Source organism: Patella vulgata, chromosome 6 (assembly GCF_932274485.2).
Source record: "Patella vulgata chromosome 6, xgPatVulg1.2, whole genome shotgun sequence".
Classification (NCBI taxonomy): Eukaryota; Metazoa; Mollusca; class Gastropoda; family Patellidae; genus Patella; species Patella vulgata.
In genome coordinates, this window is record NC_065884.2 from 62,801,703 (window position 1) to 62,937,217 (window position 135,515).

The 135,515-nt window shown below is 37.9% G+C and overlaps 3 protein-coding genes and 2 non-coding genes across 8 annotated transcripts; 2 read left to right on the forward strand and 3 right to left on the reverse strand.

Moving 5' to 3' along the window:
* Positions 1-63,205: 63,205 nt before the first annotated feature.
* Positions 63,206-80,056, reverse strand: LOC126825629 (ammonium transporter 3). Of its 4 annotated transcripts, none has more exons than XM_050555350.2 (13): positions 79,980-80,056; positions 78,064-78,168; positions 73,724-73,813; positions 73,238-73,464; positions 72,375-72,457; positions 70,825-70,968; positions 70,082-70,282; positions 68,996-69,058; positions 67,959-68,097; positions 67,074-67,165; positions 65,013-65,139; positions 64,730-64,798; positions 63,206-63,575 (listed from the first exon to the last, which is right to left on the reverse strand). In XM_050555350.2, the coding sequence occupies exons 7-13, from the start codon at positions 70,226-70,228 to the stop codon at positions 63,232-63,234; spliced, it is 981 nt and encodes a 326-aa protein (XP_050411307.1). In that variant the 5' UTR covers positions 70,229-70,282; positions 70,825-70,968; positions 72,375-72,457; positions 73,238-73,464; positions 73,724-73,813; positions 78,064-78,168; positions 79,980-80,056; the 3' UTR covers positions 63,206-63,231. The 4 variants fall into 4 exon arrangements, with proteins under 4 accessions (XP_050411307.1, XP_050411308.1, XP_050411305.1 ...); XM_050555351.2 differs by having other exon boundaries at positions 70,825-70,958; positions 73,234-73,464; XM_050555348.2 differs by having other exon boundaries at positions 73,234-73,464.
* A 1,792-nt stretch (positions 80,057-81,848) lies between these two features.
* Positions 81,849-92,099, forward strand: LOC126825657 (vitelline envelope sperm lysin receptor). The gene is made up of 10 exons (XM_050555397.1): positions 81,849-81,959; positions 82,620-82,658; positions 83,567-83,618; positions 83,999-84,183; positions 85,060-85,220; positions 86,597-86,742; positions 88,031-88,103; positions 89,325-89,481; positions 91,038-91,077; positions 91,955-92,099. The coding sequence occupies exons 1-10, from the start codon at positions 81,951-81,953 to the stop codon at positions 92,062-92,064; spliced, it is 972 nt and encodes a 323-aa protein (XP_050411354.1). The 5' UTR covers positions 81,849-81,950; the 3' UTR covers positions 92,065-92,099.
* Positions 92,100-96,417: 4,318 nt separating this feature from the next.
* Positions 96,418-106,230, reverse strand: LOC126825687 (protein lin-7 homolog C). The gene is made up of 6 exons (XM_050555458.1): positions 106,135-106,230; positions 104,763-104,804; positions 104,067-104,215; positions 102,655-102,864; positions 100,301-100,355; positions 96,418-99,493 (listed from the first exon to the last, which is right to left on the reverse strand). Exons 1-6 carry the CDS (start codon positions 106,169-106,171, stop codon positions 99,393-99,395), a joined length of 594 nt encoding a protein of 197 aa, XP_050411415.1. The 5' UTR covers positions 106,172-106,230; the 3' UTR covers positions 96,418-99,392.
* A 1,056-nt stretch (positions 106,231-107,286) lies between these two features.
* On the reverse strand, positions 107,287-107,358 carry Trnaa-ugc (transfer RNA alanine (anticodon UGC)). The gene has a single exon. It is a non-coding gene; the product is annotated as a tRNA-Ala (tRNA).
* A 221-nt stretch (positions 107,359-107,579) lies between these two features.
* Trnaa-cgc (transfer RNA alanine (anticodon CGC)) lies at positions 107,580-107,651 on the forward strand. The gene has a single exon. It is a non-coding gene; the product is annotated as a tRNA-Ala (tRNA).
* Positions 107,652-135,515: the final 27,864 nt, after the last annotated feature.

Sequence of the window (135,515 nt, forward strand, 5' to 3'; positions counted from 1 at the left end):
CGTTGCGCTTTGCCAGACCCTCAGTTATACACCTGCACACTTCCCGGCTGGTGTGTGAGAGAGAGAGAGAAATGGGGTTTAACGCCCACTCGACACAAACTAGGTCATTTCGGGACTAACATAGGGTTTTTAAAATTTTATTTCAATAATTCGCTTGCGCATAGGGGTCTTTAGCAGTGGGAGGAAACCGGAGGACCCGGAGAAAACCCACGAGGTTGGACAGGCGACCCTACTCCTTGTCACGTACAACCGGGGATTCGAAATCACGCCAGTCGACTCAATGATACAGCGCGCGCACGCTAACCATTCAACCATCCACCCCCCCCACCCCCGGCTAGTGTAGACAAGTAGGACATTGAACCTTATTTCATTTCATTTCAGACCCAATAACACTTCAATGTAAATAACATGTATCGCTTTACCTGGCTTCTCGTACATTTAATTAAAATAATACACAGGGACCTGGTTTTATCATCTTGGTTGTTAATTACCGTGCCTGATTGTTCAGTTACCATGCCCTATAATCTTGGTTGTCCAGTTACCATGACGCATTATAGGAGGTTAAGAAGGGAAATGAAACCCCCTCCCCGTTGGCTGCAATGTCATTGTTAACATTCCGATAATCGTTATCTTTATACGGGTATGAGTATGTGTGTGTGTGTGGCGCGCGCGCGCGTGTGTGTGTGTGTGTGTGGGGGGGGGGGGGGCTGAACGCATCCGCGGTCGATTATAAAGTCCGTCACTGGATTATGATCCGAATTTGCTGCTCGACTTCCATTCATAATTTAATCATGAAATGGATGATCCAGACTATGTTTTTAATCGTACAGACTTTAGTGATGATGATCGAGGCTATGTCGAAATTTCTATCGCTTAATTCTCGGTTCATAGTGGATCAATTTGACTGAAATTTTCACCAAATTGCCTTTACATTATGTAGTTTTTAACTATTATAGTACGAACTGCCAGCTCTGTATCTAATCTCCCATAATGTATCTTCAATTTATCTTATCTCCCATAATGTATCTTTAAATTATCTTTAAATTAGTTATTTACGTGCAATTGCTGCACCAAAATAATCCATAATATCCCCCAAAGTCAAATATCTGAGTAAAGTTACCTTCAGTGCTCAACAATGTCAAATAATGGAACACAGAGTTGAGTTAATTCATTTCAAATGAGTGGAGAAACGTCCATTTATGAAATTAGACACTGAGATGGTTAAACATACATTATGCAAAAGCTAAATCTACCCATTACAAGTCTTTCTTTAGGCCTGAAATGTTATATAAACTATTAATTAGACATTTATTAACAAAACAAGACCATAATCAACTCTTGGTGGCATCGGATACTTGAGATCTTAACTAGATTAGAACCGTTCACCATATAAAAATCATTGTCCGAGAAAGTTCATCCAGATTTTCCGGCGTGGTTCCCCCTTGTCAGTGATGCAGGACGGATGGCCTGACAAGGACAGCTGTCTAGTAGTTCGGATGGCACGAAAAACCGAGGTCCCGTGTACACTTTGGCGTGCACGTAAAAGATCCCTTGACAGTTGGAATTCGATATAAGAGTAGGCCGTAGTGCCGCTGTCCGGGCAAAATTTCACCCATAGCACACTGTATGGCGTATGCCCGTCTTCATTAGCCCAGTTCGGAGCAGAACAGTAGGACGTTAAACCATATTTCATTTCATTTCCATTTTAAAATTTAATTTAAAAATGGGAAGGCGGGGCTAAGTCTCGAATATACCAGTGGCCTGGTTACCACTATGCACCCATCTTGTCAAAACTACACATGGTGACAACTTGGCTCAGAATGGAGTAATTTGAATGAAATTTTCAATATTTTCATTTTACATTATCTATTTTTGAGCTATTATAGCAAGAATGGTCAGCTCTTTATCTAAATCTTACATAATGTATCTTTAAACAATCGCAGAATTGTAAACACGTTTGCGAAAGAAGTATATAGTCACTAAATAAAAGAAAAATGTATTCTAACTTTCTACGGGTCCCCTAAACCTAGCTTAAGGTCCCCGGTCATAAATATACCATGGGTAATCCGCCATTGACCACATTACCAGTCCATATCGGGAGATGCTAGTAGTAGGCCGGTTGGGGAGGTTCGGGAATTTCCGGAGTCGACAATGGCCGCTTTATATAAATGAGTATTTTGGGGAATACCATATATCAAATCTTATCCCAAACCGTTAGTAAATAAAATCAACTAGATATAAGAATCCCTAGCCCTAACCTGGTGATGTGGAACAAACACGATTTTCTTTAGAAAATCCAATTCGTAGTAGGAAACACACTAATGTGGCTCCCCCCCCCCCCCCGAGAGCCTAAAATTTATTCTTTTTTTTTCTTCAGAAACAAATATACCAGAATACCAGAAGCACAATCCAAGGAAGACCATTAGCGCCACCAACACCAAAAAACAGTGAAATCGCCTTTGTATATAAATCTAATGTATTGTATGTATTTTTAATAAAACTAGGAAATATCACGAACTAATTTTTCATCATCCTAGGTCAGTGCTTATGTGGAGACTTAAGGCGTTTTTACGAGAAACCGATTAGGGCTACTCGATTTGCATTTCCTTTCCAAACACATTTACGGCAAAAATTAGCCTAATCGGTTTCACCTAATTTACCACGACGATTTGCCAAATCGATTATGCAAATCTTCCAATTTCGATTTCCAAGATGGCGTCCCCAACAAGGGACACGACGTTAGATCATTTTCTTTTGAATTTTGGGCGGTGCCGCCAAGAACATAATAAAGAAAAGTGAATTTTTTTAACATTTTTCCTCAATTCTTCAGTCTTCAGCCATCTTGCGAGGCAACTCATCGCGTTTACGAGAACCGATTCGAATACCAACTCGAGACCTATGTCTTTGTACAAAACGAGATAGGTAATCGAAACCGATTTGTTTTCTCGTAAAAACGCCTTTAACCTCTCCCCCAAATTCTTAATCCTAACCCTTTTAAGAGGGGTAAAAGGTAAATCGGATCCAAGTTCAGTCTTCTAAAAGGGTTAGGGTTGGATTTAGTATTCCCCAAAATACTAACTTATATAAAGGGCCATTGTGGTCTCCGGAAATTCCCTAACCTCCCCACCCGGCTTGCAATTAGCATCTCCCGTCAATATCATTATCCAGCCAGATGATGTAGTCTGTTTATATTAAAGGGAGATAACACGGCATGAGATTACGCGTTTTCGTATCCGTGTTTGGTAAATAAAAAGACTGACCAGAATCAGCATTAAACATACATTATATATGACCTAAATCTGTCTATTGATGGTATTTATTTTGCTTCAAATGTTATTGAGACATTCATTCACATGACAAACTCTCTAGAACACTGGATTGGCGTGATTTACAAGGATTGAAACATCCGTCAGATTTAACTATAAAATAGATAATAGTCAAGTACCGTTGCTCCGATCAGGCCGATAGTTGTCTCTGCAAATTATATTTAAGAAAACACAATTTAAATTCTCTGTATTTTAATCTTAGAATAAAGTAATTTGACTGAAACATTTTATATATTCATTATTCATGATCTATTTTTGAACTATTATAGCAATAACGACCAGTTCATTATCTAAATCTTACATAGTGCACCTTTCAGTCTCACTGCGTCAGGGAGCGGCGATGGCTCAGTGAGTAAAACGTTGGCTCGTTAGCCTGGAGGTCCCGTGTTCGATCCCTGCGTTGGCCGAGAAAGTTCATCTGGATTGTCCGGCGTGGTTCCCCCTTGTCAGTGGTGCATGGCCGAGAGCATGGCAATGGACAACCTTTATACAATCGGATGGACTAAAAATCGAGGTCCCGTGTACGCATTGGCGTGCACGTTAAATACCCCTTGGTAGTGTTGGAATTTGATATAATAGTAGGCCGTAGCGCCGCTGTCCGGGCAAAATTTACCTCACGGCACACTGTAAGGCGTATGGCCGTCTTCATTTCATTTCATTTCTCATTGCGTAAATTTATCGGAAACTACAATATTGTGAAAGATACATCTCTAATAGGAGAGAGAGAGAGAGAGAGAGAGAGAGGTTTAACGCCCACTCGACACAAACTAGGTCATTTCGGGACTAACATATGGTTTAATTTTATTTCAATAATTCGCTTGCGCGTTGGGGTCTTCTAGCAGTTGGAGGAAACCAGAGGACCTGGAGAAAACCCACAAGTTGGACAGGCGACCCTACTCCTTGTCACGTACAACCGAGTATTCGAAACCACGCCCGTAGACTCAATGACAGGCCTTATGATACGGCGCGCACGTGCTTTTTTTATTATTTTAAATGTTTATTCATGATATATAATACATTGATTTATATACATATTCTGGGTTATGAATGGTACAATATATAAGTTAAAAGCAGTATGTAAGTTTTCTGTACATAATGGATCTGTCATGTTTGCTGCCTTAAGTTGTTGATGAGTTCTCTCTGATAAATTCATATGATCAATTTGATGCATTCCCGAGATTTCTTGAAACAAATTGTCTTCTTTTTGCGTGTGGAATATATTGTATCTTGGTACGCATTCACCTTTTGGTACGTTTGGTATATAGATATGCTCTCGATAACATATCTGATATAAACATATTGATTCCTGATATATGTATTAGCTTTAAGTGGTACTTCTGCAATCTCATAATCATTCTTTGTAGTCGCCTTGGGGCTTGATGTATTGGCTTTTTCTATTTGGGCGTAATTTTTCTCCGCTGACGATAGTGCTCTGGATGCGAAGCCGATTGGTTGGCCTTGCTGTAATAAGCAAGCTCCCAATCCACTATCTGATGAGTCGCATTCTATGTGACTTCTTCATTGACATTATAATAACGTAAAACATGTGTAGGATTTTCTGGTAAGCCCCCTCCTGCTGTGATTCCCAGTGCCAAGGAACGTCCTAAATAGTGAGTCGACGCAGTGGCTCAGAAACTTCGGACAGTTTAGGTAAGTATCTTGATAAATACTGTGCACATCTCAATAGTCGTTGTACTGACTTGACTGTTTCTGGCTTTGGCATATTGATTATAGCATCTATTTTGGCAGGGTCGGGTTTTACTCCTGATGACGTTATGAGGTGTCCCATATATGGTACTTCAGTTAATTCAGTGGCTCAGAAACTTCGGACAGTTTAGGTAAGTATCTCGTTAAATACTGTGCACATCCCAATAGTCGTTGTACTGAATTGACTGTTTCTGGCTTTGGCATATTGATTATAGCATCTATTTTGACAGGGTCGGGTTTTACTCCTGATGACGTCATGGGGTGTCCCATAAATGGCACTTCAGTTAATTTAAATTTAAGTTTTTTCTTATTTAACTTCAAATTTACTTTTCGTGCTCTGTCTAGAAATGCTTTAAAATTGCGATCGTGATCAATACTGGCTTCTTCTGCAGTATCTCATCATCCAAAAATAATAATATCATCTGCTATGACATTGATTCCTGATAGACCTTCTAAGATTTCTTTCTGTCTTCGTTGATATTCCCCAGGTGCTGAAGAAATACTTTGAGGGCAACTTAAATAACGATATCTCCGGAATGGAGTCCAAAATGTTATTAAATAGGAACTTTCTTCATCTAGTTTTATCTGGACGAATCCATCTTTGGCGTCGCACACAGTAAATATTTTAGCTTTACTCAATTGAGGCAAAACCTCATCTACTGTTGGGATCTGGTAATGTGGTCGTCTTATAGCTTGATTAAGATCCTTTGGGTCTATACAAATTCTACGTTTGTCCCTACGACTGACTGCTACCAAACTACTGATCCATAATTGTATGCTCCTTAACTTTTGCGATGATCCCCTGTTTCTCCAAATCGTTGATTTTGGCTCTCAGCTTTTCTTTAAGGGGAACGGCAACTCTTCTTGGTGAGTGTTGTACTGGATGTACAGTTTTATCCATCTCGATATGATACTTGCCGGGAAAACAGCCTAATCCTTTAAAATATATTGAGTATTCTGACAAGACTTTCTCCTTAGTCAGATTTTCCTGAGGTTCTGTCAGTACTGCATGCACTGTATTTGAACTATGTAGAGTTATCCAGTTGTTTCTGAGACAGATATTGCCATCTATGATTGGCCAAGGTGCTGACTCTAGAATATCAAATGTTACTTTACATGAGGCTTCACCTTTTCTAACGACTTCTAAGGTATATGATCCCAATGGTGTAACTAGGCTTCCATCATAAAGTTTGATTTTTCCTCTAGCAGGCTCTAAGGTCACGTCACCTCTCTGTTCTATATACATCAGCTGGTGTAATGACACAGCGGTACAGGCTGCTCCAGTATCAAGCTGTGTTTCTATTACAGGTGAATATTCATTGTGATAAATCATCGGCATCATAAACTTGGATTTTCTCACAGAACCATCTACTGATGATATTCTACGGGCTGCACATATCATATCATCTGAGTCTTCGGAATTATAATCTGTATCAGTTGTTTCTTCCTGGTGGCAACTGTTAGCAAAATGATTCATCTCTCCGCATTTCATACACTTCTTTCCATAAGCAGGACAGTTTCTTTTTTTTGTGTACGAAACTACAAAACTTACAAATCTTTTTCTTTTCACGTTTGTCTTTCGGATTACTGTCTTTCTGTTTGTGTGAGTTTCTTTTAGTATATGTAGATCTTTTATTCTTCTTGTAAGTTCCATGTACTTCATTGTCTGGCAATGTGGAAGTTGATTTCAAGTGTTCTTTATGGGATTTTGAAAGTTCACTTGCTCTTAAAACTTCTTGACATCGATTTAGATTAGGCACTGGTCTCTCGCGAAGCAATCGATCTCTACTCTTGACATCAAATGTACCAATGACGAGTCTATCCCGTATTGTATTAAAGAATCTCGGAGGGGTTCTAACTCACAATTTTCAGACAATTCTCGTAAACGAATAAAAAGTTATCTGCTGTTTCATTTTCAGCTTGCTCAGCACTGAAAAATCTAACTCTCTCAAATAGAATATGCGTATCTGGGACAAATTCGGTCTCTAACTTCTGAAAAATTATATCTGGATTACGCTTATCAGCATCTGTCACACCGTCTATTGTATTCAAAATCTCCAGACAATCCGTGCCCATAATACTGCATAATGTGGCTGCTACTTGAGCTTTCCCAGGATCATTGGGAGTTTCATCTTCGAAAACTAATTTCGTATTTAATTCTGTTGCTAACAAATAAACAATTTCCACTGTGTTTTAAATGTTATGATATTCTCTCTTCTGTTACCCTTTAAAACCATTGGTGATGGCGCTAGAACTTGGTATGAAGCCATAGTGAACTTCTAAAGTAAACAGTGTCCCTTTAAATATCACCAAAATAACGTTAAAAGTAGTAGCGGATGCTGTAGAAAAGTTGGCAGTTTGCCTAGTCTCTGTGTCAACTGGGCAGTCCCAATCACTACACGAGGCTTTCTCACAGCTGCCGCAACTGTCCTACAGATTAATATTTGACTGGGTGCTTTCACAGTCTTCCTAATATTAATATAAAAGTGAGCTCCACTTCTTACACCATGTTCTAGTCTGCGAACTATTTGTAGACTTAAATAAAAGCAACAATAACCATTTAACAGTTTAATGTATGGCAGACATCTTTGCACTCGCCAGAGCTAACTCATTACAATTAATCATAGTTTGGTATTTGACCTTTGACTTATGAATTGTTAAACACTCAACAGGGTCAATGCCCCACTATCCTATTAAGATCCAGGACGAAACACGCCCCCACGGAAAGACATTAATAATCTGTCAGACCGTAATTACCCCGCGAAAGTTCAAGGAAACAACGGCCTTAACCATTACGACGCAGAGTACTGTTATATTATCCATTAGGGAATATATTAATCATTTCTTTAGTTTCCTGGTATCACATTTAATACATTCGAGTAGAAAATGTAGGGTGTGTAATAGTTCTTATTGATGAATGGTCCACTATTTACTAATTAGGAGATAAGCACTTCCTGTTTCGTATTTAGAGGGACTTATTGTCCATTTAAACAGGCTTGAATCATTAGAACACCAGAACTCGTCGTGCGGCCATGCTGTTTACTACAGAGACTAGAATAGCAAGACACTAATGTGACTTGCTGAACAGCAAGCAAGCTCCTACCATCACTGATCATAAATAATAATAACATTTTCGTCATTTTATTAAATAGCTGTTCTTTACGAATAACTAGCCGCGGTAGCTCAATGGCAAAGCGCTGACTCGATAATCAGACGGTTCGATCCCGATTTTTGATGACCAATGATCTCTTTATCAGTTGCAATGCATGAGACCATGTCACATATCGCGATGGTATCGTTATCAATTGTAATCGGTCAATAACTTTTGATTGTAAACATCTTTTCTTTAACAGTTTGAATGCGTACCTTGGTGGTTTCCGGTGTGGTTTTCCATTGTAAGTGGCGCAGGACCAAGAGCCTACCAAGTTACAACATATATAGTCTTTCGGATGGGACTACAAGCCCAGGTCCCGTGACCACATTGGTAAGGACATAAAATAACCCTTTGCAGTCGGAATTCGATATAAGAGTAGGCTGTCAGGGAAAAATTCCTCTCATACTACAATGTAAGACATAAGTCCGTCTTCATTAGCCCAGTCGGAGCAGAACAGTAGGACGTTATAAATCATTTCAATAAAAAATAAAATGATTATAAAATCATATTTCAGTGAATGCCATTCATCTTGTCTGGTTTTTTTTTGGTTTTTTTTTCAAAAACATTTTTATTTTCTAGCCTATGCTGTAAACAATGTACTTTTTCTTAAACTATTAATATGACATTTCGCAAATGTGTTCAGGACTCAAAAAAGAACAGTTTCAGTTTGGAATCCTGCATGGACTTTCACTAATTATATTATGAAAAGCAATCTGACAATAAACTCGAAAGAATGAAAAACATCCACACATTAAACAATATAAGCAATTAACAGATTTTATAATATTTTTTTTATTTCTTTCGGAAAAATCGATTGACGGATTCCAATTTTTGATATGTCGTCAAAATTCCAAGATGGTGGCGCTTACGTGTTGAGAGAAAATGAGAGAGACTGACAGCTGGTATATCAATAATTTGAATGCGCGTTGGGGTCTTTAGCTGTGTGAGGAAACAGGAGGATCCGGAGAAAACCCACGAGGTTGCAGGCGCGGATCAGCTACATAATTTCTTTTGTAAAACAACCTTTTTCAATGAGAAAAGTGTCATAATTGTGTTTTATCTTTTATCGTCAAATGGTGCGACAGGATGGACAAAGATATATCACAATTAATGCTTTGCATCAATAAAATTGAATCACAATGTCATCGTATTAATTTAATAAAAATTGACGTCAAACAGGATGTTGGACTTATCCGTTAAAAAGATCAATGTGTATGTATATACGCCAAAATGACGATAGAGACCATGTATTTCTCAAAAAATTTCAAGCAGAGCGGGGGCGTGGGGGATACAATTTCTCAGGAACCTGGCAAACCCCCTCCTGCAAAAATTCCTGGATCTGCCCCTGGTTTGGCTAGGCGAATCTACTCTTTGTCACCTACTAAATTAAAGGCAACTCAACCCGGCTCAGGGGCGGATCCAGAAATGTTTGCAGGAGGGGGTTTGGCAGTTGACAATGCATTATGCCATCATCGTCTCTAAATTACGTAGGCATACACACATTGAGCTCTTTAGGGAAGGAAATCTAATAGCCCGACGTCAATTTTTTTATTATGAATTAATAGGATCACATTGTGATTCAATTTCATTGATGCAAAATCATTAATTGTGATATCACAGTCAAGTCTATATCATTATTTCTCACTTTGAATACCAACCCCATCCCACAATCTGACGATAAAGGATAAAGCACATGACCATGAAACTCTCATAAAAGTGTCGTTTTACAAATTATTTATGTAGCTGTGCAGGGTGTGGCTTGCCATCCCCCGCCAAACCCAGACCTGCCCCTGCTGTTCACAGTCAACAAGTGTTTGTAAGGCAACACACATCATTCTCCACTATTTACTAACAGTCAGCCACTCTCCACACAAGTCTCGCTATCCAGCATTCGACACTGCCGTCGGCTCACGCACTACACTGGTGACCTAGAGGCCATTGGTCACGTGATTAACTACATGATGAAAATGGCATCTGTCAGAAAAGTTCCTGGCGTTATAAACACTTGATGAGTTTTAGTCAATTTTAGGAGAAAATGTCATCAATTATTACCCCTCCGAAAGAAAACAGTCTAATTTTGCATGTTTCGTGTGTAAATGTATTAGGCCTTATGATCGCATTATAAAGGTAAACAGATCCACGTGTATAATATATTCTAAAATTAGCACGTCCACATGCGCAGTTTGTATTTCCAACCATTTAACCCTGTAATCTTACGCGAAAGAGTCCCCTGTAATATTTGTAAATACTTGTTACTTTGCAATTGTAACGCCATTTCTATTTAAATATGGCAATAGTACTAAATATATTATCATTTATTTGTTTTAAATCGTATTGTTTATCATTGTCCATAAACACCAAGAATCTTGGTAGCGTAGTCAAATGGGCCGTTAGCAGAGGTAGTTTGGACTGCAAGGGAAGACAACTCTGTTTGGGAGATTGACAGTCAGCAAGATGTTACAAATATCAATAGTAGCAGTCAGTCAACTCAACATGGTCCACTATTTACTATCAGTCAGCAAGGTGTTACAAATATCAACAGTAGCTGCCAGGCAACTCACCATTGTCCACTATTTACTAACAGTCAACAATTTGAGTAATTTATCAACATGAGATGCCAGGAAACTCAACTTGGTCCACTATTTACTAACAGCCAGCAAGATATTAAACATACCGGCAGTAGATGTGAATAAAGTTAACGTTCGGTAATACTCGGACGTAAAGCAGGCAGCGGGTTACCCCTGAAAGAAGTATATTATGTAGGACTGGGTAATCACTCACCACTTTGTTTGCAACACCTTAGATACCAACGTACTATTAAAGCGAAAGATCGTTACATGCATTTAAAAATGTGTCTGTTATTAACATCAGAATGGAGACATAAATATTGTTTTACAGACATCCCAATATACTCATACAGACGAACCCTATCAACAGGTAGATGTTTTTGTTACTTTTGATGGTATGCAAGTACTACAAATTGGTAGTCTTATCAAGATATTGACCCTGTAGCACTCTGAATTTTCAGCATTTCGAATTAGCATTTCCTTTGACCAGAAGATATTATGACACCCTTCTACCCCTTCGGAGCAGACACAAATTCGGTCATTTCGGGACTATCATAAGGTACACTTTCTTTTTCAAAAATTCGCTTGCGCGTAGGGGTCTTTAGTGTAAGGGTATCACAGAAAACCCAGGAGGTTGGACAGGTGACTACTCATTGCAACATACAAGTGTGGGATCTAAATCAGATCTTATGATATATAGATAAAATGTAAAAATGAGACTAACACTACAAAAAGAAATGCAAAACGTCGCCATGTTACGAACAGTATTCTTGAGAATCGTGGTAATGTCCGTGAAATTCACAAGATTATCAATAGAATTCTAAATAAAGACGGGCCAGAACAGACTCTCCCAGTAAATCAGGACTCTGAAGTTTTGACAAATGATTTTGTTAATTTTTTCACAACCAAAGTTGATACTATACGATCAGGTCTTGGAACAATTCCACTCGCTGGATATAAATAAGATCATCAACGCATTGTCGTCAGCATCGTGCACTCTAGATCCCATTCCCACTTGGCTACTAAAACAGTGTCTTGACGTGATAGTCACGGATATTGTAAATTCCTCTTTGGTTTCCGGTTGTATGCCGAAGGTTCTGAAAGAGGCGTTAGTGTTTCCGCTACTAAAAATGTCCAACCTTGATAAAGAATTACTAATACAGATCGTTTCTAATCTTTCATTTCTTTCAAAAATTATCGAGAAAGCTGTTTCATCCGAATTTAAAAGACATTTGCATAATAATAACCTCAACGAAGTATTCCAATCTGCATATAGAAAACAACACATCCCTGAAACCACCTTATTACGTGTTCAAAATGACTTACTAAACGAAATGGATAAGAAACAAACATTAGTACTAGTCCTGCTTATCTAAGCGCTACGTTTGACACGATAGACCACCAAATTCTTTTTAAAAGATTGCTGAACAACTTTGGTGTTAGTGGACTAGCCCTTACATGGTTCCAGTCATACCTTGAAAACAGTACACAGACAGTTGTTATCAAAGGTCACAAGGTTCTGTTCTCGGTCCTTTATTATTTACCACATACACAACATCTTTAGGAAATGTCATTCGTAAACACGATCTTAACTACCATTTGTACGCCGACGACACTCAAATTTATATAGCTTTTGAGCCTTCTTCTGAACCATCTGAGATATGCAAACTTGAGGCCTGTTTATCAGATATTCGTAAATGGATGGACTCAAATTTATTAAAACTCAACGATGACAAAACAGAAATAATGAAAGTCGGCAGCAGGCAGCAACTACTAAAATCTAAAACAGAAAACTATCAAATTACACCAACAGATTCTGTAAAAAATCTTGGTGTTTATTTTGACTCTCATCTGGACATGAATAGACAAATTTCGGCCATGTATAAAAGTATTAATTTTCAGATTTATAATATTGGAAAAATTAGATCTTTCATTGATAGTCACACGGCTAAAATGCTGGTAAACACTATGGTTACATCACGACTCGACTACTGTAATTCACTTTTGCACAATCTACCTGAAAATTAAATCAAACGACTTCAGAAACTTCAAAATAAAGTAGCCCGGATCATAACCAAGACGACACCAAATGAACATCTGACACCAATTCTGAAAGATCTCCATTAGTTTCCAGTCCGTCAACGTATCAATTTTAAAATACTGTCTATTACGTATTCTGCTCTAAATGACGATTCTTCACCTCGATACCTTAGAGACCTTCTCAACACTAATAAACCTTGCAGAACCCTTCGATCACAATCAGACAACCTCTTAATTAAGCCTTTATCAAAAACCAACTTCGGTGATAGATCTTTCGCCGTCGGTGCTCCGAAGTTATGGAATTCAATATCAAACGAAACCAAAAGCGCAAATTCTATTAAATGTTTTAAAAAGTATCTTAAAACCGAACTTTTTAATCAAATATAGAACAGGGCCGTCTCTAGCGGGGGTGCAGGGGGTACATTGTACCCCCAGAAAAATAAGGCGTCCCGAGAAATTGCGCCCCCACCCCATCCAAAAAAAACAATTTATTTTTGACAATCTTTCAATTATAAAATAATACACTTGATTATGATCACACAGTAATGCTCTTAAGGCACTGATCAGTCGATCGGTTTTAAGGGCGCCCACACGCCAATGGGTTCGTTTGACCTGATCCAAACTTTCTTATATCACATACGTGGAGGCTATGGCGCCCCACCCCTCTGCTGCATCCCCACTTTTAAAATCCTACATACGGCCCTGAGATACAACTGATTGAATACGGTTCTAGCTGTGTTTGTACCAGACTTTAACCACGTGTACTAAATAATGTTCTCTGTTTTTTTTTGTTATGTGTTTTTTTATGGATTAATGTGTTGCGATTGTTGTAATATTATATAAGTTGTACTTATGTAAAGCACCCGAGAGCAGCTCGCTGGGTTGAATTGTTGGTGCTATATTAAATAATTATTATATATTTATATTTTTATTATTATATATTATTAGACAACTCGAGATGTCCCGCGTCCCCCTGGCCGCTTAATGTATTTTTTAACGTTATTTAAACGTCCTCCGATTGATTATGATGACATTATATGGGGTAATTTTAGTTGTAGGAATACGGAAAATATCCAAATAGAAGCAGGAAGAATGATAACCGGTGTCCGTCGAAATTTCTGAAGATGTTTATGGCGAGCTAGGTTATGAGCCACTGTTCCCAGACACAAACGTTTTATATATACTATTCAAAAAAAGTAGGGGATATTTGATTTTGGGGGCATAATACTAAAATATGCAAATGACTACGAAAAAAGTCACTATAGAACCTAACAGAAGAAACATTTCCAGTTACATGTGACGCCCAAACGCACCAATAGCTACCGCATGGAATGCAGGTGATGCTTGGGATCATCATGGGGGTCCAACCCAAGATTTGCACGACTCTGACTTTGAATGTTACAGTCATTGTGGCATTGAATTCCAGGGTGGAAACATCAGTTTAATTGTTTTAGTGACCAGAAAACAAATTTTGATATGCGTCGGCTTACCCAAAATGAAAGGTTACGTGCCCTTGGCATGCTACAGATCGGCACAACACAGGCGGTTGTGGCGCGGACGATGAATGTTTCTCAGTCTGTCATAAGCAGGCTATGGTCCAGATACCGTGATACACAATCTGTACAGGACAGACCACGCTCAGGTCGACCAAGGGCGACAACTCAAGCCCAGGATCGATTTATCCGTACCTTGGCCTTGAGAAATCGTGTCATCACAGCAAATCAGATCAGCGCTCGTCTTCAAACAGACACTGGTGTGAGAGTGAGTGGCCAGACGATTCGAAATCGACTGCATAGGGGTCACCTTCGCGCCCGACGTCCTCGCGTGATCCCTTGTTTGAGAGATCATCACATTCAGGCAAGACGTCGTTGGTGTAGGGATCGTCAACACTGGGATAATCCACGCTGGAGCAATGTGATGTTTTCAGATGAGTCAAGGTTCACTGTTGATTTTTTGGACAGACGTAGGAGGGTGTGGCGTCGTCGAAACGAGCGCTTCCAAGACGTTAACGTCATCAGACATGATCGATTTAGGGGGTGGTTCTGTTATGGTGTGGGGAGGCATCACTGTTGCTGGAAGAACGGCTTTACATGTTGTTGCAGGGCGTGTTACAGGCCAGTACTACCGGGACAACATCTTGGCAGTCCATGTTGTGCCGTTCGCACGGCGTCATGGCCGCCGTTTCATTTTCCAGGATGACAATGCAAGATATCACAGGGCCAGGATCGTTACAGGTTACCTCCAACAACAGAACATCACCACATTACCTTGGCCAGCACTGAGTCCCGACCTCTCCCCCATCGAGCATGTCTGGGACATGCTTGGACAGAGGTTACGTCAACGTCAACAACGTCCTGCCAATGTCCAAGAACTTGCTGCTGCGTTGCAACAGGAATGGGACAATCTGGACCAAAATGACCTTAGACGTCTCATTAGGAGTATGCCACGTCGGATCAATGCTTGTTTGCCAAACAGAGGAGGATTTACCCGTTACTGACTTGGTTGTGATGCTGTGGTAACTTTGCTGTTTGACCCCGGGTATCATTTTACCCTTATAATGGTCAGTCTGTGCCTTACTTAGTCTAACGATCATTTGGAATAAATCGATGAATGTGAACTTCATTTCATTTTGTCATTTGTTTCTTCGTCAGTTTCATTAGGTGACTTTAATAACACTTAAAAATCAAATATCCCCTACTTTTTTTGAATAGTATATACAATTGTTAATAGCTAGAGCCCCCCTTTAGCTGTGCGATATTCTCGTTAAAATACAACAAACTATTACAAACTTAGAAATCACAGTGTAAAGCGTCTTCCTACACAAAAAAAACAACCTTTTTTTCTTCGAATACAATAAAACTATGGATTAGTCTTCCTACACATGTGCAGTTGTCGTGGTCTCTAAATATTTTGAAGTGGAATATGTCACGTCAATATAGTTATAGATAAACAATTCAGTTATTTTCAGTAAGAAAACTGTCGTTTGTTTGTCTGTTCAGGGTTGGCGGCTACTTTAGGGCTGTCCCGAGGCAGAAATTCGGTGTATAGCGGTAGTTCCGACCGAGTACAATGTAACCCTAGTGGCGATGGACTACCACTTCCGGTTTCGGAGTTCTGCTACTTCCTATTAATGACTATACCCTTGCTACGCCGGTTCAACCCTAGTATCGTATATTGTCAACTAAGAAATAATTCCCTGCATTGGTTGAGAAAGTTCTTCGGGATTTTCCGACGTGGTGTCCCCTTGTCACTGGTGCAGGACGGAGGGTCTGACAAGGACAGCTGTGTAGTCATTCGGATGAGACGAAAACCCGAGATCCCGTGTATACATTGGCTTGCACGTAAAACATCCCCTGGCAGTTGAAATTTGATATAAGAGCAGGCCCTAGTGCCGCTGCCCGGGCAAAATTCCCCTCATAGCACACTGGACTTGGCGTATGCCCGTCTTCATTAGACCAGTCGGGACAGAACAGTAGGACGTTAAACCACATTTCATATCTTTTCATCTCCTTTATCGAGAAACGTGTTTCATAAGAGTAAGTACGACCCGTTTCTTTACTTTGGGGCGAACAAAATGCAATGCATTGAGTTTAAGTGATATGTTATTCTGGTTATTAAATTTTAATCTCGTTTTATTTCAATTTGATCAAACAATAGATCCTATTTCGTTTCGTTTTTTATAGTTAAAAATTTCGTTTTACTTGTTTTTACTACACTAGGTAGTGGAGGCCATCGAAAGTATAAAAAAAACGAAACGAAAAATAGATCTGTATTTTTCTAATTGTCGCACACAAAATAGATAAAATCTCAACACCGGCATCTAAATTTTAAATAGATACACCTCTCGCGTGACAAACCATAAATTCAAAAACTTAACTGAAGCCTCTAGTCGTGAACATTTGTCAACATTCGGAATCCACTGTAGACAGTAGTAATATATATGAAATGAAATGAAATGAAATGGGGTTTAACGTCCTACTGTTTTGCTGCGACTGAGCTAATGAAGACGGGCAAAATTATATAGTCAACACAGGCCATCGCCACCTATGTCTTTTGTTGTTTTTTTTCTTTCTTAATTTTAGCTTTAAAATGTTTACTAAACAATAAAAAGTACACTTTAGCGTGGAATAATAATAATAATAATAATAATAAAATATTGGCATTAACTTTTTCTCCTAATCGAGTTGTTATGAATGCCTTTTCTTAACAAATTAAAAAAAAAGACATTATATACTCATTTCGTTTCCCTTTTTTGGGGGGGCGATGAAGTTGTTGTTTTGTTCAACGGCCAGGATGTTTGACGTCAGTTTTATTATACCCAACAAGAGTACGCGTGTATATTTATCCATCATTTATTGGTTAATACATATTTCCCTAATATTCCTCGGGAGGATTAAAATAAATATAATTACATTAAAGGTACATTATGGGAGATTAGATAAAGAGCTGGCAGTTCTCATTATAATAGTTAAAAACTAGATACAGTAAAGGGAATCTGCTGAAACTTTCAGTCAAATTGATCCACTATGAACCGAGATTTTAGCGATTGAATTTTCGGCCTAGCTTCGATCATCATTACTAAAGTCGGTAGGATAAAAAAAACCATAGTCTCCATTATCTATTTCATGATTTAATTATGAATGGAAGTCGAACAGCAATAAATATCACAGCTTAGCAATGCCATCGAGAGTTGATTATGGTCTGGATAAATTAATTAATGTGTAATTAATAATTTAGATAACATTTCAATAGGAAGATTTAGCTCTTGCATAATGTATGTTTAATTGAAAAACATACCATCGAGATATCTTGTTTGTTACGGAATACAATATATCTTCCGAGATGTTTTATTATAATACGTGGTCCCCCCTTGTCAGTGGTGCAAGAGGGGGAGCCTAACAAGGATAGCTTAGCTGTCATGTCGTTCGAATGGGATGAAAAACCGAGGTCCCATGTACACAATGTAGTGCATGTAAAAGATCACTTGGCAGTTGGAATTCAATATTAGAGTAAGCCGTATTATATCTTTTCGGGACTAACATATATGACACAATTTTACGTCAATAGCTTGCACATAGGGTTTTAGCAGTGGGAGGAAACCGGAGGACCAGGAGGAAAAGTCGAAGTAGGACAGGTGACCCTACTCCTTTTCACGTACAGGCGGGGAAAGGACACCGCGAAACTTGACTCATTCAATGGCAGACCTTATGATCCAACGCACATACGTTAAACCACTCGGCCATTCCCGGGGGTTGGATGGCCGAATGGTTAGCACGCGCGCGCTGTATCATACGGTCTGTCATTGAGTCAACTGGCGGGGTTTCGATTCCCCGGTTGTACGTGACAAGGAGTAGGGTTGCCTGTCCAACAACGTGGGTTTTATCCGGGTCCTTCGGTTTCCTCCCACTGCTAAAGACCCCTACGCGCAAGCAAATTATTGAAATAAAATTAAACCATATGTTAGTCCCGAAATGACCTAGCTTGTGTCGAGTGGACGTTAAACCCCATTTCTGTCTCTCTCTCTCTCTGACACTTGGTGTATAGTTTCTTTACATCAATACCTTGACTAAGGTGTATACAGGGGGTATTTCGGGACACCACGACCATATCCTTAACGTTTGTGGGGATCTGGGCCCTGTTTCACAAAAACTTAAATCTTCTTAAAATCGTCTTAAACTAAAATTTCATCCTAACTTAAGATAGATGCGTTTCACAAAACGATTTTAAGCATTTTAGATAAAATCCACTAAAATAATATTGTAACTTAAAATTGTATCTTAACTTAAAATAGTGGCGTTTCACAAAACTATTTTAGGGACAGTTTTAACTAAAATCAATTTTAACTTAGGATAGCCGTCACCCTCTCCTAACTTAAAATCACGACATTAACAAACATTGATTAGAGCTACGTTGTGAGATCTATTGCGACATACATATTTATTTGGAATAATGATAATATTGCCAATGGCCCGGGTTATATAATTTAAACATACTATCATTCACAAAAATAATTTTCATTCAATATCTTTTCATTGCATGGGAAATATAGCTGCGGCCCACCCGTTTATTTTATTGTAAGGCAATATAAGCAATTAGATGTCGCCCCAAATTAAAACCCCAAGAAAACCCCCCCACAAATTAAAACCCCAGTAAACAAAACTCTTTGTTTCTATTTTATATATTACTCTGATTCAAGTATAAATTATACTATTGTCAAATAATTAATAGACCCCTAAAAACAAATCTAAACCCACTTCATATCTAATGTCTAAAAAAATATCTTTGTAGGCATACAATTGTTTAAAATGAGAGAGAGAGAGAGAGAGAGAGAGAGAGAGAAAGAGAGAGAGATGGGTTTAACGTCCACTAGACACAAACTAGGTCATTTCGGAACTAACACATGGTTAAATTTTATTTGAATAATTCGCTTGGGCGTAAGAGGAAACCGGAGGACCCGGAGAAAACCCGTGAGGTCGGACGGGCGACCCTACTCCCTGTCACGTACAACAAGGGAATCGAAACCCCGTCAGTCCTATAATACTAGATACGCCATATGCAAAGTATTTATGGTTTTGGGGTTATGATGATTTATATAGGAGCCAAGGGTATTTTATATTGGGGAAAAAATCATTTTAATTTAGTAAAATAGATAGGCATTATCCAATAAGGGGTGTGGCAATTTGGCATTTTCAAATTATTATTGAAAAGGGTCCATGGGACTGACATTTCAAATCTAGGCATCGGAACATTGGTTATTTCATTTATTAGTTTAAAAGTTATTAAAAATACTTTTAAAATCTACAATATTTTAGTCTAGATTAATCAGAGATATCACATGTTTGTGACAATTTCTGTTATCCAAAATACCATAAAACTACGAAATTCAAGCTATTTAGTTTATCGATACGCATTATTTCCATTGAAGCCTGCGAGTAAATCAAATGCCAAGGTCGCGAAAGTGACATGCAAGTTCAAGGTCAACCAACTGATACAATTCAAAAACGAATAGCACGCAATAAACTTGTTTATTTCATCTCTCTACGACTGTCTGACCATGTGCAGACATTGTTACAACGTATGAAACCCTCCTCATTGGTATTGTAACGGGTAGTTCAACCTGGCAACAGTTTTCAGTTCCGAAGCGTGTATGCTTACACCTTAAGTGCCCGCACCGGAATTGTGCACTGCGCGAGCGCAAGCAATTCTAACTAAAATCTATTAAAATTGCATTTTAAGTTACAATCGATCTTCGTGAAACGCATAAAATTTAAAATTTCAGTTTGATTTTAGTTAAAATCTATTTTAGTGATTTTAGTTTAAGTTTTTGTGAAACAGGGCCTTGGTTCATAAATGTCATAAATGTCTAGCGAGAATTTTATACATTGTCAGCTACTTAACGTCGGGTATAATGCTGCAAATAGAACGAAAGAGAGGCAGTGGCAACATTCACCATTTGATAAGAAACTAAAACTATTACATTATCGATAACAAGGCGTCTTGTGGACCCCCTCCCCTTTCCTTTAAATATTTTGCTGGTTACAAGTGTCTAATCTGTTCTGCGCCCAGTGCGGGCTTTGCATTTGGAATCATTCTTACTGATGATAATAATCTAGATTTGTAAACTCTGTCAAAAGATGATTCTACATGGAAATGACAGTTACGCTATTTGCAGATTTTGATTGGTTTCAAAAAATACCTTATAATTCATATCTTCACTGTTAAAACCTCAATTTTTTTTTTAACTTTGATTGATTCTTCTTCAGTCATTATATAAAGCGCTAGTTTGGTCGTATTTGAATAAAATGGTGCATACAAAAACTTATTTATGTCTAGGGTGTTAGATCACCCCTGCTGCCGACAACGTTTTTCGTGCGACGTGTCCGCACAAGCAGGGGCGTACATAACGATTTTGTTTGGGGGGTGTTTAGCCAAAATGCGACCGACTGATGCCCATACCCCTAGTACGAGTAACGCAGTCAGGAGCCGAGCACCACAGGTGCGAGTTTTGTAGGGGCCATGTGCAGTAGCGGATCTAGATAGGGGTGGGGGGTGGGGTCCAAATCTAGGGCGCCACCCCAGCCACAATTCCACCCCACAATGAATGTCAACAAAATACTGGCTATAACATTAAGCGTCCCGGTAGAACATAGGTGGTATTGTATAATTATATAGTTGTTTGCCGATCGTTGTCTCGCTGGGAAGCAGTTTTATTTAAGTTGACATAAAGTTTATGTCATATATGATTGTGCCTATAACACTGAGCAACCTGAGAAAATTTTGAAAAATTGAGCCAATATCTTGGCATTTGAGGTCATTGCTTGGAGAAATTCTTGTGGACGAGAGGACCAGAAATGTGAGCCAATTAGACAAAATCTCGAGATCTGCCCCTGTCAATTCCGCCTGTTTTGCAATAGTTGACAGAACTTTTGTATAGTCTGACGCCCCACGACCCACACAACAGTGCCAGTGGTACTACTAACATAACTAGGCAATTCAGTACAACCGTGAATATGATAGTGCTGAGACAGTATAAGAGAGCAGAGGAGTGGAAGAATGATGTTATAATGGAATCGAGCGCCGCAGGGGCGAAAAAATTTCAGATGTGTAACCGAGCCTTTAATTTTTGGGACTGGGCCTGACAATTTTATTCAATGTCATGGCAAATGGGTCCAAATTCTCGTTAACGAGAGGATAAGAAATGGGACAGAATCTTGAGGCCTATCTGTCAATGTCGCCTGTTTTGTGAGAGTAGAACTAACAATTCTACAGTCTTTTGACCCAAGACTCACTCACTAGTGGTACTACTAACTGGGCGATTCACTGTAACTGTGAATATGATAGTGATGAGATAGTATAAGACAGAGAAGGAGTTCAAGAATGACGGCATAATGGAATTAAGCGCCGATATGTAACTGAGCTTTTAATTTTTGAGGACTGGGCCTGAGGGCACTTTACCTCAATGGGGCGCTTACTTGGTCTCTGAAATGCCCTGAACTTTGTGGAGAGATTTTGCAGAATTATGATGGTCAGAAAACACCCCATTAATTCATTTAGTCTGAGACGGACTGCGTTGAGCACTTTTTTTGAGACCGACTATTTTTTTGCCATGGGGTGAAAAACATTTTTTTCAAACATGATAAGTTGACAAGTTTATTTTATACTAAAGTTTTGCGTGAGTAGAGTGACGTGAGCAGTGAGCACTTATTTTGATACCGACTGCTCATATCTTACGACCGACTGCACTGATTTTGCGACCGACTAGTATTTGGGATCTATTCTGGCATTATTTGTTTACCTCATTAATTCATTAAGACGGCGATGCATTATTTTGAGACCGACTACAGTGACTGCACTTATTTTGAGACCGACTATTTTTCTCCCTGGCGGAAATTTTGTTCTTAGACCTACATACTCACAACAGAATAAGAGTGAAACACATCATTTTTTCAAACATGATAAGTTGACAAGGTTATTTTATACTAAAGTTTTGCGTGAGTAGCGTGACGTGTGCAGTGAGTACTTATTTTGACACCGACTGCTCTTATTTTGCGACCGACTGCACTGACTTTACGACCGACTATTTTTCTCTCTGGCGGAAATTTTGTTCTTAGACCTACATACTCACAACAGAATAAGAGTGAAACACATCATTTTTTCAAACATGATAAGTTGACAAGGTTATTTTATACTAAAGTTTTGCGTGAGTAGCGTGACGTGTGCAGTGAGCACTTATTTTGACACCGACTGCTCTTATTTTGCGACCGACTGCACTGACTTTGCGACCGACTATTTTTTTTCCTGGGGGGGGGGGGGGTACCACCCCCCCACCCACATTTACGCCCCTGCGCACAAGGGGTAATCATCAATGAGCATTGAGCAGCAGCTCGGATTCAAATCCAGTGAAAATCCGACACATAAGATGACATCTAGAGCTGATTATGGTTTGGATCATTAATTAATGTTTAATTAATAATTAAGATAACATTTTAGGCCTAAAAAAAAGTCCTCAAATAAAGCAGATTAAGCTCTTAAATAATGTATGTTTAAGAATGATTATTAGATAAACGGTAAATGATATACTATCAGGAAATATAAGTGAGGAAGATTTCAAAACAAATTTTTTTAATAGGGTTACAATCTAAAAGCAATTCCCAGCGGTACGAATTAGTGTGCCCGAATTTCGGTGTATAAAACGAGAATTAAATCGATATTGTGAAAAAAACTAAATACTTTAAGAAAAATGATATTAATGTTGTTAGAAAGCTTTTTTTACCATCATTATTTGCATCTTGTGAAAATAATGGATCTATATTATTGATATATAATTATTTTGATTTAAAATATTGAAATTAGCTGTCAGACTCGAAACTGTTTCGATCTTTCGCCATGTTTCGAGAAAATATACGTATTATGTAATACGTGAAGAGAGGGCGGTTTCCTTCGCCCTTTGTCAGTCATAATAAAAACAAACTAAAACAGAATGTCCAGCTGACTGATGTTGGGCGTCATTAGTGCGGATAGAAAAAACTCCGTGAGGAAAAAGAATCCGCTTGCTCTGTGTGGAAAAGCGAATAGCTCGCTATAAAAAAAAGACCCCCCAAAAAACAAACCCCAAAAAACCAACAACACATAGCTGGACCCGTGGATTATTTACATATTACAAACTGTTCGTCCAATAAGTCCCATACAGTTAAAAGTTAGTTAAAAGTTGACACCTTCACCGTTTAAAAGTTATAGACATTCCATTAGGGGATGAAATCGTCCAAGAATTATGTAGGGCATTGCCAGTATTGTGGCCAAACGACGTTCAATGCTTAAAATGTATCCGCTAACTATTTCTTCTTATTTGGCACAATAAAATAAAGGAAGCTTACCTCTTGTAATTTTTGATTTCGTCTTGACACTTGTATTTGGCACCAATTTCTGTTTTGGTTCCATTTCTTTGACGGTTAGTTGTAAATTTGGCGCCATATTTCTTACGTTTCGAAGTAGTTTCGTCTTGTTGTGCTCTCGGCTTGTTATCGGCGACCACGACAGTTCACAAATTGTAGAATGGAAAATGAAACGAATGTGCTCAGTTGTTTGGGGTATTTATAATACGTTTCTTAATTTTATAATCAATACTAGCACACCGTTTTCTCTTGTTAACGAGAGAACATTATAGTTTTGTAGGCGTCCCCAATAGACACCTTTTTTTCTAGTTAGTTATAAATGAAACGACATTACTCGTAATGTTTCTTTTATCCTTGCGAGAAGTTCTTTCTTAATGACACAATCCCACGTGTCACGTAGTGTCCATTAATACAGCTACGCTTAATGGCACAGTTTCACGTTTCACGCAGGGTCCAGTGATACAACTGGGCTCAATTGCACAGTGTCGCGTTTCACATTGTGTTCAGTGATACAGTTGGGCTGAACGACGTTGCCACGTTTCACGTTTAAGCTACGATTAATTGCAGAGTCCCCCGGGGTTTCGATTCCCTTGTTGTACGTGACAGGGAGTAGGGTCGCCCGTCCGACCTCACGGGTTTTCTCCGGGTCCTCCGGTTTCCTCTTACGCCCAAGAGAATTATTCAAATAAAATTTAACCATGTGTTAGTTCCGAAATGACCTAGTTTGTGTCTAGTGGACGTTAAACCCATCTCTCTCTCTTTCTCTCTTTCTCTCTCTCTCTCTCTCTCTCATTTTAAACAATTGTATGCCTACAAAGATATTTTTTTAGACATTAGATATGAAGTGGGTTTAGATTTGTTTTTAGGGGTCTATTAATTATTTGACAATAGTATAATTTATACTTGAATCAGAGTAATATATAAAATAGAAACAAAGAGTTTTGTTTACTGGGGTTTTAATTTGTGGGGGGGGGGGGGTTTCTTTGGGTTTTAATTTGGGGCGACATCTAATTGCTTATATTGCCTTACAATAAAATAAACGGGTGGGCCGCAGCTATATTTCCCATGCAATGAAAAGATATTGAATGAAAATTATTTTTGTGAATGATAGTATGTTTAAATTATATAACCCGGGCCATTGGCAATATTATCATTATTCCAAATAAATATGTATGTCGCAATAGATCTCACAACGTAGCTCTAATCAATGTTTGTTAATGTCGTGATTTTAAGTTAGGAGAGGGTGACGGCTATCCTAAGTTAAAATTGATTTTAGTTAAAACTGTCCCTAAAATAGTTTTGTGAAACGCCACTATTTTAAGTTAAGATACAATTTTAAGTTACAATATTATTTTAGTGGATTTTATCTAAAATGCTTAAAATCGTTTTGTGAAACGCATCTATCTTAAGTTAGGATGAAATTTTAGTTTAAGACGATTTTAAGAAGATTTAAGTTTTTGTGAAACAGGGCCCAGATCCCCACAAACGTTAAGGATATGGTCGTGGTGTCCCGAAATACCCCCTGTATACACCTTAGTCAAGGTATTGATGTAAAGAAACTATACACCAAGTGTCAGGGAGAGAGAGACAGAAATGGGGTTTAACGTCCACTCGACACAAGCTAGGTCATTTCGGGACTAACATATTGTTTAATTTTATTTCAATAATTTGCTTGCGCGTAGGGGTCTTTAGCAGTGGGAGGAAACCGAAGGACCCGGATAAAACCCACGTTGTTGGACAGGCAACCCTACTCCTTGTCACGTACAACCGGGGAATCGAAACCCCGCCAGTTGACTCAATGACAGACCGTATGATACAGCGCGCGCGTGCTAACCATTCGGCCATCCAACCCCCGGGAATGGCCGAGTGGTTTAACGTATGTGCGTTGGATCATAAGGTCTGCCATTGAATGAGTCAAGTGGCGCGGTGTCCTTTCCCCGCCTGTACGTGAAAAGGAGTAGGGTCACCTGTCCTACTTCGACTTTTCCTCCTGGTCCTCCGGTTTCCTCCCACTGCTAAAACCCTATGTGCAAGCTATTGACGTAAAATTGTGTCATATATGTTAGTCCCGAAAAGATATAATACGGCTTACTCTAATATTGAATTCCAACTGCCAAGTGATCTTTTACATGCACTACATTGTGTACATGGGACCTCGGTTTTTCATCCCATTCGAACAACATGACAGCTAAGCTATCCTTGTTAAGCTCCACCTCTTGCACCACTGACAAGGGGGGACCACGTATTATAATAAAACATCTCGGAAGATATATTGTATTCCGTAACAAACAAGATATCTCGATGGTATGTTTTTCAATTAAACATACATTATGCAAGAGCTAAATCTTCCTATTGAAATGTTATCTAAATTATTAATTACACATTAATTAATTTATCCAGACCATAATCAACTCTCGATGGCATTGCTAAGCTGTGATATTTATTGGATTAGGTTCCGATTTGCTGTTCGACTTCCATTCATAATTAAATCATGAAATAGATAATGGAGACTATGTTTTTTTTATCCTACCGACTTTAGTAATGATAATCGAAGCTAGGCCGAAAATTCAATCGCTAAAATCTCGGTTCATAGTGGATCAATTTGACTGAAATTTTCAGCAGATTCCCTTTACTGTATCTAGTTTTTAACTATTATAATGAGAACTGCCAGCTCTTTATCTAATCTCCCATAATGTACCTTTAATGTAATTATATTTATTTTAATCCTCCCGAGGAATGTTAGGGAAATATGTATTAACCAATAAATGATGGATAAATATACACGCGTACTCTTGTTGGGTATAATAAAACTGACGTCAAACATCTTGGCCGTTGAACAAAACAACAACTTCATCGCCTCCCCCAAAAAAGGGAAACGAAATGAGTATATAATGTCTTTTTTTTTAATTTGTTAAGAAAAGGCATTCATAACAACTCGATTAGGAGAAAAAGTTAATGCCAATATTTTATTATTATTATTATTATTATTCCACGCTAAAGTGTACTTTTTATTGTTTAGTAAACATTTTAAAGCTAAAATTAAGAAAGAAAAAAAACCCAAAAGACATAGGTGGCGATGGCCTGTGTTGACTATATAATTTTGCCCGTCTTCATTAGCTCAGTCGCAGCAAAACAGTAGGACGTTAAACCCCATTTCATTTCATTTCATTCATATATATTACTACTGTTTACAGTGGATTCCGAATGTTGACAAATGTTCACGACTAGAGGCTTCAATTAAGTTTTTGAATTTATGGTTTGTCACGCGAGAGGTGTATCTATTTAAAATTTAGATGCCGGTGTTGAGATTTTATCTATTTTGTGTGCGACAATTAGAAAAATACAGATCTATTTTTCGTTTCGTTTTTTTTATACTTTCGATGTCCTCCACTACCTAGTGTAGTAAAAACAAGTAAAACGAAATTTTTAACTATAAAAAACGAAACGAAATAGGATCTATTGTTTGATCAAATTGAAATAAAACGAGATTAAAATTTAATAACCAGAATAACATATCACTTAAACTCAATGCATTGCATTTTGTTCGCCCCAAAGTAAAGAAACGGGTCGTACTTACTCTTATGAAACACGTTTCTCGATAAAGGAGATGAAAAGATATGAAATGTGGTTTAACGTCCTACTGTTCTGTCCCGACTGGTCTAATGAAGACGGGCATACGCCAAGTCCAGTGTGCTATGAGGGGAATTTTGCCCGGGCAGCGGCACTAGGGCCTACTCTTATATCAAATTTCAACTGCCAGGGGCGGCCATTTTGCTGTCAATTTTGGGCCGATTTCCACGAAATTCGAACTCAACCTTCCTTAGGGTGTAAAAGTGATATAATAATACGGTTTTTTAAATCGGATAAAAATTATGACCTCTATAGGGTCCACAAACTAACAACGTGGTTTTTCGTACAATCAGGGACCATAATTCAGAAAGTTACAGTCCGATATGCGCGAATATCGAAAGAAACCGAGATCTTTGGGTTATAAACTTACATTTCAATTTTCAACAAAATCGGATAAAAATTGTGACCTCTATAGGGTCCACAACCTTGATATACCATATTTTTACGCTATTTGAGAACGAACGGCGGCCATTTTGCTGTCAATTTTGGGCCGATTTCCACGAAATTCGAACTCAACCTTCCTTAGGGTGTAAAGGTGATATAATAATACGGTTTTTTAAATCGGATAAAAATTATGACCTCTATAGGGTCCACAAACTAAAAACGCGATTTTTCGTACAATCAGGGGCCATAATTCAGGAAGTTACGGTCCGATATGCGCGAATATCGAAAGGAACTGAGATCTTTGGGTTATAAACTTACATTTCAAGTTTCCAAAAAATCGGATAAAAATTGTGACCTCTATAGGGTCCACAACCTTGATATACCATATTCTTACGCTGTTTGAGAACGAGCGGCGGCCATTTTGTCTGCCAATTTTGGGCCGATTTCCACGAAATTCGAACTCAACCTTCCTTAGGGTGTAACGGTGATATAATAATACGGTTTTTTAAATCGGATAAAAATTATGAACACTATAGGGTCCACAAGCTAAAAACGCGATTTTTCGTACAATCAGGGGCCATAATTCTGGAAGTTACGTTCCGATATGCGCGATTATCGAAAGGAACTGATATCTTTGGGTTATAAACCTACATTTCAAGTTTCAAAAAAATCGGATAAAAATTGTGACCTCTATAGGGTCCACAAGCTAAAAACGTGATTTTTCGTACAATCAGGGGCCATAATCCACGAAGTTTCGATCCGATACATGCCAATATCGAAAGCAGCCGAGATATTTTGGGGATAAACCTATATTTCAAGTTTCGTCAAAATTGGATAAGAATTGTGACCTGTAGAGAGTCCACAAACAATTGTGGACGGACGGACGGACGGACGGACAGGGGCGACGGCATAATACGTCCACATGAAAATGTGGGCGTATAAAAATGGTCGCAAACGGCACATGGATGTAGTCCTTGTGTATATGAATATATCATCGTACTTCAGACAGTTACGCAGTTGATATCGATTAATCACCTGTATTTTCGACAAAAAAATTTCAATGTACTCTTAATTTGATCTTGAAATAGCTCTAAAGCCTACGCTTAATTTATAATTATATTGACGTAACGGAAAATAAGATTCAAGAGATTATTACAAAAAAGATATTATTAAGGATTATTGTAAGGAGACATGGCAAGGTTTGGGGGAGTTTGGAATTTCTATTTATTTTGCTGGAACATTGATGGTTTATCCAATCATCTTGTAAGTGTAATCCACCAGATTTATTTATCTGGTGTTTTTTTTAATACAACCTTCTGATTAAAACACAGGTCCTATTTCGTTTCGTTTTTATAATTCAAAATTTCGTTTTACTTGCCTTCACAACACTAGGATCTGGAAGAGTTGTTATATAATAGGCGTTCTAGTGTATGTGAAGAATTAGCCAATGAAACGGTCTTTTACGACGAGTTCGTGGCATGCTCTGCACGTAACTGTGGGTAAACACCTAGAAACGTCAACGCTGATTGATTAATCAATTTCTGACGAAATAGGGTCAAACGCCGCTCGTATGACCCCTGACGCAACATCTCAGTACAACTGGTCAGATCTTCATGTAGTGTAGGTCATCGAAAGTATGAAAAAAACGAAACGAAATATAAATTTGTGTTTTATCCAGATTGTTAACACAAGAATTCCACTATATATTGGACATGCAAAGTAAAATCAAAAGTCCAATATATTGTGGAACTCGTGGTGAAAAAGACCACAGACCCAAAACATTCTATCAAAATTATTCAAGTCGAAAGTCTTATGGAATGTGGTACCAATATTTTTTGGTAAAAAAGAAGACTACAGACTCAACACCCTCTATCAACTTTATGAAAATCTTTGTGGAATGTATTTATCCAATATCTTGTGGAACACTTGTAGTTAAAAAATCCACACTAATGCTCCCAAACCTTGCCATAAATGAAGATATAAAGAAGATTTGACAGGTGTCGCAGAGCCACTGTCCTTATTCAGTCCGATTAGTGCAGAACAGTCGCACGTTAAATCATTTTACATTCCCAAGGGGGTTGGATGGCCGAATGGTTAGCACATGCTCTCTCTCTCTCTCTCTCTCTCTCTCTCTCCAACTTTTGAAATATATCTGGGACAGCAGCTTTAAACTAGATATAAAAGTGGTGGGGGCTGAGAATATGTAGGATCATTACAAAAGATAAACAAAAAACAATTGTTATACAAAATGCTCACATATTTTTTTTTTCTGCCTTGTTGAAGACTTTCATTGGCAGAATGCGTCACAGACACCTGCTTTGACTAATTTATCAGTTTCTAGAAATCAGAAGAAAGCATTACATTTTTGTGGATAAATGTAAAGGATCTTATGATGGTGTGAGATTGAAAATGTAATACGTTATTTCAAAATAGCAACACTTGACATTAAATGAGCGCCAACTGACATAGTGTAAAATAAAAATCACAGATAGAATGGTATATTTTCGTATAATTTGACCCAAACACGTGACTTAGAATAGTATCAATTGACATAGCGTAAAAAAAAGAATCACACAAAATAATGATATAACCAAGCACCACGTGACTTAAAACAGTATCAATAAACGCGTAAAATAAAATCACACAAAAGAATAATATAAACGGATACGACGTGATTAAAATATCACCACGATGGGCTCTACTACATGAAGAACTGACCAGTTGTAGTGGGAGGTCGCGTCAGAGATCACACGAGCGGCTTTTAACCCTATGACGTCAAACATTTGATTAATCTATCAACTTTTTAGGTTTCTAGTGGGTTACCCACATTTCCGCGCAACTCACGCTAAAAAGCTGCTCGCCGTAACCGACCGTTTCATTGGCTAATCCCTCACATCATCCAGAACGCGGGTTATATAACATTTCCTCCAGATCCTAGTGTAGTAAAGTTAATTAATGTCTAATTAATAATTTAGATAACATTTCAGGCCTAAAGAAGACCTGCAATCGGCAGATTTAACTCTTGCATATGTATGTTTAAATTAACTTTCAATGGAAATTTAAGAGATATGCGGCCAAAGCCAGTGTCCATATTTGATTAATTCTTATGTCATAGGACGTAATTAACGAATCAGCTAATTAATAGATTTCAGAGAATATTAAAGATCCCATGCAGTGAGCGGGTCAGTTTTTCTGCGATATCAACCAAGGTGAAAGCGACGTAAAACCCCCATGAACGAACAAACGAGCGGGTCGATCACATCTGGCCCGGGCCCTTATTCACGAAAACTTAAACTAAGTTACAACCTAAATTTTAAGAAATACTGCAACTTCATTGGATATATGCAAACTGATGTTCTTGGTCAGCCAATCGAATTGCAGTATTTCTTAAAATTTCGATTGTATCTTAGTTTAAGTTTTCGCGAATAAGGGCCCTGAATTCGTGGTTTTGTTCCCGGGTGTGAGCGTATGTGGCTTCAAATACTGACATACAATGCTATTCCTATTCCTCTTCAAGTCAGATTCCGATACTTTCATGCCTAACGCTGCAACAACAACTACGGCCTCTTCAATATGAAAGTTTATTCATAACAAAACACAACACAAGGTATAGATGGATATAACTTCTCTATTATTTAATAACGACGTTTCGTAACACATACAGGTCACGTTTTCAAGTTAATGACAAATATTCATCTAAACGCCCTCAGAACATTTATTTCCAAAGAGTTTACTTCCTCGTTCTATATTGTTCCCGACAAATTTACAAACATGTTGCCGACCAAATGACGCTATGCAGCTGGGACACTTCCCTATAACGACAAGGGCCGGTAATTCAGTGATTAGTTCCATATCGGAAAAGTGTGACTAAACGAAATGCTCTTAAAGGACAATATTTGTATCAGTCATTATCACATATGTGATAGAACTGGTTGAGCACGTTCCAAATATAATTTTAACACAGAGATCATTGCTACAATAGATGTGTTATGAAGATTTCAACAAACGGAAGTGACGAAAGCAAAAGGAAAACACGAGTTATCCTATATAACTGACAAATCATGACAGATACATGGCGGAATTTCTGATCACAAGTAATTACTTCGAAGATCAAAAGTTGTTATGTGAGGCGGTTTCCTCCCACTGCTAAAGACCTACGCGCAAGCAAATTACTGAAACTGAACCATATGTTAGTCCCGAAATGACCTAGTATGTGTCGAGTAGACGTTACCCTCCCCCCCCCACTCTCTCTCTCTCTCTTAGTATATTGGGGATCTTTAAGCCAGTCTTATGGAAATTCTGTCAGGTTTTACTCTCAATTTACTAGCACCCTAAAGTTAATTCAAAGTTAATTATTTATAATTATCTGTATCTACTTTTACCATTTTTTTTTTAGAATTATTACCTTTTCAAATAAAGAATGGTTCCTCGCATAATCCATTTCTGTCTGTCACTAAGATATCTTAGTAAATAGATGGCTTGCTATTACTTTACTTTGAACCCAGATTAACTGGTATATTTTATTCTCGGTGAATGTAAATGATCAATTTTAAAATAATTAGATTATTCGATTACACATGTCTCTCATTCTTTTAATATTAAAAACCCTGCTTGAGCAAAGTACACCTTCTGACAAACAAACAACGGAGAATCATTATTTCCTATTGTGAATTTTTACATTCATCATGGTAGGAAAAAAAGGCATAACCGTTATGTGGGCGGTATTGAAACTTTTTTTTCAAACGAAAAGGACACATGTTAACTAGGTCATGCATGTTCAAATTCTAAGATGACGCCAAGAAATGACTTTCCTTAAAGTTTCATGCCACTCACCTACTTGTCTGAACCCAGGGGATCCTGGTAATTCTAACAATCACAATAAATCACAATTTTGTTTTAAATTACTGAAATAGCTGAAATCTGTTGTTAATCTTAACCTAGTCTCGTACCGCCATTACTACTCCGTAAAATAAAAATTCGTGTAGTTTATTTTTCACGAAACGAAATTTGAAGTTCGATACAAAAAATATCGATGCTGTATTAAAGATGCGTTATTTAAGATTTAGATAAAGAGCTACCGTTCTTGCTATAATAGTTCAAAAATAGTTAATGAAAAAATAATACTGTATACTGAAAATTCCATTTAAATCACTTTATTCTGAACGAAGATATGACTGTTGGAAGATATAGCGTAGATTGTTTATCATCGTAGAAATCGAATTTGACATTCGAAGGAAAGTCTCGATTATCAATTTTAAATCTCGCGGGAGTTTTAATTCATTTAAATTTCAATCAGTCGATGTTCTAGCGAGTTGATTATAGGCTTGTTGTGTGAATAAATGTCTAAATAATAGTTTATATAACATTGGCAGATTTATCTCTTACATAATGCATCTGGAAATACATGACATATAATTAAAATCAATAACCTGCCATTCATCGAAATTTTTAAATTTCATAGAAAGATCACAGATTATTTGACCGAACTGTACGTGAGTTCGTTGGTGTGTGGGGAGCCACGGTGGCGGCTAAGTGGGTAAGACGCTGGCTCGCTATCCTGGGGGTCGGGTGTTCGATCCTGCAATGGTTGATAAAGTTCATCGGGGCGTTAAACCCCATTTCATTTCGTTGGTGTGACTTAACGCTCGCTTCCCCCAAGGGTGATATCACAAACTAAATGAGCTTAGATTTCTTAAGAGTACATCTTTACGGTTTTGGGGGGTTGGATGGCTGAATGGTTAGCGTGCGCGCGCTGTATCATAAAGTCTGTCATTGAGTCGACTGGCGTGGTTTCGAATCCCTGGTTGTACGTGGCAAGGGGAAGGGTCGCCTGTCCAACCTCGTGCGTTTTCTCCGGGGCCTACGGTTTCCTCCCACTGCTAAAGACCCCTAAGCGCAAGCGAATTATGTAAATAAAATTAAAACCATAGGTTAGTCCCGAAATGACCTAGTTTGTGTCGAGCGGACGTTAAACCCCATTTTTTCTCTCTCTCTCTCTCTCTCTTTAGACAGTACAGTATCTTTAATATGTGTTATAATTTCAGATTGTTGAGATGAAATTTAAAAACGTTCTTTGCTTCATATTGTTGATTTCAGGTGGTTTTATTCTTGTACCGGATCTACTTGATGAAATATTGTTGAATTAACAGGAAGTTCGGTTTGTATTATTGCTGGATCTTGAGCTCAATTATCTTTATTGAAATTTTTTATACGCCTACAATTGATGTCAACCGTCCGTCAGTTGGTCACATTTCTTGTTAGAAAAAAAATAGAGGTTACGATAACCTATATTGAAATCGATGTAAATTGTTTTAGTTGTGGAAAAAAATTCTAGGCATTTCATCATTTTCAACCATGGATATCTTTCGGAATTGTCGTCTATTCCATTGATCCCCCGACCCCCACCCCCAAAAAACCCTATAGATTAGATAACAATTTTCGATACCTTTCAGAGTTATTTCCCCTTGTTCCCACAATGAGAATGTGTTGACGGTGCTAAATGATGAGGCCAGCTCAATTTTTCCTCATGTCACGAGGTGTAAACAGGGCTAGAGCTAATCCCAACCCTAACCTTAATGCTTACCCTAACCCTACCCTACAATCTCGCCAACAATCACGTGCGCTAACCTTATTTACATCTGAGAGCTGGTCTTAACTTTTATATTTAGTCATGTATTGATTGGGTTCAATGATCAGCACCAACCCGGCATTTTCAGACAATATTTATCCGAGCTTCCAAACGCACATGTTGATTCAGAAAAATAGGATAGGTAGGGGTCTTTTATCCTTGCGTCACTTACCAAGCTTGGGATTGAAACCACGTCACCTGACCCAATGACATGACAGACCTTGTGATATAATGCGTTAGGCCACTCGAAGGACAGTTTTCACGATTCATTGAAAACAGAGGGTCAGGACTATTTTTAAAAAGGTGAAAAAAATGAGATGGTTTGTAAATGATGTATTTATAGGTCCTTGATTTTGGATCAGTTGAGATTTGATAAAAAAAAACCTCAACAGTTTTTAAGAATTTCAAAGGTTTACCGGCACCAACACGTTCTAAACCATTCTCTGTTGTAGGGTTACTGCTAAATGATAAGGCCAGCTCAATTTGTCGTCATAGGTCAGGAAATGTAACCAAGGCTAGCGCTAATCCAAACCCTAACCCTGGATCAGGCCCCAATGCTTACCCTAACCTACAATCTCGCCAACAATCACGTACCATAACCTTATTTACATCTCAGTGACGTTGTCAAAAATTGAGTTGACCTTAACAAATAGATTTAGCCCTGTTGTAGAGAGTAGCTGAGTGGCTTCATTTTGCAAATCGACCACAAAACGATACGATGATTTGCCTTCTGTTAAGTATGCAAGCACTGAACAGCCCATGGACAGATTCTTCGATCACTGCTTTATCCCCTTATCATTGTTTTCGGTTGTGGATTTGCGAACTCGTTGACGAATAGGATATTGATCAGGCGATGCTTTAATTGTGTAAATAGAGAATCTCTTAGGAATCTTTTTTTTTATTTTAAAAAGACGAATAAAAGATTTTATTCATCACCCAACTCTTTCTTACTCGCACAAATATGTAAATATAATTCTTTTGGTATAAATCAAATTTATGCAAAGCGATATCTCTACTGAAGATAACGCTCAGTAGAATATTTAACTTACCACACAAGCGATATTAACTGTAGAATGTGTTATTGGGTGATAAAACGTAATATTGGCCAGATTTATGATCATCACAAACATAATATATATATCTGATTTTTCATTAATGAGATTGTCAGTTTTATATTTCTTAATGTTAGATAAATAAATGTTAATTTCACATTTCTTAATGTCAGATAAATAACAACAGATTTGAGTTTAAGATTTTCTGATGATCTTTTGCAGGTTCTTTATAGGAGCAGATGATACTTGCATGGATGTAATATGATCAAGGATTTATGCTATATGAAAAATAACGTTAGGTGAATATGAGGACAGTCTGACCTAAAAGTTCTCTTAAAGGGTATGTGTTTATTTGAAACGCAATTAATATGTTTTCCATATTTTGAGAATAACGTAGGACGTGGGTCTGTGACTAATCTCGAGTCAGGGTCGTACCCTAAACTACATCAGTCAATCTTGTTGACAATGTCCATATTTGGTAATTATTAACGTCATTGGGCGTAATTAACAAATCGTATAATTAATAAATTGCTCATCCCAGAAATCGGGGAATATACAAGAGCAAAGCTAGGCTTAGAAATCAGATGCCATTGAGATTCGTGAGGAGTTTCTCACTACAAGAGTTCCACAAGATATTGGACTGAAGTGCCACTAAATAAATCTCGTTTAGTTTAGAGTCTGTTTATGTAATTTTGACAGGTGTGTGGCAAGATTTCCAAAAGATATTTGAATTTACAAAAAAATCTTCTCAGACCCCCTTATTTCTCCTATTGTACCATATCCCACAAGCATATTATTTGGTCTGTGGTGGCTTTTTTCTACCACAACACAAGAGTTCCACAAGATATTCTTCTCGGACCCCTTTAATTCTGTGTGGTACTATATTCCACAAGATTTTCGAATTAGAATAATTTTAATAGAGTGTTTTTGGGTTGTGGGTGATGATTTATACCACACGAGTTCTACAACTTATTGGACAAGGAGATCATTCTGTGTCAAGTGGAACCGTTCTTGTCAGAGGATCCCCTCAGAATATTATGAAAGCACTATATGTTATATGTTATAGTAAATACAAATTTTAATAGAGTGTTTTGGGGTTGTGGGTGATTTTTACCATACGGGTTCCACTACCTATTGGGTGTAGAGATCATTCTGTGTCAAGTGGAACCGTTCTTGTCAGGGGAACCCCTCAGAATATTATGAAAGCACTATATGTTATATGTTATAGTATATACAAACCTATGTAAAACTGCAAAGTTATATGACTAAATTAATAGTGACTGAGATATGGCCTTTGAAACTACTATCTATGACTATTCGATTCCGGTAGCCGCGATCTTTGCTTAGCAACCTTCATTAGATACTGCAGGCGTTATAAATTTTCGACCTAATCTTTTAATAATTTCCGAAAGATGTTCATTCATCCCTGTATTAATATTTCAACAAGTATTGTAATTTGTGTTATTCAATTGATTTTGTATTTCCATTTAATTTTCACACATATATTTTCTGGGATCTACGATTCCAACCAGCTTTCATAAGAATGTCTTTCGTTCGACAATTATTGCGCCAAGCCTTTCAGGTCGATGCACTGCGTACAGTATGAGCTTTAAACATGTTAATATCAATACCAGATTTAAACAGTACAAGACGCAACCACCGACTTTACATACTGCTCGATGAGGCTTCCCGTAACTGATAAATAAAATTTTAATACTGTCTCGAAACTTTTGAGTTCTCTTTAAGTATTGATTAATGACTTCAACACAACACAAAGCTTAAAACATAGATATGACGTCACCCTTTGATGTTTTTAACCAGTAACCGTAACGTCCTGGGCCCTGTTTCTCGAAATTTTAACTAAAGATAAAATCCAATTTTAGTAGATACTTCAATTTTGATTGGCTAAGCACTAAAATCAATCTAATATTATCCAATCAAATTAATAAAATTTGGATTTTATCTTAGTTAAAATTTCGTGAAACAGGCCCCTGGATTAAGGCCCCGGATTGAACAAAAAACGTGTTTTGAGCCTGTGGAACCTATGCAGGTCACAATTTTTATCCGATTATAAAAAAACTTTCAAATATATCATAATGACAGTTGAGTTTGAATTTCGTGAATTGGAGTACCAATGTAATCAGTATCCAAATGCTTATCACATAATATATTCTCATTATTAATATTTGTTTTCGACTGTGTTGTAAACATGTCGTCTCCATGTAGAATATTTTGGACTGTCTGTGTATGCTTGCATTGTATGACTGGAGTGTTTTGTCACATGCATTCATGAGCATGTGCATGTTGTTTTAAGAATATATCCATTATTTTATGGCTTGTTGTTTTAGAAAACTATCCATTATGTGTATCTCTATGGTGCTATGTTTTAAGTTTGATAATAGCCTCAGACTGTCCATTATGTAAATACAAAGAAAAACTTCGGGGCTAACGCCCCTCAGTTGTTCTTTACATAATGGACAGTCTTCGGCCATTATCCATCACTTACTTGCTCAACACAAGTCCTTGACAATCTTGTTTTACAAGACTGCGATGGTACAATACACATCATAAAGAATTATTATTCACACTATCGTCATCTTCTCCTGTAGTCATCAGATACAGAGACTGAGTTGGCTTACTTTAAAGTTAGGTCTTTTAAACATAAATCTGTAGATAATATCTAGGCACAGTAGGACGAAGGTTAAATACACGTTTCATGTAACGAATAGCAAATGAGATCCAACTGTAACACCACTGAAAATTATTCCTAAGGCGGACAAAGCCGAACGAGTTGAGTTTATCCCACAATAACTCAGTCCATCATCATATAACTCAGTTAGAAAATCCATAAATTCACTTAAAAAACGCTGAATTGAATTAATCTGGGGTTTGTTTTATTACAGTATGAAAACCATTCATAAATATATCGTACTGCTTAATGGTAGCTTATCGTCAAGGCGATGAAATATTATCGGTTGTCTTTGTAAAAAAAAATTTGTTTTTGATAGTATCGCCTGATATATGACAGACCATCAGTCACAGTTTGTTGTTCAAAGGATGTTTCTGATCTAAGTGTGGTAGACTCAAAATTCTCGAAAGTAATGTCATTGGCTTGTCCACAAGGAGTTAAAGCATTGCTAGAAACCAGGCATGTGTTGGCCAAAACAGTGCAATAATAATACATTCACTCACATCTATTATTAATTTCTCCACATATCGAACAAGAAGGCTGAAAGGTGGAAAAAGAATAAAAATAACAAGCCAGCAGTGAGGCTGATGTCCCCCCGAAATCCCAAAAATAAATAGATGACACAAATTAATTAATCGTACATTTACTTTTTTCAAAAGTATGAAGCAATTAAACTGATTATCCATATATACTAAGTTTCATCACTCTCTATCAGATAGAATCAAAATTATCTTATTAATGACACATATTAATTAATCGCACATTTATTTTTTTCAAACATATCAAGCAATCAAACTGATTATTAACTATACACTAAGTTTCATCACTCTCTATCAGATAGAATCAAAGTTATCTTGTACCAAAGCATCGACCAATCAAATTGCTTAGCTCTAGCTCAAAATGTTAATCATTGAACTCAGAGTTGTCAAGACATTTACCTAATGAACATCTACAGCAAGTTTAAACATTCTACCTCAATTAAAAGCAGAGTTGTTATGTTCCACAGTCTTGACTATCGCGTATCGCTCCTTAGCGTAAGCAGAAAATTCTCATCATCGAACTTAGTCAAAGGTAATGATATAATGAATCTATACTCGGAGTTTCATCACTCTCACTTAATTATGCCCCAAAGCATCAACAAATCAGATTGTTTATCTCTGCTTACCTCAACTAGAAAATTCTCATCTTCGAACTCCATCAAGGCATTCACCACGCATGCCAAGTGTGTCCCTAGCTCAATTAGAATGTCAGTTACTGTGTTCCAAAGTCTCGATCAATCAGATTATTTATCGCTCTGCTTACCCTGAGCAGAAAATGCTCATTATCGAACTTAATCAAGGTATTGATGTGATAAAACTATACACCAAATTTCATCACCCTCACTTAATTAGAACTAAAGTTATCATGTCTCAAAGCATCAACCAATCAAATTGCTTATCTCTGCTTACCCTAAGCAGCAAATGCTCATCTTCCAGCTCCATCAAGGCATGGACCTAATAAACACCTACACCAAGTTTGAAAGTGCTAGCTCAATTAGGAGAGATATTGTATTCCAAAGTCTAGGCCAATCAAATTGCTAATTGCTCTGCTTACCCTGAGCAGAAAATGCTCATTATCGAACTTAATCAAGGTATTGATGTGATAAAACTATACACCAAATTTCATCACCCTCACTTAATTAGAACTAAAGTTATCATGTCCCAAAGCATCAACCAATCAAATTGCTTATCTCTGCTTACCCTAAGCAGCAAATGCTCATCTTCCAGCTCCATCAAGGCATGGACCCAATAAACACCTACGCCAAGTTTGAAAGTGCTAGCTCAATTAGGAGAGATATTTTATTCCAAAGTCTCGGCCAATCAAATTGCTAATTGCTCTGCTTACCCTGAGCAGAAAATGCTAATTATCGAACTTAGTCAAGGTATTGATGTAATGAAACTATGCACCAAGTTTCATTCATCACTCTTATTTAATTGGAACTAAAGTTATCGTGTCCCAAAGCATCAACCAATCAAATTGCTTATCTCTGCTTACCCTCAGCAGAAAATGCTCATCTTCGAACTCCATCAAGGCACTGACCCATTAAACACCTACACCAAGTTTGAAAATTCTAGCTCAATTAGAAGGAGAGTTATTTTGTCCCAAAAGTTTGACGGACAGACAGACGGCAAACACATTAATAGTCCCCTGCTTTCTTCGATTCCGGGGGGGGGGGGGACAAAAATCAGACCATGCAATTGAAAAAAGCATTTACAAACTCTGATGAAGGATCAGGTCTCTATGAAACGAACTTGGGAACTGGGCATTCAGCCTAGAAGCAAACATGTCAATTTCTGGTAAGGGTCACACTTTGGTTATTGATTTGAAAACATCTTTGGACAACACCCATTCTACATTACCATTAAAAGAACGTCAGGATTAACATTATTGGAACTTGGAATGTATTCAGCAGACATCCATACACAACCAAATCTGCTTAGCTAGAATATTGCAAGAATAAGATTTTATTCCTCCCACATTATTAATATATGCAACATAGGAATTCATGCAAAAATACTATATTGCATAGAATACTTAATAAAATAATTAATATGATTTTTCTGCTCATCAATTGACCATCTACCACCAATACCAATATAATTATACACAGCACCCCAACCAAGCATAGATGCATCAATAGATATGATCGGCAAAGGGTTTCCATGATTAATAATTCTACATTGGGAATGGAGAATATTATTCCACTATTAAAGTTCATCTTTCATTAAAGAATTAATCAACATTTTACTATCACAATTTTCTTTGTTTAAATTTCCTTATAATAAAGAGAACCATATTCTACTGCAGAAAATGTAGATATTAGAACACCTATTATTTGGGAGACACCCCTTATGGTCTTTCTAATCAATGATGAACACAGAGAAATAACTTTCTGAACTTTTTCAAGAGGCAAAGAATACTTGCATTTGCGTACTATCAATAATAAAACCTAAAAATTGCAAAGCCTGTGTTTCCACTAATCCTAAACTCTGCATTATATATCTGGTATCTGACACATTATCTTCAAGATTTTTGCATATTGTCTCCTATGAATAGGGAATCATGTATATAACCAATATTTACATATACATGTCCTGGTTGCCTTAAAGTGGCATAAACAGCGGGAGGGGGGGGGGCATGCAATACCATTTGGTAGGCAGACAGGTGTATTGAAAACTCCTTATCCCACTAAAAACGGAAATATTTACGATGTTCAGGAGCAAAATTAATTGATTAATAGGCATGATGTAGATCTATTGATGCTTAAAAAAATAATTCAGTTTAATAAAACCTGACGGCTGTTTCAGAAGTATCCAATTTAAGATGTATGGTACAATATATTTTTATTTAAAGCCTTTAAATTCAATATCATCCTTTTTTGGGGAACCGTAAAAATTGGTGACAAAAACTGATCATTTGAATATGACATTTCTTCAGTGACTTTCATATGCAAAAAATTTGTAATTTCATTATTTAGAAATGAAATGAAATGGGGTTTAACGTACTACTGTTCTGCTCCTAACCTGGGCTAATGAAGACGGGCATACGCCATACAGTGTGCTATGAGAGGAAATTTTGCCCGGGCAGCGGCGCTACGGCCTACTCTTATATCGAATTCCAACTGCCACTGGATCTTTTACCTGCACGCGCATCTGTACACGGCACCTCGGTTTTTCGTCCAATCCGAACGATTAGACAGCTGTCCTTGTCAGGCCCTCCATCATGCATCACTGACAAGGGGGAACCACGCCGGAAAATCTGGATGAACTTTCTCGGCCAATGCAGGGATCGAACACCCGACCTCCAGGCTAGCGAGCTTAGCGAGCCAGCGTCTTACCCACTTAGCCACGTGATCCTCCTCATTATTTAGAACTTTAGTCTCATGAGTATTAAACATACATCTTGCTTGAAGAACATTATTTATAGGCTCCAGCACATCACAAAACTCAATATGACACAATGTAAGGCAATATCCAAATCTGATCATCACCTAGGTGTCTCCAATTACATTCAAAGTTCTTTTCTAATCTGCCTGTCTCAAATGGTATTTTATGTTTTTAAACTAACCTGATTACATGTTAATACTTCTTATATCTCATGTACCCCTTTCTTTGTTTTTGTTTTTTGGAGGGGGGGCGGGGGTATGAACTATAACCACTACCAGTCTGTGAATATTAACCACGGTATTGAAATTGCCTCTTCCACGGCCTCTCCAATTGAAATCCCTAAACAAGGGTCGTCTGAGAGCAGACCTAAAGTTGGAGAGATAACCTCTGTAACTGTCAGCATACCTGTTATAACCTCTCATAACTTTTTTGTGCCGATTTTATTCCCTGGGTCATTTCGAGACTAACATATGGTTTAATTTTATTTCAATAATTCGCGTAGGGGTCTTTAGCAGTGGGAGGAAACCGTAGGACCCGGAGAAACCCCACGAGGTTGGACAGGCGACCCGACTCCTTGTCACGTACAACCGGGGATTCGAAACCACGCCAGTTGACTCAATGACAGGCCGTATGAAACAGCGCGCGCGTGCTAACCATTCGGCCATCCAACCCCCCTTTAAGTATACGTGTACATACAAGAGATAGAGAGAGAAATGAAATTTAACGTCAACTCAACACAAACTAGGTCATTTCGAAACTAACATATGGTTCAATTTTATTTCAATAATTCGATTGCGCGTGGGGATCTTTAGCAGTGGAAGGAAACTGGAGGAACCCGGAGAAAACCCACGAAGTTGGACAGGCGACTCCTTGTCACGTGCAACCGACAATCGAAACCATGCCAGTTGACTCAATGACAAACCTTATGATACAATGCGCTCAGATTAACCATTCCGCGCCCCCTCCCACCCATGAGTACATACAAACGGGATCAGAACAAATTATACAATTTACGAATCTTCTCCCAGAATAATCTAAACTATTTACAATTACCACTATTTACATAGTCATATATATATATATATATATATATATATATATATATATATATATATATATATATATGAAGTAGATAAAGTACAAGTACGGTAGATAAATGCATAAATAAATAAAATATTCGCCACTTTATATACATGCTACCTTAGTAAAGTCGTCCATGTACGGTACAGGTATGGCGTCTACGATTATGGTAAATAGATCATTTTCTGCAGCTGATGTATTTTAATTTTGGAGGTTTGACTTTAGTTTATATATTGGTTTTAAACTCCAATACAGATAGTGTGGATTTTAAATCCGGACGTAAACTATCGAACTGTCAAATGGTTTTAGGGGAAAGAGAGTTCTTTGTTACAGTTGAACGACAAAGTGGTACTTTTAGATCATTACAGTTTCTAAGATGATAATTATTGCTATGATATCCTAATTTATCAGCCAATAACACATTCTACAGTAGATATCGCTTGCGTGATAAATTTCATAATCTACTGCGTCGCTTTACATGAATTTGATTGATTAGTGGAAAAGGAACCACTTTTTTATTTTCAAAGAACAGCTCATTTTTTTTTTATTAAAGATGAACTATTTTTTTAATTGACCTTGATGGAAACACTGAGTCGATATATAAAGGACTTTGCAGTGGTTGAATTGCTGTCAAAAAATGATGTATCACTACGCCGTAATGTAATCAGGTTCAGCAAAAGTGAAATCTATAGCACAGAATTTTATTTATTTATTTGTGCTTGTAAGAAAGGATTGGGTGATAAATAAAATTTCCTTGTATTTTTACTTTATGTACTTGTGTTAATATTTTTTTTTATATCAAAATAGACTCGTGGAAGATTCTCTATATCTCTTATAAGAAAAGATTCAATATGATAATTCCTTTTTATGTCATCTTGGATATACACACCTAGATGTTAATGAAACGAATCATATTGTAGATTCGTGCTTTGAAATTTAATATGTGAAGATCATTAATTCAGGTTTTTTCAGGATTAAAGGTTATTAGCCATTTGTTAGCCTGGACACATAACTGATTTAAATCATAATTCAATAATGCAGCTTCAATATTCAATAAATCTGTTGACGAAGAACATAACATTGTGTCATCATCAAATAATCTCGTTAAACCTTCAAGTTGATCAGATATATCGTTTATATAAATCAAAATAAGCAGAGGACCAAGAATAGAACCTTGCGGGACGCCAGAATTTGTAGACAAAGTATCAGATAAACAATTTTCTAACATAAGAATTTGATTCATGTTATTCAAGAAATTAGTACGAGTCTGTGGTCTTGGATTCCATAACTGTTTAATTTATGCAATAATCCTTATGAGAAACTTTATCGAATGCCTTGGAAATGTCGCAGAATACTAAGCCCGTGTTCTTTTTTTATCTAATAAATTGCAAATATATTAATATATTTCTGTAAGTTGATGTACTGTAGATATGCCTGAAAAAACCCCTCAAAAAACCAACACAATTAATAACTCTTCAATTTATGCTGTAACCCTTTATGATAAACCTTATCGAACGCTTTGGAAATGTCGCAGAATACTAAGCCTGTGTTCACTTTTATCTAATAAATTGCAAATATATTGATATATTTTTGTAAGTTGGTCTACCGTAGAAATGCCTGGTAAAAACCCCGATTGATATCTGTTTTTGAGAAATAACTAAAAGTGTTTTGAAAAACTAATCGTTCGAAAACTTTAGATATACTATTTAAAAGGAAAATGGGTCTATAGTTTTTTGGACCCGACATATCACCCTTTTTTTATTAAGTGGAATAACATTGGCTTGTTTCCATTTACTCGGAAATATGTTCTGTTTCATAATAAATTTGTAAATAAATAGGTTTACAGAAAGTATATTTTACAGATTTTATTACTTTATTATTAACTGGCCGGGGTCCGCTGGCTCTGAATTTGTTTATTGAGTTTTAATACATTTTTGACACCCCTTAAAGTAATACGCTGGGGAGGGGGGGGGGCATATAGCGTGATGGGTAATTCGGGCCATATCCGGTATTGTCGAAATATTAAATGTAAAATGTTGGTTCAAAAGATCGGCTTTAGATTTGGATTCGTTAACTTAATTAAAAACCATAAGTTTTATTTAAAGGGGGGTGGGTGATGTCTTTTTGTGAAGTGGGAATGGAATTTTTCATCGCTTTCCGGTAATCCGTTTGGGAAGAATTTGACAGATTTTATATTCTATTATTGATTCATTGGCATATTGTATCATGTTATTAACCATAAAATTTATTCCGCGCTATTTTAAAAAGAGAAATATGCCATTCACTTTGGGTTTTAAAGGCTTTCTTTCGTAATATATCACGTTGTCGAATTTGTCGTCGCATTTGTTTTCTTTTTGGTTGTATCATTAGGATGAACAGTAATTGTTTTAGTAGGAATATATAGAGATATCAGTTGTTCAATTTTCTTATCAAATATATCAATAATATTATCAATTTGGTATGAGTCGTTAATAATTTCACGCCAAATGAAACTGTTTATTTCGTTATTTAGGGCGGCAAAATTTGCGCGGAAAAATTTCCCTTTTAAAAGATCTTTTAGAAGGTATACTTTGATTTAAATAGATTAATGTTGCTCTGTGATCAGATACAAAACTAAGAACGTCTAAAGTATCGGCTAGAGCGTAAGTCATAAACGATGGGATAATAATAGGATCTATTCATGTAGATTTTGTGTTTGATAATCTGGTGGGCTTAGTTATTATGTTTTTTAAATCATATAAATTAATCAATAATTGTAACTTGTTATCTGATGTTAAAAGGTCAGACAATTATTCAAATCAATTACAATTATATCTTGAGTGTACCTTTTCTAATACGACCATAAAACTATGTTATAACACTCATTTAAGGTCTCACGTCGACATAATTAGGTTGTGAATTTGAATGTGATGCATTAGTTGAAGCTTCACTGATAGATATGTCCTGATCGCGCACAGATGAAAGCTAGTCTTCATTATTATTTTACATTTCAATTATTGGCCCAGTTGTTAGCCGTGTTTGTCTGTCACCAGTTTCCTCCTTCACTTGGCTATGAGATTTCGACCTTTCAGCAAAAAGACCAGATACCAAAGTATTTTCAATTAGGTCATTTAGATCCATATGATGACAGATTTTGATGATCTTGTTATTTGAAAGTTTAGCCCAGATAATACCTTCTGTTCACCAAGCACTGATAACGCCGTGTGCATTTGAAGTTTTATACAATAAATCAGGGTTTAAGGTAGTTAATTCCTCCCTGATAATCTTGGATCCTTTAAGCAATTTACGATTTCGTATTACTGCTCCAGGGTTTTTATGTGCTATATCAATATGATCTAGTGGAATTTCAATGCCTATAGATTTAAATACTTCAAAATCTACATTTATCGATACATTCAAATCTTCTGCAGGGTCAGCAAAGCCATAGATTCTAGTACTTAGACGGCAGTGTCCACTGTTCGAGGTCGTTTACTCTTTCTGTTGCAACAGCAGCGATTCCTTTAACGTCCTCAAGTTCAGACTGGAGACGTCGCTCATTTTCACTTCGTCCTTCAAGCAGGTTTTTCCAAGATATGTTTTCATGTTTCAGATTCTTTATTTAGAGTTGTAATTTCACGAGTTAATCTTCCACACTTATATTATCCATTGGAAGACGATTCAATTTCATTTCAGGCATTATAGATTCTAAATGACTGTCATGTTGCTGTACTTGGAATAAATTTGATTGAACGGGAAGAATAGACAAACTCCCTCAAAAGCTTAAGTATCAGAAGCCAATCCAGCAATGGCCAAAGAGGGATTTAGCGGGCTATTGCTTCAGGAGTAGGGGGGTTGGATGGCCGAATGGTTAGCACGCGCATGCTGTATCATAAGTCCTGTCATTGAGTCAACTGGCGTGGTTTTGAATCCCCAGTTGTACGTGACAAGGAGTAGGTTCGCCTGTCCAACCTCGTGGGTTTTCTCCCACTGCTAAAGACCCCTACGCTCAAGCAAATTATTGAAATAAAATTAAACCATATGTTAGTCCCGAAATGACCTAGTTTGTGTCGAGTGGACGTTAAACCCCATTTCTCTCTCTTTCTCTCGCTTCAGGAATATGATATCAACAAGGTCTGACTGAGATTTATTTGCCCAAGTTATCAATTAATTCAGTTAAAATACAGCTTATATTGTTAAGTTCTGTTTAAATTCAAGTTTATTTTCTTCAGCCCGTGTCTTGTCTGAAAACACGTTCCAAACCAATCTATTTACTCGAGGATTAGTCAAAAATTCAAGTTTAGATACTGATTTTATTAACGCCGTAAATTTGTTCCCTGGGATGCCTTCTGAGGAAACAGAATTAACCATTTTTGCTCATTCTCGATTTATAGGATTGCCCAACTTCTCTTTGACTTTATATTTTTCTGCAAGATCTTTAAATAGCAGATTCTGGCTCTGATTGCATATCATCATTTTCAATATTATCTTATGTGGTTAACTTTTGTGGGGTTTTTTTAGCAAGAGGTTCATCCACATGTTCTGTAGATATTTTATTTTAGGATGATAATTTTGGTGTCTAATCGTATGTTTCGGGGCGAAGGAATACACCGGAAATCATTTATTATGTTGTGGGGTGATTAGATGATAGTAATATCAAACATGCCAGACAATATGGCCCTTTAACTATTTATCGGCGGTTTGGTGCGATTATTTCACCGAACCAACTTATATCTAGAGATTGGAAGATTGGAATCCCTCGGAACTTGATACGTAACTGTATTGCTTGGTGAAGGACACTAAATTTAAAACATGCAAATATACAGTATTTTGCGCTTGGGCTGTCACAGGTTGCAGCCAGAAACACGACTAAAGTATTAAACTGGATATTACCTAGTTTTGTGGAAGTTATGTTCCCGTTTTGCGGGTAGAATTTTGTTTTTTTTAAATGATCAACAATCGGCTTGTGTCTCCATTTTCAGGCCCGACCCATGTGGTCATATTGTCTGGCATGTTTGATTTTACTTTCATCTAATCACCCCACAACATAATAAATGATTTCAGTGTTTTCCTTGGCCTCAGAAACATACGGTTAGACACCAAAATTATCATCCTAGAATAAAATATCTACAGAACATGTGGATGAACCTCTTGCTAAAAGAAACCCACAAAAGTTAACCACATAAGATAATATTGAAAATGATGATATGCAATCAGAGCCAGAATCTACTTTATTTAAAGATCTTGCAGAAAAATATAAAGTCAAAGAAAAGTTGGACAATCCTATAAATCGAGAAAGAGCAAACATGTTCAATTCTGTTTCCTCAGAAGGCATCCCAGGGAACAAATTTACCGCGTTAATAAAATCAGTATCTAAACTTGAATTTTTGACTGATCCTCGAGTAAATCAATTGGTTTGGAACGTGTTGTCAGACACGACACAGGGTGAAGAAAATAAACTAGGCTACTAAAATCAATCATGAAAATATCTTTGTATACAATTTCCAGGTTCAGTCATAGTTCTGCCGGACTAGTATGCCCGTCTACATTAGCCCAGTTGCAGCAGAACAGTAGGACGTAAACACCAATTTCATTGATCCCATTACAAAAAAAAAGTTTTCAAAATCATTTTTCAATAAATGTCATTCATTCTGTCTTGTTTCCTTCAAACCATTTTTATTTTTCTTAGCGTCTGCTCGAAAATAATCCATTTTCCTTAACTACAGACATGACATGACATTTCGCAAATGAGTTTAAGATACAAAAAAGAACATTTTCACTTTGGGGGCCTGCATCGGCTTTGATTAATTATATTATGAATAACAAATCGGACAATAAAAATCGGGAAAATGAAAAAAAAACTAATGCATTTTTCATCATTTTTTATTTGCACGGGGTTGTTGATTCCATAAATCTTATTGGTTTTTAATGTCATTATGTAAGGATAAAAGAAATGCATTATTGATTAATGTAGGGTCACCGATTGTGACTGGTCATACTTTTTGCCGAAATGTATTTTCGCTTGATTGCACCAAGGCACATGAGTTTAACAACTTCGCAAGCTTTTCAGATGAAACCTAAATCGAAGGCCTTTAAAATCCCTGGATTCCAGGTCTCAAAAACAGTTGCACATCTAAGCACTCAACGAGCCAAATGATGCCAAATCTGAACGAGCAGGTGAATCCCAGGCAGATGTAGCTAGACTGCTGAATGTTTCCCAGGGTACCATTTCTCACCTTTGGGATAGGTACCGACAGCGAACGTCAACATGGGACCGCCCAAGTTCAGGACAAACAAGAGTGACGTCACCTGCCCTGGATCGTCACATCCGGTTACGTCATTTGCGGAAACGGTTTACAACAGAGACCTCTACTGCAGCAGCAATTCCTAGACGGCGTAGGATCTCAAATCAGATAGTCCGTAAACGCCTACGTAAAACCAGATTACAAGCGAGATGTCCCTTTAGAGCTGCTGTTTTTAAATACGCCGACACTGTCAAATCCCACTTCAGTCGGTTCAGACACACAGGGTATGGCTACAGCAACGTTGGAGAACAGGTTAGTTCAGCGACGAGTCGCGGTCCCTGTTGCAACGAGGCGATGGTAGAGTGGGGTATACCGACGACGAAATTTCACTATGCTTTTCTTTTTTTTGAAGAGTATATTTGAACTAAATCATATTCGAGCTAATTAATCCATCAAAAACTTACTTCAAATCCCACCCAAAACATTGCAATCGCGAGGAAATACCCCAAGATATAAAAAAATTATTTTAGAAGTCATGTTTGTCACATAACTTCATTGAGGGAGGGTCCCCTTTTCACAATGTAAATACCCCAAGATATAAAAAAAAATCTATTTTAGAAGCCATGTTTGTCACATAACTTCATTGAGGGAGGGTCCCCTTTTCACAATGTAAATACCCCAAGATATAAAAAAAAATCTATTTTAGAAGCCATGTTTGTCACATAACTTCATTGAGGGAGGGTCCCCTTTTAACAACGTATTTCTCGTTACTTATCGTCCATTTTCTATACCTTTTGAAGCCTAAGGAAATTCATGGATTATCTTCTGCCAATTTCTATTTCCGTCGTTTTTTGCAGAGTCTATTGTTCGTTTAAACCCCTCAGGGTTCCCAAAACCGCCTAACCGTTCGATCAAGAAATACAATTCCGCTACAAGGTCCACCCTACTAAACACACTATACATATTTGGAAAGCTTATGACACCAAGAACGCAAAATCCGAGAGTTCCAAGCAAAATGTTTGCAATATCTTGACTTAGGGCCATTTGTACTATCAATTCTTAAGTTGACATAAGATTAAATATTGGCGAAAACACCCAAGGCTTTCATAGTGTATTGGTTACATTTTGATTTAAACAAAAATGCTCAAAACACAATTGTCATGGGTGAACAAAAAAATTCTGGAAATACATTACCTGTAAAAAAAAAGAGTTATCTTCCCGCGTGTAAAATAGTTATTTTGTTAATGTGATCTCAGAGGCCTGCAAGGGTTCGTGGGTGGATGTTTGTTCGGAAATTATCGTCTGCGTGGAACATGCTAGAGTCGATTTGTAGCATATCTGAGCCAGGGCATGTGTTTGACTTTGGTTGAGTAATATGCTTTTGAAATAATCGAGATCAGTAGCACTGTAAATCGCATTGAACCACATGATTTATTTATGTTAAAAAGTCAGATTACAAACATAGATATAAGTTCTAGTCGTTCGGATGGGACCTCGGTTTTTCGTCCCATCCGAACGACTAGACAGCTGACAAGGACAGCTGTCTAGTCGTTCGGATGGGACGCAAAACCGAGGTCCCGTGTACACATTGGCGTGCACGTAAAAGATGCCTTGTAAGGTAAAATTTGATATAAGAGTAGGCCGTAGCGCTGCTGCCCGGGCAAAATTTCCCTCATAGCACACTGTATGGCGTATGCCCGTCTTCATTAGCCCAGAACAGTAGGACGTTAAACCCCATTTAATTTCATTTTATAAACATAAGGCTCTATCTGGGCTGGCATGAAGCGAAAGGGTGGAAAACAGAATAAACAGTTGTGCAATTATTTATTAAAGTATAACAATCGTCGAAAATCAAAATTATTCAGTTACTTTGCACATCAAATGGCATCAATACACCACACAAAAAAAAGTTATATAACACAACCGGTACTATACTTTCTAAAGAATTGATATCTAGAAGTTGGGGGCCATGGTATTTTCATACTTTGAGTACCTTGTAATGCATTTTGAATTATTTGACCTGCATTGTAGAGAAACCGTTTTGATTCTGCATCTGTTTCAGTGCTAGTCTCTATATAATGTGGTCAAGGTACTTGATGATCATCACTACTTGTCTCTGGTGCTGAATGTAGTACTAAATGACCTCTTCTCCTTGTGTTTATTTCCTGGTGATCGTAGCAAGACTACAACATAAAATAGTAATGGCTTTGCAGGTTCCTTTTTCTCAATAATAATAGCTGCTAGGAATTTCTTGGTGAGCTCTGATCCAACGCGCTTCTTTCGACACCCTAATTTATACCCCCTAATTTCTGCAGGTCTTCGATTACCTTGACGTTAATTTCCATCCCATATATGAAATAAACCTCTTTATTTCCCACAACTAAGATATAGGAGACATTACCCATTTTGGTCTACCAACCATAGGTCAATAAACAGCCAGAATTTGATGGATATTTTGACAATGATTATGATTTAACCAAAATATCACTGGTTGTTTTGTATAACTATATATTCTCGTTCATTAAGTACGTGAGACTTGACTCTTTAGACAGAGTGAAGAAACAATTTTGCAAAGAACCAAAAATTGTCCCAAGGACCAAAGTGTTACATGAATCACTTTCAGTTGTTGAAGAAGAGAACGGTAATTGTTCAAACAAAGCTTACGTCCTACTGTTCTGCTCCTAACTGGGCTAATGAAGACGGGCATACGACATACAGTGTGATGATATGAAGGAAATTTTGCCCGGACAGCGGCAGTACGACCGATTCTTATATCGAATTACAACTGTCAAGGGATCTTTTAAGTGCACGCCAATGTGTACACTGGACCTCGGTTGTTCGTCCCATCCGAACGACTAGACAGCTGTCCTTGTCAGGCCTGATTTATTTTTTATTTTTGCTTCTGGAGCGGCTGAATTGAATGTATGTATTCTGGTTTTTGATCTTAATTTCTTTAGAGAGCTATGCCCCAGATCGGCTACACTCTCCCTACGGGTCATGGACATAACGGCTGTAAACCATAAGTGCCAAACATTTTAGTCATAAGGGCCAAATAATTTGGCCATAACGACCAAAAAAATTAGTCATAACGATCAAGTAAAAAGAAGAACATGGCCTAAGGCCGTAACTGGAAAGATTGCGAAATCATATTCTAAATATACAGGAAGAAACAATATACAGGAAGAAACTTGGGCTCTCCTAATTCTTGTCTGCGAAGCAGACGTTAAAGGGCTAATCCCGATATTTATTGGAGAATAAAACTGCTTAATTTTATGTTAAAATCCCTTAGAATCCCCTAGCTAAGGGCCGAGCAACTAACTCAATATTTGTGATAAGTTTTCAAACAACTTAAACCCGTCAGTCTTCATATGAAATGGAGACCGGTGTCCCAAGCTGTATTATGCAGTGTCTGGATAAAACCAGACGTTTATTTTATAAAAATAATGTGTAGGTGTTCACGTCCAAACGGCTCAATATTTTGAGCTAGAATTTTGAGAGAAGGTAAATACACCATTCCTCTATATTTGGGCGCTTAAATTTCATAGGTACTCTCTTGAAATCGGGTTGGTCCCTTTAAAGCATCAAGGTAATGTTTCGCCTGCAGAAAAATGATGAACATGCTGTTAATTGTGATTTTTGTAAGAATGGGGCGCACAGATCTTGCGACACAGATATTACTAATAAAGAATACTTACAAATCTTAGATTTACCTGCAATATTTGTCGTATATCAGTTGGTAATTTTTCGCTAAGTATTTTCAAATATTTTTAAAGTTAAAATATAAATGAAAATATGACTCCTTATTAATATTTTACAGAAATACAAAAGCATGACTTTTCATTGTTATTAATATTTTTCAGAAATACAGATGTGGTCCTTGGAGATACGTCAAACATTGTATCCCCAACAGCTACTATATCTTTCAATGAAGATGTTTTCGAAAGAGGAGGATATGGTATGTGAACCAGAGTAGGGTGCCCCACCATCCATGAATATCTCGACAATTACACCACAATATTTATATACACTCTTCAAAAAAAAAGTAGGGGATAATCAGAAACAATACAAAATTGCGTAAAATGCACTGCTGTTTTTACCAGACGAAACCGGTGTATGTTAATAACAGGTCAATTGCCTACACATGAACATAAACAGTTCATATGGGCGGCTTATCTAACGGCCCCATTTCACTCGCAAAGAGATACACCGTCAAAAGTGAAAATGGACGTTTTTGATTTTTGTTTTAATAATGAGTAATTGCTCCACCAATTCTCAGACATTCAATAATTCGTCGTGGCATGCTCCTAATCAACCGTCCAATCATGATTTGGGGCAATCTGACCCACTCCTCTTGCAGTGCCACGGCCAATTCTTGCAGTTTTGTCCGTTGACGTCGAAGAACATGCTCTATAGGGGAAAGGCCAGGACTCATTGCTGGCCAAAGCATATGGACAATATGGAAACTAGTGCATGCCAGGATCACTTCGAGACTGGATTACTGTAATATTCTGTATCATAACATTAGCATTGCACAAACAAAGAAACTCCAGGGTTTACATAATGCAGCAGCCAGGTTGGTAACTCGAACGAAAAAGACTGATCATATCACACCAGTGCTTTTCCATCTCCATTGGCTCCCCATAGTTGAGTGTGTTGAATCTAAGTGCTACTAACTATTTTCAAGGTAGTGAACAATATGGCTCCGGCCTATCTGAGCGAACTCTTGTCCGTAAAACAACCACCGAAATCTACCAGATTCAACCAGGCTCCATCTTTGGACTATCCCACCGGAGAACACAAGAGAACGAACAATAAATTTTATGGAAATAGGATTTTTCGGCACTATGCACCTTCATTATGGAATAATCTCCCTGCTGAGATTCGCGCTGAGAATGACATTGATACTTTTAAACGTTCAATTAAAACCATGCTCTTCAAGCGTCATTTCACTTGCTGATCAATTCTCTGAATCATGTGACGAAATATCTTACTAGTCAAAATCACCTTTATTAGACGTTATATGAACACCATATCATCGTTGAATTTTTAAATCATAATATATTTTTATAACCCATGTCTCTGTAAAGCGCGTCGAGACTTTGCCATGCATTTTTAGTGATATTTATGTTATGTTTGTAGAATGCGCTATATTAAGAATGTATTATTATTATTATTATTGCTGGAGGTAGTCATTTACGACACGAGCGCGGTAGGCACGGGCATTATCACCTTGAAAGATGAAACGTTGAGCAAAGGGCAGAACTAACGGTGTAGTACACACCAGTGAACCTTCCTTGAAAAATATGCAAGTCCGTTCTGCCAGTCATGGTGATTTCTCCCCACGTCATAACCGACCCACGCCCAAATCTGTCATGCTGTCTGACGAAACGTTAGCATGACGCTCATTTACACACCTCCAAACGCGAGCAAGCCTATCGGTGAAATCCAGAGTAAATCTGGACTCATCTGAGAACATTACACGCGCCCATCGACGATTACCCCAATTTCTACGCTTTCTACACCATTGACGTCTGTTTGCCATGTGCTGGCGAGTTAATGGAGGCACAACACGCGGTCGTCGCGCATGCAAATGGGCTGCATGCAGCCGATTTCTTATCGTTTGGGGTGTAACTCGAATTCCTGTAACTTGGTACAAGTTTACAGAAAGCTGATTGGCCGTTTGTCCTCGATTTTGCAGGACCTGGGCTTGTGTAGTGGCTCTAGGACGACCTGAACGAGGTCTATCATCAACATTGTGTGTTGGTACCGGTTCCATAGTCTGCTGATCACAGACTGTAACACATTAAGCATGTTGGCTACTGCTCGCTGTGTAGAACCCGTTTGACGCATGTCAATAGCACGTATAGACCGGAGGCTCAGCGCGTGGGGGAGGGGGGCATCAAATGGGCACAAAACCAGACCCAACTTTTCTAGAGTAAAATTTTGCGTAGAATACGATGCCGAGTGGATTATCATCCGCCGTTGGGGCGTTTTCGAGATATTTGGGGTCAAAGGTCAAATGAGTTCATTTGCACTGAATGGGAATGCGCAGTCATTCTTTATTATGAAAAGAAGCTGAAAATGATCGAAAGTAAATTACACTTTCAATAGAAATGTAAAGTTGCCAAATTCAAAAGGTGAAATTTACCGTTTTGCACTAGGAGGATTTAAAGCAATCAAATGTCATCGTAAAATATAAAAAACTAAAGCGAAACCTGTTCTAATTAATAATAGGAACATTTAAAATTTATCTTTAGGGGGTCTTGGCACCGAACTTTTACTTTGGAACGTCGAAAATGATCTTTCATAACAGAACCAACACACTTTGAAACCTGTTTCAAAAATACGTAAAAACTGTCAAATCGAAATCTCTCCGATTTATTTTCACAACGATTGTTATACATACATTTTTATTGAAAGTGTGATTACTTTCGATCATTTTCAGCTTATTTTCATGATACAAGAATGACTGCGCATTCACTTGTAGTTCAAATGAACCCATTTGACCTTTGACCCTGAATATCGCGAAAACGCTCGGCATCGTATTCTACGCAAAATTACTCTAGAAAAGTTGGGTCTGGTTTTGTGCCCATTTGGTGGACCCCTCCCCACCCCGCACTGAGCCTCCGGATTGTGGACGTTCATCATGTTGAAGACGTATCATTGCAAATTAAACGTAACACACTAACGCAAAGATACGCTAAACAGTAAATCTTATGCAAGAACCGATAGGAAAACAAACATGGATAGGATAAACCAGCACGGGGCAGTTTCCATCAACCCTTCCTGGAAGTGTCAAATTTGACAATGAACCCCTCCCACGTGTATGGCGCTATTGCGTGTGCAGCTCAGTGGTTCCGTTGGGGCAATACGTTCTTCATCTGTGAACATACTTTTAAAGCATGTCAAGTGTCCATGGCTATTTATCATATCACAACCTACATATGTATTTGCATTTCAATATCCCCTACTTTTCTTGAACAGTATATATACACTAAGTCTTAAATCAGTTTCGCACGTTTATAGTCAGTAAATAAACGGTCATGTTGTACTTAATAAACTATGAAAATTTAACCATCTATAAATAATATACTGAAAAATGGTTACGAGTGTCGACCATAACATCCGGGCACTTTTGGGTAAAAAATAAGTTACGTGCCCTTATTTTGAAATAAGTCTCGCTTAACCAGTCTCCCGACCATTCTACATCTGATTAACAAGCCGGGATAATCAAGAAATTGAATTTAGAAACACGCACGTTGGGCAACTCGACAATGAAACTACTGCTAACCGTGCTGGTTTATCTTATCCATGTTTGCTTTCCTATCGGTTCTTGCATAAGATTTACTGTTTGGCGTATCTTTGCTTTAGTGTGTAACCCGAGTGTTTCAGAGATATTACTTGTACTAAACCAAAAGATGATGCTCCTAACGGTACAGTTAATGATAAAGGAATTTATAAAATAAAACCAACGTAATTTCTACAGCTGCTGTAATAACCAAATAGCTAAATATTACTGCTATTCAGAATCGTCAACAATAGAATTTTTACGGCTGTAATAGCTGATAGATGTGCAGAGAACTGGACGTGCGATGGCTATTTATAGACTCAGACTATAGCACTGAGTATTATTTCCACTGCGTGATTAGCCAGAAATCACTTCACACGCCACTGAAGAGTGCACATTCGCCGTGTCGAATTAAACTTTCTGTAGGGAAAATTTTCGCTGCACGGGGCACCCCATGTTCCTGAAGCAATGACTGTGAGATTCACAACATCTGGCCGTTGCTTGTTTACTTCACAATTCCCGAAATTATACCTATGTTATCTACAGACACGTGAGCAGTAGCGTCCAATCAGAGGTTGTGACATCGCGACCTCCACGGAGACCTTGACATTGAATGAACCTTGAACTTTGGAACACGATTATCACAGGTAGACATTTTAGCTTGAAAGCGCGAGACTTGGTATTCGCGACGATCGAGGAATCTAATAGGCTCACAAGTTGGGCTTGTACCCAATCGAAATTAGTGCCGAAATATGCAGGGTATTACGCGAAGGCCTTGATAAGATGTACGTAGTTAAAGCGAGATCAAGCTTTCTATTGAAGATGGGGGCACCCTAACCAGAGTCCACTGTATTAGGGTTATTATATACTCTCCCCAAAAAGTAGGGGATATTGAAATGCAAATACCTATGCAGTTTGTGATATGATAAACAGTCATGGACACTTGACATGCTTTGAGAGTATGTTCACAGATGAAGAACTTAACGCCCCAACAGAACCACTGAGCTGCACATGCGACACGCAATAGCCCCATACACGTGCGAGGAGTCCATTGTCAAATTTGACACTTCAAGGATTTATGAAAACTGCCGCGTGCTGGTTTATCTATCCATGTTTGCTTTCCTATCGGTTCTTTAGTGTGTTTTTGCTTTAGTGTGTTACGTTTAATTTGATCGGGAGACAACACTGCAAGAATTGGCCGTGGCACTGCAAGAGGAATGGGTCAGATTGCCCCAAATCGTGATTGGACGGTTGATTAGGAGCATGCCACGACGAATTATTGAATGTCTGAGAATTGGTGGAGCAATTACTCATTATTAAGACAAAAATCAAAAACGTCCATTTTCACTTTTGACGGTGTATCTTTTTGCGAGTGAAATGGGTCTGTCAGATAAGCCGCCCATATGAACTGTTTATGTTCATGTGTAGGCAATTGGCCTGTTATTAACATACACTGGTTACCTCTAATAAAAACAGCAGCGCATTTCCGCAGTTTTGTATTGTATCTGAATTTCTCCTAAGAGATATATTGCATTAATATTATGCATTATGTATGTTAAATATGTATTAGTTATTTTGAAATAAACATCTTTATGATAGATGTGTATTAAATAGATGTCTATGTAAACTATGTATTTTATATTATGTATAAATGTCTATGTTGATAAATATCATTTGATACATAATATACAAAATAGCTTGTTTTTTTGATTAGCCGTTATGACTAAATTTTGTGGCCGTTATTTCTAATTTTTTTGGGCCTTTATAAACAATCTGTTTGGCCGTTATGACCAAATTGGGGTCGGTTTGACCCAAACTGTTTTTGGTCGTTATGGCTTAGGCCGTTATGACCACATCCCCTCGCTACTCCCTGTGTGACTTATAGCTGGAGATTTTAATTTTCTTTCTCTATACGAAACGCCTGTAGCATGTTGGGTGAAGTCCTGCATCTTCTGGCGCATCGACAAATTCTTTCTTGATTATATCACTTGAAGTCGCCTGTTCAGCGATCCAATTCCCTCGCCCATCAAGTTCTAGAAATTCTTGGGCACATTCACGGAATTTATTCCAACGAGCTTTAGTAAATGGTTGTTCTCGAACTGACAGTTCTCACTATAATAGTTAACTAGATAATGGAAAGGGAATTTACTGAAAATTTCAGTCAAATTGATCCACTCTGAACCGATAATTTAATGATTGAATTTTCGGCCTAGCCTCGATCATCATTACTAATGTCGGTACAAAAAACCCAAAACATAGTCTCGATTATCTATTTCGTGATTTAATCATGAATGAAAGTTGATCAGCAAATCGGATCCTAATCCAATAAATATCACAGGCTATCGATGACATCGAGAGTTGAGTATGGTCTGGATAAGTTAATTAATGTCTAATTAATAATTTAGATAACATTTCAGGCCTAAAGAAAGATCTGCAATAAGCAGATTTTGCTCTTGCATAATGTATGTTTAATCCTTTGTAATGAACAGCGTAAATTTGACGAGGTATCAGTCGATTCATGTTCTTTTATGGGCGGAGTCATTACATGTGTGTTGTTACAACTTTCTAGGCGAGGTCAGCAGGTCACCATACGAGCTTCTGATTGGTCCTTGGTGACCACCATCACCAGTTATTTCCCTACGCTTTCTAACAGCGCGAGTTAAATAAATCCCGTACGAATACATCTATTGCACTCTTTACTGCGCTGCCGGTGCTTGGAACACCCGTAAATTTTCTTTAAAACATGCTCATCTATTTTATTATGGTCGCAGATTGTAGTAGGTAGGACCATGTAGCGGAATTGCACGCTAGAAATTTTGGCTGCAGACCTAAGTACTTTTCTAGTATGATTGGGCGTCTCTACTTTCCATATAAACCAAATTTGCCATACTTTTATTTGAAATAACGGTATACAGACAACTCACCCTAAAGACAAGTCATCCCAATATAAGAAGTTATCCCAAGTTAGAAGACAACTCATCCCAAGTTAGAAGACAACTCATCCCAAACTTTAAAACGCTGATCGAGATATAACTTTGAAAAACAAACTCACCCCAACAAATACATGTGCTAGTTATATTTGTTTTAATACAATTTCTTTCTTTGAAGACCACTCAGACCAATCTGATTTTGTTATAAAAATGTGTTATTTTAATAAAATTGATATTGTTGTTTTAATCAGTTTTTTATTGTTGTTTTAATCAAATTGTTGTGGTATTTATTTGCGATCTTCGAAACTTGAGCCGATTGGTATTATTTCTCGACCCGTGTATTAAACCAAACAAAAATTATTTTGGGATGAGTGTTTATTGAAAGTTGGGATGAGTTGTCTTTTATCTTGGGGTGAGTTGTCTTTTATCTTGGAATGAGTTGTCTTCTAACTTGGGATGAGTTGTCAGGTATCCGAAATAACTACCCTATCAATACTTTCGTGAGAATGTATCTTTAACAAACAAGGAAAGTTTTTATCTTCATTTTATAATATTTTTATTATTTTTTTTCGGAAAAATGCAAGCTGTTTATATATTATTTATAAGACTTTAAAACTTTGCGCACTTGCAGGCCTGACAAAGTATCGGGTGCTAATGAACTAATATTTTTATCCCAGATTGTTGCGAAGAGAGAGAGAGACATCCACTCGACCCAAACCAGGATAATTCGGGACTATCATGTGACTAAATTTTATTTCAGTAATTCGCTTGCGCGTAGGGGTCTTCTGCTGCGGGATGAAACCGGGGGGCCAGAAGAAAACAACAAGCATCAGATTATGTGCGTGTCAATATCAGTGTTATGAATATTTGATTTATAGATACTTGAATACGTACGTAAAAATGGTTATGCACATGTACCAATTCCATCTAATCCATTCAAGATTATTCCAGATATATTCACTCAAGTAGCCAGTGCTGCCCTACCCAAGAAATGTAGTTGGTTGAATTAACTGCTCCCAATATTCCTGAAGCAATGGCCCGAGATATCCCCCTCTGGCCATTGCTGGATTTACTTTTGATACTTGAGCTTTTGAGGGAATGTGTCTATTCTTCCCGTTCAATCAAAGCTCTCCTAAGTATAACAATATGACAGCCCCTGTTTAATCTGGGGTCTTCCCTAAAACGGTGAAAGTATTGTTCGTCACCAAACAGTATTGTTTACATTATAGCTGTTTTGATAGCCTCGTTTTTCACGCCATTAGTTTTTCTGCAATATTCTGCTATGCACTGGTTAATTGGGTATTATACATTTCGTGGGTCATGATGTAACGTTATGTAAACATATTTGGAGCTCTGTTTAAACCCGAATGATATTGACCAGTCATAATTTGGAACATAAATTTGCTTTCATTTTGAATGGGATTGAGTGGGATTAGGTCTAATGAAACGGAACACTGCGAGGAGTATGGCTGTTCCCACGCGGGTATTGCAACAACGAAACATACTTCTACAGCAGCCAAGTCGTCTGAACAATCCAGGATGTCACAGTGGCTCAGTGAGTAAGACGTTGGCTCTGTTGGCAAAGAACGTCATCGTGATTTTCCGACGAGGTTCCCCCCTTGTCAGTGGTGTGGAATGGGGGGCCTGGGAAGGTACAATATTTAGTCGTCCGTGACGCCATGACATAACTCAGAGACATTCGTACTGATTGCACTGAGATGAAAGCAGGGGTCATCATTTTATTTGTCTTGGAATATGCAAAACAATATACGTTTAATTTAATTTTTTTTTTAAACGACAACTTGCCATTATTTTGATTAATTCATTTTTAATTGCTATTCTGAAAGAAAACAGAAAATAAATTAGGCACAAGAGACATAATTTTAAAGTCTTTAAACACCTAAAGAAATGGCTGGTAAAATAATAATTGTGAAAAATAAATATACATAAAAATACATTGAAAAGTCGAATCACGATTCTAACGACTTCCTTATTATTAAGAAAGTTAACAAACCGGTTTTTAAGTAGCAATTTTAGAAAAAACCGCGTTAATGAAGACGGACTTGCGCCATGCTATATGCTAAGAGGACAGTGGTGTCTGGACAGCGGTGTTTCCGTTCAGGGTTAACGAAGATGGGTCTACGTCATGCTATATGCTATGAGGAAAGTTGTGCTTGGACAGCGGTGTTTCCGACCAAGGTTAAAGAACACGTGCCTACGCCAGGCAGTATGGTGTTGGAGGAATTTTTCCTGGACAGCGGTGTTTCCGTTCAGGCTTAAAGGAGGAGGCCATAAGACAAGTAGTATGGTGTAGTATGTCCTACTGCTGACGGCAAAATATACAGCCCAGGGGAATGTTGCACGCCAAAATATACAGCCCGGTGGATTGCATGACTTCGAAAAGGAATTGGGGTATAATGTTCTGTTGTTGCAGCCAAAATATACAGCCAGGGGAAATGTATAATGTCCTGTTGTTGCAGCCAAAATATACAGCCCGGGAAAATGTATAATGTCCTGTTGTTGCAGCCAAAATATACAGCCCAGGGAAATGTATAATGTCCTGTTGTTGCAGCCAAAATATACAGCCCAGGGAAATGTATAATGTCCTGTTGTTGCAGCCAAAATATACAACCAGAGATCAATATAACCCGACGACGCCCTTTGCACAAAGTCATCCCTCTTAATCCAAAACAAGAAATATTATCTCCTAATTGCCATCGCCCGTCAAATTTAATTAAACCGAGCATGCGCCGTGTGGTTTTGCTGAGGGACATTTTATCCGGACAGGGTTAGTCAAAGGTAAAGATATAAACAGGGCTAGCACTAATCTCTACCCTAACCCACAATCTATCCAACAATCAGGTGCCCTAACCTTATTTACATCTCAGCGACCTTTACAAAAATTAAGCTGGACTTAAACAGGTTTAGCCTCCGGACGGGCGTGCAACAACCTACTACTATTATTTCGAATTCTAACTACTGTCCGACCTTTAACCTACTTACAACTAACTGTACCGAATCCCGATCCCATCCCGAAAAAGAAAACAGTCTGCGAAATTCCAAGGAACTTTGCTAACCAACAACAGGATCGACCCGTGAGCTCTGAAAATTCCCGGGGGCTCCAAAAAGTCCCGGGATCGATCCCGGTGTTGGGGGAGAAGCACACCGGGGTTTGTTTAGCATGGTTTCTCTCGGTCATTGGTGCAGGACCGTGCGGAGGGGTGCGGAGCGGAGCTGGGAGGGGCGCGGGGCGGGGGTGGAGGGGTGGCTGACAAGAAACAACGTATAGTCGATTCAACACATTTCATTTAGAAATAGGAAATGTGCATAGTCAAATTGAAAACCATCTCTTTTATCAACTGGCGAAGATCTTCAAAGTGCTAAAGCCGTTTTAATCATAACAGAAATGAAATGGGGTTTAACGTCCTACTGTTCTGCTCCTATACTGGACTAATGAAGACGGGCATACGCCATACAGTGTGCTATGAGGGAAATTTTTGCACGGGCAGCGGCACTATCGCCTACTCTTATATCGAATTCCAACTGCCAAGGGATCTTTTACGTGCATTCCAATGTATACACGGGACCTCGGTTTTTCGTCTCATCTGAAGGACTAGACAGCTCTCCTTGTCCTGCATCACTGACAAGGATGGAACCATAATCATAACAGATAAACTATGGGTATGGATATCACTATTTAATATTTTATCCCAGTTACTAAGCATGACGTAAATCGGGACACGATCCCCATACTACTGGTTGTTGTCCATGATATCGCCTTCCGGTATCCGAATCTCGCCACCAATAAGGGCGCAGTTCATGGTAAGGAGGTGGTCCACTAACAAGTGTGTTCTTTTCGTAAAACGGGTTGGTCTGCCAATCAGACGGAAACGATTTTCTGAAAGATCGCGTTGATTGTTGCCATGACGGTTGACGGTACGATCGTCGGAAGGAAGTTGGTTCTGATTTCTCGAACGGTACATTCCATTGTATAGATGGACGTCGTCTGCCACTAGTTCTAACACTTTCTCGTCTTTTAAAAGAACCCAAACTATTCAAATCTGAAAGAACAAAGGTATTACAAATACGTTCGGAAACGAGTACACGCGTCTATATCGGGGTTTCCAAAGGGAAATCAGTATCGACAATACCGCGGAAGTGCAATTTAATTCAAGTATACATTCTATGCGATAATGATACAAAGCTTTACTAGAATTAGTCTCGGTCACCCAGAAGCTCCTAGTGTTCAACGAACGAATGGGGTAGTTCTGTTGTCAACATTTGACAAAAAGTTCCATTGCCCATGCGTAACCGGGAGATGGATTTGTATGCGGTTGATTACCCAGTAAATTTCGCCAAGTCAAGTAAGAGTTCCGCCAATTCCCGAATTGAATCCCATAATTCATGCATTATTATAAAGAAACATGAATGGTGACGACGAATTAGGATTAATTTTAAAAAACCCATAGATATGGTACACGAAGAGAAAAATTTTAAAATAACAAAAAAATTGTATATTCAACTGGCAACGCAAATGGATTTTCTGAAATGGCACTTCCCGAATTGAATCCCATAATTCATGCATTATTATAAAGAAACATGAATGGTGACGACGAATTAGGATTAATTAAAAAAAAAAAACATAGATATGGTCCACGAAGAGAAAAATTTTAAAATAACAAAAAAATTGTATATTCAACTGGCAACGCAAATGGATTTTCTGAAATGGCAATTCTTAAATTAATTTCATGGGCGTTTTTTAGCGCTAGTTTCCTCCCTTAGATTTTGTTTATGATAATGTAAAGCCCGGATAAACTAGTCAATGACCTATTATTCTCGACCCTGGATGATAGAGACTAAATTAGAATGAGAGAGAGAGAGAGAGAGAGAGAGAGAGAGATGGGGTTTAACGTCCACTCGACACAGACTATGTCATTTCGGGACTAACATATGGTGGTTTAATTTTATTTCAATAATTCGCCTGCGCGTAGGAGTCTTAGCAGTGAAGAGGAAACCGGAGGACCCGGAGAAAATACACGTGGTTGGACAGGCAAACTTTCTCCTTGTCACGTACAACCGGGGATTGGAAACCACGCCAGTTGACTCAAAGACACGCCTTGTGATACAGCGCGCACGTGCTAACCATTCGACCATCCAACCCCCGACTATATTAGACTGTAATGGGAACATGTAAATAATGTATGTGGGAACTCACCATTATCTGTATCAGTGAGTGGAGATGTAAATATATTATAGGCTATTTCCTTGTGATACGTGTCTAAACCTACAAAAATAAAACCCAAATATTATGTATCTGATCATGTGACGGGTAGAGATTTGCTCTTTTGTCGAATTCCAGCTGTCGAGGGTTCGTTTACGGGCATGCTAAACGTTACATGGGTAACTGCTCTATCCGAGCTCGAAAAAGCCCAAAGGTTCTCATTTGCCCTCACCGGGGGTTCGAATTTAGTACTAAGACGAAGGATAAGTATACTAACCTTTAGTTTCTCTGTCAAACGATACCCGGAATACTCCTAAAGCCTGCATGAAGCCGAACAATAAGGCGAATGGTACCCCAGCCCATACTACTATACTGCACCCACCAGCCACATTCCATGCAATTGTCTGAAAATATATATTTACATTTCTTTATCACCCAATAAGACATACTACAGTAGATATCGCTTGTGTGATATAGCATTCATATTCTGCTGAGCATAGGAGATATCGCTTTACATGAATTTGAAACCCATACCAAAGAATTATATTTATTTATTTGTGCGTGATGAATAAAATCTTCGGCTCGCCATTTTTGATATAAAAAAAATCAACACTCGTCGATCAACAAAAAAAAAAAAAGAAAAAAAAAAAAAAACAAACCCGCAAAAAATAATTATCGACTTGTGCTGATATTTTTTGATATAAAAAACGAGTCGTAGGTGAATCTCTATTTAATACATAGATTTGGGTCAACACGTTATACTTCGACCATAGACCTGCATTCCAAAGGTTACAGTGCAATGCGTCGGGCTGAATTTTGTCCGATCTGCCAAGGGTCGTTCGGATGGGATGAAAACCCAAAGACCCGTGTACATATTGGCGCGCACGTAAAAGATCCATTGGCAATTGGAATTCGATATAAAAGTAAGCCATAGCGCCGCTGTCCGGGCAAAATTTCCCTCATAGCACACTGTAGGCGTATGTCCGTCTTCAGTAGGCCAGTCGGACAGAGGACTTCGGGGGTTTCTTTGTATTGAAATGAAAAGGGGTTTAACTCCCTACTGTTCTGCTCCGACTGGGATAATGAAGGCGGGCATACGCCATACAGTGTGCTATGAGGAAAATTGTGCCTACAGGCTACTCTTATATCAAATTCCAACTGTAAAGAGATCTTTTACGTGCACGTCAATGTGTACACGGGACCTCGGTTTTTCGTCCATCCGAACGACTTGACAGCTGTCCTTGTCCGGCCCTCCGTCCTGTACCACTGACAAGAGGAAACCAGGCTGGAAAATTCCGATAAACGTTCTCGCCCAACACCGAGAACGAACCCTCGACCTCCAGACTAGCGAACCAACGTCTTACTCTTTGTATTCGAACGACTAGTCACACTGTCCTTGTCAGCCGGACAAGCACGAACCGGGCTTGATAAATCCTAAAGTTTATCTCGGCCCGCGCCGGGATGTGAACCCGGGATATTCTATTCTAGACAACAGTGGCCCGGAATATTTCATATAAGCATGGCCAGTAAGTGAATTATGCCAGATTGAACAGTTCAATGGCAAAAGAAGACTTCCGTGATTTGGGTATAATTCAGTCAATTTGATACCAAATAAAATCTACTGAAATGTAGTTTAACCTCCTTATTGTCTGTACTAAATCTGACTGATGAAGTCGCGATGGGATCTTTAATGTGTTGCTAATGGTAATGCACTGGTCCTCGGTTACTCACCCGATCTGAAAGACAAGACACGGTTCCGTGCTAGACCCTTAACCCCACTGCACCGGTCCTGCACTACTGACAAAGGGAAGCGACGCTGGATACTCCCGAGGAATGTTCTCGGTCAAAACCGGGTTCAAAGTCTTGACCTCCTGTATTGTGTGTCAGCGCTATGCTCGCCCAGCGATATCCCTTGTATACTAGCTTGTTGGCTATTACCGGGTGTCGATTAAATAACAACAAATAATATATTACTCCAATAGTGTCAGACGTTATTAATAAATTGTTTTAAACTCACCTCTAGGATATGATCTCCTGTAGTAACAAATTGTCTTAAACTCATCTATAGGGTATGATGTACTGTAGTAAACAAATTGTCTTAAACTCACCTCTAAGGTATGATAAACTGTAGTAACAAATTGTATCCTGCAGTAACAAACTGTTTTGATCTCAACTCTAGGGTATGATGTCCTGTAGTAACAAATTGTCTTAAAACTCACATGCAGTAAATAATTGTTTAAAACTCGCCTCTAGGATATGATATCCTGTAGTAAAAAAACTGTCTTAAACTCACCTGTAGAATATGATATCCTGTAGTAATAAATTGTTTTAAACTCACCTCTAGGGTATAAGATCCTGGGTTATATATAAAACCGGAAGTGCCAAATACCGGTGCACAGATGAGACCCCATAAACCACAACCAAGGTGAACTGTAATTACAATTAATTTTCACAATAATGACGGATTATCACACACATATTATTTAAATTGGAACAGTTTTCTAGCGGGTTAACGGCCCACTTTTCTGCACCAACCGGGATAATATAGACGGGTATACACCACCGGCCTAAAGCGGGCATACTCTTCGTCGCATTCCTTACAGGTGCGTGAATGTCAACGCCAATGTGTACATGGGAGTTCGGTTTTGTCGCCCCCATCCGATCGACTATGAGCTGTTCCTTGTCAGGTTCATCTTGCTACAGTACTAACAAGGGAAACACACTGAAACATGCAATGACCCTTTTCTCGACCAAAAAACTGGATGGAACCCGCTGGACCTTGTGGTTTGTGAGTTTAAGCCCAACTCAATGAGCCACTGCCGTTCTCTCGAAACCGAATGAATGGAATGGAATGGGGTTTAACGTTCTACTGTTCTGCTCCGAACTGGGCTAATGAAGATGGGCATACGCCATACAGTGTGCTATGAGGGAAATTTTGCACCGCCAGAGGCACTACGGCCTACTCTTATATCGAATTCCAACTATAAAGGGATTTTTTACGTGCACGCCAATGTGTACACGGGGCCTCGGTTTTTCGTCCAATCCGAACTACTAGACAGCTGTCCTTGTCAGGCCCTCCGTCGTGCATCACTGACAAGGGGGAACCACGCCGGAAATTCTAGATGAACTTTTTCGGTCAATGCAGGGATCGAACACCCGACCTCCCGACTAGCTCTCGAAACCACGAAGCAGCTTGAATCGATGATATAGCTGCGTAACTTACCAGCAGCGACATCTAGTGGATCATCTGCCTGACAGGATCTGATCAACAGACTCCACGTTATATAAACAAATCCACTGACGAGACCATTAACACAAGCAGTCCAACTATAATAGTCATTACAACCACCTGCTGATGATGCCTGGAAAACAAAACGCGCATGCTTAACAGTTTATCTACTTCCAGGTCATATGTGTGGTCACATGCCACGACTGATTTCCCTGTTGACTTTATTAATGTTTTAAAATTCTCTTCTCTTTCACCGGTTATAACCTCTAAACTTCGAATTAGCATATAAGTAATGACCCGTCGCACAGTTTTACTTAAGTAACCTCTTAACTCCGCCCCCCCACCCGACACCCCCGTTTCACAATCATGAATAGTCATCAAAACCAGATCGGAAATTTAAATACCAATACAATACTTATCTTTGATTTTAACCCACAAATCATCATGCTAAATTGAGGGAAGGCGAAGAAGGGCTGTGAGTAAGAAATTGCATGCTCACTTAGACAAACGAGAAGATTTATAAATGAAATGAAATGGGGTTTAACGTTCTTTTGTTCTGTTCCGACTGGGCTAATGAAGACGGAGGAGAAAGAATAAGCGGTGGGCGTTCGGCTCGTAAACATATGCATGGGAACTAGAGAATCGGATAAGGAGCCGAATCAAACAGCTATTATCAACTCACGCTAGCAGTTTATTACTGGGTCGTGGAACACGCGAATTCCACAAGAGTCAACCGGAAATAAACCATTCCCGACGTCAAAAAGTATGGCGTATATATTAACACGACGGCAATCTATCACTTATATCGTTGTTGCCACGTGGTAATATATAACCGATGATCTAAATACCCAATAAATTGCCTAATTTGAAGTTCATATTTTTTTCTGGTCGAAGTTCTCCAATCCCCGTAGCTACATCGAAGTCAAATTACCACCGTCCGACTTCATTCAAAGTAGGTTATCCAGTTTATCTGGGGGTAAGTTCATTGGTTCAAGTATATGAGATGGCCGGTTTATAGGACGTGTACTCACCACACCAGCTATAGCTGAGTTAATTCCTGTTAGTAACTGCCACCAGTCATGTCTACCTTTCATCTTAAACATAACAAACATAACAGAGTACGAATTATTTAGTTTAACAGCTAACAAATGTAACAGGGTACGAATTATTTAAATATAGCTGGTTACGAATTATTCTAACATTGACAGCTAAAAAAAAATAACGGTGTACTAAATTTTGAAACATAACAAATACAGCTTGGTACGAAGTATTTAAACATAACAAATACAGCTTGGTACGAATTATTTAAACATAACAAATACAGCAGGGTACGAATTGTTTAAACATAACAAATATAGAATGGTACGAATTATTTCAAGATAGCAAGGTACGAATTATTTCAAAATAGCAAGGTACGAATTATTTAAACATAGCAGGTAGGGCAACGAATTATTTAATCATAACTGGCCAGGGTAAAGTAACATACGCCGATCAGCAGCTTAGGTGTTTGTGCTGTACACGATTCATCTCGGCACAAAATAGTGGATATTGGTCAAGAAACAACTAAAATCTATAGAATGGGTAGAATATGGTGATAGGCCTCCGCAACAATCTTAAGTCCGGCAAAGAAAACTGAAACAAACAAATCAACTTAACAACAGTACTAACACTTCTGAAAATTTGATGAAAACCTGTTAAGAACTGAATACTGTAGAGTGAATACAATTTTTGTAATATATGTTTCTATCAACAATAGTGTCCGTCAGGGGCAATAACTCTGGGATTACTTTTGCGAAAACATTCAAAATCGACCAAGACCAACTTGGCGTACCTCAATACTAGTAATTCTTGGAAGTTTGACGAGAAGTCGGTCAATCTATAATCCCATCAATCAGGGTAAGTAACTCTGGAACCACTTTTGTGATAACGGTCAAATTCTATTATTGTTATCAGTGGGCAGAGATGGCTGTGTTAATCAACGGGCTGAGCCAACAAAATTCAGCAATATTTACATTTTTTCTGTTTTTCTGTTTACAAGGATAGGATAGGATAGGATGAGTAAGTAAATAAAACTGGAAAAAAAGTAGACAATTCTATTAATAATACTGCTAACTTACAGCACAGCAGGCAATACCACAATAATCAACGAGCGCTGCCACCAGACAGGCGGTGAGTGAAGAGAAACTACAGGATATTAAAGTATTTATAATGATGGACAGTCCTTTATCAACTGTTTTAGATCCTTGATACTGAAACACGGCCATAAGTCGTAGTGATAGAAACCCAATCAAAATTAAAATACCACCCAAAAATAAAAACTGAAAAATACAAATTACAAAACAATGTCAGGTATGTAAAGGGGGGGGGGGGCCAAATTAGGTCATTTCCGGACTAACATATGGTTCAATTTTATTTCAAAGGGGTCTACTGCTGTGGGAGAAAACCCACGAGGCTGGACAGGCCACCCTACTCCTTGTCACGTAGAAGCGGGGAAAAGAAACCACATCACTTAACTGAATGACAGAACTTGTGATGTAACACACAGGCGTTAAACCATTTTAAGGGCGGAGGCTTTATTAAAAGACTATATAATGACCCCATAATATATAATAAAAATAAAAAAAAGAAACCGTAACTTTGTTTTCATATTTCAAAATGAAACATAGCTTACATGTAGACTAAAATTAAAATAGATTTTTCTTACATTTTCTGATAACAAAATTCTTGATAATGTCATTCAACTTGAGATAAAAAGGATTAAAATATTCAGAACTGGAAAAAAAACCTATTTGGTTGATTCCAGAAGGCGTAGATGGTCACCTCGGGTCAATATTCAAAAACGTCTTGTAATCAATCTTACCGGTTTCGAGTGACCATGAAATGTTTTCGGTGATCTGGAAAATTGGTCTCCTTTAAACCGACTAGTTCTAGGTTGTAATATCGCACACCCCAGTATACCGATTATGCCAGCATAAACATGTATTACACCACTACCTGCAAAATCCTTACAGAATAATACATTATTAGCATTATGTAAAGTACAGAGAGAGAGAGAGAGAGAGGAGAGAGGAGAGAGAGAGAGAGAGAGAGAGAAATGGGGTTTAACGTCCACTCGACACAACAAGGTCATTTCGGGACTAACATATGGTTTAATTTTATTTCAATAATTCGCTTGCGCATAGGGGTCTTTAGCAGTGGGAGGAAACCGGAGGACCCGGAGAAAACCCACGAGGTTGGACAGGCGACCCTACTCCTTGTCACGTACAACCGGGAATTCGAAACCACGCCAGTAGACTCAATGACAGACTTTATGATACAGCGCGCGCACGCTAACCATTCAGCCATCCAACCCCCCATGTAAAGTACAGAATAGCAAGTAATAACAATGCTTTCGGCATAGAATAATAAATTCCCAAAATTATGTATAATACGTAATAACAAATTATAAACACATTCTATGAATTAAAAAATAACAAATATTACATATATTATGTATACTACATAATAACTACATATAAACAGTATATATACTACATGATTACATTATGAATAAAAAAATAAATGAATTAAAGAATAACAAATTATAATATAGTGTGAATAAAATAATCAATTAACAATTAATGTATAACAATTAAAAAATAACAAAATATAACATTGTGTGAACTAAAGAATACAAAAATTATAACATTAAGTGAATAAAATAATAAATTATGATTTAAAGAATAACAAATTATAACATTATGTGAACTAAAGAATAAAAAATTATAACATTAAGTGAATAAAATAATAAATTATGATTTAAAGAATAGCAAGTTATAACATTATGTGAATTAAAGAATAAATCATAAAAAAATATGTGATCAAAATAATTGTAAACATTATGTGAACAGAATAATAAATTATTAATTAATGAATAGAGAGAGAGGGAGTGAGAGAGAGAAATGGGGTTTAACGCCCACTCGACACAAACTAGGTCATTTCGGGGCTAACATATGGTTTAATTTTATTTCAATAATTGGCTTGCGCATAGGGGTCTTTAGCAGTGGGGGGAAACCGGAGGACCCGGAGAAAACCCACGAGGTTAGACAGGCGACCCTACTCCTTGTCACGTACAACCGGGGATTCGAAACCACGCCAGTCGACTCAATGACAGACTTTATGATACAGCGCGCGCACGCTAACCATTCAGCCACCCAACCCCCCGAATTAATGAATAACAAATGATAAACATTATGTGAATTTAAAAATAACAAATAATAACCAATATGTGAATAAATCATAAATATTTGAGATACCATGCTAACAGAATAGTATGGTTCTTTTCATTTCAATAGTTTTATGTGCCTTCAAAGTGGATAATCTGATTAAATTTAGCGAACGTGAGAAATTAAATTAAACAAAATAATTTACCTTATAAACAACTCCTTTCAGGTGATTTAACAACCAACCTTCAGGGTGCCAGCACCAGTGTATTACTACAGGTTGGCAAAATGCTGAAAACATTCAAATAGTTCTTCATTTGTACATGTAAAATTATTATGCTACTAGTAGGATACCCGGTTTCTCCCGGGGCCCAATTTAGTCCTGGGCCCCATGTCGCCAAGGGCCCAAATTCGCCCCCGGTGCCCAAATTCGCCAGGGGTCATTCACGGCGTCATGCTGGTGAATTTGATACCACATATATACAGCATAAAGAAATCATGACTTATTTTAATTTTATCTGTCTGGTGTCCTTTTACGTGTACACCAAGTGCACATATAGTTCTTCGGGTTTTCGTCCCATCCGAACGACTAGAAATTGATCCCTGTCACCCCAATTTGATCGTGAGTATTAAATAGTCTTGAAATACTGGCCATGATAGAGATTTTTTGACTCATCTCCAGGCCATGATAGAGATCAACAATTCAACGAAATTATTGGGATAGACTGGTCTTTACCACCTCTAGTTGACCGAGGGTATTAAATAGTCTTAAAATACTGGCCACGATAAAATTTCTTTTAAAAAACAACAATGATTTATTTCATTTGAAAATGATTTGGTGAACACGCTAGGCCTATGTTGACTCCTCTCTAGGCCACGATAGAGATCCACAATTCAATGAAATAGTTGGGATACTTCATGATGTTTGTAGATGGATTTATCCTAAAACATGGATTATTAATTCTTTTGCATTTACTTCATTTTAAATTATTTGCTTACATCGTTTTTAATTTTAACATTGACCGCTCTAGATTTAGGATTCTAGAAGATGTATTAACTGCACTTACCTACCGAGAAAAATGTAAAAATAAAGAATGACTTGAAAGTCGCTCGCTCCACTAAAGATGTCGCTATGATATTGGTCGTTGTCGTGCAAACTGCAAGGCCAAATAACCAAGTAGAGTAATTTCCCTTGTCTACATCTAACCCAACCCAGTAACTATGGTAACCAAGAAAATCCATACCAGTGGAATAGGCAAAGGCGTGTCCCAAAGCCCAATATACGATACATACTTCAACTGAAAGAGACGTACACATAATATATTTGGAGGCAGACCACAAACTGTTCTCGAATTTAATGTTCAGGGCTTCAATAATGTACTGCTTGTCTTTATCGGACCACCAACCAAAATAAAATAAAATAAAGTAAAAACATAAAAAGATAATAAAATAAAATAAAATAATAATAAAAAAAAAAAAATAAAAAAAATAAAATAAAAAAATAAATAAAATAAAATAATTAAATTAAGTTAAATTAAGATTATCAGTTTGGCTTACAGAAAATAGTGTAGGTTCTTGCTAAAATAGTATATATGTTTCTACTTCTACTGATACCACATTCAAATAAAGCTAACCCAGCTTGCATCACTGTAATAGATAAGAGAATAAACTAGATAACAATATATATAGCTCATCACTAACAGATAGCACATAATATAGCTAATTCCGGTTACATCACTAACAGACGCCACAGAATATAGCTAATCTAGATTCAATCATTAACAGATAGCATAGAATATAGCTAATGTAGATTACATCACTGACATATAGCACAGAGCATAGAATATAGCTAATGTAGATTACATCACTGACATATAGCACAGAATATAGTTAATCTAGATTACATCACGAACATATACCGGGTGATCCAGCTGCTAAAGATCCCTACGCGCAAGCGAATTGTTGAAATAAAATTGAACCATATGTTAGTTCCCAAATTGATTCAGTTTTTTTCGAGTAGACGTGGAAATTCAAAAGAGGGTTAATCATCTCCTATCCCAATTATCCAAAACAAGTCTTAAAAAAATCTATTAAAGACTGCAGTCTCTATTACATGCCTAGTGCTTTTAGAAAAGGGGGCTGGGGGATCCGGAACGGACCGCAATGCTTTACACCGAATCGGAAGAAAGCCCGTTGAAAATTGTAATGGAACGTTGAATAAAACGTGGAACCTTTAAATAATGGATTGAATTGCGCTGACACACTGCGATAAGAAGATTATACATATCAATTACAATATAGAGTTTAATATCTTTATCAATTAATGATTGCGAAATAGGTCACAAGACTCCTGATTAAAGCGATAATTTCATATTTTCTAAGAAAGTCAAAACATAATTATTTCTATGTCTTTTGCTCAATAGGTTACCAACTCACTATTATACGACCATGGGCATTATTTCCCACCCTTAAAAATCATTGTCACAGGAAATAATAACACAATTACCTCCCTTGTTTTCCTATTGCCTCCATGCATTAGCTACCTTCAAACGTTGGAATTTGAAGTTGAAAATGATATTTTTGCCAATTTCTCAGCTGGCAATAGTGACTTATAGGATTAATAGGATTATTCTTTAACAAGGTAGGACGGTTTATGGTTACCATCTATTTTAAAGGCTTTATTTTAATAAATTTTAAAAATATAACTTAAAAATATTAAATTGCAGCTTTAAAGAGGAGTTATCTTTTATATTTTGTAGTCTCTATCATTCAGACAAATTTTCTACGAATATTAGTCTGATTGGGATGTCAACATTTAACAATATCCAGTCCTTTACATTATTAAGGGAGGTAACTAGTCCTAAAACAAGAAAATCTTTTTGCATTGCCAGTTCAATATCCAACACTATTAATTTCTTTTATTAAAAAATTTCATTCTTCATGGACCATATGTATGTTTCTTAATTAATCATAATTCGTTGTAAAGTTTCATGTTTGATGCTTGTTTATATAATAATACATGAATTATGAAATTTATTTCCTGAAGGGGCCCAACTCTTACTTGACTTGGCGAAATTTAGTGGATAATCAACCACATAAAAAAACCCAAAAACAAACACCGGGTTACGCAGGGGCAATAGAACTTTTTATCAATTGTTGATAACAGGGGGGGGGGGGGGGATGGGGTTTAACGTCCACTTGACACAAACTAGGTCATATCGGGGCTAACATGGTTCAATTTTGTTTCAATAATTCGCTTAAGGGTAGGGGTCTTTAGCAGTGGGAGGAAGCCGGGGGACACCACGAAGAAAACCCACGCGGTTGGACAGGCGACCATACTCCATGTCACGTACAACCGAGGAATCGAATTCAAAACCACATCAGTTGACTCAATGACATACGACAGACCTCTCCCTGAATTAAATGTAACATAATCAATTTGGGTACATTTTAGCGTTGATTAGTCCGTGAAAATATGATAATTCAAATGACGCACAGAGACTTTAAATTAACATGTTATCGGAGTGTTTATCACAGTGAAATAGACAGTAGTAATTAGGGAGTACACAGTGTATACACTATCCATAGGATATTTACAACAAAATAGATGATTGCGAACGGCTCGATAATGAATAGGGAAGCTACGCAGTAATTATATTCCACAGAACTTTGACCTGTGTATTCCATGTCCAATTACCATTGAAATAACATTGAAACAACGAATGGGTTGCTAGAAGTTCGAGGTTTCGAATCTTACAGTTACTCAACTTTTAGGATTTTGTTTTTATAACACTATCCATAGGATATTTTCAACAAAACAGGTGATCGCGAACGGCTGGAGAGAAGCTACGCTGTACTTATATTCTATAGAACTTTGACCAGTGTATTCCAAGTCCAGTTATCATTAATTGCTAGAAGTTCGAGGTTTCGAGCTTTGATTTTTACAGTTACTCAACTTCCAGGTTTTTGTTTTATGTGATTACATTTATGACTCTGTCATTCACAAAACAACAATGACGTACGTTATAAAGAATATCAAATACATGTATACCAGGCTGATGAGATGTCGACGGTGCCTGGTGTCACTCTTGGGGGAGGAGGTGATACTACTGAACAAAAAAGAGAAAAACCGTATTGCTGATGATGTCGTGCCCGCTTTTATATTTGCTGGAATTTGTGCGGGTTCCATTGGTGCCGTTGTCGGTAGATATTATAATTATGGTATATGTTTTTTTGTCCCTTATGTTGACCCTAGTTCTGTTGCTAGAATCATTGCAAGTGTAGATGAAAAGGTCGAAAAGTTTATGGACTCACTGATTTGGGTATTAATGTTCAAGCATACCCAATGGTTATTATGGAGATATTTTGTCAAGGATCGTCACGAGAGAGATGAATTAATAGAAATGAAGAAGAGGCTGCGTGTACTAAACAGTACTCTTGACGAAGACTTTGGGTGTAGAGATAATCTCAAGTCTTTACTTAATACAGGTTTTCAGGACGGTAGACTAGCTCTAAAAAGCGGGTCTAGAATTGAGCTCGTTTCACTCATTCAACCAGCCATGGATACCAGGAATGAGCCAATAAGTGGGGATTTAAAGGTCAATCCAAACGTGTTAAAGGGTCCGCCAGCTGTTTCACCCATATTAAAAGAGCCACCAGCGGTTAAACACATTTTAAAGAGGCCACCAGCGGTTAAACGCATATTAAAGGGGCCACCAGGGGTTAAACACACATCAGTTACTGAGGCCATATCAAAAGACGCGTCAGATATCGAAGGGGCATTAAAGGGTAATTCCGTTGTTCGGAACGTATTAAAGAGACCATCAACTGTTCGAGACGTATTAAGGGGAACATCAGCTGTGGCAGATGTATTAAAGAATGCATCAGCTATTGATGGAGCTTCAGTGTTAAACAAGACATCATCCGCCATTGAAGTATTAACCGAGGCACCGCCGGCGATTAAAGGATTAATAAACGAGGCACCGTCAGCCATTGAAGGGTTATTAAAGGGTACATCAGCAATGGAAGGAGTATTAAAGGGCGCATCAGCAATGGAAAGGGTATTAAAGGGTGCATCAGCAATGGAAGGAGTATTAAAGGGCCCATCAGCAATGGAAGGAGTGTTAAAGGACGCATCAGCAATGGAAGGGATATTAAAGGGAGCAACAACTTCTTCTACCGAATTAGATATAGCAAAGGATCAATCCGCCATGCTTGATAAATTGTTGTCTCCCGTCAACTTGCCAAACGATGTTTACGAAATTGTTAACAAAATCCCAGATGTTAAGAAAAACGAACTACGTGAACTTTCCAAAGAACTAAAAATGTTAATGGATGTATTCAAGAAAAGTGAACAGACATTGGGTATGGCTTTGGCTGTTTTGTGAAGTTTCTATAAGTTGTGTCTGGTTAATCTATCAAAAGCTGCAATTAAAGTGTAATGATAACCGAAATTAAACCACGTGACGATTAGAAACTGAAACAACACATAGTATTATATTTATAAATAAACACGTTTGTCGAAATAACATATAATAACTTACTTAAAGATCACTTGTATAAAATATCATATGATGACCTACTTAAAGGCAACGTGTATAAAACAGTGTATAATGACTTACTGAAAGGTCACGTGTATAAATTAAAAATATTATTTAATGACTTACTGAAAGGTCACCTGTATAAAATAAAAATATTGTATAGTGACTTACTGACAGGTCACGTGTATAAACTAAGGAAATGACCTACTTAAAAGTCACTTGTGTAAAGTGTAATATAATGACCAATAATGGTCACTTGTATAAAACATAATATAATGGCCAATTATGGTCACTTGTATAAAATGGTATATAATGACCTATTTAAAGGTCACGTGTATTAAATATTATATGACTTACTCAAAACAAACAAGAAGCAGATTACAACAACTATATTTCCTATTTCGTGCACCACACTTTCTGGTACACTGGCGATTGTAACTACCATGTACGCCATAGTTACTCCTGAAACAAAAATAATAAAAAACGAAAGTAGTAACTTCCCAAATCATGGCCTCCCGTGAAAATACCATTTAACACATTGTGCTAAAAGTCGGTAATATGTGACCTCTCCCCACCTCTTATCTTATTATTTATTTTTAAAATATATCCACCAAGCCGGAGAGAATTGTGTGTGTGTGGGGGGGGGGGGGGTGAAAACGGGTTAACCAGAAACGTTTAGCTTTGATCATTGTTTTGGGGGTTTTTTTTGGGGGGGGGGGGGCTACCTGCTTTATCTTTAGAGCGACGAGCGGTAAATGCCTGTAGCATTGCTATTGTTGAACACAGTTGGTCATAAGAATTGTAAAACACTGCGACGGGAGCAGTCTGGGGGCCAATTTGACTTGATGGCAGGCTAACCTGGCTGGACGTACCGTTCGACCGCGGTGTCACTCGAGAAAGTTCAGAAGGATTTTCAGGCGTTGTTCGACCTGGTTCGGATGGTACGAAACTCGAAATTTCTTGTGCATATTGTGCATGTTCAGGAACCGTTGACAGTTGGAATTCGAATGTCGTAGGGCCGCTCTTCGGGTAAAATTTCCATCATAACACAATTCATGGCGCATACCCGTCTTCATTAGCCCAGTTGGTGCAAAAAAGTAGGACATTAAACCCCATTTCATTTCATTTAAACCCAGTGAATCGAGTATAACATTTTTGAAAAGCTAAATGTTTGTTCTTAGATCATGTTATGTTAGGGCTCGCCGAGATGAAAAAAAAATCTAGTCAATTATAAAGTTATGGCAATGTCTTAAAGTCTATCGGGATTTTCCGACGTGTTTTCCCCTTGTCAGTGGTGCAGGATGGAGGGCTGTCTAGTCGTTCGGATGGACTGAAAAACCGAGGAACCGTGTACACATTGACATGCACGTAAAAGATCCCTTGTCAGTTGGAAGAGCAGGTCGTAGAGCCACTTTCCGGGCAAGATTTCCCTCATAACACACTGTGTGACGTATGCCCGTCTTCATTAGCCAAGTCGGAGCAGAACAGTAGGACGTTAAACCCCATTTCATTTCGTTTGGACGTTAAATCCAAGCTCATTTCATTTTAGACGTACGTGTATATAGTGACAGCCATAATATGCACATTATTATTATAATGAACTCCGAAAACAAATGACTGCGCTGGTTATAATGGTATGATCAGAATGTGAACAATATAACAATATAATTCGTTCACAGATTTACCTCTATTTAAATTTTATCTATGCATGTATGACCTAAAACTGAAGTTTAGAGTAGCCCTCAGTAAATTTAGATGCTCGTCACATTCGCTCTGCATAGAAACTGACAGATATTTAAATACACCCAGGAAAGAGAGATTATGTAAATATTGTACACTGAAGACGTTAGAAGATGAATACCATTTTTTGTTAATTTGTCCTGCATATAATGCCTTAAAAGAATTGTATTTACCATCTAAGTATTATACTAGTCCAAATATCTATAAATTTGTCTCTTTGTCTTTGATGTCGTCAACTGATCAAAAACTTATTATATCTACAGCTAAATTTATATATTTCGCTTTTGCTCAACGTACATCATTACCTTCCTAAACTTGAAAGTTAATTTTATTGTATATTTTCTTTTTAATTACACGTTTTTTCATTTTGATTGTATTATTGTATAATTTAAGGCTATAAGTTGTTTAACTTAATGCTATATGTAATAAAGTATTATTATTATTATTATTATAAACAACCACGAACATCAACGTATAAACTTTTGAACACTTGATCAAGTGTTATAGATTTAAAAAAGAGAATATATATTTACCTGATTTATTCAAACTTATCGCCAACTACCACCATTTTGTAAACCATGCGCGTAAGAAAGATAACTCTAACCACGTTATGACAATTGGAAAGAAAGTTTGGGCGAGCCGATTTTAAAAATATATATTTGAAAGTAGGTTTTTGTATTAGATTTATAGATTTATATAGCATACGACACCAGTCACTACGCACGCCCGTCGAGGAAAAATTCATGTTGGGGCAGGGGTGGGAGCTGTCAGCGTAGCGAGCCAAAGTGGGACAATATGACGCCATTGACCCCCCCCACCCACACACACACACACACATGTTCTTCGGTTCCGTTGGCCCTGCTACCTACTTGTTGAACTATTAGTGCATTTATCACACTAACATGGGTTCGATCTCGCTGTAGGCAGAATAAATTACCACGGGAATTTTCCAGCCTGTTTTCGCCAGCTTGTCCAGATGTCTGGAACAAAAGTTTTGACTTGCAGCGGTGGATCAAGGTGAGAGAGAGAAATGGGGTTTAACGTCCACTCGACACAAACTAGGTCATTTCGGGACTAACATATGGTTTAATTTTATTTCAATAATTCGCTTGCGCGTAGGGGTCTTTAGCAGTGGGAGGAAACAGGAGGACCCGGAGAAAACCCACGAGGTTGGACAGGCGACCCTACTCCTTGTGTGGATCAAGGTGCTCCCTTCTCCCTAAATAGCAATATGGAAAATCTCTTATTATTCCGTTTCTGTCAAACGTAAAATTGTGAACATTTTGATGGTCGGACTGATGAAATTGTTTGTTATATTCTTCGCCAGATATACACCATAAATCACCACTGACAACCCGATTTCTCAAAATTTGACCGGAAGAGGTCGGGGGGTGGGGGTGCATATACCCCTCCCCTAACCAAATACTCTGTGTCCGCTGACTTGGATTTTACAAGTTGAAGCTACTGGGTATAATGTATGTAAAATATGTATGTAACGTTAACACCATGAAATGAAATGAAATGAAATGGGGTTTAACGTCCTACTGTTCTGCTCCTAACCTGGGCTAATGAAGACGGGCATACGCCATACAGTGTGCTATGAGGGAAATTTTGCCCGGACAGCGGCACTATTGCCTACTCTTATATCGAATTCCAACTGTCAAAGGATCTTTTACGTGCATACCAATGTATACACAAGACCTCAGTTTTTCGTCCCATCCGAAGGACTAGACAATTTTCCTTGCCAGGCCCTCCGTCATGCACCACTGACACGGGGAAACCACATCGGGCCCAATATTTAAAATACAGTGGACATTTTAAAACCAGTACACAGGTTTGATTGCGGACGTCAGTTGTAATGAACAAAGAAAAACATATCCAAGAAGAGAATGCAGAAGTAATTAGAAATGGCTGTTTCACAAACGACAAAATAATAATTTTTTAACAAACACATTGTAGAATGTACAATGCAAGCGCAAACGAAGGCCGTTTAATTTGGACTGTTCGCGTATTTCACCAAACATAATGGATTAGTAATGACTTTTCTTTTTTAAATTGAATGTAAATCATTTTACACACACTAATATTACATTAACAAGTGCTTTTAGGCCAAATTTCGTCTCTTTTACGGTTCCAGAGAATAGAGCTAAATCTATTTGTCAAGGCCAGCTCAATTTTTGTCATGGTCGCTGAGATGTAAATAAGGATAGGCACGTGATTGTTGGTGAGATTGTAGGTTAGGGTTAGTGTAAGCATTGGGGCTAGGTCCAGGGTTAGGGTTAGGGTTGGGATTAGCGCTAGCCCTGTTTATATATCGTGAATTATGACGAAAAATTGAGTTGGCCTTATCATTTAGCACTAACCAGCTGTACGTCTTTTACTTGATTTATTTTTCCCAACTATACGACCACCACTCACCCAAACTCACTTACAGCGCATGCACGTGCTTCAGTATTTGCTAAGTCGCCGAAGGAGAAGGTGTTATAACACGGTGGAGAGTAAACATGAAGTTTGTAAGTAAACTTTTAATTATTATTATTCGTTGATCAAACGAAAAAAGGCCCTCGCTCAGTCTGGAGATCCGGCGTTTGCCGAATAGGTCCTTGTGATTTTCCAGCGTGGCTTCCCTCCTTGTCATTCGTGGAAGACGGTGGTGATGGGACGAAAAACCGATGTCTGGTGAACACCTCAGCGTGCATATAAAAAGAACCACTGCTCTGGCAAGTTGGAATTCGAGAAGTAGGCGAAAACTCAACGGTTGAGGCAAGAGTTTCCACATAGATCGTGCGCGTTGTATCATATAACATAAGGTCTGTCATTGAGTCAGCTGGCGTGGTTTCGATTTTCCGGTTGTACGTGACAAGGGGTTGTCAGTTGGGTAGCTAGTCCAACCTAGAGGGCTTTCTCCGCCCCCCCCCCCACTGCTAAAGACCCCTACGTGCAAGCGAGTTATTGAAATTAAATTGAACCATACATGTTTGCTAGTCCCGAAATTACCTGGTTTGTGTCGAGTGGACGTTACCCCCCCCCCTCTCTCTCTCACTCTCTCACTCACTCACTCACTCTCACTCTCACACATAGATCTAGCACACAGCATGGGATATACTCCTTCATTTCATTAGACCAGATCAACCCATTCCATGTGTTAATTGTATTACGATATTTTGTTACAGGGTTTGTTGGTCCTGTTATCCTTAACATCTACGGTAAAGGTAAGGTCAATGGCTTCTATATACTAGAATTACATATTTATCCCGGTAAAACTCGCTAGTCTGAGGAGGTCGCGGGTTCGATCCCGGTGTTGGCCGAGTATGTTCATCGGAACTGAGGGCCTGACAAGGACAGTTGTCTAGTTGTTTTTGAATGGGACGAAAGTCCGAGGTCCCGTGTACACATTGGCGTTCACGTAAAAGATCCCTTGACAGTTGGAATTCGATATTAGAGTAGACCGCAGTGCCGCTGTCCGGGCAATATTTCCCTCATAGCACACTGTATGGCCTATGCCTGTCTCCATTATCCCGGTCGGAGCAGAACAGTGGGACGTTAAAACCCCATTTCATTTAAATCGAGATTTTATTAAATATTTATTATGCAAGATTTAAATAAAGAGTTGATCTTTCTTGCTGTAATAGATCAAAAGCAGCTAAAGAAAATTGAATATATTGAAAATGTACGCCAAATAAGTCATACTCGTTTATCAAGTACCTTATTTGCAAAGATATTAAACGATATACCCAGTCACCCTAAGTGGTGGCCATTGTTGGAATGTGCATAAATGTCTAAATAATAATTTATACAACATTTGAAGTTTTTGCATTTTGAGTCGACTGGCGTTGTTTCCAATCCCCGGTTGTACGTGGCAAGGAGTAGGGTCGCCTGTCCAACCTCGTGGGTTTTATCCGGGTCCTCCGGTTTCCTCCCACTGCTAAAGACCCCTACCTAAAGACCCCTACGCGCAAGCGAATTATGTAAATAAAATAAAACCATATGTTAATCCCGAAATGACCTAGTTTGTGTCGAGTGGACTTTAAACCCCATTTCTCTCTCTCTCTATTTTGCATTATGTCTCTTTGAATATATTAATGTACAATTTTGATGTTTGAAATGTTTGTAATTGTAGGTTTATGGAGAAACGTTCGATGTTCCAACCACGGGAGATACTACCATAAGAAGTAGGTTAAAGGTGAAGGGGAGGGGTTGGATTAAGGGATAGACAAGAGACCATGGTAAAGGATTAAATAAGGGGCAGGTTCGGGGATAGAATAAGAGTCAAAGGACGGGGTACGAGACCATCAGAAGTAGGTTAAATGTTAAAGGGGCGGGGGGGGGGGGGGGTAAGGGTTAGACAAGGGGCCATCCAATATTTAAGATAAATGAAAATTTTATAATCAGTTACAAGAGATCGCGTATTCTATGGTTTCGGGCGCTGTTTGGAATGAATGAACCTATTTTAGACCTATTTTCGTTTATTTTAAGGTTCCAAAGAACCGAGCAATACGCCCTTTAATAAAAACTATGACATGAAAATTGATTAGGCTATTTATGCTTTTAGTTGAAAGTGTGTGTGCTAAAGCTGTTACTGGTCTTTCCACCATTACTGTGACGTCAGATCGTGATGTTGATGTAACCATTGTATGTAAGAATAATTTTTTGGCCAAACCACAAGCTACCGACCACGTTCACTACAAACAGGACATCGTCATTAATCGACTTGATAAAGAACCATGTAAATTCAATGTAAGTTTGAGTTTCAACTGTAGGAACCACGGTACCAAACAAGGCAGCTGCTCATTAATCACAATTTCTAAGAGTGCGATCCCCGGTATTAGCCGATAAAGTTCCACGTTGACTAAGTGAGTAAGACGCTGGCTCGCTACCCTGGAGGTCGGGGTGTTCGATCCTAGTGTTGGCCGAGAAAGTTCATCGGGATTTTCCGGCGTGGTTTCCCTTTGTCAGTGTTGCAGGACGGATGGCCTGACAAGGGCAGCTGCCTAGTCATTGGGATGGGACAAAACACGAGGTCCAGTGTACACGTAAAAGATCCCTTGGCAGTTAGTATTCAGTATAAGAGTAGACAGTAGCGTCTCTGTCCGTGTAAAATTTCCCTCATGACACACGGTATGCCCGTCATCATTAGCCCAGCCAGAGCAGAACAGTAGGACTTTAAACTCCATTTCATTTCATTACCTTAAAGTTTTTCATTTTCATCATTCTTTACCGCCTGTCAGTGCTGTAGGATATAATGTAGGGCAAAGAACTGTCTATTCATTCGGATGACACGAAAATAATTTTCCTTGGTGTGCCCATCATCCTTAGCAGGACGTTAAACTCCATTTTCTCTGTATTGTGCGACCACAAATGTCCGGTTCCACCATAGAAAAATACCCGATGATTAGATAGACTATAACATTTCTCGTGCAACCAGGTCCCCCAATAGCATATACATCAAATCACTCTAATTTGACTATTTGTTATAGTTAATAGTAAGCGGCTCGACTAGATCAGAGTCGGTTCGAATCCTGGGGACGGAAACTGTTTGACGCCACGTTAAACCATACCATATGTTAGTCTCAAAATAACAACAATTTGAACTTATTTCCATTATTTTAATAGAAAAAAGACAAGTCTAATGTGTATACCGTAGAAGTCTTCATCGGTGATGTGGACAAGAATGCCGGGGCTTCATTACAGAAAATGAAGCGGGACTTCCTGTTGACGTGTACTTATGATGAAAATGGTAATTCTGTCACCAGTGTTAAAAATATTACTAACGAGTAAGTATAGGTTGAAACTTAGGCTACCTGACTACAGCTAGCTCCGCCTGTATTCTCGAAGTATGACGTAGATGGATCGCTGGGTGCAGTATTTTACCACAGACGAGGCAGCATGTGACTTATGAGAACAATTTACGAGGTTCATCATCATTCTCCCAGGCAGAGTTGTCTTCCCCTTTCCCTTGCCGATCACATTGGATAACTTGACTTGCATTGGGAGAAAGGTTCAACATGGGAATCTTAAGATCGCAAACTGAAAGTAGCGTACTACGATATATGGACCCCCACTACCCACTCAACACATTCTGCACACAGAACTATCTACTCTACTCCCAAAATAGTTCTCTGCCTTAAATGGCTGCCATACCCAACAATTATTATATTTTGCAATGATGCCCTACTCCGGATGACATCTGTTATACACGAAAAGACTAAACCTTTTCAATTTTTTTAAAATGAAAGTAGAATATATAATACTCCTCACAATTCCCGAAATACACTTAGTGTTTTCGACTAAAAAAGTCGATTTAGAAGTTAAAATTTCGGTCAACTTTAGCGTCTGTTTCAAAGTCAATTAATTGTAGATAGATAGCGTAAGTTTAGTATGTATAACTAACCTCTTATCCTTTCGTCCGAAGGTCTGGCCTTGTCAGCGCTGCAGGTTTGCGACACTTGTTTACAGAAGCGTAGCCGTGAAATATATATATGGGGGGGGGGGGCGCAACCCGAACCCCTAACCCTAACCCTTTTTGAAAACCCCTAAAAAATATAAACACACACTATGTGGCCATGCTGTCTACACAACTTGTTTGCTGATTAGCCCAGACACCGCCAACGTAGCTGGTTGAGCGGGCGATAAATATTTGGTTTAGGCGATAATGTTTTTGGGTACCTACATTCGATTCACTCTGATAGTGCCAGAAAAAAAAATAACAAAATATTACTGACAGGCTAACTAGACACAATTTTATGGAACACAGTTACTTTTCACTTCACACATGTTTCCAGGATGATTCTCTTTGTGTTTTATTTTAGCAGTGTAAACCATATTGGGATATGTACAGGTTTTATACAGATAGAATCTTAACGAATCCTAATAATTGTTGTAAATATAGAAGTTATGGCCTACTGTGTAAAATCTTTTTTTTTTGGGGGGGGGGGGGTCCAAGTATATTCAGACCCCCCCCCCCCCCCCAAAAAAAAAAAAATCAATTGGGGGGTCCGACCCCCCGGACCCCCCCCCCCCCCCATGTGCATGTGTGACGCCCATGCTTGTTTATACTAGGCGGGGTATGTTTACTCTTACTAAAACAGCTGGTACCATTTCAAACTTGATCAGTTCACTTGGGTATTTTTGGTGTCCTACTGTTTTTCAGGTCTGTGCCATACGTTGAAATATCTAAAGAGTTTGGCGGAAAAATCAAATCGAACATTTCTCTGCAATTGTCCGAAACCAGCGGAAGAGCTGTGACTAGTCCTGTGCCATTGGGAAAATCACTAAGAATTGTTGCTAGAATTAGCGGTAAGGGGTTATCTATTTTGTGAAAATGAAATGAAATGGGGTTTAACGTCCTACTGTTCTAATCCGACTGAGCTAATGAAGACGGGTATACGCCATACAATGTGCTATGAGGGAAATTTTGGCCTGGCAGTGGCACTATGGCCTACTTTTGTATGGAATTCAAACTGCTGGGGGGTATTTTACGTGCGCGCCAATGTATACATGAGTCTTCGCTTTTTCGTCCCATCCGAACGACTAGACAGGTGTCCTCCTGAACCACTGACAAGGGGTAACCACGCTCAGTTTTGTTGGCAGGCACTTGAAAGAAACCTTGACAGTTGGAATTTGATGAAGAGTGGGCGGAACCGCCGCTTTGTGGGAAAAACTTTCCTCGTATCACACTGTAGGTTGTGCAAGTCTTCACGTGACGGGTCGGTGCAAAAAGAACTAGAATTTTCCTGGTTCATATCCCATCTTGTCCCGAAAAGAAACCCTGTGCTTGATATTTCTGTCGGGTATAGCATTCCATACAAGCAAATCTACGGAGATCACATATTTTTCAAAAACGACCATAATAAGACCAATCTCGATGATTGTTTCTGAAAGTGTTCAGAAGAACGTGAAGCGTACGGGGATTACGTCATTTTGGCCAACAAGGAAAACGTAACAGTGTCTAGCCATTCAAGTAGCCACCCATATTTTCTTTGGTGAACAAAGAAGAATTACGATGAAAAATAGACGATAAGGATGCAAAAATAACCTTAGATAAGAATCGAGAGGTCGAGAGATGAGGGGGCGGGGGGCTTAATTTCATATTAGTGTATAGGATCATCCAGTAACGGCCAGAGGCGATAAGAATCCGTTACTAAAGTAACTAACACGTAGTATACTGCATAATCTATAAACCCATCTTCATTAGGTGGGGGTTGGGTGGCCGACTGGTTAACGCGTGTGCTTCGAAGGTCCGTTATTTGAGTCAAGTGGTGTGGTGTGGATTTCCCGATTGTGCGTGACAAGGAACAGAGTCGCCTGTCTAGCCTCGTGTGTTTTCTCCGGGTCTTCCGATTCCGTTCTACTGCTAAAGATCCCAACACGCCAGCCAATTATAGAAATAAACTGAACTGTTTGTTAGTCCCGAAATGACCAACTTGTGTTTAGTGGACGTTAAAATCTCACTCTGACTCACTCTTTTTCACCCTCACCCCCAGAAATGAATTTTCAAATTCAAAATACCTGTCTTAGTCTCAAAATGACGAGTTGTGTTCACGGGATGTATGATTTATAGTGTTTTATATTTTATATTCAACAGGACAAGAATATGTGAGAGCCATGTCGTGTGTAGCTTCAAACGGTGTTCTTAATCATACCATATTAACAGGCGGGTAAGTTCTTAATCATGCCATATTAACAAGCGGGTAAGTTCTTAATCATGCCATATTAACAATCCCCGGTAAGCTCTAAATCATGCCATATTAACAATCCCCGGTAAGCTCTAAATCATACCATATTAACAATCCCCGATAAGTTCTTAATCATGCCATATTAACGGGCGGGTAAGTTCTTAATCACGCCATATTAACAGGCGGGTAAGTTCTTAATCATGCCATATTAAAAGGGGGGTAAGTTCTTAATCATACCGGGGGGGGGGGGGATGGCTGAATGGTTAGCGTGTGCACGCTGTATCATAAAGTCTGTCATTGAGTCAACTGGCGTGGTTTCGATTCCCAGGTTATACGTGACAAGGAGTAAGGTCGTCTGTCCAACCTCGTGGGTTTCTCCGGGTCCTCCGGTTTTCTCCCACTGCTAAAGACCCCTACGCGCAAGCGTATTATTGAAATAAAATTAAACCATATGTTAGTCAGGAAATGACCTAGTTGGTGTCGAGTGGACGTTAAACCCCATTTCTCTCTCTCTTAATCATACCATATTAACAGGCGGGTAAGTTCTTAATCGTCATATTAACAGGCAGGTAAGTTCTTAATCATACCATATTAACAGGCCGGTAAGTTCTTAGTCATACCATATTAACAGGCCAGTTTAAAAGTACAGTGCTAAAGACCTTCTAAAAATAAATTTCAAATATTCCTATTAGATTTTATATTTTACGCTGACGTGTATTGCATTAAATCTTCCCAGTGCAAAAACGGAAACTTTGACCTTTTCAATCATTTTCAGCATGTTTTCATGATACAAGAATGCTGCGTATTCACTATCAGTATAAATGACCTCATTTGACCCCGTATGTCCCGAAAATACTCAAACGGCTGATTTATTACCACTCGGTGTTACGCAAAAAATACTATAGAACAGTTGGGTCTGGTCTTGTGCCCATTTGACGGACACCCGTGTACACATTGGCGTGCACGTAAAAGATCTCTTGACAGTTGGAATTCGATATAAGAGTAGGCGATAGTGCCGCTGTCCGGGCAAAATGTCCCTCATAGCACACTGTATGGCGTATGCCCGTCTTCATTAGCCCAGTTCGGAGCAGAACAGTAGGACGTTAAACCCCATTTCATTTCAGCTTCAGAGATTTAGGAAAGGATGAGATGTTGCCTCAATCCATTTTGGAATAACTACGTTTGTGTTGTGTTATATTTCAGGTGTGGAGATGGTATTGTGTTTTCTAAGAAATCAGGGTTTAAAACGTTTGGTAAAGTCGTCTATAGCCCCTATTTCTCATCATTTCGACTTCGTGGAAACCCCACGTTGGTGTTCTCCTGTAAATTCTCATCGTGTGATAAAAAACGTTGTGATGGGGTAAGTCTAAAATACACCAATCTGATTAAAACACAGATCCAATTTCGTTTCGTTTTTATAGTTCAAAATTTCGATTTTACTTGTCTTTACTACACTTGGATCTGGAAGCGTTGTTATTTAACTCGTGTTCTGCATGAAATGAGGGGTCAGCCAATCAAATGGTCTGTCGAATCGAGCGTTTGACCTTTTTTGCGCGAAACTGTGGGTAGACATTAGCGGCAATAGAATTCAAAACAAAGCAAAAGTAGATAAAAAATACATGGCGGTCGCTAATTGGTTAATCGAATGACTGATGTAATCGGGTCAATGTCGCTTGCTTGGTACCTGACGTCATAGAACGTGAACTGCCACTATAACTTGTTAGATCTACATGTAGTGTAGGCCATCGAAAGTATAAAAAACGAAACGAAATATAGATCTGTATTTTAATTAGATTGAAAAAACATTTAATCCAGAAGCAAAACCTATTCAATCCGATCAGAATCAGTGGGATATTTTTAAAGGAGGTTGGTTGGGGTGGGGGATGTGTCACGTGTGGGGGTGTCGTGCCATTCAGAGAATAAAAAAAATATACTTAAAAATGAAATTCCCCCACTAGCCCAGACATGTGATAGACTACCAAGACTTTAGAAGAAATGGGACCATTCAGGGCTGCACGGTAGTTAATTCAGGACTGCACGGTAATTAATTCAGGACTGCGCGGTAATTAATTTAGGACTGCGCGGTAATTAATTCAGAACTGCGCGGTAATTTAATGCGCGTGTGATTATTTACATTTAAATACTTATCAGTTAACTTCTTCCAAGGGGGCCCAGTCATTTTTTAAAACGTGTATCCTGACATTAATTAACGGAAAAATAAGATGTGATGACGTCATGGGGTCCATTTATAATAATTTCTGACTAGATATTCTGACTCGCCGAGGTCGCCTTTCTATCTGCAATAAATTTATAACGTGAAAACTCCATATTAAAGGAGTTAAAAGACCCGAAAGGTACATTTGGCGGCCATTTTGAATTTATGTAAATTAGGCCCTTTCCCCGCCCCGAAAATCAAAACTTTGGATATGTTGTAGAGGATGATCCCACGAAGAAACCGTCTGTTACAATTAGTTCTAGGTCACCTCCTTAATTTGACTGCACTACATGCTTACAGAAAAGACAAATATGAGTGTCTGTGATGTTAGGATATTACTAAACCCATTCGAGAAAGTCACATTTACAAAATCTTTTGACGAATGTAGACCAACACCGTCCAGTCAAACTCCAAATTCTGGTGTTAGCCCTGCAGTCCATACATATACAGTATTTGAGTTACTGTATTTCTGATACGTCTCTTCGTGCATGAGTTACTTTAATTCGGATACTTCTCTTCGTGCATGTCTGGCCGCTTCGTGCATGGATTGTTTAACGGTCAACACGAATCCAATCTGATTAAAACACAGATCCCTATTTCGTTTCGTTTTTTTATAGTTCAAAATTTCGTTTTACTTGTCTTTACTACACTAGGAACTGGAAGAGTTGTTATATTACTGGTATATGTTTTATCTTTTATAGAATTCGTGTTTAAGAACCAGAACAAAGCGTGAAATAGAAGGTACAATACATTTTCTTTACCAAAATAAAATCCGTCTTAACAAGCCATAATTCGGAAAAGCAATAATATTTTGGAAGCAATGGCGACAAGCATTGTCCACTCATTAACCACTACCAAGTTTTAAATATTGGTCTTCCAAAATCAGTTGCCCTTTAATAAAAACAGGTTTAGGTAGGTTTAGGTTGCGGAATGGTTAACGCATGCGCGTTGGATCAGAAGGTCTGGCATTAAGTGGCGTGGTTTCGATTCCCCGATTGTATGTGACCAGGAGTAGGGTCGCCTGTCCAACCACGTGGGTTTTCTCCGGGTCCTCCGGTTCCCCCCCCCCCCCCACTGCGAAATACCCCTACCCGCAATCGAATTATTGAAATAAAATTAAACCATGTTAGTCCCGAAATGACCTAGTTTATATCAAGTGGACGTTAAACCCCCTTTTCTGACGAACCAGTCGCCCCCCCTCCCCCCGGGTTCGATCCCTTGTACGTGTTGGTATGCACATTAAAGCATAGGCGTACGGGGAAATTTTTGACGGGGGGGGGGGGGGCGGTGGTGGTGGTGGTTGGTGCCCAAAAAATGTAGTTAGGTTCTTAGTATGTTACATAATAATAATAAATTCGCTGTTAAATTGGACATATTCAAGAAGACAATATATTTTTATACAACTTTTACAAAGTACAATTGTGTGCCCAAATTTTCCCAGCATTTGGTGCCCAAAATGCCCCCCCCCCCCCAGCTCCCCTAGCTCGTACGCCTATGCATTAAAGCAACCATGACAGTTGGAATTTGATGAATAGCTGGAAAGGCCGCAGACCCCCATAGCACCGTGCAATGTCTATGCTACGTTAAACCCCATTTCATCAGTATCTTGTAATTTCAGGTGATGAGGGTGAAATATTTACAGTCCATTCTAACAGATTAACAGTAGAAAAAACCCAAAAGAAACCGGTCATGATTAGCATTGATGCTAAGAAGAACGCGGAAGAATAAAATACGGGTAGTAAGAAATAAAACCATTATTGAAATTGCCTTATTTTCTTTATTCAGGAAGAGGAAGATGGGGTGGGCACAGTGACGTAATAAGACGTTAGCGCATTAACCAGGAACTGGCGTGTTTTTCAGTGTTGGCGAAGCAACATTTAACGGTCTAATTTTGCCCTGTCGTGGTGCAGGACAGCTAGGGAAATGCCACGTGTTTCGGGTGGGACGAAAAATCGAGGGAAAGCCTTGATAGTTAGAATCTGATTAAGGGTAGACCGAAATGTCATAGCACACAGTATGGCATATCCCCGCTTTCATTAGTCCGGCTGGTGATGAAACGTAGCTTAATTTTAATTTCGTATTCAGTTTAGCAAGGATTGTCATTCTGGTTTTCGCTTGAATGCAGAGCTGGGTGATTTATCTGGCATAGCAAAACCTCAAGTTGTTTGGACAGGACGGAAAACCTGTCGCAGGGAGCGACGGTGCCTAAGTGGATAAGGCGCTGGCTCGCTAGTCTGGATGTCGCATACCGCAAGCGCCTGTTGTTCAACATTTGTAAACCACAGATAACATTGTGTGACTCTTAAACACAGACCGTCAAAATCGTATAATGTGTATGAATGGACCCAAATGTACAGTTTGAAATGAAAGTTGTTTCAGCATAGTCAAATTGAACACCGCTTTTGAACAACCTACGACCTTTACAAGTAGTTAGCCTGGAGGTCGCATAATCGATTCCTGCATTGGCCGAAAAAATTCATCGAGATTTTCCGACGTGGCTCCCCCTTGTCAGTGGTGCAGGACGGGAGGCCTGAGGACAGCTGTCTAGTCGTTCGGATGGAACGAAAAACTGTCCCGTGTACACATTGGCTTTCACATAAATGATCCCTTAGTAGTTTGAATTCCATTGGGAGCACACTGTGGCGTAAGACCGTCTTAAATAGCCCAGTAGGAGCAGAACAGTAGGACGTTAAACCCTATTTCCTTTCCGGGATACACACATGCCCCTTTGTATGGAACATGAAACACACATCACCTGTGATTTCTAAACGAAACCTAGATTGGCAGACAACGGAACTTGGGCCCAAGCTGAGCAACAGCTATGTCGTCTAATGGTTAGCAAAACAAATAAAAAACCGAAAGCCCCGTAGAAGTCGTCTCCGTTTCCATTTAAATTTCATACAGGATTTATTGCAGCCTCAACTGTCGAAATGGTTCCACTACAGATGTTTTCCCGTTTTGCTCCAGCCATAATAGTGGATCGTGCTAAGGCCTTCCTTTGAACAAGTTTTGTAGTCATTTGACCACAAAAAAATGTTACTGGCCTTTAACTCCCTTAATTTCCAAATAAACTGGTCCCAAACCGTACTACATATATAGCTTAACATAATAACCCAATTCACATTGAAAAAAAGGTAAAACCATAACAAGTAAATTTAAAATAATCCAACGACAACGCGATATTTCTGTCGTTTTTAAAATGCCGCCGGACCAGAATTAGAACAAGCACGTGATATCACGTCGCCTCGAAAATATATAGAGATGGGGTTTAACGTACATTCTACACAAACTAGGTTATTTCGGGACTAACATATGGTTCAATTTTATTACAATAATTCGCTTCCGCGTAGGGGTCTTTAGCAATAGGAGGAAACCGGAGAAAACTCACAAGATTGGACAGACGACCCAACTCCTTGTCACGTACAACCGAAACCACGCCAGTTGACTCAATGACATAACCGATGATACAACGCGCAAGCGCTAACCATTCGGCGCCACCCCCACCCCACCGCCCTTCTTGAAAATATAGAAAAACTTTATCGGTAATTTAAGATTTCAGTGTTCCACTCTTCACTATTTGTAACATAATTACTTATTTCCATGCCAACTGTGATATGTGTTGCCAATGAAGCTTTTTTTTTTTACTTGCGCAAAGCCTTGTATAGTTTATCAGTAAGTGTACTGACAAATGTAAAGGGTGAACCGACAACAAAGGGGCATGTGGCAACAAAGGAGCATAATTATGGAAATTATACAGTCTTCAATTGACTTTCAATAGGATAAACTACGAACAGCACACAGTTATAACAATCTGATTAAAGTACAGATCTATATTTCGTTTCTAAATATACTATTCAAAAAAAGTAGGGGATATTTGATTTTTAAGTGTTATTAAAGTCACCTAATGAAACTGACGAAGAAACAAATGACAAAATGAAATGAAGTTCACATTCATCGATTTATTCCAAATGATCGTTAGACTAAGTAAGGCACAGACTGACCATTATAAGGGTAAAATGATACCCGGGGTCAAACAGCAAAGTTACCACAGCATCACAACTAAGTCAGTAACGGGTAAATCCTCCTCTGTTTGCCAAACAAGCATTGATCCGACGTGGCATACTCCTAATGAGACGTCTAAGGTCATTTTGGTCCAGATTGTCCCATTCCTGTTGCAACGCAGCAGCAAGTTCTTGGACATTGGCAGGACGTTGTTGACGTTGACGTAACCTCTGTCCAAGCATGTCCCAGACATGCTCGATGGGGGAGAGGTCGGGACTCAGTGCTGGCCAAGGTAATGTGGTGATGTTCTGTTGTTGGAGGTAACCTGTAACGATCCTGGCCCTGTGACATCTTGCGTTGTCATCCTGGAAGATGAAACGGCGGCCATGACGTCGTGCGAACGGCACAACATGGACTGCCAAGATGTTGTCCCGGTAGTACTGGCCTGCAACAACATGTAAAGCCGTTCTTCCAGCAACAGTGATGCCTCCCCACACCATAACAGAACCACCCCCAAATCGATCATGTCTGATGACGTTAACGTCTTGGAAGCGCTCGTTTCGACGACGCCACACCCTCCTACGTCTGTCCAAAAAATCAACAGTGAACCTTGACTCATCTGAAAACATCACATTGCTCCAGCGTCGATTATCCCAGTGTTGACGATCCCTACACCAACGACGTCTTGCCTGAATGTGATGATCTCTCAAACAAGGGATCACGCGAGGACGTCGGGCGCGAAGGTGACCCCTCTGCAGTCGATTCCGAATCGTCTGGCCACTCACTCTCACACCAGTGTCTGTTTGAAGACGAGCGCTGATCTGATTTGCTGTGATGACACGATTTCTCAAGGCCAAGGTACGGATAAATCGATCCTGGGCTTGAGTTGTCGCCCTTGGTCGACCTGAGCGTGGTCTGTCCTGTACAGATTGTGTATCACGGTATCTGGACCATAGCCTGCTTTTGACAGACTGAGAAACATTCATCGTCCGCGCCACAACCGCCTGTGTTGTGCCGATCTGTAGCATGCCAAGGGCACGTAACCTTTCATTTTGGGTAAGCCGACGCATATCAAAATTTGTTTTCTGGTCACTAAAACAATTAAACTGATGTTTCCACCCTGGAATTCAATGCCACAATGACTGTAACATTCAAAGTCAGAGTCGTGCAAATCTTGGGTTGGACCCCCATGATGATCCCAAGCATCACCTGCATTCCATGCGGTAGCTATTGGTGCGTTTGGGCGTCACATGTAACTGGAAATGTTTCTTCTGTTAGGTTCTATAGTGACTTTTTTCGTAGTCATTTGCATATTTTAGTATTATGCCCCCAAAATCAAATATCCCCTACTTTTTTTGAATAGTATACTTTCGATGGCATACACTACATGAAGAACTGACAAGTTGTAGCGATAGGTCGCGTCCGATGTCATACGAGCGGCTTTTGACTTGATGATTTATGACGTCAGACATTTGATTAACCAATCAGCATTGATGTTTCTAATGGATTACCCACAGTTCCGTGCAAAACACGCCTAAAGCTCGCCGTAACAGACCGTTTCATTGGCTAATGCCCAACACAATTCAGAACACGTCAATGATAACAACCCTTCCAGATCCTAGTGTAGTAAAGACAAGTAAAACGAAATTTTGAACTATAAAAAATGAAACGAAACGGGACCTGTATTTTAATCAGATTGACAGTTATAACAAGGTGTAACAAAGGGGAATAACTATAAGGGTGAATTCACTGAATACCGAAAAAACGTTGAATATCAATTAGACATTGACAATACTACTCCAGATCACCTACAAACCCAAGACGGAATTCATGATTTGCATAGATAACAGACGTTATATTATGCTGTCAGACTGTTGGCACACAAACCATGACAGTGACTGAAAGTTGACCGAGAATGCTTCGGGGACTTGTAAAGGCGTGTATCTTAAGAACCCCTTCGAGTAAATGGAAAATCTGCTGTTGGGACAAAAATTCTCGTATTCCATTTTGTATAAGTACATGCATTAAATAACTCTTGACATCCAGGAAGGGGACAATATGACCAAATTAATATGCGAGTCTATTTGCATAATCACAAATTTATTGGTTGTATACAGTAGATAAAATTTATAAGCTTACATACATAAAAAAAACTAGTACATCCTAACAATAACCAGGAACCAGCCCACTTGGAATTATGATGTCACATCAAAAATTGAACTCAGTGGATCAATGAGCAATTGTTCAAAGAACACGCATGCCAAGTTTCAAGTCCATCCTATACTCAAGAGCGCTGCCTCAAGAGGATGATTACCAAGGGCATGGAAGCAGCATACTAAACTTGCACTGTCTCTCTAGGATTGCCTTGCTTGAGAACAGACACTAACATTTTAATTCCTAAAATTGATGATTTTAGTCATAACTGTAAGTATACTTCGCGAAATGTGAGAAGTATTTATTTCGCTTACATTTATCAAAATAGAAAAGGCTTTATTCGGTCTTTGTGTGTATGATTGATGTGAAACCGCATTACCAGGAAACACACTGTCAGACCTAAAGTCGTATTTTCGATAAAAAAAAATGTAAATGGAGATTAAAATTTGATTTTGACGATAACTATTTGGGGTACTGGTGATCCTTTTTGAAAACTGGCGGGGGGGGGGAAAAAAATATCTTAAAATTCTAATCGTATCTATGCTAGATAAACCATTAGTTTTTGATCACAATCACGTGGAATACTATAATCATAACAAAATAGTAAACTAATCTTTAGATATGGTGGCCATTCAGGGCAGAGGTCTATACTCAAAGTATATAGTTCTCTGTGTGTAGAATGTGGGACCAGTTCCTGGTTCATAAATCACAACTTTTTAAAGTTTTCCCTTTAATATTAATAATAGGTAAATAAACAAAGATATATATTTATATAATATTATAGTAACTAAATAATCTAAAATACACAGAAATGATACAACCTCGGAACATCGTACATATAACCATCAAATTTTTAGGGATTTTCTGCCAGTACAATTACCATGTTAGTTCAACCAAAACGATTAAAATAGTTCAAATTTGATGGATCCCTATCCCAATTTGTTAGTCACGAAAATGATTTGGTGAAATCAAGCAATCATTTGCCAGAAATTCCCATTTAAACTCTATTGGAGGGATTGAGAGATTCAATTCTGTAACCTTCAATCAGATATCCCCATGGTTATTAATAATATGTATTTGAAGACCCCAGAGGAAGAACGATCTACGTCACATTTTTCATGAACCCACCCCAGTTAATGGCACCATCTGGTAGCAAATTGTATAGGGTAAGCTTTCTGTAGAACAATCCATTTCAGGTCATATCTATCCAGGGCCCTTTTGAAATGGCCTTATTGAACTGAAAAGTTGAAGTCAGTTCTACTGGTAATTATGGTTCTATTAAACCTACTCATTTTTCTGTTCACGTCAAACATTCTTATCCATCACAAAAATGTGACTTAGATTGTTCTTCCCATGGGTTTTTCATTTCTTTATAAATGTAGTTCCATCAAACAATCTCTACTAATATCTACTCTATATCCAACAACAAATGAAAACATAAAATGTAAAATTGATTTCAAATTTTTTCTACCAGGATTATACAATATTGTTATTATTAAGAACAAGGTTTGATTTGGGTCGGGACTCTTAACCTGGGCTGTATTTACATGGAGTTAAAAAAATACTATATTACCGTCATCTACAAACTTAATCAATCCTACAAACCACTAATGTTATCCAATTACATTTGAAAACTCTAATTTTCTTTAATTTGTTGACTATAACAATTGTTTGTTTTTTTTTACAATAAGTGACGTTTTGAGCAATGAAGTACTAGCATTACTCAAGAATATTGCAAGTACCAAAGCTTAAAGATACATTATGGGAGATTAGATAATTATATATAAAGAGCTGGCAGTTCTCACTATAATAGTTAAAACCTAGATAGTGTAAAGGGAATTTGCTGAAAATTTCAGTCAAATTGATCCACCCTGAACCGAGTATTTCGCGATTGAATTTTGGGCCTAGCCTCGATCATCATTACTAAAGTCGGTATGTTAAAAAAAACATAGTCTCGATTATCCATTTATTGATTTAATCAGAAATAGCAGACCGGGTTCTAATCCAGTAAATATCGCAGGCTCTTAATTATTAATGTCTAATTAATAATTTAGATAACATTTCAGGCCTAAAGAAAGACCTGCAATAGGCAGATAAGTGACATTCTGAGCAATAAGGAACTAGCTTTACACAAGAATACTGCAAGTACCAAAACTTAAACTACTAGAATTCCTTGTCTAAAACTAGTTTTCTTTGATGTTATCAATATCAATGATTTTAAAACAGTTTTGTTTTTTTGTCCTTTTATAAATAAATAATATTTAAAATATTTAAAATAAATAGTCAGAAAATTGTAAATGGTTTTCAAAAGACATCAGGATTTTCACTTCCAAATGTTGCCAGTCCGTCAATTTTATATATTTGGTTTACTTCAGATTTTTAAGTGTTTTTACAACTGAGCTAATATCAATTTTTTTTTAAATATAGTTTTAACGATAAATTTAACTGTAATTATTGTTTTTGAACGATATATTTAACTGTACTTACACTGTAACCCGGGTATCATTCAACAGTGATCAAGAAATTAAACGCTTGTAAATTGGACACTCCTTTTCAAAAATGAACAGTCAGCTTTAAACTGGACACAAGTAGAAATTGGATGATTTTTGTTGATTTTAAACAATTTTTAAACAAAGATTTGTTATTAAACAAATGTGAAAGAAATTAGTGCTAGATACACAATATTAAATGATACCTGGGTTACAGTGTTATTGTCTTTGCAACTTATTTTATGGTATGTAAAATGACTGACTGGTACTAGTTACTACGATTGACAGGTAAGTTCAACAGTCGGTCAATTAACTATGACTGACATGAGAGCCTTGTTCTTGTATGTAATGATTTGAGGGGAGTTATAATTGCTTGTTGATGTCAATATAATGGAATGTATCTGTAATGGTCTAAGGGGTCTGTCGTCGCCTAGCTGCTCGCTGTTTATCGAAGCGTGACTCCATCTCCTCCAGTACTTTCGGTGTGTATCTTACAACCAGTCTCACCATACCTAAAATCAATAACAATTCAAATTAAAGGCTCAATACCACTCTTGTTGTAACTGAATAATATGTCCCAATATTTATTCTAGTCAACAAATTGTACTATTTTACAATATTCCAATTAATTGATGATACAAATTTCATCTTAACACACCTAATTTAAAAAATTGGAAAAATTCAACTAAATGATTTGAAAAGCCTAACGTAAACCTTTTCAAATGTGACTTAGATTTAAAAATATTTTCAAACCCTCTGGACAAGTAAAATAGGATGTAATGGATAATTTACAAAACAGGTAAGACACTAACACATCTAGTACTTAGAATAAGGCTATTATTTATTTTCTGGAGCTGTCAAGCCAGCAAGAGTGTTATTGTACCTTTAACAAAACAACACCAACAACTCTTTTATCAACATCAAGTGCCCTTTAAAACCAAGGGGGTGGGGCTAATGACGTATGCTTTAGATCATAGAAAATGTCATGGAGTCCATTCCAAGGTTGTATGCGACAAGAAGTAGGATTGCCGCCCAACCTCGGTATACAGAAGGGTACGGTACACAGGGATTTGTCTGTAATATTATAGTCATCAACGACCCCTTTCAGCATTACTGGACACTTCCAAATTTAACCAGAAACATTTAATAGAGTTACCTCCCTTTAACACAGTAATTAATGAGGATGGTTTTAAATTAAAACTTGTCATGTGGCCCATTTTATTTGAATCTGTATGGCCTGATAGTAAGTGCAGGTGGACCACACCATACATTAACAATTACACAAGATAAATCTACAGACGAGACAGTATCATGCTTACCGTGAGCTTGTTTTAATAATTCTACAGCTTTCTCATGATTCTCCCCTTCCACACTCTAAAATACAAAATACAATCAAATTACAATATATATCATGATTCTCCCCTTCCACACTCTAAAATACAAAATACAATCAAATTACATATGCAATATCGTTTATTTTCAGACTAAATTATACATCTAGTATAAAACACTAAACACAGCTTTTTAACAATTTTTTAGATGTCTTCTTAGAGAGAGAGAGAGAGAGAGAGAGAGAGAGGACACAAACATATGGTTCAATTTTATTTCAATAATTCGCTTGTGCCTAAGGATCTTGCAATGGGAGGAAAACTGGAGGACCCGGAGAAAACCCACAAGGTTGACAGCGACCCTACCCCTTGTCACGTACAATTGGGGATACAACGCTTACAACTGATGATACAACGCGCACGCTAACCAATCGGCCATCCAATCCCCCTGTCTTCATAGAGAACATGTATCATCTTTGCTTAATTACATATATCCAATTTTATTCAAGAATATATAAAGTAGCATAGTTTGCATACAATATATAAATTTTCAGTGATTAATCCATGCTAAAACAATTCAAATTGATATTCAATACAAAGCAAGAAAACAAAGCGACAAAATCTTTTTATTAGGATTCCATCATATTAAAAAGAGACACATCAAAAGATTTAATCCAACACAAAGTCATTATATGTGGTGACAAATTTCAAATCATCATATCTTTGTAAATTGAATCGTTTTTGGTGTGTGTGTGTGTGTGAAATAGCTTTAAAAAACATTTATTAACGTTTGATGCCATCAAGGTATTATCGCTGATAAGATAATTTTTGGGCAATGATATTCATTTTATAGATTCAACTTTCAAAACATTGATGTCCAATAGCTTTAACTGAAACAATTAGTGTTGGTCCGATATGACACCTATCGGTTTTACTGATATCAGATATTGACAGTAAAATACAGTGCACTCTGTCACATCCGACCTCTGATCACTCCGGCATTCTGTTACATCTGACATCATTTTCATGTCCCGATTTATTTCCTTATTACTTCAGCCAAAAAATCTCTGGGTAATTCGACCTCTGTACGTTCCGGATTACAACATCAATCAGCCGTCCCGTCATACGATTTACCTTGAAACGACACCGTATAATCCGGCCTTCAATCGGTGGGTGTGAAGCAAACACTTACCGATCAATTATCCGTGAGATTAAAACTGGATGGGTGTGCAGATGATACAGATACAATTACCGATAGTGGTGGATATAAAACTATTACGCATTAAATTGTCTCGAATGGCATTATAATCTATGTAAATATGTCATAGTTGGAAAATGCATGGTACTATTTTATCTCGGGAATCAAACATGAAAGCGGTGTTTTTGAAGTAATAATTGGGTCACGCTTCCTACGCAATCAAAAATACAGACCATTTATTATAAGGAACCTAATTATTTGCTGTATTATTAAACATGCATTATGCAAGAGCAAAATCTGCTTATTACAAGTCTTTCTTTAGGCCTGAAATTAGACATTAATTAACTTATCCAGACCATAATAAACTCTCGATGTCAAGGCTAGCCTTCGATGTTGGCTGGATTAGATTCCTATATGCCGCTAACGGCTATTGATAATTAAATCAATAAAAGCGGATAATCAAGACTATGCTGTTTATATTAATGATTTTAGTAATGATGACCGAGACTATGCAAAAATTTCACACGCTTCTTTCTTGGCTCATAGTGGATCAATTTGACTGAAATTTTCAGCAAATTACCTTTACACTATCTAGTTTTTAACTATTATAGCGAGAACTGTCATCTCTTTATCTTATCTCCCATAATGTATATTTAATTAATAAAGTAGAGATTATTATCATATTTTAAGTGTTCATTTCCTAAAGTGCTTGGCACCTGTATGTCTATAATAGATGTACAATGGTTCATGCGGTAATGAATGATACATCATTGCGATAGCTTCCTGACCTGTCTGTCAGCAGTGGCAATCACGTGACATTCTCCTGCCATTTCTAGAACTATAGTTAAATATAAAACCATCTAATGGGAATTTATTTGTTGGTAATATTATTAATTAATATTAATTTAATGATTTGTTCACAACTCGGATAATATTTTAAAGATATTAACCAAGTCGTTTTGAATAGATATCGGCAACTCCAGTATTGGTAAAATGGCCGTGTATCGGCCGATACCGATTTCTCCAGATAGGCCACTTGTCGTCCAATTAACGATGTTGAAACCGATTATCGGATCATCACTAGGAATGATCTTATTATGGAATAGTTCCTGCTACTACAATTGATACTAGACAGTTATTAACTTACCACGCCATTCACGGACAGAAGTTGATCTCCCCTTTTCAAAGTCTTGGCTCTATCAGCGACGCCATCTGGTATAATGCGTGAAATATAGATGGGAGAGTTCTGTTCCTTTCCTCCCATTACGTTAAAACCCAGACCTTCTTCTGTTTTAGGCAGCTCAACAACACGTGGGTGGGCATGGCCTTCGCTTGCAGCAAACGCTGCTACAGTAGCCTGAAACACAGAAGAAGAGAAACTGTCAAAAACATCAATCTGATTAAAACACAGATCCAATTTCGTTTCGTTTTTATAGTTCAAAATTTCGATTTTACTTGTCTTTACTACACTTGGATCTGGAAGCGTTGTTCGTCTGTCAAATCGAGCGTTTGACCTTTTTTGTGCGGAACTGTGGGTAGACATTAGCGGCAATAGAAATCAAAACAAAGCAAAAGTAGATATAAAATACATGGCGGTCCCAAATTGGTTAATCGAATGATTGACGTAATCGGATCAAATGTCGCTTGCTTGGTACCTGACGTCATAGAACGTGAACTCCCACTATAACTTGTTAGATCTACATGTAGATGTAGTGTAGGCCATCTAAAGTATAAAAAACGAAACGAAATATAGATCTATATTTTAATTAGATTGTGTAAATATTGATTATCCCCGTTCCCTGCAAAATGTTCCATGCAATAACCTTAGCTTGTTCAGTCGTCGTTTGTATTTTAGAGAGCAGAAAAAGCTCCCCTTAATGAACAAATTGTAAAAATCGCTCCCCCAAAAAAGCTCTCCCAGTTTCAATAAGAAGAGTGATTTAGAAATTAAGGCGAGTGATCTGATATTAAGGGGAGCGATTAGTTGTGTGTATAGGAAATGGTTCTAAGACCAATAACTGTATGTTAGGGGGTCATTCCTGGTTTCATAAATGATAATAAACCACCGATGACGTTGTGATGGAGAGCTATTTTCAATTTTAAGGCCCTCCCCTCAGTCAATATTCAGGTGCACGGCAGGCACTCGAGAGCGATCTCTCGCCTTAAGAAACAATGTTTAACATCCACTTGATACAAACTAGGTCATTCTGGGACTAACATACGGTTCAATTTTATTTCAATAAATCGCTTGGGCGTTGGGGTCATTAGCACTAGGAGGACATTGGAGAACCCGGAGAAAACCCACAAGGTTGGCCTGGTGATCACGTACAAGCAGGGAATCAAAACCATGCCACTTGACTAAATAGTTTACTTACTGAAGAGACAAAAAAACACAAAAAAACAAAACATAAAAAGTATCGTGATACATCGGTTCAGCGTTACGCGATTCAATATGTGAATTGTAACTTGGTGATACATCGATTAAACGATATATCGTACCAGCACTAAACATAAGTACACAAAACCTGAGTTGTAGTGTAAACATGTACTGGTACATACCTTAGCAGTAGCATTAGCTCTAATTTCAGGACTACCAGTTATATCAACAGTCTCGTAAACATTCTCATAAACTTCTCGTACGGCTGTCAAAAAATCACTCTGTAGAATCTTCTGAAGAGCTTGGAGTTTTGCAGCAGGGAATTCCCCACCTATAAATGAAACATTTAATAAATTTATATAGAGAATTTTAATCAACTCACTGAAATTGAACTGACTTATACTACTGGTACTTAGAGCACCAATCAATTCAATGAGGCCTAGAAGTTGATCAGAATTTGTCAGTGATGTAAGATTGAGGTCCCGTAACACATTAGATTGCATGTTGATGAACCCATGAATTTGAATGTAACCCAAATGTATAAGTGTATAGATTCAACGAGATTGTGTATAACCAGATTGTGTATTATAACAAGACTGTATATTACATCCAGATTGCGTTTAACCAGATTGTATATTATAACGGGACTGTATATAATATCCAGATTGCGTATAACCAGATTGAGTATTATAACGATATTGTATATATTATATCCAGATTGCGTATAACCAGATTGTGTATCATAACAAGACTGTATATTATATCCAGACTGTGTGTAACCAGATTGTATACTACAACATGATTGTGTGTTATAATCAGATTTGTGAATCAGATTGTTTGTTATAACCAAATGGAATAATGGATGGATTGTGACTTACTTCTCTGTAGAACATCTAACAGTTCAATAGCTCGGATAACATCTGCAAATAATGAAAAAAAAAATTCCCACAATTATGAATATTAACAAAAAGACATCCCACACGCTTGTATGACAAAAGAAAACAAGATGACTAGTCATCACCATCCCGCGCCCTTGCACTTGTTTGGAAGGCGTAAGGAAAAACAACTTCTTGGAATATCAATGGGTCTGGGAAGTGCAATAGCGCCTGGGTCTAGTATATTAATATAGTCAGAAGATTCATACTCTGATCACAGTAGCTGGGCAAGGCAGGGTCGCTACTCCCTGTAACTTACTGTAAGGTTTGCACAACAACTTTTGCCTACTTCAATCAAATGCTGTATGTTAAACAATAAACTTATAGTTATACATCAGAAAATAAAATACTATAATACTAATTAAAGCAAGCGTTATCTATATTTTAAAGATAGGTTGCCAGGCCACAAGATTTTTCAAAGTGATCAAGGCCCATAACTCTAGCAGTAATTATTGGAAATCGCTGAAAATCAAAAGGCTTCTTCGTCTCATGACCTTAAACACTTTGACCTCTACAGCGTCCACAAGATTTTTCAAAGTGATTAAGGGCCATAACTCTGGCAGTAATTATCGGAAATCGCTGAAAATCAATAGGCTTTTTCATCTCATGACCTTAAACATTGTGTTTAAGTTTAAGATCAATCGGATATTAACTTTGGCCTCTAGAGCGTCCACAAGATTTTTTGAAGTGATCAAGGGCCATAACTCTGGCAGTAATTATTGGAAATCGCTGAAAATCAATAGGCTTCTTCGTCTGAAGACCTTAAACACTGTGTATAAATTTGAAGTCAATCGGGTATTAACTTTAGCCTATAGAGTGTCCACAAGCAATTGTGGACGACGGACCGACGGACGGACGGACGGGGGCGACGACAATATACGACCACATTTAAATGTGGGCGTATAATAAAACTGGGTAGTGATACTACTGAGTGATAGATCATAGATGCAGACTACTGTAACTGTGGGCTAGCCTACTGATCTACAATCATTTCCTTCTTTTTTATCTACTACGAGGGAGCTGTGTCTATGATGGAGAAAAGTGTGCGGTAATTTTGAAGAGCTGCACCGACGCCAAATGATGCAGTCACTGATGAGTGATGTCATATTTTTTGGTAAGTCAAACTCAAAAGCCTTCAACTTCACTTCTTCATTTCACTTCATCCGCCTTCATTCAGTCAGGTAAATTGGAAAGATAAAGCTGCTTTTATCGCTATACATCTGAACTGAACAGTCTACAACAATAACAAAACTGTTATTTTAATCTAAATTTTCACAGATCAAACGTCATTTATCCTTATAAAATTTATATTTACCCTTTTCTAAGGTAAGAGGCTCGTCAACAGTCGCCATTTTGAATTTTCGCCGGACATTCTAAAAAAACAAAAAAAGGCTTTTTAATCGAGAATATATGGAAGACATGTGTGGCCATTTGCCATTAGTTTTTTTTTTAGATCATAGACCCTCTCCTTTGCAATCACGGGGGTATTTATTTTCCAAGGTCGCCATGTCGTCGGATACAAATTATATAGGATTATGATTATTTCTCGAGTGCAAATATTCAGAAACTGTAGAACGATTTAACCAAATCCACCATTTTTTCAACTCATTTTTACCGGTACACGAGTTATAATTATTATATCCCTTTCAAAACATAGCAGTTTATATATATACAAGGGGTCAAAAAAGTCCCCAAATGACAATTAGACATTTTAAAAGTGTAGTCGGATCTAATGAACATCTTAGGTAGAGTCCTAGTTACTTTTTCATGTTGGGCACATGAATATTTATAGCTAGTCACTATAGTCAGGTGCAGGCTGTTTCGCTGGCTGTTTCGTACTTAATTCATTCGTACCTCACTTAATTCCTACCTCAAATTGATTCGTAACTTTTCCTATCTTGTTGAAATCAGTTGAAAGAAATTGAATATGCCAAACCAGAATTAGATATGCACGAGATTTAATTGTACCATTGATTAGTTCCCTTTTCCTAAATCCAAATTAATTCGTACCTTTTCCTATGTTGTTGAAATAAATTGAATGAATTTAAAATAGATCAAAATATGTTGTTGAAAGAAATTGAAATAATAAACGATTACCCGTTTTTTTTTTGTTTTCTTTTTAAATCTGGTGTTGATTATTGAACCCATTCTGCTCAGTTAGTTGTAATTATTGACGACAATTGATTGGTGATTGTAAAAGCAGTTTAAAAAACGATTGAATTTAATCTGGTGCTGATTATTGAACCCATTATTATTGACGATAATTGATTGTCGCATTGGTCTTCCATAATTAGTCTAGTCTCGATACCCCAGTTTTATAGTCATTGGCGTGGAAGAGAGCTCATCGACGCGTAACCGGCCTTCTTTTTGTGGTGTAAATTTTTAAAGATAATAAAAGAATAAATTTAGACGCTAGCAGAAAATGATATTGCAATCTTTTGAACATATAGCTTGACAAAAGTATCTATGGAGATGCCGGGGATCGAACCCGGGGCCTTTCACATGCAAAGCGAACGCTCTACCACTGAGCTACATCCCCACTGTTATAACGTTCCAGTTTTAAAGACTCATATTAAATAACTAAATAAAACTGACGCATTTAACCGTTTTCAGACCATGGTTTAATTTAGTGAAAATTAGAATAATTAATCATTGCGCGACCATTCTGTTTCTTAGATCGCATTTTACTTGCCCAAGTGTGTGTGAAAGTACAACTGGTATACAAAAGACTACCTCCTGAATAACTTGTCTCGGTCAGTAGGGGATGTAGCTCAGTGGTAGAGCGTTCGCTTCGCATGTGAAAGGCCCCGGGTTCAATCCCCGGCATCTCCATGTTTTGTTTTTTTTTGGCTTTTTTTTTTAACGGACACCAGTTATAATTAAGGTTTTTTTTACGTACATTTATCCAAAAACATTTTAGTGACATGGAAAAGACTTCGTAAATAATTCTCACAAAATTGCTACTTTAACTTAGTTAAAGTAGGCCTACTTATGATAGAGGTTTAAAAATGACAATTCACGCTAACCATTGAATATTTGGAATTCTGGAATTCATCCTTTAATTTTTGGTATTTGTAACATATGCAGATGCTAAAAGAGAGAATACTCTGGCATACGCAATATGGTATCAGGCAGCAGCCAGCAGCCACATTAGCAAAATCCCTAAATTGTGAATTATGAGTTAGGGGTCCGATTGGGTCCCATGTTCTCTTCATCTTCAAGTTCAATGGAGCGTTCCATTTGCATGTAACATTTATAACTCTGCATGTGGGAAGCAGATGAATACCGATCTCTTCGCTACGTGTAAAAATGTATAGGACTAGGAGACAAAGTCAATAAATTTCAGAAAGCAGTTATTACAAAACCTATAAAACATGTTCATGGGGTCCACGGAGACCCCACGTGCACCGACAAGGGTTAAACGGATTTTTTTCGATTATGAACTAACTAGCCTACTTAAATTTTGTTATTATAAACTTACCTGTGTGTTTAAAATCACCTCCCATTAAATCCATATAGTTCTCCCTTGAAAATTTGAATTACCGGTACCACAAACTTATGACATCGAAAAATACCAAAACGGAAGCTGATTACGTCACTCTTCGGGAGAGATCATTTCGTAGGCTTATTAATACTGAATACTTGTATTAAGGGCTGGCATCATGCCACGGTTTGCGGTATTTTTAGGACAAGTGTTGTATAAGATCTCGGCTCGGTATTGAGTTTGGGCGTTACACCCATATCTGCACGCATCTTTATTTTGTTACCATCTTTTACATTCTAGTAAAATCTATGCAAGAAAAGTTTATAACTTTATACCCCTTGAAACATTTTTTTAATCGTATTTTTTTTTTTGATTAGAGAGATGGATGGGTGAATTTTCTTTTGAACACAAATACGGCACAAAACAATGATTGTTTCACGGGATTTAAATTTTACCCATGAATATCTTTAATATGATATATAACATGATAGATTAAACGTATATGTACACGGAATTTACAATTATGGGGCGATTTAAGTAATATTTACAAGAAATTAAAAGACAGATGATGACAAAGAATATATTTACATTATGAACAATCAAGTATTTGGCCTCCTGCACCCTATCACAGTACGTTGAATCTAGAAGTGGTGGTGCGATTCTTACGAGGTCTGCAAAGGTTTTTTTAGCATTATAAATCCACTCAAACGATCGGAATGATCACGCTTTGTTTTGATTGCAACACGTGGTTCATTTTCTTATTTTAATTTTGCCGTCTTGGAACCAAATGCGAAGCCAATAATAGATTCTTTCAGCTGTAATAGTTCATAGATGTGTAGAGAATATCACGTGCGATGGCTAACCAAAAATCACTTCGAGACAAGCCACTGTAGCGTGCACATTCGCCGTGTCGAGATCAACTTTCAGTAGAGAAAATTTTCTCTGCACGGGGCACCCTATCTATTTCTGAAAAAAAAAATCGAATGATATATTATGTCCATTTTGCATCATTATATTTTAGTACTGGGTAGTATGTGGTATTGGGGAGGTATTGGGGTGATATGGGGTGGTATTGGGTATAGTATTGGGTGTAGTATTGGTTACATCGTTCCGCCGTGTTATTCCAGTCTCCACCGGTAGTATCTCCAATAGATCAGTGGTATTCTCCTGCATAGGATATGCTTAGCCTCGTTTAAACCGAGTCGCTTCATGCAACTGGCGCTCGAAAATATTCTCGCATACGATTCGTGTGCCAATTTTAAAATTTTCATTTTGTCTTAAATAATATTGGATAGCAGGAGTCCAAAATCCACCTTAACTAATTATATGTCACAATCTTAAGTATTACAAGATAGGAGCTTTTACAGGTTTCCCTTTTGAAATCGTCTTGAATTCTTTCGTGGAACCGCGCAGGCCACAGCTATTAAGATGGCCGAATGGTTATCGCATGAGCGCTGTATCAAAAGGTCTGTCATTGAGTCAACTGGTGTGGGTTCGATTCTCCGGTTGTACGTGATAAGGAGTATAGGGTCACCCGTCCAGCCTCGTGGGTTTTCTCCCGGTCCTTCGGTTTCCCCCCACTGTTAAAGACCCCTACGAGTAATTGAAATGAAATTGAACCACATGTTAGTCCCGAAATGACCTAGTTTGTGTCGAGTGGACGTTAATCTCTCTCTCTCTCCCCCTCTCTCTCATTCGCTCTATTTATTTACTCTAATGCTCATGGTGATGTAGTTATTTGAAACAGAGTATAGATATTGCACCACTACGGAGGCTGATATTTATATTTATATGTGATAACTTTGATCGGGGTAGGCTAGTCATGTGGATACATCGTGTTTTAAGCCTTAAATAAGTCTTTGAAGAGGACTGGGTTCTAATCCCCAGAAGATCCATTGGCGCAATCCTTACCCTGAATTTTTATTATTATTTGTGAACGCTTTACATTATGAAATGCAAATTGCAGCTATTGTTTTAACAGCACACACTTGGTTATTAATTCTGTTTTGAAATTACCCGGAAAGAAGTTCAATGAAGAGGTCCAGTTCACCTTGCGTGCACGTAGACAAATCCTTAATTGGAATGAAATGAAATGGGGTTTAACATCCTACTGTTCTGCTTCGACTGGGCTAATGAAGACGGGCATATTATGCCATGCAGCGCTCAATGACTATGAGGGAATTTTGCACCGACTTTATTGAAGACGGGCATGCGCCATAGGCCTACAGTGTGATATAAGGGAAATTTTGTTCGGACAGCTTCGCTACGGCCTATACTCTTATATCGAATTCCAACTGCCAAGGGATCTTTTACGTGCACGGCAATGTCTGGGACCCCAGTTTTTCCTCACTTCCGAACAACTTGACAGCCTCCGCCCGGCCTAAAATCATTAATTAACACTGTTGTAATTTAGTTGGGTGGCCGAGTAACGATTTTGCCAAATCATCCAACCCCACTGGTTTTCTCCCGGTTACCAGATTGTGACTCATCCACAGCTACAGCGCGAATTTTTTAAATTGAGATATACCAGAAGGACCCTATAGACGCTACCAGATTATATCGAGTTTGTATCCTGGCATGGATCAAGACGAAACCACTCGATTATCTTATTCTATCCCTGCATTGGCCGAGAAAGTTCATCGGGTTTTTCCAACGTGGTTTCCCTTTGTCAGTGGTGTGACGAAAAACCGAGGTCCCGTGTGTACATTGGCGTGCATGTAAAAGACCCCTTGGCAGTTGGAATTCGATAAAAGATTAGGCCATTATATATAGTGCCACTGCCCCGACAAAATTTCCATCATAGCACAATGTATAGCGTATGTCCGTCTTCATTAGAGGAGCAGAACAGTAGGACGTTAAACCCCATTTCGTTTCATTTCATTTCTCAATTATCAGGGGTTGCGCCTGCGGGGCGATCGTATGGCAATTAAAAAAGAAAAAAAAACGATGTTCCGATGACCCACTGGCGCAATCCTTATCCGGCATTTTTATTATTGTTTGGGAATGAAGAAATCATCATTTAGAAGTCCCGTGTTCACGTTTGCGTGCACGTAAACAAATTCTTAATTGGAATGAAATGAAATGGGGTTTAACGTCCTGTTCTTTTCTGCTCCGACTGGGCTAATGAAGACGGGCATATGCCATACAGGGAATTTTGCACCGACTATGAAGACAAGCATGCGCCATACAGTGTGAAATAAGGGAAATTTTGTCCGGACATGACCTATCGAATTCCAACTGCCAAGGGATCTTTTACGTGCACGCGGTTTTTCATCACTTCCGAACGACTAGACAGCCTCCGTCCTAAAATCTTGAATTAACATGGTAGTAATTTAGTTGGGTGGCCGAGTAACGATTTTGCCAAATCATCCAACCCCACTGCATGGTTTTCTCCCGGTTACCAGATTGTGACTCATCCACAGCTACAGCGCGAATTTTTTAAGTTGTGATATACCAGAAGGACCTTGGACTCTACCAGATTATATCGAGTTTGTATCCTGGCATGGATCAAGACGAAACCACTCAATTTTCTTATTCGATCCCTGCATTGGCCGAGAAAGTTCATCGGAATTTTCCGATGTGGTTTCCCCTTGTCAGTGGTGCAGGACGGAGGGCCAAACAAGAACAACTGTCTAGTCGTTCGGATGTAACGAAAAACCGAGGTCCCGTGTGTACATTGGCGTGCATGTAAAAGACCCCTTGGCAGTTGGAATTCGATATAAGATTAGGCCATTGTGCCACTGCCCGGACAAAATTTCCCTCATAGCACAATGTATAGCGTATGTCCGTCTTCATTAGTTAAGCAGAACAGTAGGACGTTAAACCTCATTTCGTTTCATTTCATTTTTCAATTATCAGGGGTTGCGCCTGCGGGGCGATCGTATGGCAAGAAAAAACGATGTTCCGAGAACAAAGTTCCTTTGTTTTCTTGAAATACTATAAGTTCGTTCTACATAGGGAGCTACGGAGGATCAATGAGTAGAAGTTTGCTCGCTAACCTCGAGATCATGACCCGTGTTCGATCTGTGTGTTGACCGAGGAATATCATCGGTATTTTCCGCCGTGGTGCCCGCTTGTCAGTGCCGCAGGACGGAGCGAATGGCAAGGAACAGCGTATAGTCGTTCGGACGCCTGAAAAAATGAGCTCCCTCATAGCACACTGTATGACGTATGCCCACCTTCATTAGCCTAGTCAGTGAAGAACTGTATAAAGTTGAACCCAATTTCATTTCAGTTGTTCTGTATAAGCAACAATTCGGCGGGTAATGCTCATTAGTCCGCGGGTTCATTAGTTCACCGATATCTATTATAGGGGTTGGGTTAGGTTTAGGATTAAGGTACACTAGTCCGCGGGTTTATTAGTCCACCAATATCTACTATCAGGGTTAGGGTTAGGGTTATGTTTTTTGATACCATATTTTTAATATTTCTTATAGCGGCGGACTAGTGAACCCGCGAACAAGATAAACCTGAGGACAAAACAGAAAATAGACATTGCACCAAATAAACAAATATCAAATCAAGTCAATGGATCCAGGGGCCAGCCGTAAGCGTCCACTGCGCTGTACAGTCCCCGGCCTGTATTGACACAGACTTCACTCCAATTTGAAAACAATCAGGAACACAAAAAAGACGTAACAGAAATAATGCGATCAATCTTGACAGTGGTCGTCTCTGTGTCGATGGTAGCTATGGGCTCTGGGATTTTTCAAGTCTGTTTCTCACTTAAGTCAGATGTGGAACCCGATGGGCTGAAAAAAAAGGTGTGCAGTCGCTCAGATGGGACGAAAAGGACAAGGTCAACATATTGCCGTACAAGTACTAAAATATCCAGTCATGCTTATTGTATTGGCGGACTTCAAAGTCAATTCCATTTTATATTCGTAATATTTTATATTCTGAACATTTTTTTTACAGATATTATATCTTCCGTTTCTACAATTCCAGAAAATATATTGATAGTAACTTTTTGTGTTACAAGTAGGAGCCACGATGGATCAATGGACAGGGCGCTGGCTCGCTAACAGGGTTCTATCCCGGCGCTGGCTTAGACAATTCCTCGGGATTTTCAGCATGTTTCCCCTTGTCAGAAGTGTAAGAGGGGGGGGGGGCAACGAAACCGTCTAGTCGTTCGGATAGGACCTTGTTTACACATTTGTGTGCATGCAAAAGATCCCTTGACAGTTGGAATTCGATATAAGAGTAGGCAGAATGCAGCTGAACATTTCCCCTCATATAACTGACATTTCATATTGTTAGATAACTATGTATAATCTTTCAGTGGCATTTAGCGATTGGGAAACACATTAACAGAACATAGTTTTTATGGGAAACAATCACTGGTTTATTCTAAAAGCACGACAATTGTGCTTGATAACGAAAAGAGAATACTTGCCGAAACGTCGTGCTTTAAGAATAAACCAGTGATTGTTTCCCATAAAAACTGTGTTCTGTTAATAACTATGTAAACTGATCATCACATTTATTAGATACCTTATCACAGTAATAACTATGTAAACTGATCATCACATTTATTAGATACCTTATCACAGTAATAACTATGTAAACTGATCATCACATTTATTAGATACCTTATCACAGTAATAACTATGTAAACTGATCATCATATTTATTAGATACCTTATCACAGTAATAACTATGTAAACTGATCATCACATTTATTAGATACCTTATCACAGTAATAACTATGTAAACTGATCATCATATTTATTAGATACCTTATCACAGTAATAACTATGTAAACTGATCATCACATTTATTAGATACCTTATCACAGTAATAACTATGTAAACTGATCATCATATTTATTAGATACCTTATCACAGTAATAACTATGTAAACTGATCATCATATTTATTAGATACCTTATCACAGTAATAACTATGTAAACTGATCATCATATTTATTAGATATACCTCATTAGATATACCATGTTACAGTAATAACTATGTAAACTGATCATCATATTTATTAGATATACCTCATTAGATATACCATGTTACAGTAATAACTATGTAAACTGATCATCACATTGATTTACTAAAAACCAAACCCAAAGAAAAATGCTTTGAAATTTAATAAAATGTTTTCTACAAAACTTTACTCTCGATAATATCTCTTTGAGTGTGGTGATCATCGTTCTTGTACAATTTATGATTCGTGTCCATAGGTTCCAGAGGTTTTCTCTGGCATGTACTTTGTGTTACTCTGGATACATTCTTATTTCAGATATATACACCTATTAGAAAGTCGGACATCATGAATACATGGCCTACAGTTTTACACTTTATCATATCATATTTTTGTCACATGCATGGTGGCCCATGTCGAATTATATAACCGTGGTCATGGTTATATCAACGGTAGCGGACGCGGTACACGTTCGTTTATATTCAGAAAAATTAATAACACGATCGACTTTAGCCCAGGTTAGTTTACCAATTGGCGGTGTAAATTGCTCTGTGAAAGTTTTAGTCTCTGGTTTTACCTTATTAAAATCGGGATAGGAAAACGTCATGGTAGCATTAACTGTACAATATTTAATGGCAGATTTATTCAGACCATCTTCTAAATTAACATACAAACCAAGATCAGCCGAATAATCAGTTTTAATTTTTGCTCGGATATTCAAGGAACAATCTTGTAATCTGACGGGGGGACTATAAACCCATTCGTCCCTCTGGTTATATTTCATCACATCATAATTAAAACTGTGCTCCAACGTAGTCTTCGTTTGTCTTTCGACCCGGAACTCCCCAACCATATTATTAACAGATTTAATATCTATCGGCTCAGTATGATGTTTACTTATGACGCCATGCACGTTAGCCAGGTCACGTGATTCCCATTCACTTCGTTGGCGTTTCATTATAGGTAACATCTCTGTCATATCATACATACAATCACCAATCAAAATATCTGATATGTTCTGCGCTATTTTAGCCAGGCGACCAATCAAGTCTTTCGTACCATCAACGATCTTCTTCATCTTCTGTTCATCCTCATTGAATGTTTTATTCAAATTTTCTTTTAACTTTGCTCCTCGCTGAATCACGATATCACAGATTCTTTGAACATGTTGATCAATTTTAGAACAAGATGTTCGAGCAGATTCATTCATAGAGTCAATCTTCGCGTTGACTTCACCAACATAGTTTTCGAATTCAGAACTTTTTATTTCAAGTTCGTCTTTCAACATCTTAAATTCGGCTTCGACATCATCTCTGTAGTCACATATTCCCAGCACATCATGGTCTTGGTGAGCCGGAGTCCGACATGTATTACAGATAGCCACACTGCAATCCTTACAATAAAATTCGAGTTTTTCCTTTGGATGTTGAATACATTGTCTTATACTTCCACTTGTCTGCTTATCTTGGTTGAATACAATAAACACATGATGATCGGTACAGAATGCATCATGGCGTGCATTTTTACAAGAACAGCACATGTATTTATTACATTCAATACATTTATATATATCGTTATCAGACGATTTACAGGCATCGCAAGAATAAATCTTATCAGTTTTAACAGTCACGGCATCTATTGTCTCCCCTTCAGTTTTAACAGCTACGGCATCTATTGTCTCCCCTTCAGTTTTAACAGCTACGGCATCTATTGTCTCCCCTTCAGTGCTGAAACTTGTTGATGGAAGGCTCTGAATTCCCGAAACACTAGCGGCAGATTCTTGGTCGATTTTTCTTTTTTTGGAATTTGTCGACGGAAACATTTTGATGCCTCCTTGAGGAACTTCTACATTGTGCCGACAGAGCGGACACGGAAAAGTTTTGCTTTTAGAACATTTCGTGACATAATCCTCCAGACAGGTTCTGCAAAATGTGTGTCCGCAATGGATTTTTTTAGGCTCTGTGAAGATGTTAAAGCAGATACTACAGTTATCTTCTTGGTCCGTCATGTTGATTTACTACCATTAAAATGAGACATACACGCCTTTAATACAGAATTCAATAATATTTCGAATAGTGAGTTTGTTTTATCGTCCAGAATGAACAGTCGATTTGAATTCCATCTTACACAATAAGTTACAAAATACATGTCCTTCCATTGTAAATAAAAAGAACAATAACTGTTGTATAAAATCTAGTTCATCTGAATGTTATATTTTTGAACGTTGTCAACTCGAGAAACAAAATACCCACTTGTCACCGTTTCCTTAATTTCCAAAGGTTTAAATCGTAACTCCACTTTTATAGCCCGTGTCTGTTAAATACGGATATTTCTAAAATATATCCAACACCTGAATTCTACAACAACTCCGTGAATTTCTGTCTTTATCTAACTTCTAAACATCGATAAGTTTTATATAGTATTAACATACATTCGCCCAGACCTGTTCATACATTTCTTAGAATTGTACTTTCAATATTAATACCAAGTAATTCGTCTATTAAAAAGAAAGTCAATCGTTACACACTGGTTAACACACGTCTTTTCAGAAGCTTTATATATATATAGTATTGACATACATTCGCCTACACTTAGGCTGACCTTAAAAATATCTTTGTTTCGCCTAACGCGACCGACTAACTAAAACCACCCCCGACTTAAATTATTTTATTGCACTTTTCCGCGATCTTTTTATTTTATTTTATTTTGTGTGTCAACCTGAAATATATCACGAGAGTTATTTCCCTTTACTATGGCTATGGTTTGATTCATTATTGAAACTGGTTGATCAAGACGAAAGCGTCATAGGTGTCGCTTCTCAACAAAATGGTTGCAGACGAAAGCACGTCCATTCCCACGAAATGATTCTGCCTCTATGTCTGTGGGGCGTCGTTTTAAACATGACGACGATATTTTCAATATCCGTTTTCGAGAAAAATAAAGGCACAACCCGCACGATCGTTAAAAACGTGTTGAGGGAGTTTCAAACGTGAGTTTGTCGCAATTTGTGTGCGAGTCGTGCATCAAGAAAAATCCCGATGTCATTGATTTGTTTGCCAATAAAAGAAGACGAATGTTTGCACCCGGAAAATTATCAAGCTGTCAAATTAGCTCTTAAAAAAAAAAATCTGAAAAAAACCCGACCTACCGACCCTTCTCCTCGATTGTGGGTCGGGTTTGGTGAAACAAAGATATTTTTAAGGTCAGCCTTATTCATACATTTTTTAGAATTGTCTATTACCAAGAATGTTATTCGTTACACAATGGTTAACACGCTGCTGCGTTTATAAAGTATATATACTTTACATAGTTTTCCTGGTATTATCTGACAGTTATAGTATACTATACAGGAGTAATGAGGTGAAATAAATGTCTATAGATCAATTATGTAATCTAGATATACAACTTAACCTTTCATTAGAATCTGTAGCAATTTTATTACCTAATAAACCGATAATAATAATAATAAAATAGAGGGTTTAAAATTCCCCTATATAGATATATCGAAGTAAAAAGTGTAAAAAAAGACATATTAAAATTTATTTGTATATTTACAGGATGAGGTGAGGCGGATAGGGCAAATTAAGCATTTAAGCCTAGTAAGATATATCCTACATATATGAAAATTAGACAGACTAGGAAATAATTTGTTTATTACCAACATGTCTCTTCTTAATTTTCAAGGTGATCTCAAACAATGACATTAAATCCGCGTTGTTTTATGTGCTACGCTGTTTTCCATTGATTTTTCCCATTTTCTGCAGTATTGCTTTAACAAAGCCAAATGAGAAAAATTTTGCCCGAACAGCGACACTACGGCCCACTCTTACTTCGAATTCTAACTGTCAAGAGTTCGCTTACGTGTACGCCTAACTCGTAAAACCGAGATTAATCTATGATAGACTATGACTTTGTACAAGTTGTTTGTACACGTATAAGCTCCCTTGACGTGCAGTTTAGATTGTATATGTAACTATAGTTTAGTAAGCCAAGGTATCTTAGTCTCAGTTTAGCCGAGACGAGACTTTAAACCCATTTCCTTTACTTTGTTTAAACCAAATCACCAACCTGATACGTCAGGTACCTAGAAAGATTTTTTTTTCTTTTTTTTTTAAACAATGTCTATTCACAGAAACTGGATTGGAGAACAGGTAGAATCCTATAGACTTAGGGTGCCCCGTGGCCGAATCTTTTCCCTTTAAAAGTTATACTCGACACGTTGAATGTGCACGCTTCAGTGACGTAACTCAATTGATTTCAGACGAGTCTCGGGCTCTCTTTGTGTCTATAAATAGCCACAGCACGTGAAATTCTCAACACTTGTAATAACTATTACAGACGTAAAAAATCTATTGTTGACGATTCTGAATAGCAGTAATATTTAGCTTTTTGGTTATTACTGCAGCTTTAGAAATTACGCTCGTTTTATTTTTTAAATTGCTTTATTATTAACTAGACTGTTAGGAGTGGCATCTTTTGGTTTAGTACAAATAATATATCTGAATAACGCGGGTTGGGCAGGAAAATGATACTAGCAGTAGTTTCATTTTACTTTTACAAGGTTCTTAAAACAATTGTTGTGTCGCCCACCGGGCGTTATTTGTAAATTCAATTTCTTGTTCTAGCTTTCTGTCATGTTTCGTAAAAAAGTAGTCTTGATTAGCCCGGCCTGTCAATCAGACGGAGAATGGTCGGTAGACTGGTTAAGTGAGACTAATTTCAAAACAAGGGCACGTAACCTATATTTTGCTCAAAAGTGTCTGGATGTCATGGACGGCACATTAAAAGAAAATGTCTTTAAAGGCGTGACCACAATCGCATGTAGGGCTGTCAGAAATATGTCTGAGGAAAGAATGGTGAATTTGATTTTTCCTGCTGCCAGAGTAGTATGATGAAGGTATAATTTGATCAAGGTAGCCGAGTTTAGATTTAAAAGAAGATAAAGTAGGTAAGTTTCTAATAGAAAGATCGATCGAGTGATATGGTTTATGGTTTTGAAGAATAAAATTAATTTATGTCGCCTTCTTCTTTCCTGTAATGTGATAAAACTGGTTTCCTTATATGACAGTTGGTAACTTGTACCTTTCAGCACACAGCATATAGTCCTGAGTGCAACTTATTGTAAAAGTTCTAGTTTATGTGTTAGTTCGGTGGTACTCCCATTCCAAATAAAGCCACATTAGTCGATATGAGGAAGAATATATGAGGTATACGACTTAACCTATACTTTAATGATCGGAGACAGTTTACTTGTTTTGGCCAAAATCTTATCTATGTGAGTTTCCCACTTACAGTTTGTTTGGAAAGTCAGTACCAGCTAACTGTGCTCAGAAACTTCTTTAATTGCAACATTGTCTAGAATTAGTTTCGGAAGAAATGTATTATTTTTTTATTTGCTAGTGCTAGTGTTTCAGTTTTCAGCAAGCAACGTCTTAGCCCAAAGATTTATTCTCTCTAGATCACCATTCACCAGTTTAGACTTCCGCACATCCGGTTGGGTCAGTTATTTTTATATATAAACTAGTGTCATCAGCGAATAATATAATGTTTGATATTATGCGGTTTACTATATCGTTGATGTATATATTAAACAAGCCAACAGCGAGGCTGATGTCCCTCGCCCAAAATAAATAGATGACAAATATTAATTCATCGCACATTTATTTTGTTTAAAAGTATCAAGCAATCAAACTGATTATCAACTATACACTAAGTTTCATCACACTCTATCAGATAGAATCAAAGTTATCTTGTCCAAAGAATCGCCCAATGAAATTTCGTAGCTCTGAACCATTCTAGCAAGTCTCCTCTAATCCCAACGGCCCCAAATTTATGACAGAGCGCAGCATGCCAAACTCTGTCAAAAGCTTTACTGAAGCTTTACTGATGTCCAGGGCCTATATTAAGGTTTTTATTGACGAAGCACGGTTTCCGGAGATGGAAGTTTTTTGATTGGGTTTCCCCCCTTTGGGTTCCGACAAAATTTCCAAAACGTGACTCACGATTTTCCACACAGAACTTGGTAGTTCAATTTAGCTTCTTCCATCACCGTTATTAGCTCTAATGTGTTGGAATAAACCTTCTGAAATCGTGAACAAAACAAAGGCTCACCAGAAGTGAAATAAAAACTTCCTGAATTATCACCACGCTTACACTTTTATAACAAAAAAAAAACGGTTGGCATACACGATACGCCGAGATTCTGTAAGATAGGGAACAGGGAAAATCGATAGGGCTCAATGCTTCACATCGAATATGAAACTGTGGCCTGTATCGCGTTCACAAGGTTTTTGACAAAGTTTGGTAACTCGATGGGGATTGTCATCTCATGACCCCAATGCTTCACATCAAATGTGAAAAAATAAAACACGGTTAAAACGCAAGCCCTGTCGCTTCCACAAGGTTTTCGAGGGGGCTTAACTCTGGAACACGAAGGTCGTGGAATGCTGATTATCGATATGATTCTTGCTCCCGTGTTCTCAATTCATCACAATATAAAGCTCACAAACTTTGTTACGCTTTGTGTATGTAAGGCCATAATCCAAGCAGATGCACCAAAATCTAATTCAACCAAGATCTTTTGATCCTCAACATCTAAAACGGATCAAAATTGAGGCCTAAGTTAAAATTTGCATAATATTGACATTTGTATTTATAGCTGCGTATCGCTATCATTGGCAGTCCAAAGAAACGCCCAAAAGCAGACGAACCTTTACTGTTACATGCAGCTGACTACTTGCGTCAACAACAGCTTTATTTTTCGACATTTACATACAATCCACGAAATTGAATCGAAACCAAACGCAGTGATTGATGATCACAATGATTGTTAATGACACACTTGCTAAATTTCCTCATGCAATCTTTTCAGATTCACAAGGATACATAACATACCATGATACCATCTTTTCAAAGCATGAATTTTAGATTCTCCAAGCACGGAATTTTCATTTCGAGGCACGCCCGTGTCTGTAGGCACGTTAAAATAGGCCCTGCTGATGTCACAGAACACCCTAAGACTAAGGTAAACATTTCGTCTGATTTTACAAAACAATGTTTCTGACTATATTTGTTTATGCTTCAGGTACTGGATATATGTGTCTATATATATTTATAAATGACCGTGGTAGTCGATGGCATGGCTCTGGGATTTTTCAAGTCCAGTTCTTACTTAATTCAGATGTGGAAGCTGATGAACTGAAAAAAAGCCGCTCAGATGGGACAAAAAAGGACAAGGTCCAGATATTCGCGTGCAAGTACCAAAATATCCAGTCATGCTTATTGTATTGGCGGACTTCAAAATCGATTCCATTCTATATTCGTAATATTTTCGTTAATTGTTTTTGAACATTTGTTTTACAAACATTTTATCTTCCATTTTTACAATTCCAGGGGTATTTTTTTGGTAACATGTCCAGTTTTTCTTCTAACTCTTTCAGTTGTTTTAAATCTTTTTTTTTTCATTTTGCTAGAATATTGAATTGAAGCTGCTCTAATTTCCATTTTTATCATGTCCCATATATGTCATTCTCCCATCGGCTATTATTTCTTTAATAATTTTTATATAATTTTCATCTATTAAAAGAGATGTATCAAGTTTAAAAAAACTGGTCCGCGTTTATTTTCACTGCATATTAGCGATAAGTCAATAGTAGAATGGTCTGTTTTATATCCAAAGCTTATATTTGTTGATTTAATTCGTGTAGAAAGTTGGAAAGATGTTATAAAAAAATCAAGTCTACAACTAATCGTTGGGTTTTGTCTTTTGAAGGTGGGGATCACGTGGGCTTCCCCCTTGTCATTGATGCAGGACGGAGGGCCTGACAAGGACAGCTGTCTAGTTGTTCGGATGGGACGAAAAACCGAGGTCTCGTGTACATATTGGCGTGCACGTAAAAGATCTCTTGGCAGTTGGAATTCGATATAAGAGTAGGCCGTTGCGCCGCTGCCGGGCAAAATTCCCTCATAGCACACTGTATGGCGTATATCCGTCTTCATTAGCCCAGGTTAGGAGCAGAACAGTAGGACGTTAAACCCTATTTCATTTCTTTTCCAGGTGAATTTTCGATCTTCTGGGTGTATACGCCAAATATCAATGCTATCCGACAAACTCAGAAATTCTTTTAACAGTTTTTGTGATTTCTGGAAAGTTACCTCCCGCCCCCTTGTTTATCTTTTTCAGTATCAGCTACCAAATTGAAGTTATCTCCCATTATAAAAGGTATATGGATATACTCTAAAATACTGTCAAATATGGTTTTAAAAAATTGTGGTTCGTCTTTTTTTGGATCGTATACATTACACGGTATTAAAGGACCTGTATCGAAAGCTACTTTTAAGATTATATAACGACCCTTGTGTTCACTAAAGATATCATTATTATTTAATCCTACGACATTCTTCAATAAGGCTCAGACACCTGCGCTATTTGAGGAATGGTGTAAAAAATAAATATCATTGTCCTACTCGGTCCTCCATACATTTTCTATTTCTTGAGTCGAGTGTGTTTCTTGTAAAAAGATGATATTATATTTCTTATCTTTCAGCCATTGAAATGGTTGTAATCTTTTACTTTTATCTCTCAAACCTCTCACATTTAAAGAAGCTACCTCAACACCGAAAATATGATCAAATTATCTGTGCATACGTCAAGAGCGCCCTTACCTCGCACCAACCTTATTTTTGGATAACTCGACTGTAGCTGGCTATATATTCCATATTCCTGTGTTACGTCATGTCGTTCACCTTCCGATTAATATTATCTACGTAAGAAAAACAATATATAACAATGAAATGAAATGAAATGGGGTTTAACGTCCTACTGTTTTGCTCCTAAACTGGGATAATGAAGACGGGCATACGCCATACAGTGTGCTATGAGGGAAATTTTGCCCGGGCAGCGGCGCTACGGCCTACTCGTATATCGAATTCCAACTGCCAAGGGATCTTTTACGTGCACGCCAATTTGTATACGGGACCTCGGTTTTTCGTCCCATCCGAACGAATAGACAGCTGTCCTTGTCAGGCCCTCCGTCCTGCATCACTGACAAGAGGAAACCACGCCGGAAAGTCTGGATGAACTTTCTCGGCAAATGCAGGGATCGAACACCCGACCTCCAGGCTAGCGAGCCAGCGTCTTATCCACTTAGCCACGTGATCCCCCCAAAGAATTCATAACCAAACATGAAACATAGAAAACATTAAGGTAAGTATCTTCCAAGCCATTGACAGTGTATTGTGTTTGACTCCAAAAACAATGAATACAATACAACTATGTATTTATGTACAGATGAATTAGGTGGAAGGGTTATTGCATACACAATTCGTGCACATATTAACGTCTTCAGACGAGCTACACCAGCATATACGCTATCTTACATCGTTGTGGGTACAAATAACTAGCAAAGACGGGGCAATCATGAATTCGTATGGGAATCATATGTTTTTGTTTAAAAAAGAAATAGTTTCCAGTATTTAGATACAAAATAATTGTTACCCATTAATTGTATACCATTAATTGTATACCAGAAGTTGTTTTTCGAAGGATTATTCCTTTAATTTAATTAGTAAAATTTACAATATATCAGATTGACAATCTATCAGAGTATTAAGCCAAATACATATTCTGTGTCAGGGTAATTATCATTTGTATATCATTTGTAAAATGGTCTTCATTATATACTTAACAGTCTTGGTTACACTGAACCTCTGCGATTAATTGATTATTAGTCCATGGTATGACTCGTTAAATCATAGTCTCCGAGGCGCAATGACATTACCTTGTCTTTAACCCTATGAATACACGTGTGACTCTTGATTGTATCACACGCTTCTTGTATTGTAAAAACACGTTGGTACATACACATCATTCTGTATACACAGTCGAGTAGACGCACATCTAACTATTTAAAATAACTGAAATTTCAAAACAATGCAATGTATATCACCTTAATAAACCACCTTTCTTACTTTCATTTAATTGACCAGCCTGGAAACATCTTTCAATAAACAAATGTCCCATGCAATAATTAAGTTTCTCTCTGATATTAAAGTTCTCCATTTCCGAAATCATACTTTCAAATTTCATCCAACTCCTTTCACCGCTTTCATCTTTATCAATCTTCAACTCAGTAATTTTACCAATCAAATATTTTGCCTTTTCTTTTCTCGTCTTAGCAAACTTTTCTTCTAATTCTTTCAGAATATTGGTAACTGTTCTTCCGCCACTAGTTTGTAGTTTCTCTATTACTGTTGTAGATACATATTCAACCAGTCCTTCTCTTTCTTTGTTCTTCTTTAAACTTTCTATCAGATCCCAATATTTGTTCAATTCGCTATCTCTGTTATTCTGACCCCATATTTTCACTTGCTCTTTGTATTGTTCAAACGTTTCCTTGGTCCATGTGGGAGGGAGTCTGGCTTTGGTAATCTGAGTGGTGCCTGATGAAATATTCTGTTGATTGTTTTCTACCAGTAATTCAACTATCTTCTGTTGACTAGTTATAAAATTTTCCATTATTTTACTTAAATTTGTGCTACTATCTCCATATTTCTCATCATTAACCTTACTTGCTTGGCCTGCTTTGAGTTGTTCTAATGCCAATTCAGCCCTTGCAGCTCTAAATGCCACCTCTTGTTCGTACATGTCTATAATCTTCTCTTTCTCAGCTTTCTTTTGTTTAGGTTTAATAGGGCATGTGTTATCGTCATTCAAAATATGAACTAATATCGGTCCACCACAAGTTTCACATACAAAATGTTCAAACTTTCCACTGTAGTCAATACTACCATATTGGTCTAAATTTTGAAGTTCATAAACCATATTTTCCACAGTCTTGTAATATTCAAAAATATCTCTAGTATTGGACATTATTAATTTTCTTTGAAGGCATTCAAGGGGGTTGGGGGTAGGTTGTGAATATATTTAAACACTCTTTCTTCGGTCCAACTGCTCCATTTTGTTTCATTACACAACTTCTTCAGACTTGTTCCAACTATTGTGGCTGTCAGAAAATACCATTTCCATATCAAAACTTCTGGCACTATGTATATTCCTGTTCCACTAAAAGGGTTGAATTCTATAGTCTCTCTTTATGTATAACAATTTCTGAACCTTTAAACTTCATATTATCATTTCACAATAAGTCCTGATCTGCACTCACACAGTCATATCCACAGCCCCACCCCATCCCTTGAAATAGGGGAAAAGTTTTAGAACATATTCAATCTAACATAAATCCACATATAAAATACAACTTTCACAAGATAACTGAGTCTTGAACAACCACGCTCTGCTACCATATAAACAAGTCTTTACTCAATGAAGTTTAATATCAAACTGACTGCCTTGTACATAGATACAATGTTACAAACAATAAGACTAAACAATGTTCACCCAAACTAAGTTCAAACAATTCAGTTCACTGATTACTAGTTAATGTATATCAATCAAGCGTGTAGTTTAACTCGTAATTCATTTTCATTTGAACAACAATATTTTTCCGTTGGAGAACCATGCCGATTTAACGCCGTGATATCTTCAGCAATGGCTATCCCCAACCCTTTCAGGAGCTTTTTCGTTGAAATATAAATATCTATCATCTCGTCTAAGTAAGAAACGAGCAATGATGCCTCTTGGTGGTGTTTTCCCGTCCATTGACGGTCGGCCACTATTCAGCCTTTCTACTCTATGGGCAGCGTTTATTATTATTTCGTCTTCTTTTTTTTAACCTAGTTTTGATAATATCGTAAACAATATCAATGCAGTTTCCCTTTCCGTCTCCTGCACTCCAAAAAAACGCAAATGTGCGACTTTCGCGAATATTGGTGGCTGCGTCATTCATGGCGCTTTCTCAGTCGGTATTTTGTTTTCAATAACGTTGGCACAGCTCCATCTAACTTAAGTAAGTTCTCTTCATGCTGTTTTATTGTCACAGATAGTCTTGTTTGTGTTATTTCAAACTGACCTATTTTGTTGTCATAAGATGTAAACTTGCTATCTATATATTGTTTCATGTCCTTTTCGATTTGTATCGTTGCAGCCTCCACTGCCGCCCTAACTGCGTTATGAACCATACTTTGTAAATGTTCTACATCCATTACAGTTTCATCTGTCTTACCTTCATCTTCTGTATCTTGTTGGAACTCGAACTCATTATTTTCACAGTCAAACACTCGCTTCAATTACAAACGTTCTTATAAAACTCAAGTCTGCATTAGTATTCTTATCAATCGTAATCAGAGAACGCAGTATCCGTTTACTTATCCATGTAGTCTTGTAACTAGTTCTTGTCCATGGCTCATTTGGAGACTTTTAACTGAAATATCGGGAGCTCCCTTGAGCGTGACTTCAGGGCAAGGTAAAGTGACAAAAACTGTAACAACACCTGAAATAGGGGGTCCTCAAAAAATCATTCACAACACCTTTAGTGCCTTTATTTTGGTGTCTAGACGTGATTGAGATGGTACTGAACAATAAAAAATGGATGAAAATCAAAAATAATGACTTTGGAATTTGTAACTTTGGAAAATATGAAGCAAATATACTATTCAGCACTGCGCAGCTACAGGGTAAACAACTCAACATGGGAAATCACAGAGATACCCGAATATATACACTACAACCATAAAGACTTCAAATTTTGAAAACTATCTTTGTTTTAGCACACCATGTCCATGTCCATAAGCGCAATAGTCTATAATATTACGATTTACCACCTGATGTAAGGATAATTGTGAAAGTATTAGTCAAAAAGTATTTACTGCATTTTTATTTACCTTTCCTGTGTCGAATTACCGCTCAAAGGAAGTGTTGCTCGCATCAATGAGTTCATGCATGACTTATTTTTTGAATATTACCAAATCCCGTAAATGACAACTCATTTGTATTTTGATATGAATTAATCATATTCTGCAGTTGTTTAAATTAAAAAATGAAAAAATTGTTTTTAAAACTAACACCTTGCTCATTGATATTAGCATAAGGTCAAGGACACACCAGATATTCGGACACGAAGGCTACCTACGAAACATTGTTTACATTTATACAACGGCGAAATGTGTTATTACTAAAGGGATAATAAAATAAAACCAAGTACGAACAATCCAAACCATTAGACAAAATTCGAAGTCCTAAAAAAATACGGTATAGGCAAAATAGTGTAATAAGGCAAAATAGTGTAATCAGCATATGGACTGTTCACCGTGTACAAAATACACGACAAACAGTGGTAACAGGTGTCTGGAAGAGTAAGCTTACCCTGCCTGGCGCCACACCCGCCATAGCTGCATCCAAACTATTAGGCGAAATCTCGGTAAAATAGCGTGATTGGTCAAAAGACTATCGGTATGCAAAATGCACGTGATGATCAGTGTTAACGATGTAGTAGACAGACATAATCAGGGAGATTGTATACGCGTCAATTAAATATATCTAGAATAATAGCCGAGAGAGACATGTTATATTTACCAATCAAGTCAATATGACGCCCATAAAACTTTTTAAAGGTTTTAATTAGTTTAGTTCGCAAGTATCCCTGTAGTTGAAGCTTAGATGGCAAATGCCTCGATCTACTTAAAAAATCAGAATAAAATGAACAAGCTCTCGCGTAACGAATTAGTTGAGACACAAACATTCCATAAGCTGGTGATATTGGAATGTTACTACTAATAAATGGAAAGTTAATAATCGGAAAGTCAAAGTTATCACGTTTATCGTACAATTTAACACTAAGTTTATGGCAATTGTCAAAATCGAGACGCAGATCCAAGTAGGAAGCGTAATTGTCACTGTCAGTAGTGTTTTTAATTTCGAGCTCATCAGGATATATGAATTCTACATAATCACTAAATTTTGGATTATTCAGTGATAGAACATCATCGATATATTGATAAGTGAAATTAAAATGTCTGACTAATCGTTTATTTGATTTTACGAGTGCCTGTATGTAATCGGCTTCGTAGGAATAGAGAAACAAATCAGCAAGCAAAGGTGCACAGTTGGTGCCCATGGGGATACCGACCACTTGCTGATAAATTTCCCCTCCAAATTCAACAAAGATATTATCAATTAAAAAATCCAACATCTGAATTATCTTGTTGGCGGTGAATTTATTACGACATAATTGTATGTATGGTGATGTAAATGAAACCTTTGCATATCTATACAATGTTCCGCTAAGCGTTGTCAGTTTAACGATTATTCGCATTACTCGTCTAAAGATATGAAGGGTGATTTTCAAGATTGAAAAAGAAAATGACCGATACAAACCCCGTGGTAGCAAGACGTGGAAATCTCACACTACAGGGAAAAAAGAAAGCAACTCGAAAATCTAAGACTCGACTACTGTACTACATAGATCAGAGTATAAATAGAGAGATAATAGCTTTCCCCAAGTTTTATCGTTTTGTCTGTAGATGTAACCGCGATTGGACAAGAAAGTGATGAAACTGAAATTTTCGTTTACGTGATAACACGCGAATGAACGAATTAAAGGGGTATTGACAGTGAAATAGTGTATTGTAAGTAATAGAGTTTATTTTGGACGTTTGTATCCAAGGGCCACTATTCTGTGTTTGGAAATAATATCTTCAGCCTTGTTGGTGTTGAGACTACTATGCAACAAGATGGTGTCACTTTACCTTGCCCTTAACCCAGCCGCCATCTTTGTTATCCTTCTGAAGGATTATGAAAGTTTTCTAATCCTTACAATTTACTGAATAATGTGGTTTATTCAAATATGCACCTCACCTGGATTAAGAATTATTAATTAAGATATTGTACTTGGCTTTTAAGTGTATACAAGCTAAAATAATCTATTCTTTATTCGTTATGAGTGAACATTCTAAAATGAATTATAATTGTGTTACTAGTGCAATTAACGCCATTTTGTAACGCAAAATACGGTGTAAAATTGACACCTTATTCGGAGGAATGTTCCCATTAAATACTTACACCTGTTGGTGTAAATGCAATAAAACGCTTGTAGAGGGGTAGCTCATCCCAAATATCCTATAGCAACTACAATAATTACACCTATCCTCGTGTTCAGTACTCATAAATATTAATTACACTTTTGCAACCCAATAAACGCTGTAAAACTAACGCTTTTCTATGATTTATTCCCCAATAATAGTTACACCCTTTGGCGTAAATGCAGTATAACACTGGTAGTGGCGTAGCTTATCCAAAACACCCCACAATTACAGGTGTTCAGTTGTCATTAATATCGGTTACACTTGTTAGGTGTAGTTCTTTTAGTTGGTTACCTTTGGAAAGGTATTACATTTAAAAACGCTGTGCTGTGGTGTAAAGTTTACACTTAATTAACACTGTTGATAGTTTTTAATTATATCCATTTTTAACAGTGTAATATCTGAGGAGCGGATGACGGGTGTCAACTTTTCTAAACATAGGCGTAGGAGCAGGGGGGGCATTTGCCCCCCCAAAAAATTTATTTTCGGGCAATGAAAAATTCGACGACCTTTTTTTCTATTAACGTTAAGAGAAAAAATATAACTAACTTATTTCTATGAGATCCACACTGCCCGAAAAGTATTTTCTCGTCTTTTTCTTGTCCACTGCATATGCCCGAAAATATGCCCGAAGCTCTCTTATGATAGGTATGCCCGAAAAAACGGTATTGCCCGAAAATAGGTATTGCCCGAAAAGCGGGCATCGGACCGGAAAGCGGCAGAGGAAACTAGCAGTAAAACGCGTTTGCGACCGTCAAATATTCCAAAATTTTCTTGGCGGGTCATTCGCCTCTCAAAGAAAACCGGCGCCGCTGTCTATAAATCCGAAATTTTTCGGGCATTTCTAGATTTGCTTCCCTAACTGTCACCGAGCCCTAATAAAACACTAATTTTACTTTTCTTGTAATTGAATATCACGAATTTGTACTGAGTTGACTATGGATTAAAACATTTTGTCTGGAGCCACTCTACTTTGTGCGACATTTTTCAGGCATCGATTATTAATTGTGAATGCAGATGCAACAGTCTGATTGGATGGTTAGAATTCAGAGTGAGATTTCAGTTACAAAACCATTGGATACACTGAAAAAAAAACTTGTGTTGAAACAACACAAACTTGTGTTGTTTTCAACACAAGTTAGGTGTCTCTATTTAACAACACACACTTGTGTTGAAACAACACAAACTTGTGTTAAATGTTGAAACAACACAAGACTTGTGTTAAAATTTACCAAACAACACAAACTTGTGTTGAAACTTGTGTGAAAATCTACACAATACTTGTGTCGAAACTTGTGTTGAAATTTCTGAAACTTGTGTTGAAATTTCTGAAACTTGTGTGGTTTCATAAAAACTTGTGTATAACCACCAACAAAAACTTGTGTTTTATTTTCCCTCAATTTAGCAATCTTTCCCATGCAGCCCCCCACCCCTTTTGCTCTGTTTAACCTGTAAAGTTTGATAAATGAGGTAACAATAATTTTATTTGTTAAATTATCATTTATTCATAAAATGATAGGAAAAAGTAAATTAACACCACCAAATCAAAACTAAATAGACATCATTTGAAATGTTAACAGAAAAACAGAGATATAATTCTAATACTAATAAAAATTTTGTTATACTTTGCCCCCCTCCCCCCCACATCACAAAATTCAAAATAGCTATTTAATTTTTTCTTTACCCGAAAACAAGAACTGAGAAAAGAAAGATCCCTACCCCATACCCCAAAAATATATAATTCAAATATATCTAAATTTAATAACATCCAAACCAAGCCCTAATTAGACAAGCCAACAGCGAGGCTGATGTCCCCCGCCGAAATCCCCAAATAAATAGATGACACATATTAATTAATCGCACATCTATTTTTTTTTCCAAAGTATCAAGCAATCAAACTGATTATCAACTATACACTAAGTTTCATCACTCTCTATCAGATAGAATCAAAGTTATCTTGTCTCAAAGCAGGAAATTGCTTATCTCTGCTTAGATTTAGCTCAATATGTTAATCATTGAACTCTACATCAAGTTTAAACATTCTACCTCAATTAGAAGAAAATGCTCATCATCGAACTTAGTCAAGATATTGATGTAATGAAACTATACACCAAGTTTCATCACTCTCACGTCAGTGGAACTAAAGTTATCGTGTCCCAAAGCATCAACCAATCAAATTGCTTATCTCTGCTTACCCTAAGCAGAAAATGCTTATCTTCACACTCCATCAAGACATTGACCTAATAAACACCTACACCAAGTTTGAACATTCTAGCTCAATTAGAAGGAGGGTTATTGTGTTCCAAAGTCTCGGCCAATCAAATTGCTTATCGCTCTGCTTACCCTGAGCAGATAATGCTCATCATCGAACTTAGTCAAGGTATTGATGTAATGAAACTATACACCAAGTTTCATCATTCTCACTTAATTGGAACTAAAGTTATTGTGTCCCAAAGCATCAACCAATAAAATTGCTTATCTTTGCTTACCTAAGCAGAAAATGCTTATCTTCACACTCCATCAAGGCATTGACCTAATAAACACCTACACCAAGTTTGAACATTCTAGCTCAATTAGAAGGAGGGTTATTGTGTTCCAAAGTCTCGGCCAATCAAATTGCTTATCGCTCTGCTTACCCTGAGCAGAAAATGCTCATTATCGAACTTAGTCAAGGTATTGATGTAATGAAACTATACACCAAGTTTCATCTTTCTCACTTAATTAGAACTAAAGTTATCGTGTCCCAAAGCATCAACCATTTAAATTGCTTATCTCTGCTTACCCTAAGCCGAAAATGCTCATCTTCGAACTCCATCAAGGCATTGACCTAATAAACACCTACACCAAGTTTGAACATTCTAGGTCAATTAGGAGGAGAGTTATTGTGTCCCAAAAAGTGTGACGGACAGACGGACGGACAGACAGACCCATTTTAATAGTCCCCTGTTTTCTTCGAAAGGCGGGGGACAATAATACAATTAGAAAATGGCCACCAAATCCTTGTCCCAAGAGTTCGAAATTATCCCAGACACTGATCCGGATATGGCCTCGGCGCCCTCGGTAGAATCAGTTGATGGTGATGTCTCAGGAACTGAAATAGACTAAGCGGAAAATGCTCATCTTCGAACTCCATCAAGGCATTGACCTAATCAACACATACACCAAGTTTGAACATTCTAGCTCAATTAGGAAGAGAGTTATCGTGCCCCAAAGTATCAACCAATCAAATTGCTTATCTCTGCTTACCCTAAGCGGAAAATGCTCATCTTCGAACTTCATCAAGGCATTGACCTAATAAACACATACACCAAGTTTGAACATTCTAGCTCAATTAAAAGTTATCGTGTCCCAAAGCATCAACCAATCAAATTGCTTATCTCTGCTTACCCTAAGCGGAAAATGCTCATCTTCGAACTCCATCAAGGCATTGACCTAATCAACACATACACCAAGTTTGAACATTCTAGCCCAATTAGGAAGAGAGTTATCGTGTCCCAAAGCATCAACCAATCAAATTGCTTATCTCTGCTTACCCTAAGCGGAAAATGCTGATCTTCGAACTCCATCAAGGCATTGACCTAATAAACACATACACCAAGTTTGAACATTCTAGCTCAATTAGGAAGAGAGTTATTGTGTCCCAAAAAGTGTGACGGTCAGACAGACAGACGGACGAACCCATTTTAATAGTCCCCTGCTTTCTTCGAAAGGCGGGGGACAATTAATTATGCACTAAATTGAAATACTTTCAGAAACTGAAAAGTGCTACAAAGTCATATTACAAGTGATTTGTGAGGCATCTAGAAATAACTAGCATACACAGAAAACTAACAAAAGAAAAATGCACTATTTTGCAGGAGTAATAAAATGATGTAGAACCTTTTCTTCAAACAAAATGAATATTTTGTACATAAAAGGAGCAAAGCATCAAGATTACAGGATTGAAAAATAAAAAAATATCAGAGAAAATCGCAAACATTAAATAATATGTACAAAATATATATAAATAATCACAAGTCAAAAGCAAGGAGGAGCCACTGTGGTTCAGTGAGTGCATTGGCCGAGAAATTTCAACTGGATTTTCCGACATAGTTCCCACACGTCAGTAGTGTAGGACATGGCAAGGGATAATTGGGTATAAGCCCAGAATTGAAACTACCCCCACTGCGTTTACTTTAAAGAACCCTTGACAATTGAATTATCTGACTCAATGACAGACCCTTCTGATCCAATGTGCGTGTGTTAACCATTCGGCCCTCCTGGGTTCCCTTTTAACAACCCTTGACAGATGAAATATTTGATATAAGAGTAGGTTGTAGGGCAGAATCACCATAATAACACAGAAAAGTAGGATATTAAACCCTATTTCATTTCATAAGCAAGGGAAAGTCACCTTAATGTAGGTCAAGGTTTTTTGTAATTCTGTGTATATTTGATCTACATTTGGTTTCTAGACTATGCCTATTAAATACTTTATGATTTCCGACCAAATTCTAAGTGATTTATATGTCACTTTACATTCTATATTATACATAAATTTCTGTAGAGAATTAAAATCTAATTGTGTTTGGGATGAATATTTAACAGTAAAAACAAAAAAAAAATATTCAAAAATTGGGTCAAATGCATTCTTTTCCAGAATTATAAAATAAATTGATGCTTGGGATCTCTTGTTGTTATCATACATCAAATAATCTTCCAGCCTAAAAAATAACAAGCCAACAGTGAGGCTGATGTCCCCCGCCGAAATCCCCAAATAAATAGATGACACATATTAATTAATCGCACATCTATTTTTTTTCCAAAGTATCAAGCAATCAAACTGATTATTAACTATACACTAAGTTTCATCACTCTCTATCAGATAGAATTAAAGTTATCTTGTCCCAAAGCATCGACCAAGGAAATTGCTTATCTCTGCTTAGCTTTAGCTCGATATGTTAATCATTGAACTCAGTCAAGACGAATATCTACATCAAGTTTAAACATTCTACCTCAATTAGAAGAAGAGTTGTTATGTTCTAAAGTCTTGACCAATCAAAATGCTTATTGCTCCTTAGCCTAAGCAGAAAATCCTCATCATCGAACTTAGTCAAGGTATAGATGTAATGAAGCTATACACCAAGTTTCATCACTCTCACTTAATTAGAACTAAAGTTATCGTGTCCCAAAGCATCAACCAATCAAATTGCTTATCTCTGCCTACCCCAAGCAGAAAATGCTCATCTTCGAACTCCATCAAGGCATTGACCTAATAAACACCTACACCAAGTTTGAACATTCTAGGTCTATTAGAAGGAGAGTTATTGTGTCCCAAAAAGTGTGACGGACAGACAGACAGACAGACGGACGAACCCATTTTAATAGTCCCCTGCTTTCTTCGAAAGGCGGGGGACAATAAAATTGTGTTATATAATTTTTCTTTACCCTAAAACAAGTACTGAGAATATAAAGACATGTACACAGTATCCCTACCCCACACCCAAAAAATATATAATTCAAATATACTATTCAAAATAAAGTTATAGTGTCCCAAAGCATCAACCAATCAAATTGTTTATCTCTGCTTACCCTAAGCGGAACGGACAGACAAACAGACAGACGGACGAACCCATTTTAATAGTTCCCTGCTTTCTTCGAAAGGCGGGGGACAATAAGCATGAACATTTACTCAATTCGAAGATCAACCAATCAAATTGTTTATCTCTGCTTACCATAAGCGGAACGGACAGACAGACAAACAGACAGACGGACGAACCCATTTTAATAGTTCCCTGCTTTCTTCGAAAGGCGGGGGACAATCAAAGTAGGAGAGTTATTGTTTTCCAAAGTCTCGACCAATCAAATTGCGTATCGCTCTGCTTACCCTGAGCAGAAAATGCTCATTATCAAACTTAGTCAAGGTATTACTGTAATGAAACTATACACCAAGTTTCATCAATCTCACTTAATTAGAACTAAAGTTATCGTGTCCCAAAGCATCAATCAATCAAATTGCTTATCTCTGCTTACCCTAAGCGGAAAATGCTCATCTTCGAACTCCATCAAGGCATTGACCTAATCAACACATACACCAAGTTTGAACATTCTAGCCCAATTAGGAAGAGAGTTATCGTGTCCCAAAGCATCAACCAATCAAATTGCTTATCTCTGCTTACCCTAAGCGGAAAATGCTCATCTTCGAACTCCATCAAGGCATTGACCTAATAAACACATACACCAAGTTTGAACATTCTAGCTCAATTAGGAAGAGAGTTATTGTGTCCCAAAAAGTGTGACGGACAGACAGACGGACGGACGAACCCATT

Coding starts and splice junctions, on each gene's coding strand:
- LOC126825629 (XM_050555348.2), bottom strand. CDS start 78,160: ATGGCGTACATGGTAGTTACAATCGCCAGTGTACCAGAAAGTGTGGTG. Junction 73,814..78,063: donor CTGCTTCTTGTTTGTTTTGA/GTAAGTCATATA, acceptor TATCTATTACAG/TGATGCAAGCTGGGTTAGCT. Junction 72,458..73,233: donor TTTTACATTTTTCTCGGTAG/GTAAGTGCAGTT, acceptor GAATGTTTTCAG/CATTTTGCCAACCTGTAGTA.
- LOC126825657 (XM_050555397.1), top strand. Junction 83,619..83,998: donor GGGAGATACTACCATAAGAA/GTAGGTTAAAGG, acceptor TTATGCTTTTAG/TTGAAAGTGTGTGTGCTAAA. Junction 84,184..85,059: donor AAGAACCATGTAAATTCAAT/GTAAGTTTGAGT, acceptor TTATTTTAATAG/AAAAAAGACAAGTCTAATGT.
- LOC126825687 (XM_050555458.1), bottom strand. CDS start 106,171: ATGGCGACTGTTGACGAGCCTCTTACCTTAGAAAAGG. Junction 104,805..106,134: donor GCCTCTTACCTTAGAAAAGG/GTAAATATAAAT, acceptor CATTATTTGCAG/ATGTTATCCGAGCTATTGAA. Junction 102,865..104,066: donor GAGCTAATGCTACTGCTAAG/GTATGTACCAGT, acceptor TCTGTGTTTCAG/GCTACTGTAGCAGCGTTTGC.